Genomic DNA, 144,179 nt, shown 5'->3' with positions numbered 1-144,179 from the left:
TTTTCATATTTATCGGTTGGCCATATCACAATGTTCCCACCTTTGTCCGCCGCCTTATAAACAACATCCTCAAAACCTTGGAGTTCCTTCAATGCATCACGTTGACATTTAGACAAGTTGTCATTTTTTCTATTTGAAGAAATGCATTTAAAGTCATTTATTACCATTTTAATAAAGATCTCAACTTGCGGACATATGGACAAAGGTGGGAACCTCGCCGATCTGGGCACAACCAATTTAGGGAACCTACCTTGATGAGTGGTAATTTGTTCCTGTAGGAGATCCTCAAGAGCCTTTAAAGCTTCCTTCTCCATTGCACTATTAAGTCCCAGATCTCCACCCGGTCTACTGTGTAGTTTTTTAAGGACTAGCTTACGTGCAAAGAGGTAAAGACCTTTCATGGCTGAAAAAAAGTTAAAGGAATTACTCGGGGAGAACGTTAATCCCCTGCTAAGTACGTCGCATTGTGTTGCAGATAGGGAGTGCTTAGATAGATTTATCACCTGCAATACGTTCTTGGGTTTCTTCCCCTGTTGGTAAGACGAGATCTCCTTACGTCTGGCCACCTGTCTCTCTCTATTCCTACGGGGGTAAATCATTTCGTGGGAATTGAATCCTTCCTCGTTACGTTTGGATCTCAGAGGGTTCTCACTGGATGTTGCACTTGCTGGTGGTCTAACCCTGATAACCACTTTCCTGTTGAGACATATGTTGATATTATTGTATTTCTGTGTATCTTTCACAGCTGCTGGCTCCGGGCCAAAAATGGACTTCAGGACTCGAGATCAGTCCTGGATCTCACAATTAAACGAGGTTTTTAATGAAGACGCAAATCCGATTTTAAACACTAATGGTGGAAATATGAGGGAATGCATCAATAGGTTCAAAGAGCTACATAAAAAAAGAACCAAAATCTGGTGGAACAGGGCGTTCCTGGAAAAATATTTAACTAAGGGATTAATACCTAGAGGCCTGAGAGTACAGGTCTTCCCCTCTTTCCCCATTGAGGATGAGACCTTTAAGACCAAATGGGAGGGTCTAGCCTCTGAGTGTTCCAGGGGTTTTATGGGATTATTATCACAAGGTAACCAAACTACCCTGATAGATTTGGAAAAAGAAATAGAGGAGTTACAAACCACCTTGAAAAAAGACCTCTCAAATTTGGAATTGGAAAAACTTAATGTAGATTTGGATGGGGACTTTAAGAAATGGGAGCAGGAAATTCTCTCAGTCAAATCCTCCAAATTTCAAAGAGATAACAACGATTTTTTGGAGGGTAAAATGTACAGCCTGGTTTAAGACCTACACCTAGATCAAGATCCACATCCTTCTCATCTGCAACATCCAGTGAGAACCCTCTGAGATCCAAACGTAACGAGGAAGGATTCAATTCCCACAAAATGATTTACCCCCGTAGGAATAGAGAGAGACAGGTGGCCAGTAGACCGGGTGGAGATCTGGGACTTAATAGTGCAATGGAGAAGGAAGCTTTAAAGGCTCTTGAGGATCTCCTACAGGAACAAATTACCACTGATCAAGGTAGGTTCCCTAAATCGGTTGTGCCCAGATCGGCGAGGTTCCCACCTTTGTCCATATGTCCGCAAGTTGAGATCTTTACTAAAATGGTAATAAATGACTTTAAATGCATTTCTTCAAATAGAAAAAATGACAACTTGTCTAAATGTCAACGTGATGCATTGAAGGAACTCCAAGGTTTTGAGGATGTTGTTTATAAGGCGGCGGACAAAGGTGGGAACATTGTGATATGGCCAACCGATAAATATGAAAAGGAGGCGTATAGACACCTGAGGGATAAAGACACTTATCAAAAATTAGCATATAACCCAGTGGGCAAGTTTTCAGCTGAGCTATCGAAGGTTCTTAATCTGGCCTTTGAGAAAGGTCTAATTCCCAAAAATATACTCACTGGTCTTATGGTTCTATGCCCTCGGATACCTACGCTCTATTTTTTGCCGAAGGTTCACAAAAGCATGACAGACCCCCCAGGACGTCCTATAGTATCAGGGATTGGGGGGCTGTGTGATCCTATCTGTAGATTTATTGATCACTACCTCAAACCCCTAGTGGAATGTTTACCATCCCACGTTAGGGATACAACAGACGTTTTGAGAAGGATAGACGGTGTTACCCTCGAAGTTGATACGTTTCTGGTGACAGCTGATATTGAATCGCTGTATACCAGCATCCGACATGATGATGGGATCACCGCTGTACGCCTCTTCTTGGGGATGAGCAATTGGGACGGCCCTACCTGTGAACTGATTGTGGAACTACTAGAATATATTCTTACACACAACTTTTTTGTTTTTAAGGACGCCTTTTATTTACAGAAGCAGGGCACTGCCATGGGTGCGGCGTGTGCACCGTCATATGCAAACCTGTTTCTCGGCCTCTGGGAGAGGCAGGTTTTCCTTGGTGACGGTGCACACGCCGCTGACCATGTGCAGTGCTGGATGCGATATATAGATGATGTCCTTTTCATTTGGCAGGGGACGGAGACTGAACTCACACACTTCATGCTGGGTCTTAACACCAATGATTTGAACATAAAACTGACCTATGTTTTTGATAAACATCAGGTGGAGTTTTTGGATATCAGCATTGAGGTGGACAGCATAGGATGTCTTCAGACCGATGTGTTTCGGAAAAAGACATCCGTTAACTCCTTGCTACATGCTACATCTGCCCACAGCCAGTCCACGATTGGGGCCGTCCCTATTGGTCAGTTCCTAAGAATGAGGCGTATTTGCTCATTAAACGGAAATTTTGAGAGGCAATCTAGAGACCTGGAGGAGAGGTTCCGAGATAGGGGATATAGTCATAGAAGCATAAAGAAGGGATATAGAAGGGCAAAGGTTACGGATCGTAATTCAATTCTACATCCACCAAAATTGAACGCCACTAAAAAAAGTGATGACACTAGTATTCGATACATCGCCACATACAACAATCAGTGGCAGGCAATGAAATCTGCATTGGAAAAACATTGGCCAATTTTACACTCTGAACCTACCTTGGCTGATAAATTATCGAGAAAGCCACTAATGACAGCACGTAGGAGCATGAATTTGAAAGATATGCTGGTAAAAAGCCACTACGTGCCAAGAGAATGCAATTTATTTGCATCTAAAAACCCCAGACATGGCTGTTACCCATGCGGCGACTGTGTGGCATGCACAAATATGGTCCGCACATCTAATTTTTCCTCTATGATTGACAATAGAGAGTTTAAAATCCGATACTACATATCCTGTAGTACAACGAACGTCATATACTATGCCACATGTGGCTGTTCAAAGGTATATATCGGTCTGACATCCAGACAACTACGGATCAGAATTAGGGAACATGTGCGCGACATAGTCGCCGCTAGGGAAATTGAAGATCTTACTTTGCTGAAAACAATCCCCAGACACTTTAAAATCCACCATGCATGTGACCCAAGATCTTTCAAAGCTTGGGGTATAGATAGGGTGATATGTGGTATCAGAGGTGGGGATGCCAAGAAATTGCTAGCTCAGAGGGAGTGCAAGTGGATTATCACGCTTGGAACTATGGCCCCTGTTGGTCTGAATGAGACACTTAGTTTTGCGCCATTTTTGTAATCCCTCTACCACTTTTTATATGCTTGTGTTTTTAAACTGTATGTCCATTAATTTTTATATTTTCTCCTTCTAGTCTTCTACTTTGGCCATTTTCTGACCTTCATGTATTTACATTGGTCCAAGATCGATATTTTTGAAACACCTGTTCTACTGCTTGTGAGACTTGATTCTCACTATGTGGATCTGCCTGAAATCATCTCTACACGTCGTGGGACAATTCACTGTATTTTATAATATAATTTTTTGTAAATACTGTTGTATATCCGCTATCCTTTTATGCTTCTTTGTTGACAGCCTGGGATATGGGTGGAACAAACACATAATGTGTTCCGCTTTAGAGTGGGACTCTCTTAATTTTTCTCACTGTTGGTTAAATTCAGCATTGTATGCTGATAATATAATATAAACATGCTATTATAACATGGATTGTATTCTGTGCACTCTCAACTCATTTATGTATATAATTTTCATCTCCTACTGGTCTGTTTTTATTGATGAACTTTCTTCTTTTCTATGTACTATATTTATTAACTTATCACAGCATTTTGGGTGCTCATCTTATACTTTTTCTGCGATCCCGACTTATTATATTGATTCTTTCACACTGATCTTACTATGATCATTTCTAGTGAGAACCTTTATGGATCGATGTGTGCTTTAACATCCGCACTAAATAAACTACTGCAGTATATAACTTCGTAGCATTAGAATTCGGTTTTTAAACTTACCTTGACTTCATCCTATGATGTTGTACACCGGCCCTGCCTGTCATACGCGTCATCGCTGGCTCTGACCCTGTCTGCCGTTTGTGCCTCTCTGCGCGTGCGCGGTTTCCGGAGCCGCGCATGCGTAGTGGGGACTCGGCTGGCAGGTGTGCGAGTCTCGCGATGTTTCGGTCTGACAAGCACGGCCGCATTGATCTGATTTCATTGGCCAACCCGTACCAGCTGACTGGATTAAACAATATATTTAAGGTAGAAGGACTTGATCGAAGATAGTATACCCCTCTGAAAAAGCCATCCACGCGAAACGCGTGTCGGGGTCCCTCCGTACTCGGGAAGTCACTGAACTACAGGAACTATATGGGTTAGTAGCACTATAGGTTTTACCTTATACCTCTTCTACCTGCCTTTCCTCTTGTGGCTTTACTTGCTGGGAAGATATGTCTTGCTTGATGTGGGCTTATGTAAACAATTAGTTGTCTTTTTTTGAGTCCAGCATATAACCATTTACCTATAATGCTACTATGAGTCTGGATGAATGTATGACACAATTTCATTTACATTTCATATTCTGGCGTTGTTTTGCCTTTATTGATATTCAATCACATTGAATTGATAATGTGTTGCTTGAGCCCTAGCTTATCTGGTATAACGACCTCCTTCTTCCCGGAGCTGCATTTATAAGAGGTGTTTCCTATGTGTTCGTTTTTGCCACTTGGGAGGTGTACAGGTCTTGGATTTTGTAGTCTAATTTTAAATTGTATGTAATTTGTACTGTCCTAATAAAGTTTATTTTTCTATGCCATTGGCAAATTTATCCTAATAGTTTATGACTCCTTTGTTCTCAGTGTTTTCCAAAGTCACAGCATAAACTGACTGCCACCTATTCACAGTCACTCATTTTTAGCCAGTCCCAATAATATTTTATAAGGGCCTCATTCCTCTAGTAGAGGAAGGGGTTTTGATTCAACTTGCTGCACTCCAGCAGTGAAATGTCTGGTAAAAAAAACGTTGTGAAAGGACAGGGTAGAGGAAAAAACACCCATGCCATGTCCTCTTCCAGTCCAAATGTTGGATCTGTTGGTGCCAGTACCAGCATTTTTGGCACAAGACATGTGCCCAGTTCTACTAGTAGCAGCAGCCATGTGCCTGCTGGTAGTAGTAGCAGTATCAGCAAGCCAGAGTTGTCCATCACCTCCAGTGGGTGGGTTATTTAAGACAATACGGCCATTGTGGACTGGTTGGCTGGCACGGGGTCATCTCAGCAAGAAGACTCTGACGATCTGGCTTCAAGCCAGGTTTCGTTGGATACTAGATCCTCTAAATTTCCTTGGCACAGTGACAGTAGTATTATGAGTATTTCTAGCATTTCCATTCCATCATCTATGTCTTCACTCCCCCTTCCTAGCGGGAAGCCATCTTTCCTGAGAGTCCTAAGAGACATCTCCTCGGGTGCGAAGGAAGATACTGAACAACATAGTGATGATGATTTGTTTTCCACGAGTCAGCCAACGGGTGTGTGGTGGAGGTGGAAGCGGTGTCAGAGACGCATAGCTGTGGTAGTGGGGGTGTTGGTGGTAGTCGTGGTAACAGACGCAGTAATGAGGGGGGGCATGGAGCCCGCCATGATGTCACATCACAACACAGTGACAGAAGTGGCGGGGATGATGAGGAGGGCTATGATGATGTTGTTTTAGACAGGACGTGGGAACCAGGTGACGAGGTGATGACGGCGTCAGAGGAGGAGGGTAGTAGTGGCGGCACTGGCAGTGATAAACAGCCAAGCCGAGGTAGGGGCAGAAGTAAATCTGCAAAACGTTGCAGCGGTAGAATCAGCTCAGGAGACGGTGACGGCGACACTGCTGCTACTGGTGTAGGCTCCCGAAAAAAGCCTGCCAGACAAGGGACAAGCTCGGGTGGTGGTGGACGACGTGGTACTACCTCTTTACGGTACTCTGCCATGCGGCAATTTTTCTGTACCTTCCCGGAGGACGAAAACATGGCACAGTGCCGTATCTGCAAGCAGAAAGTAAGGCGTGGGCAGGGCAGCAATGTAGGAACTACCGCTCTACGTAAACACATGGAGCGGCATCACAAGGCCATGTGGGACAATCGACATGCCCCACCATCATGTACATTTAATGAAGACCCCTCTGCCGCTGCTGCTGCTGCTGCTCCTCCGAGTCCCTGCCATCTAAGTAGTAGCCAGTCCTTATCCACCATCTCGTTGTCATCATCATCACTGTCATCTAGTGCTCCTCCTACGTCCCGTCAGTTATCCATTACGGAATCGTTGTCCAATAAGCAACAATATATACCCAGTCATCCACTTGTCGTGCGGCTTAATTCACACCTGGCTAAGTTGTTGGTGGTGCAGTCGCTGCCGTACCACCTGGTCGACTCCGCCGGCTTCAAGCAATTGATGGCGTGCGCTCAGCCTAGGTGGCGAATACCTAGCCGCCTTTACTTCTCCAAAACAGCTGTCCCTGCCTTGCACAAGCACGTGGAGGAAAAGGTGGGCCAGTCCTTGCAATTATCCGTGTGCAGCAGAGTACATGCCACCGTCGACAAGTGGAGCAGCAACTTTGGGCAGGGACAGTACATGTCTTTCACGGCCACTGGGTCAATATTTTGCAGTCTGATGCACCACCGCAGCAATGCCAGACATTACCACCTCGACGCTTGTATCTTTCTGGTTCAACTCCTGACACCAGGCGCCTACCATCCTCCTCCTCCTCCTCCTTGCACTCCTCAATGGAGGTCTTCCCGTCCCCGACAGGACACAGCGTATCTTCCACTCCTCCTCCCTCCTCTTTTCATAGTTGCAAGCTGAAGCGCCACAACGCTGTCTTACACCTGCTGAGCCTGGGCGAGAAAAGCCACACAGGGCAGGAGCTGCTGCTGTGCATCAAGGAGGAAATCGCACGCTGGCTGTCTCCTCTGAAACTCACACTGGGCAATGTTGTCTCTGATAACGGCAAGAACGTTGTGGCTGCACTGCGTCTAGGTCACCTGACACATGCTCCTTGCTTGGCACATGTGATCAATCTGGTCATAACACGCTTCTTAAAGTCATATGTTGGTTTGAAGGGTGTGTTGGCCATGTCCAGGAGGGTTTGCGTTCGCTTTAGACGTTCGTATGCATTAAAGCACGCCCTCCTGGACTTGCAGCGTCAAAACAATCTCCCAGAACACAGCCTGATTTGCGACGTTCCAACACGCTGGAATTTCACCCTGCACATGTTGGACCGTCTGTACGAACAGCGGAAAGCCGTGAATGATTTCCTGATGCAGCAGACGGGCAGCGTTTGGAGCCAGTGTAATTTCGAGCTCAGGCACTGGCAGCTGGTTAGAGACGCATGTCGCGTTTTGAGGCCCTTTGAAGAGGCCACACGATTTGTGAGCCGTGACGCTAGCGGAATGAACAATGTTATGCCGCTGATATTCATTCTGGAGCAAACGCTCACAGCAATGATTCAGCAAAGGATGGAGGAAGGATCACATCTGGCTATGGATGTTGAGGAGGAGGAGGATGAGGATGAGGAAACAGGACCTGAAGGGGAGCTGGATTTGGAGATGGAATCACAGGAAGGGATAGGGGACGAGGCAGCCGCACAACATGACAGTGATGATGATGACGAGTCTGACGACGACCTTGATGATGGAAAACCATGGCAGTAGGGGGCGGAGATGGAACCTACCGGGACCTCTGAAACGCTGGCCAGGATGGCGAGCTGTATGCTTCGTTACTTGGGCGCTGACTGTTGTATTGTTAGCATGAAGCAAAGAGATGAGTACTGGATAGACACACTTTTAGACCCTCGGTATAAAGCCAGAATGGGGGAGTTTTTTGCGCTTTCTGAGAGGGAGGCAAAATTGGCTTATTATCGAGAGAAGCTATGCAGCCAGCTTGTCACGGCTTTCAAATGGCAAACACCTGCTGCAAGCATGTCTGACCGGGGGGGCCACTCTCTGCTCCCCACTGTCTCATCGTTCCACCGCCTCTGGCAGAGCTACCTCTGCAATAGGCGGCAGCAGCAGTAGCAGCAGCAGTAGTAGCAGCAGCGAATTCAGTTTGGAAAATATGATGACACTATTTTTACATCCAATATCCCGACCTGACACACATCGTAGTCACCAAAGGGATGTTCACCATCACCAGCACCTAAACAACCAGGTTCACTCGTACCTGGACTGTGCCCTTTCTCCGTCAGAAATCCTGATCCCAGACCCCATGGACTTCTGTGTCAGCAGGCAGATTGGATCATTGGTAAGAACTGGACCAGTTTGTCATGGGTGTACTGTCTTGTCCACCCTCCAGTGTAGCGTCAGAGAGGGTATTCAGCGCGGCAGGGTGCTTCGTCACCCCTAAGCGAACAAGATTGTCCGCCAACATCTTGGAAAATCTGACGTTTCTGAAAATGAATCAAGCGTGGATCGGTGAGGATTTTAAAACCCCTGTGCCTGATGCCACTGATTAGATCTGACATTGCTGCTGCTGCTGCCGCTGCCGCCTGCTACTGCCGCCTGCTACTACGGGATTCTGTCCTGTCCACTCTTTTTTTAATGTGCCGCTGTTGGTGCTGCTACTACTTCTACCACCAATCCACCCCCAGTGCCGTCTGCTACAAGCAGGCCTGCCCCACCACAGGGCTTTGTCTGTGACTGTCCAGTCTGTTTTAATATGCTGCTACTACTACTACCACCCTTGCTGTTCGTTGGCTACCTCTACTACCACCAATGCACCTCCACTGCCGTCTGCTACAAGCAGGCCTGCCCCCTGCTACAAGCAGGCCTGCCCCACCACAGTCTTTTTTTAATGTCCTCTTTTTATCTTGGGGAATGTAAAATTCTGCCAAAGTTTATTTTCCACATGTTTTGTTCCAACGGAAGCCTTGGCTTGATCTTCCATGTTGTCTGTGTCTGCCTAGTAACCGACGCCGGTCGTCATACACAGCACCATCCGCAGTACCTCTGACAAGTCTCAGAATAGCAACCACAGGGCTTTGTCCTGTCCACTTTTTTTTAATGTGCTGCTGTGCTGTTGATGCAGCTACTACTACTACTACTACTACTACCAGTCAACCACCACCAATCCACCTCCACTGCTCTCTGCTACAAGCTGGCCTACACAACCACCGGGATTCTGTCCTGTCCAGTTTGTTTTCATTTGCTTCTGTTGGATCTGCTACTGCAACTTCTACCACCAATCCACCATCCCTGCTGCCGTCTGATACTGCCAGATGATCCTAAAAAAGGAATCATTTTTGTTCTTTTAAAGCTTCTTCACTTTCCAGATGCAAAACCTGTTGCTACTCCCAAAAAGGGTTAATTTTTTGAGGGCTTTGAAAAAGCAATGGCTAAGTAATGACTTCTTCTTTTACCACCATATATGTATGTACCCCCGCAGGCATCTGCCACCATAAAGGGTACATTTTTTGAGGGCTTGTGAAAAGCCATTGCTTGTTGCTTTTACATCCATGTATGGATGAACCCCGGCAGGCATCTGCCAATAAAAAGGGTAAATTTTTGGAGGGCTTGTGAAAAGTCATTGCTTGTTGCTTTTACATCCATGTATGGATTAACCCCGGCAGGCATCTGCCACCATAAAGGGTACATTTTTTGAGGGCTTGTCAAAAGCCATTGCTTCTTCTTTTACCACCTTATATGTATGAACCCTGGCAGGCTTCTGCCGCCAAAAATGGTTAATTTTTGTACCTTTTTTAACAATGCATTAAGCATACAACATGCACAAGTGCAGTGGTTTCTGTTAGTTATCACCGTGTCCCATCCTATAGCCACACATGTTGGCGTAACTTTGACACTAACTTTGCCTTAAAGACAGCTCAAAAGTACTTGGATACACTCATGGGTGACCTAAGAGTGTTATACAGGGCTTCTAGGGCTTTTAAACAGTGTTATACACGATTTTTAGGGGCTTTCTTGAATTACAGGTTCGGTCAGAACTAGTTCGGTCCGAATCGAACTTTTTCATGAAATTCGGCGAACCAGCCGAACTGAACTTTTCATAAGTTCGCTCATCTCTAGTCCAGACTTAAGAAGCCAGAGTGCACGCATGTTGGTGATTGAGCTAATTGCTTCAGAGTACCCTGGGCTTTAAGAAGTTCCCAGCCCCATCCTCCCACGCCTGAGCTTTGTTGTTGTATTCCAAGTCTGCCTTGCAAATGGTCCCCTAGTGTTTCCTGCTTCCAGTGTTCCCTGTTCCTGTATCCTGTAACCTGTATCCTGATCTAGTGCCAGGCTTAGGTGTAGCCGTGCTGTGCTGTATAACACGCCTGTCCTGCTTCTCCACGCCTGACGTCTACCTGCTGCCTAGTTCCAGCCAAGCCTGCCTTGCTACTATCCGAGCTGCCACAGGTACCCTTTATAAACTATAGACTTTGACCTGCGCCCTGTTGGCCAACAGCCTTACCACCAAGGCGGTACGGCCCAGTGGGTCCACGAACCCTACGTGACACATTCTATCACAAATGTCTGTAAAGAAGACTGCATTAGCGAGGTGCTGGAATTCAAACACCTGTGGCGATAGTACTGAATGAAACACCAGAATTCGATGATCAAGAGGTGTCTCCAAATACTTTTGTCCAAATGTTGCAAAGTAAGAATGCCTCAATAAAGAAGTGTTAATCGTTTTTTGTTTCTTTTTATCAATTAACAAACTACAAAGTGAACAAACAGAAGAGATATCTAAATCAAATAAATATTTAGTGTGACCACCCTTTGCCGTCAAAACAGCATAAAATCTACTAGGTACACTGTGCTGTTCAAGCTGTTTTGAAGAAGAACATAGATACAGGCAATGTTGAGGAACGTAGACGCAGTGGTCGGCCAAGTAAACTTAGTGCAGCAAATCAAAGACACATCATGCTTACTGCTCTTCAAAATCGGAAGATGTCCAGCAGTGCCATCAGCTCAGAACTGGTACAAACCAGTGGGACTCAGGTACACCTATCTACTGTTTAGAGAAGTCTGGCCAGAAGTGGTCTTCATGGAAGTATTGCGCCACAAAGTAGTACCTTCGATGTGAAAACAAGGTCAAGTGACTCAACTATGCACAAAAAAATAGGCGGTACAGAAAATGGCAGCAGGTGCTCTGGACTGATGAGTAAAAATGGCAGCAGGTGCTCTGGACTGTAACAGAAGGCAGTTTGTTCAATGAAGGGATAGAGATCGGTACAATAATGAGGGTCTGCAGACAACAGTGACGCATGGTGGAGGGTCCTTGCAAGTTTCGGGCAGCATTTCAGCAAATGGAGTTTGGGATTTGGTCAGGATTAATGGTGTCCTCAATGCTGAGAAATACAGGCAGATACTTATCCATCATGTAATACCATCAAGGAGGCGTCTGATTTGGCTCCAAATTTATTCTGCAGAAGGGCAACAACCCCAAACATCGAGCCAATGTCATTAAGAACTATCTTCAGCGTAAAGAAGGACAAGGAGCCCTGGAAGTGATGATATGGCCCCTACAGAACCTTGATCTCAACATCATCCAATCTGTCTGGAATTACATGAAGAGACAGAAAAATTTGAGGAAGCGACATCCACAGAAGATTTGAGAATAATTCTCCAAGACGTTTGGAAAAACCTCCCTATCCAGTTCCTTCAAAAACTGTGTGCAAGTATCTAGAAGAATTGATGCTCCTGAGGAGGATAATCGTACTGGCATGGCTGGAGGTGATGTCTGGTCCGCCTTCCATCACTCCGGTGAAGGACCTGCGGGAGTAAATGAGAAGTGTATGACGCTGATTGGTCAGCGTCATACTGTTTTCTATAAAACGCCCACAGGGTGTAAAGAAAAAATCTGCCCAGTTTGGCATTAAGAGAAAATTTGCATAACTATAAAAAAGAACATAACTTCAGAAATAATCATTTTTTTTAAACAAAAAACACAGAAATGATCAGCTGTAAAGCACCTGTTAGATTATGTAGGAGATAGGGAAGTGATAAACTGGTAACGGAGCCTCTTTAATCTGGCCTCAATGTAAACGTTTTTTCGCTTCACTTGTGTAAATGCAAACACATTTTATTGCCAATGGGTGTCTTATTCTACACAGTAAGATTTTATTCAATCAGATTGTAGTTTAAGTCTTATACTTATGTCATTCTCACACCAGTAATTACTGAGGGAAGGCGGAGGCGGGCAGTAGTTGTTTATTTATAAATCTTAATTTGTGTTCTCGATCGGCTCATTTATCTTGCTTTTATCACAATTTTGGCACTTGTGGTAGGGCCCAGCGTTGGTACTGACCAGAAGGCTGCTGTGTAGAAATGATCTTCTTTTGAGGTTTCCATTCCTCTTTAAGTGTCTTTACTTCCAGTGTCTGTTTGGCCATTTTTGCTTGTATCTACTCTGTCTCAGCCAGGGTGGCATTGACCTTCTCTTCTAATGTCTCTAGACTAGTGGTCAGGTAATCCTGAGTATGGAGCAGATACTCAATAGTGTACTGAGATAGTCTGAACAGTTTCAGCATCATAGGGTAGAGGCCATTGTGACAGTGCGGACACTTTTCATGCTCAATGTTACAAAATGTAATACCCATTATATTTTCCTGAAGGGTTACAAGGTCCAATTCATTTGCCAGATCAATAGCCCATAGGAATGCATTCTGGTGGGTATTGAAGGACGCAAAATCCAAGGAGTACTTCGAACATCGGGAGAAATATGTGCCCGCTCAGGCTCAAGAGGGTAGTAAACATTGTCTAAGAAAGTCATTCCTCCTTCCTTTTGCTTCTTCATCTGGGGTCTCTCTGGCTGAAGACGCTAGTGGTCTGCACGGTTACGACAACAACATCAAGAAGCTGCTCCCCCAATCTCCACACTGTACGATTTTGCTTAGTCTAGTGTTACCGAACCATAATTTCTGAATCCACAGTCCAATATTCAATGACAGAAAGTCCTCAATTTTCCTAGAAATAATTATTTCCAAATATTTAAATTGATCCACAACTAAAATATCGGAAGGCACCTGTATTGTAATTCCTTCTGTATCAACCAGCATTAGAGCAGACTTTGTCAAGTTAATTTTTATACCTGCATATTATTTTCCATGAATCTCAATAATCTTTAAAATTTTTGGAACTGTCTTATTTAGCTCTTCACTCTCATCCCACCGGCACCCGGCGATTAGATCGCTGAGTTTCTGTGTCTCCAATGGCAGCTGGGGGCCTAATAAAGGCCCCCAGGTCTGCCTGTATTGTATGCCTGCTAGGTCATGCCTCTGGCATGACCTAGCAGATGCCTGTCCGTTTTACACGGACAGGCATAATACACTGCAATACAGAAGTATTGCAGTGTATTATAAATGTGATCGGATGATCGCACAGTGAAGTCCTCTAGTGGGACTAGTAAAAAAGTAAAAAAAGTTTAATAAAAAGTTAAAAAAAAAAGTTAAAAAAAAAGAAAAACTCACTTTTTCCCCTTACAAACTGCTTTATTATTAAAAAAAAACTAAATACAGTTACAAAGTTACACATATTTGGTATTTCCGCATCTGTAATGACCCCAACTATAAACTTATTACATCATTTAACCTGCACGGTGAACGTTGTAAAAAATACAATAAAAAACATGCAAAAAATGCTGTTTTCTGTGAATCCAGCCTAAAAATAAATGTGATAAGAAGTGACCAATAAGTTGCATCTACTCTAAACTGGTACCGATAAAAACTACAAGTCGTCCCGCAAAAAAAAAAACCCTCATAAAGTTGCATCGGCGAAAAAATAAAAAAGTCATGGCTTTTCAAATATGGAGATGCAAAAACAAATAATTTTGAAAAAAAGTGTTTCCACTGTGTAAAAGTAGTAAAACATACAGAATCTATATAAATTTGGTATCTTTGCAAGTTATTGTGTTATTTATAACACACGGTAAGCGGCGTAAATTTAGGATGCAAAAAAGAGTGGGGAAATTGCTAAAAAAAAAATTATATTCCCCCCAAAAAAGTTAATAAAAGTTAATCAATAAAATCTATGTACCCCAAAATGGTGCTATTAAAAATTACAACTTGTCCCGCAGAAAACAAGACCTTATACAGCAATATCGATGCAAAAATAAAAAAGTTATAGCTTGAGACGATGGGAAAACGTAAAAAATGGCTTGGTCATTAAGGTCTAAAATAGGCTGGTCGTTAATCGGTTAAGACCTAAAACAGGTTCGTCATTAAGGGGTTAAGCTTAGTACATAAGTACAGCACCAGAACAAAGCTCAATACATAAATACATCACCAGAACAAAGCTCAGAACAGAAATACAACACCAGAACCAAGCTCAGAACAGAAATACAGCACCAGAACAAAGCTCATACATAAATACAGCACCAGAACCAAGCTCAGTACATATACACAGCACCAGAACAAACTCAGTACATAGATACAGCACCAGGACAAAGCTTAGTACATATATACAGTACCAGAACAAAGCTCAGTACATAGATACAACACTAGGACCAAACTCAATTCATATATACAGCAAATCAACTAAAATCATTACATATACACAGCAGGAAAAACTAGATCAGTACATAAATACAGCACCAGAACAAAGCTCAGTACATATATACACTACCATAACTAAGCTAATTACAGAAGTACAGCACCATAACCAAGCTCAGTACATATAAACAGCACTAGAACGACGTTCAGTACATACATAAAGCACTAGAACTTAGCTCAGTACATAAATACAGAAGCAGAACCAAGCTCAGTACATAAATACAGCACCGGAACCCAGCTCTGTACATAGATACAACACTAGGACCTAACTCAGTACATATACAAAAAAAGCAGAAGGAAGCACACTACATAAATAAAGCAGTAGAATAAAGCACAGTATATAAGTACAGAACCAGAACAAAGCACAATACATAATTACAGCAACATAACTAAGCTTAGTAAATATATACAGCACAAGAGCAAAGCTCAATACATAAATACAAAACCAGAAATAACCTCAGTAAAAAAATACAGTACCAGTACCAAGCTCAGTACATACTTAAAGTACCAGAACAAAGCTCCGTACATAAATACAGCGCCAAAACCGAGCTCAGTACATAGATACTGCACCAGAACGAAGCTCAGTACATAAATAAAATACCAGAACCAAGCTAAGTACATAAAAACAGCACCATAACTAAGCTTGGTACATAAATACAGTACCAGTACCAGGCTAAATACATAAATACAACAATAGAACCAAGCTCATTATAAAAATACAGCACCATAACCAAGCTTAGTACATAAATACAGGACCAGAACAAAGCTCAGTACATAAATACAGCACCAGAACAAACCTCAGTACACAGATAGAACACTAGGACCGAACTCAGTACATAGTTACATAGTTACATAGTTAGTACGGCTGAAAAAAGACACATATCCATCAAGTTCAACCAAGGGAAGGGAAAAGGGAAGAAAAAATTTCTACACATAGGAGCTAATATTTTTTTGTTCTAGGAAATTATCTAACCCTTTTTTAAAGCCATCTACTGTCCCTGCTGTGACCAGCTCCTGCGGTAGGCTATTCCATAAATTCACAGTTCTCACTGTAAAGAAGCCTTGTCGCCTCTGCAGCTTGAACCTTTTTTTCTCCAGACGGAGGGAGTGCCCCCTTGTTTTTTGAGGGGGTTTTACAAGGAACAGGATTTCACCATATTTTTTGTATGTGCCATTAATATATTTATATAAGTTAATCATGTCCCCCTTTAGTCGTCTTTTTTCAAGACTAAATAGGTTTAATTCTTTCAATCTTTCCTCATAACTTAAATTCTCCATGCCCCTTATTAGCTTCGTTGCTCTTCTTTGTATTTTTTCCAACTCCAGGGCATCCTTTCTATGAACTGGAGCCCAGAACTGAACTGCATATTCTAGATGAGGCCTCACTAATGCTTTGTAAAGTGGCATTATTACATCCCTGTCCCGTGAGTCCATGCCTCTTTTAATACACGACAATATCCTGCTGGCCTTTGAAGCAGCTGATTGACACTGCATGCTGTTATTGAGTTTATGATTTACAAGTACACCCAGATCCTTCTCAACAAGTGAATCCGCCAGTGTAGCGCCCCCTAGGACATATGATGCATGCAGGTTGTTGGTACCAAGATGCATAACTTTACATTTATCTACATTAAACTTCATTTGCCAAGTGGACGCCCAAACACTTAGTTTGTTTAAATCTGCCTGTAATTCATGAACATCTTCCATAGTCTGAACTATATTACATAGCTTGGTGTCATCTGCAAAAATAGAAATAGTGCTATTAATCCCTTCCTCTATATCATTAATAAATAAGTTGAATAATAGTGGTCCCAGCACTGAACCCTGGGGTACACCACTTATAACCGGTGACCATTCAGAGAAGGAATCATTGACCACAACTCTCTGGATACGGTCCTTGAGCCAATTCTCAATCCAATTACAAACTATATTTTCTAAACATATAGTCCTTAATTTACCCATTAGGCGTCTATGGGGGACAGTGTCAAATGCCTTTGCAAAGTCCAAAAACACTAAATCCACAGCGGCCCCTCTGTCTAGACTTCTGCTCACCTCTTCATAAAAACAGATTAGGTTAGTTTGACAACTTCTGTCCTTAGTAAAACCGTGCTGGCTGTCACTTATAATGCTATTTATTGTCACATAATCCTGTATATAGTCCCTCAATAGCCCCTCAAACATTTTCCCCACGATGGATGTTAAGCTTACTGGTCTATAATTACCCGGGGAAGACCTAGAGCCCTTTTTGAAAATAGGCACCACATTTGCCCTGCGCCAGTCCCTTGGCACTATACCAGTCACTAGAGATTCTCTGAATATTATGAAAAGGGGGACAGAAATAACTGAACTAAGCTCTTTAAGAATTCTAGGGTGTAACCCATCTGGTCCCGGAGCCTTGTGCACATTTATTTTATTTAATTTAGCTTGGACCATCTCTACATTCATCCAATTCAGTATATCAACTGATATATTAACAGCACTGGCACCGGCTACATCAGCTGCTCTTTCTTCTGTTGTATATACAGAGCTAAAGAACCCATTTAGTAACTCTGCCTTCTCTTGATCCCCTGTGATCAACTCCCCATTACCATTATCTAGGGGTCCTACATGTTCAGACCTTGGCTTTTTTGCATTTATATGCTTGAAGAATTTTTTAGGATTTGTTTTACTATCCTTGGCCACCTGCCTTTCATTTTGTATTTTTGCTAATTTTATTACATTTTTACAGATTTTATTAAGCTCTTTATATTTTACAAAGGCTACAGCTGTACCCTCAGATTTGTATTTTTTAAATGCCCTTTTTTTTGTCATGTATTGCCCCTTTCACAGAAGGTGTAAGCCATGTGGGGTTTAATTTGAGTCGTTTATACTTATTACCTGTAGGAATAAATTTTGCACTATAATAACTCAAAGTAGATTTGAAAATCTCCCATTTATCATTTGTTCCATTATTTGACATTAGTTCTTCCCAGTCTATATCCTGAATTGCCGCCCTCATCCTGGGGAAATTGGCTTTCTTAAAATTAAATGTTTTTGCCCTCCCAGCCTGCGTTTGTTTTTTACAGTATAGGTAAAATGTAACTATATTGTGATCACTGTTACCGAGGTTTTCACGAACATTGACATTCCCAACAAGATCTGCATTATTAGAAATGACCAGATCCAACAGAGCTTCACCTCTAGTCGGGTACATATAGACAAAAGCAGAGCCAAGCACAATACATGAATACAACATGAGAACCAAGCTCAGTACATATATACAGCACCAGAACAAAGCATAGTACATAGATACACAACTAGGACAGAACTCAGTACATACATACAGCACAAGAACCAAGCTTAGAACATAAATACAGCATTAAAACCAAGTTAAGTATATAAATACAGCACCAGAACAAAGCTCAGTACACAAATACAGCACCATAACCGAGCTCAGTACATAATACAGCACCAGAACAAAGCATGGTACATAAATACAGCACCAGAACAAAGCTCAGTACATAGATACAGCACCATAACCTAGCTCAGTACATATAAACAGCACCATAACCAAGCTCAGTACATAAATTCAGTACCAGAATGAAGCTCAGTAAATAAATACAGCACCAGAACCCAGCTCGGTACGTAGATACAACACTAGGACCTAACTCAGTGCCTTTACACAAAACCAGAAGAAAGCACAGAACATAAATACAGCACCAGAGCAAAACCCAGTCCATAACTACAGAACCAGAACAAAACACAATACATAAATACAGCACTAAAACCAAGCTCAGTACATATATACAGCACCAGATCAAAACTCAGTACATAAACACAACACCAGGACCAAGCACATTCTATAAATACAGCACCTGTTAAGGATCTGCCAGGCACATCTTCTGTATCCACGCCCATAGGTAATCAGTCTGCACCTGCTTCCATGTCTGTGAGACTGACTCCATCTTCCACCACTCAGGATGGCAGGCTTAGGAGTGGGAGAGCCTATCACAGCCTGGCCAGACGGAGCTAGCTCCCGCCCTCTGTCTATTTATACCTGCCTTTCCTGTTCCTCCTTGCTTGTGATTCTTCTCGTTTTGTTTCCTGGCTCTGCTGCAGCTTCTTGTACTATTTAACCCTGCTTCATATTGACCCAGGCTTACTGACTACTCTCCTGCTCTGCGTTTGGTACCTCGTACACTCCTGGTTTGACTCGGCTTGTTCACTACTCTCCTGCTCTGCGTTTGGTACCTCGTACGCTCCTGGTTTGACTCGACTCGTTCACCACTCTTGTTGCTCACGGTGTTGCCGTGGGCAACTGCCCCTTTTCCCTTGCTTGTGTACCCTTGTCTGTTTGTCTGTCGTGCACTTATTGAGCGTAGGGACCGTCGCCCAGTTGTACCCCGTCGCCTAGGGCGGGTCGTTGCAAGTAGGCAGGGACTGAGTGGCGGGTAGATTAGGGCTCACTTGTCTGTTTCCTTACCCCCATCATTACATAATCACAAGCCCATATACCTACTCTACCCTGGTCCCTCACACTACTATGGACCCCCTTGAGACCCTGGTTCAGAAAATGCAGGGTCTCTCCCTACAGGTCCAGGCCCTGGCTCAGAGGGTCAACCAGCCTGATGCTACCATGGTAGTGCCCCTCACCTCACCTCTTGAACCCCACATCAAGTTGCCTGACCGGTTCTCAGGGGACCGGAAGAATTTTCTCTCCTTTCGGGAGAGTTGTAGGCTCTATTTTCGTTTAAAGCCCCACTCCTCAGGTTCTGAGAGCCAGCGGGTGGGTATAATTATATCCCGGCTCCAGGAAGGGCCCCAAGAATGGGCCTTCTCCTTGGCTCCTGACGCCCCTGAACTTTCCTCCGTTGATCTTTTCTTTTCTGCTCTCGGACTCATTTATGACGAGACTGACAGGACTGCCTTTGCCGAGAGTCAGCTGGTGACCTTACGTCAGGGTAAGAGACCTGTTGAGGAGTATTGCTCTGACTTTAGGAAGTGGTGCGTAGCTTCTCGGTGGAATGACCCTGCCTTAAGGTGCCAGATAAGGTTGGGTCTGTCGAACGCCCTGAAAGACCTGCTAGTTAGCTATCCCTCTTCTGACTCCCTAGACCAGGTTATGGCTTTAGCGGTACGAATTGACCGACGTCTCAGGGAACGACAACGTGAACGTTTTTGTGTTTTCTATTCTGACTCCCCCATGATGCCTCCCGATGTTCCGTTGCTTCGTTCTTCCACGGAAGACTCGGAGGTACATATGCAACTCGGGGCCTCCGTGTCCCCCCAACAACGTAGAGAGTTCCGCAGGAAGAATGGTCTCTGCTTCTATTGTGGGGATGACAAGCATCAAGTGAACACCTGTCCTAGGCGTAAGAATAAGCAGCAGGAAAACTTCCGCGCCTAAGTGATCATCGGGGAGGTCACTTGGGCGCACAGGTATTTCCCGTAAATATGAAACGTAATAAAATCTTGCTTCCCTTTCAGGTCTCTTTTGGTGGTAGGTCTGCTACCGGCAGTGCCTTCGTGGATTCAGGGTCGTCTGCTAATATCATGTCTGTGGAATTTGCTATGTCTCTAGCTATGCCTTTGATTGATTTGCCTAAACCTGTCCCGGTAGTGGGTATCGACTCCACTCCTCTTGCTAATGGTTATTTTACATAGCATACCCCTGTTTTTGAACTCCTTGTTGGCTCCATGCATTTGGAGCAGTGCTCTGTACTGTTGATGCAGGGATTATCGTCCAATTTGGTTTTAGGCCTTCCCTGGTTGCAGTTGCTTAATCCCACGTTTGACTGGAATACTGGGGATCTTACCAAATTGGGTAATGAATGCTTGACGTCATGTTTTTCTGTTAAATCTATTTCTCACCCTGAGGAGGTTAACACGCTACCTGAGTTTGTTCAGGACTTCGCTGATGTTTTCTCTAAGGAGGCCTCCGAAGTGTTACCTCCTCATAGAGAATACGCTTGCGCTATCGATTTGGTACCAGGAGCTAAGCTCCCTAAGGGTAGGATATTTAATCTCTCTTGTCCCGAACGTGAAGCCATGAGAGAGTATATCCAGGAATGCCTGGCCAAGGGTTACATTCGCCCCTCTACTTCTCCGGTAGGTGCTGGCTTCTTCTTCGTAGGGAAGAAGAATGGTGGTCTTAGGCCATGCATTGACTACCGTAACTTGAATAAGGTCACTGTAAGGAACCAGTATCCCCTTCCATTGATTCCTGATCTCTTTAATCAGGTTCAGGGGGCCCAATGGTTCTCTAAGTTTGATCTACGGGGGGCGTATAACCTTATCCGCATCAAAGAGGGGGATGAGTGGAAGACTGCGTTTAACACGCCCGAAGGTCATTTCGAATACCTTGTCATGCCCTTTGGGTTGTGTAATGCTCCTGCGGTCTTCCAGAATTTCATAAATGAGATTTTAAGAGATTACCTGGGGGTATTTCTTGTAGTGTACCTTGATGACATACTTGTGTTTTCCAAGGACTGGTCCTCCCACATTGAGCATGTCAGGAAGGTGCTCCAGGTCCTTCGGGAAAACAAACTGTTTGCAAAGACCGAAAAATGTGTGTTTGGGGTGCAGGAGATACCATTTTTGGGTCAAATCCTCACTCCTCATGAATTCCGCATGGACCCCGCCAAGGTCCAGGCTGTGGCGGAATGGGTCCAACCTGCCTCCCTGAAGGCGTTAAAGTGCTTCTTGGGGTTCGCTAATTATTACAGGAGATTTATTGCTAACTTCTCGGTCATCGCTAAGCCTCTTACGGACCTCACTCGCAAGGGTGCTGATCTCCTCCGCTGGCCTCCTGAGGCTGTCCAGGCTTTTGAGGTCCTTAAGAAGTGCTTTATCTCAGCCCCGGTGTTGGTTCAGCCCAACAAAATGGAGCCATTTATCGTGGAGGTTGACGCGTCCGAGGTGGGAGTGGGGGCTGTCTTGTCCCAGGGTACCAGGTCCCTCACCCATCCCCGTCCCTGTGCCTACTTCTCCAGGAAGTTTTCGCCCACTGAGTGTAACTATGATATTGGCAACCGCGAACTCTTAGCCATTAAATGGGCATTTGAAGAGTGGCGCCACTTCCTGGAGGGGGCTAGGCACCAGGTAACGGTCCTTACCGACCACAAGAATCTGGTTTTCCTAGAATCTGCCCGGAGGCTTAACCCGAGACAAGCTCGATGGGCATTATTTTTTACCAGATTCAATTTTTTGGTTACCTATAGGGCCGGGTCTAAAAATATTAAGGCTGATGCACTGTCGCGTAGCTTCATGGCCAGCCCACCTTCGGAGGAAGATCCTGCTTGTATTTTGCCTCCAGGTATAATCATTTCCTCTATTGACTCTGATTTAGTCTCTGAAATTGCTGCTGATCAAGGTTCAGCTCTCGGGAACCTTCCTGAGAACAAGCTGTTTGTTCCCCTGCAATTCCGGCTAAGGGTACTTAGGGAAAATCATGACTCCGCACTATCTGGTCATCCAGGCATCCTGGGTACCAAGCACCTCATTGCCAGAAACTATTGGTGGCCTGGGTTGCCTAAAGACGTTAAGGCCTACGTCGCCGCTTGTGAGGTTTTTGCTAGGTCCAAGACTCCCAGGACCCATATCTCCATGGATTTTATCACCGATTTGACTCCATCTCAAGGCAAGTCGGTAGTGTGGGTTGTAGTAGACCGCTTCAGTAAGATGTGCCACTTTGTGCCCCTCAAAAAACTACCCAATGCTAAGACGTTAGCTACCTTGTTTGTCAAACACATCCTGCGTCTCCATGGGGTCCCTGTCAATATTGTTTCTGACAGAGGGGTACAATTTGTTTCTTTGTTTTGGAGAGCCTTCTGTAAAAAGTTTGAGATTGATCTGTCCTTCTCCTCTGCCTTCCATCCTGAAACTAATGGCCAAACTGAGAGGACTACTCAGTCTCTAGAACAATATTTAAGGTGTTTTATCTCTGACTGTCAATATGATTGGGTCTCATTCATTCCACTAGCCGAATTTTCCCTTAATAACCGGGTCAGTAACTCGTCAGGGGTCTCCCCCTTTTTCTGTAATTTTGGGTTTAATCAACGGTACTCCTCCATTTCACCTGGTAGTTCCAACAATCCCGAGGTAGAGGTCGTTCATCGGGAACTGTGCACAGTCTGGGCCCAGGTTCAGAAGAACCTAGAGGTGTCCCAGAGCATACAAAAAACTCAGGCAGATAGAAGACGTTCTGCTAACCCCTTGTTTATGGTCAGGGATCTGGTGTGGCTATCGTCTAAGAACTTGCGCCTTAAAGTCCCGTCCAAGAAGTTTGCTCCCCGGTTTATAGGGCCGTACAAGGTCATTGAAGTCCTCAATCCTGTCTCCTTCCGACTGGAGTTGCCCCCATCTTTTCGAGTACACGACGTGTTTCATGCCTCCCTCCTTAAACGCTGCTCCCCGTCCTTGGCTCCCTCGAGGAAACCTCCTGTCCCCGTTCTCACCCCTGAGGGGGTAGCATTCGAGGTGGCCAAGATTGTGGACAGCAAGATGGTACAAGGCTCCCTCCAGTACCTGGTCCATTGGAGAGGATACGGGCCTGAGGAGAGGACTTGGGACCCCCCCGGGATTTTCACGCTGGGGTATTGGTCAGGAGGTTCCACCTTCGTTTCTCCAATAAACCAGGTCCATCTAGAAAGGGTCCGGTGGCCCCTCATAAAAGGGGGGGGGTGCTGTTAAGGATCTGCCAGGCACAGCTTCTGTAACCACGCCCATAGGTAATCAGTCTGCACCTGCTTCCATGTCTGTGAGACTAACTCCATCTTCCACCACTCAGGATGGCAGGCTTAGGAGTGGGATAGCCTATCACAGCCTGGCCAGACGGAGCTAGCTCCCGCCCTCTGTCTATTTATACCTGCCTTTCCTGTTCCTCCTTGCTTGTGATTCTTCTCGTTTTGTTTCCTGGCCCTGCTGCAGCTTCTTGTACCATTTTACCCTGCTTCATATTGACCCTGGCTTACTGACTACTCTCCTGCTCTGCGTTTGGTACCTTGTACACTCCTGGTTTGACTCGGCTTGTTCACTACTCTCCTGCTCTGCGTTTGGTATCTCGTACACTCCTGGTTTGATTCGGCTCGTTCACCACTCTTGTTGCTCACGGTGTTGCCGTGGGCAACTGCCCCTTTTCCCTTGCTTGTGTACCCATGTCTGTTTGTCTGTCGTGCACTTATTGAGCGTTGGGACCATCGCCCAGTTGTGCCCCGTCGCCTTGGGCAGGTCGTTGCAAGTAGGCAGGGACTGAGTGGCGGGTAGATTAGGGCTCACTTGTCTGTTTCCTTACCCCCATCATTACAGCACCAGAACAAAGCTCAGTACCTAGATACAGCACTAGGACAAAACTCAGTACATAAATACAGCACCAGAACCAAGATTAGAACATAAATACAGCATCGGAACCAAGTTAAGTACATAAATACAGTATCAGAACAAAGCTCAGTACCTAAATACAGCACCAGAACAAAGCTCAGTACATATATACACAACCATAACCAAGCTCAGTACATAAATTTAGTCCCGGAACAAAGTTCAGTAAATAAATACAGCACCAGAACTTAGCTCGGTACATAGATACAACACTAGGACCTAACTAAGTACCTTTACACAAAATCAGAAGCAAGCACAAAACATAAACACAGCACCAGAACAAAACCCAGTCCATAACTACAGTACCAGAACCAAGCATAATACATAAATATATCACCAGAACAAAGGTCAGTACATGTATACAGAACCAGAAGAAAGCTCAGTACATAAATATTATACTAGAACAAAGCTCAGTACAGATATACAGTGCCAGAACCAAGCTCAGTACATAAATACTGTACCAGAACAAAGCTCAGTACATATATACAGCACAGCAACTAAGGTCATTACATATATACAGCAGGAGAAACTAGCTAAGTACATATATACAGCACCAGAACCATGCTCAATACATAAATACATCCCCATAACCAAGCTCAGTACATATATACATCCTGTAGCATCCATGGCCGCGGGCCGTAGGGTCTACTCACCTCCTGAAGCCCGCAGCCATGGATCTGTGAGCGCTGATCCCCATCTCCTTCCTAGGAGACTCCAGTGCTCACTTCCGCTCTGGTCCGCTGTGTCCCGTAGGGTAAGCGCACTCGCTCGTGCCCGCTCTTAAAGGGTCAGCAGGCGCACATGAAAGAAATCATCATCATCAACACACATGATTTCTTGGACTATAAGAAGGCCCCAGCCCGTCTGATCCTTGCCTGAGCGTTGTTAGTTTATCCCAAGTCTGTCTTGCAAATGGTTCCTTAGTGTTTCCCGTTCCAGTTGTTACCCGTGCCCTGTGCCCTGTTACCTGTTCCTGTATTCCGTGCTGTTTTCTTGTTCCTGTGCCTACTAGTTGGAGTCGTGTCTACTGCACCTGCTGTTGTTTGCCATGTCATGTGTCATCCGCCACATCCTTTGTCAGCTGGCCGTTCGCAATTTGCCATCTACCATAGACGATCTTATCCTACTTGCCACCCGGGTTGACATGAGTGTATTAGCGCTGTCAGTTATTCACTGACAGCAAGCCTATGAGGACACGCCGCAGGCGGGTCCTCACCGGCTCCCGTACAAGGCAGACTCGGACGCCATTATCTGGCGTCCGATTGCCATAGCAACCCAGCGATTGCGTCGCTAGGTTGCCGGTCGGGTTTAAACCCATCAGATGCTGCGCTCTATTTAGAGCAGCATCTGAGGGGTTAATCAGCCGGTTCGGAGAATAGCTACAGTTACAGGAGGGTGCCAGCTGTATAATACAGCTGTTACCCCGTGGTGATGGTGCCGGCTCTGCTTCTGAGGCGTCACCATCACTGCGACGTAAGTGTACTGCGGTTTGCGGGAACACCTTGCCGACAGCGCCGTATATATACTCAGTACATAAATACAGCGCAACATCCAAGCTCAGTACATAAATACAGCACCACAACCAAGCTCAGTACATCAATACAGCACCAGAACAAATCTCAGTACATTTATACTGCACAAGAGAAAAGCTCAGTACATATATAGAGCACCAGAGCCAAGCTCAGCACATAAATACACAGCACCAGAGCCAAGCTCTGTACATAAATATAGCACCAGAACAGAATACATATATAGTGCACCAGAGAAAAGCACAATAGATATAAACACCATTACAACCAAGGTCACTACATATATAGAGCAACTGAACCAAGCTTTGTACATACGTACAGCACCAGAACCCAGCTCAGTACATAAATACAGCACTAGATTTAAGTTCAGTACATATAAACTGCACCAGATTTAAGCTCAGTACATATAAACAGTACCAGAACTAAGCTCAGTACATATATACAGCACAAGAACCAAGCTCAGTACATAATACAGCACCAGAACCAAGCTCAGTACATACATACAGCATCGGAACAAAAGTCAGTGTAATGACATCTCAAGGATAGGGCTGTAGTAGAGCCAGTAAGGGTGGGTGTAAACCCTTCTTGTCACCAAGGAAATTGACTTGTGGCTACTCCATGGAGCGGTCTAAGGGAACACCATGTTTTCACCCTTTAACTCCTGTACAGGGATGTAGACTTAGCTGCAGGGAACCCCAGGTCGCTGCCCCCAAAGTAGTTTATTTTGATGACTTTGGTACAGTCAGAGTTGTAGCTAAACAATAGGTCTGGAAAATCAGTAGAGGTGCAATACGGTTACGCAGCAATATGTCTGGGAAGGCAGAATATTAATACAGTGAAAATAGCAATAGATTAGGGCGAGCGGCAGGCACGGATGGTCAAAAACAGGCAGAAGATTGGTACACACATTGATTTAGCAACCAGTCAACTGGAAAACTCAGCAACATGGGGAACACTAAGGAACCAAATTGCTCTGGCAATGTATTTAAAAGCAGGATGAGCTTAAATTGAACATCAGGTGATAGATAGAAAATTGCCGCTCTGGCCCTTTAAGAATAGACCTATTGGAGCGCGTCGGTGGCTGGAGTGCCTGCTAGACGCTACAGGCAGAAGAGAAGGAGGATGACATCGTGGACCAGGACATCGAGGAGCGATATAGCGTGCCGGTGGCAGGGAGCAGAGGCCATTACAATACCCTCCTCTTATGCCCCGTCTTTTTAGGTTTTTGAGGATACTTTCTATAAAAGTAACTAATAAGAGATGGAATATGCATGTTTTTTATTGGTTTCCAAGATCTCTCCTCAGGACTTAAACCCTTCCAATCCACTAAAAACATAAGTTTTCCTTAACACATACAATAGAAGACATGGTTCCTACGTGGAAAGTTCAATAACATGTATATACCCGGAGATTTTAAGACTATTTCTGTAGTCGTCTTTTTGCCAGAATTATGAAGATCTTTAATTATAGAGTAATTGTACGCACACAAAGAATGAAAGAACATCTTCTTGGAATAATCACTCCAGTTGTCCACAATGTCGAGGAGCTCGGTCATCTTCATTCTGATGGAAGAGTGACGATGCAGAATATCATACTGCTTTTTTTCTAGAAAACCTTGGTCCCTGAGATCATCTAGAATTGGCTCTACCATGATCACCTTATTGATCAGATCCAAGCGATGCTTTTCTAAAAACTGGGCTGTTGGAAGAGGAAAGGCAGATTTTAGATATTCTCTATACATCCTCTAGACTTTTGCACAATGAATTTAATGAAACGAGAAATTGTCTTTGTCTACCAAAATGCTCAGCAATCATTTCACTCAAGAACTTCAGGAAACATATTAATATATTTAGATTTTTGGGGCATTTTCACAGCACACGTCACATAATCAAAAATTTGATGGGGCTTAAAAAAATTGGGTTGGGCTTTCAGCGGCCAAACAAATTTACTATAATTTACTCCCAAAATTGCCTTAAAGTATAGCATGAATTTGAATTTTTCACAAACAGCCAGAGATATGCCTAATTTAATAAGTTGCGCCTGTTAATAACATAGGGACATATTACTCCAGCGATCTGTATATTAACACTGCCCCAGTGTTTCAATGCAATTAAATGGAATTTTAGAGAAAAATAATTTAGCGCAATATGTGTTAAAGTTAATGTCTATTTTCATTTGTAGCCTGTTTTCAGGACCACATTCTACGCTTATAAACTTTAATATGTTAATAAAGAGTTTTTGCTTCTTTGCACTTTTCAGACATAACATTTTTCTTTTTAAGGCTACAAAGTTTAGGCCTTTTATTGCATTTATTTTCATGTACATTTATAGACATTTTTTTCTTACACGTAGCATTTTCTTATACAGTAGCATTTAATATATATCCATTTTTCATGATGTAGGAATAGAGAAAAAAAAAACAATTTTACCATTGTTTTTTTTAAATTTCTACTGAGTAAATGGTTCACATTAATAACTTAATTGTAGCGGTTATTACGAGTATGGGGATAGCTAATATGTTCAGTACTGTGCAAGAGTTTTAGGAAGATGTGGAAAAATTCTGCAAAGTTAGAACGCTTTCAAAAATAGAAGTGTTAACAGTTTTTTTAATCAATTAAGAAATGCAAAGTGAATGAGCACAAGAGAAACCTAAATCAAATCATAACTTGGTGTGACCACCCTTTGTCTTCAAAACTGCATAAATTTTTCTAGGTATACGAGGTGTACGATCTACCAATTATACCAAACAGGTGATAATAATCATCCTTTTCATATGTAGGTTAAAACACAGTCATTTACTGTAACAGAAACAGCTGTGTAGGATGCTTAAAACTGGGTGAGAAACAGCCAAACTCTGCTACAAAGGTGAGGTTGTGGAAAACAGTTTTATGTCACAGGTCCACCATGACAAGTCACAAGGTAGTTATACTGCATCAGGAAGGTCTCTCCTAGGCAAAGATTTCAAAGCAGACTGGGGTTTCAAGATGTGCTTTTCAAGCTGTTTTGAAGAAGCACAAAGCTGCGGGCAACATTGAGGACTTTAGAAACAGAGGTGAATTAAGGAAACAGTGCAGCAGATCAAAGACACATCATGCCTACTTCCCCTCAAAATCGGAAGATGTCAAGCAGTGCTATCTGCTCAGAACTGGCAGAAACCGGTGGGACCCCGGTACACCCATCTACTGTTCGGAGAAGTCTGGCTAGAAGTGGTCTCCATGGAAGAATTGCGGACAGAAAGCCATACCTTCGATGTGGAAACAAGGCCAAGCGACACAACTATGCATGGAAACATAGGAACTGGGATGTAGAAAAATTGCAGCAGGTGCTCTGGACTGATGAGTCCAAGGCAGTTTGTTCGCCAAAGGGCTGGACAGTGGTACAATAATGATTTTCTGCAGGCAACAGTGAAGCATGATGGACGTTTCTTGCAAGTTTGGGGCTGCATTTCAGCAAATTAAGTTGGGGATTTGGTCAGGATTAACGGTGTCCTCAATGCTGAGATATACAGGCAGATACTTATACATCATGCAATACCACGAGGGAGGCGATGATATGGACCCCACAGAGCCCTGATCTCAACATCGAGTCTGTCTGAGATTACATGAAGAGATTGAAAGATTTGAGGATGCCTACATCCACAGAGGGGTAGGACGATGTTTGGAACAACCTCCCTGCCGAGTTCCTTCGAAAACTGTGTGCAAGTGTACCTAGAATAATTTGTGCTGTTTTGAAGGCCAAGGGTGGTCACACCAAATATTGATTTGATTTAGATTTCTCTTCTGTTCTTTTACTTTGAATTTTGTTAATTGATAATAATAAACTATTAAAGAGGTTCTGTCACCACATTATAAGTGCCATATCTCCTACATAAGGAGATCGGCGCTATAATGTAGGTCACAGCAGTGCTTTTTATTTAGAAAAAACAATCTATTTTTACCACTTTATGAGCGATTTTTAGCTTTATGCTAATGACTTTCTTAATGCCCAAGTGGGCGTGTTTTTACTTTAGACCAAGTGGGAGTTGTACAGAGGCGTGTATGACGCTGACCAAACAGTGACCAATCAACGTCATACACCTCTCCATTCATTTACACAGCACATACTGTAGCGATATAGCTAGATCGCTATGTGCAGCCACACAAACACACTATAACATTACTGCAGTGTCCTGATAATGAATATACATTACCTCCAGCCAGGACGTGATGTGTATTCAGAATCCTGACACTTCTGAATCTTTTCTGTGAGATTTCCAGCAAGGCAAACGTAATCTCGTTTTAAATGACAGTTTACAGCCTAATCTCGCGAGATTACGTTTGCCTTGCCGGAAATCTCACAGAAAAGATTCAGACGTGTCAGGATTCTGAATACACATCACGTCCCGGCTGGAGGTAATGTATATTCATTGTCAGGACACTTGATTAACGTTATTGTGTGTGTATGTGGCTTCACATCATGTTCTAGTAAGAACACGATGCTGCTGTGTAAATCAACGGAGAGAAGTGTATGACGCTGATTGGTCGCTGATTGGTCAGCGTCATACACTCCTCTGTACAACGCCCACTTGGTCTAAAGTAAAAACACGCCCACTTGGGCATTAAGAAACAAAAAATCGCTCATAAAGTGGTAAAAATAGATCGTTTTTCTAAATAAAAAGCACTGCTGTCACCTACAGTATAGCGCCAATCTTCTTATCTAGGAGATAGGGCACTTATAATGTGGTGACAGAGCCTCTTTAAGACTACTATTTTTGAAAGCATTCTTACTGTGCAGCATTTTTCCACAAATGCCTAAATCTTTTGCACAGTACTGTATAGGTTTTTTAAATTGGTTATTGACTTTTATTAAATAAAAAATATATATTTATATCCATTTTTATACATGGGTATGGACTTTGTTCAGGGAATCCCCAGGTCGTGTCCTCGGAGCATTCTCTAATAATAAGCATTGATGGCTTGCAGATGTTATTCCGCACTGTGCTATCCACAGAAACTGTCCTTACTAAAGTCTTAAACAATCTCTTGGCGGCAAAATCTAATGGCAAATACTCTCTACTGATTCTTCTGGATCTCTCTGCAGCCTTTGACACTGTAGACCACAAACTCCTACTTAACATGCTCCACTCTATTGGCCTTAAATACACGGCTCTCTCCTGTTTTCCTCCTATCTCGACCACTCGTTCAGTGTGTCATTTACTGGTTCTACTTCTTCTCCTCTTCCCCTTGCTATCGGGGTTCCTCAGGGATCAGTCCTAGGTCCGCTCCTCTTTTCTATCTACTCAGCCCCTATTGGACAAACCATCAGCAGATTTCCAGTACCATCACCATGCTGACACCGTATTATATATCTATTCCCATGACATCACCCCTGCCCTAATACAAAACACCAGTGATTGTCTGTCCGCTGTCTCTAACATCATGTCCTCTCTCTATCTGAAACTAAATCTTTCTAAAACTGAGCTCCTTGTGTTCCCACCATCTACTAACCTCCCCAAACCTGATGTCTCCATCTCTGTGTGTGGCACTACCATAACTCCAAGGCTGCACGCCCGCCACCTCGAGGTTATTTTTGACTCAGATCTTTCCATTACTCCTCACATTCAATCACTTTCACGCTCCTGTCACTTTTACCTCAAAAACATCTCCAGAATCCGCCCTTTTCTTACTGAGGAAACCGCCAAAACTCTCATTGTTGCTCTGATTCACTCTCATCTTATTAACTGTAACTCATTACTAGTCGGTCTTCCCCTCACCAAACTCTCCCCTCTCCAATCTATCCTCAATGCAGCAGCCAGGCTAATCTTTCTGAGCAACCGCTACACCAACGCCTCAACCATGTGCCAGTCACTGCACTGGTTGCCCATCCCCTTCAGAATTAAATTCAAACATATTACTCTCACCCACAAAGCTCTCCCCAGTGCTGCACCTCCTTACATCTCCTCCCTCATCTCTGTCCACCACCCTACTCGGGCTCTACGTTCTGCCAACGACCTTAGATTAACTTCCTCCATAATCGGAACCTCCCACTCCCGTCTCCAAGAGTTTTCTCGTGCTACACCGTACTCTGAAATGTGCTACCCCAGACAATCAGATTAATTCCCAATATCCACAGTTTTAAACATGCCCTGAATACACATCTATTTACACAGTCCTATAACATTCCCTAATCTGACTCCTTTCCATGGCCCCCCTTTTACATTATTCATCAGAACCTAACCCCTTCATTCAGCAGTATCCCCCACACTCCCTTCACCCTAATACACTTCATGTCCGTCATACACAGATACCGGCTGGTGACCGGCTCATGCAGCTTTATGTTACTGCCCAATGTGTTTAAAAAATGGCCAAACCATTGTACTAAGCAAACACTTGTTCACACGGCAGCGTCCGTAACGGCTGAAATTACGGGGATGTTTTCAGGAGAAAACATCCCCGTAATTTCAGCCGTAACGGCATGTGCAGGCGCTTGAACGCCGCGTCCATTACGGACGTAATTGGCGCTGCTTTTCATTGGAGTCAATGAATAACGGCTCCAATTACGCCCCAAGAAGTGACAGGTCACTTCTTTGACGTGGGCGTCTATTTACGCGCCGTCATTTGACAGCGGCGCGTAATTATACGCCTCGTGTGAACAGACAAACATCAGCCCATTGCTTTCAATGGGCAGATGTTTGTCAACGCTGTAGCCTTTGTAAAATATAAAGAGCTTAATAAAATCTGTAAAAATGTAATAAAATTAGCAAAAATACAAAATGAAAGGCAGGTGGCCAAGGATAGTAAAACAAATCCTAAAAAATTCTTCAAGCATATAAATGCAAAAAAGCCCAGGTCTGAACATGTAGGACCCCTAGATAATGGTAATGTGGAGTTGATAACAGGGGATCAAGAGAAGGCAGAGTTACTAAATGGGTTCTTCCGCTCTGTATATACAACAGAAGAAAGAGCAGCTGATGTAGCCGGTGCCAGTGCTGTTAATATATCAGTTGATATACTGAATTGGATGAATGTAGATATGGTCCAAGCTAAATTAAATAAAATAAATGTGCACAAGGCCCCGGCACCAGATGGGTTACACCCTAGAGTTCTTAAAGAGCTTAGTTCAGTTATTTCTGTCCCTCTTTTCATAATATTCAGAGAATCTCTAGTGACTGGTATAGTGCCAAGGGACTGGCGCAGCGCAAATGTGGTGCCTATTTTCAAAAAGGGCTCTAGGTCTTCCCCGGGTAATTATAGACCAGTAAGCTTAACATCCATCGTGGGGAAAATGTTTGAGGGGCTATTGAGGGACTATATACAGGATTATGTGACAATAAATAGCATTATAAGTGACAGCCAGCACGGTTTTACGAAGGACAGAAGTTGTCAAACTAACCTAATCTGTTTTTATGAAGAGGTGAGCAGAAGTCTAGACAGAGGGGCCGCTGTGGATTTAGTGTTTTTGGACTTTGCAAAGGCATTTGACACTGTCCCCCATAGACGCCTAATGGGTAAATTAAGGACTATAGGTTTAGAAAATATAGTTTGTAATTGGATTGAGAATTGGCTCAAGGACCGTATCCAGAGGGTTGTGGTCAATGATTCCTACTCTGAATGGTCCCCGGTAATAAGTGGTGTACCCCAGGGTTCGGTGCTGGGACCACCATTATTCAACTTATTTATTAACGATATAGAAGATGGGATTAATAGCACTATTTCTATTTTTGCAGATGACACCAAGCTATGTAATATAGTTCAGTCTATGGAAGATGTTCATGAATTGCAGGCAGATTTAAACAAACTAAGTGTTTGGGCGTCCACTTGGCAGATGAAGTTTAATGTAGATAAATGTAAAGTTATGCATCTGGATACCAACAACCTGCATGCATCATATGTCCTAGGGGGAGCTACACTGGCAGATTGACTTGTTGAGAAGGATCTGGGTGTACTTGTAAATCATAAACTCAATAACAGCATGCAGTGTCAATCAGCTGCTTCAAAGGCCAGCAGGATATTGTCGTGTATTAAAAGAGGCATGGACTCACGGGACAGGGATGTAATATTACCACTTTACAAAGCATTAGTGAGGCCTCATCTAGAATATGCAGTTCAGTTCTGGGCTCCAGTTCATAGAAAGGATGCCCTGGAGTTGGAAAAAATACAAAGAAGAGCAACGAAGCTAATTAGGGGCATGGAGAATTTAAGTTATGAGGAAAGATTGAAAGAATTAAACCTATTTAGCCTTGAAAAAAGACGACTAAGGGGGGACATGATTAACTTATATAAATATATTAATGGCACATACAAAAAATATGGTGAAATCCTGTTCCTTGTAAAACCCCCTCAAAAAACAAGGGGGCACTCCCTCCGTCTGGAGAAAAAAAGGTTCAACCTGCAGAGGCGACAAGCCTTCTTTACCGTGAGAACTGTGAATCTATGGAATAGTCTACCGCAGGAGCTGGTCACAGCAGGGACAGTAGATGGCTTTAAAAAAGGGTTAGATAATTTCCTAGAACAAAAAAATATTAGCTCCTATGTGTAGAAATTTTTCCTTCCCTTTTCCCGTCCCTTGGTTGAACTTGATGGACATGTGTCTTTTTTCAGCCGTACTAACTATGTAACTATGTAACTATTGAGGCGCATTTTTCGGACGTAATTCGGGGCAAAAACGCCCGAATTACGTCCGTAATTAGTGTGTGTGTACATACCCTTACACTTTGTGTCTCCCTTATTTCCTCATAGATTGTAAGCTCTTACTGGCAGGGTCCTCACTCCACTTTTTTGAACTGTATACAGTATTAGATTTGTCAATATGTAACATCTGATATTGTCTGCACAATGTACCCCCTGAACTGTAAAGTGCTGCAGAATATGTTTGCGCTATATAAATAAAGATTATTATTATTATATTATTATTATTATATTATATTATTATTATTCTGAAGTGTGCTACCAGAATCAATAAACAGGTCGGGGCTGCCTGAGTTCATGTAATGAAGGAGAACAGATATGAGTCAGGGCAGGCCATTTTTAGTGGGACGAGTTGTATTCTTTTTCACTTTATTTAACTGAAAAAGAAAAAAAAAAGCAATTGTTTTTTGGGTTTTGTTTTTTACAGCGTTCACTGTGCCCTAAAAATTACATGTTAACTTTATTCTGCAGGTCATTATATTTTCAACAATGCCAAATTTATCTAGATTTTTTTTTGTTTTACTAATTTTCCAAGTAAATACTATTTGTTAAAAACAAAAATAGTTTTTTGTCGTCATATTCTCACACTGATTTTTTTCGTCCATGGAGCGGTGTGAGGGATTGAGATTTGCGGGGCGAGCTGTCATTTTTTTTGGTACCATTTTAGAGTATATACAACTTTTTTTATCACTTTCACCAATGTTTTGTTTCTTCGGGGGTAAGCGAGGTGACCAAAAAACGTCAATTCTAACATTGTGAAGTTTGTTTTCTACGGCGTTCACCATGCGGGATAAATAACGTGATATTTTGATTGTTCAGACTTTTACGGATGCAGTAATACTAATTATGTGTATTTTTTATGTGAAAAATAGGAAAAGGCTTTTTTTTTTACTTTTGATTTATTTATTTATTATATTTGTTTTACTTTTTTCTTTTTTTAGATCGCTGGGTCACTCCTTTACTCTCTTATTAAGATCTGCCTAAAACACAGAAGGCAGAACTGGAGGTCTACATTAGGCCCTCGACTGCCATAGCAAATGCTCAGACTCCCCTCCCTTTGTCTAACTGTTCAGATTCTGAAGTCACTATCGACCATGAGGGGTTAAATGGCTGAGGTCGGAGTTGACTTAAATCCCGCTGTAGCAAGCAGGTGTCACTAAGAGGTTAAAGTAACTTTTTCAGGACTATAATATGAATGGCCTGTCCTTCAGATAGGCCATCATTATCAAAACAGTGGGGGCCTGACTCCTGCCACCCTGCTGATCAAATGACTGTCTCCTACAATGTTTACCAGACACATCACCATACTATTAGTGACTGTATCTGTTACTACAGCTTTCTGCAGCTCAGTCACATTCAAGTTAAATGGACTGTGCTGCAATACCTGGCAAGGCCAATACCAGTTGTATGGCACTGTTCCTAGTAAACAAAAAAGCTCCTGCAAGCCCCATCGCCCCTTCAGTCACATGATAGACGGGGGTGCTGGAAGTCGTACCCTACATATCTGATATTTATACATCCTGCAAGTAGGCCATCAATATTGTAGTACCGGAAAACCCCTTTAACCTTGGGGTGATACTAACTTTTTTGATACCTGAACCAAAAAGTGAAATGTTTCTCCTACCTCCCTAAGTTAATTGTAGGTAAAGTGCTTGGTAATACAAAATACTGTATATCTTTCAAAATAATGCCCCCTAGCAGTCAGTGAGAGGTGCTGGCTGGAGAAAAGTGCTTACCTGGTCTCATGGATGGTGCACACCTGATGTCATGGATGTTGCACACCTGATGTCATGGATGGTGCACACCTGATGTTATGGATGGTGCACACCTGATGTCATGGATGGTGCACACCTGGTCTTATGGATCATGTACACCTTGTCTCATGGATGTTGCACACCTGATGTCATGGATGGTGCACACCTGATGTTATGGATGGTGCACACCTGATGTCATGGATGGTGCAAACCTGATGTCATGGATGGTGCACACCTGGTCTTATGGATCATGTACACCTTGTCTCATGGATGGTGCACACCTGATGTTATGGATGGTGCACACCTGATGTCATGGATGGTGCACACCTGATGTCATGGATGGTGCACACCTGATGTCATGGATGGTGCACACCTGATGTCATGGATGGTGCAAACCTGATGTCATGGATGGTGCACACCTGGTCTCATGCATGATGCACTCCTGCTCTAACCCGTCCTATGAATTTATTGAGGCATCTCAACAAAAATCTAATGCTTATGGTAAGTGCAAAGTAAACCTTAAAATATTTCTTTTGATACAAAGACCCTTCATATCTGTATGCAGAGGAGGAGAGTACAGCATGGAGTAATGGACACGGATCACATTTACACTTACTGTGTTGTCCTAATTTTGATAAATCTTCCAGCATTTTCAGGTCATCAATGACGCTGGGATTGTACTTATACAAAGTGTTATAAACCTTCTCTTTGTCATCGTCATTCCAGTCTCTGATGGTAACGTCTCATCATCTCCTCAGTATCTGACATTCCCATTATATAATCACACTTTTCTCTTGTTAGCATATTTTCATGGAGCAAACCATCTATAACTGGTTGTATAGTTGTTATTCTTTTAATCAGAACCTGTTTGTGTCTGTCTATGAAGAGAACTCCAACTGTAGAGACAAGAAATACAAGAATCACACAGAAGAATAAGGAACACTAATCTTACGTTTTACGTGATGCCATTGTAGAGCGAATGATGTTAGTTATGTCATGGGAGAAGGATATACTCTACTGATTCTACTCACACAATGTTTGGTGTACAGTTTTCTGTATATGTCCTGTAAAAGGGCTAATATTTGGTTGGTTTGACTGGGTTAGTTTCCCCCACCATTACTACCTCCTTTTATTAGGGTCACTAGGGTTGTGTCCAGCTCCCCTACCTTTCCCCTTGTATTACACTTTCTATTTGCTTTATTATCTAAGTGTGTGCACGCGGTGATTCATGACACAAGTGTATAATAAAGAAGGTATATTACTAGCACAAAATCACACTCCGCTATAAAACACAGTATACACAATATAGATATGTATAATCATGATACAGTATCAGTATAATTCAATACATATAATAACCATCAATATGTAATGAGTGTACTAATACTATGCGTGGTACAATATATCAACAAGATTTTGCAATCCTATCCTAGTACTCTCCCATGTGCCTAAATACACATATAAAATACAATACACTCACTCATGCTTACTTCTGTGACCCTTACCCACCTGACTCTAAGGGCATGACCAGACGTGGCGGAATTGCTCTGGAATTCCGCTGTGGACAGTCCGCTGTGGAAATCCGCAGCGTACACGTTTCTCCATTGCTTTCCACACCTCAGGCTGCGGTGCGGAATTTTGTGTCCGCAGCATACACTGGTTGTTGCGGACGTGTAGCGAACTTGTTGCAGACTCATTGCGGAATTTCTCCATTGACTTCAATGGAGAGTCAAAATTCCGCAATGAAGTCCGCAGATGTTATGTGTGTTGCGGAGCGTATTTGTTTTACGAACATGACATTTCTTCATTCTGGCTGGACCTATGTATTTCTAGGTCTATAGCCAGACTGAACGCCCGTAATCACAGCCCTTTATTAGGGCACGAGCAGGCCCATAGAAGTCTATGGGGCTACCGTAATTATGGGTGACTACGTGTGTGCACCCGTAATTACGGGAGTGTTGCTAGGTGACGTCAGTAAATAGTCACTGTCCAGGGTGCTGAAAGAGTTAAGCGATCGGCAGTAACTGTTTCAGCACCCTGGACAGTGACTACCGATCACAATATAGATCGACGTGTAATAAAAAAATAAGTTCATACTTACCGAGAACTCCATGCTTCTACCTCTAGTCCGGCCTCCTGGGATGACGTTTCAGTGCAAGTGACGGCTGCAGCCAATCACAGGCCAATCACAGGCCAATCACAGGCTGCAGCGGTCACATGGACTGCCGCGTCATCCAGGGAGGTCGGGCTGGATGTTGAAAGAGGGACACGTCACCAAGACAACGGCCGGGTAATTATGAATTTATTTAACTTTTACTAGGGAAAGGGCTGTCCCTTCTCTCTATCCTGCACTGATAGAGAGAAGGGAAGTACTTTCACCTGAAGATGCAACAGCTAGTCCGCATCAATTTAATGCCCATTTTAGGCAAAGCCGCAACACAATCTGCAACGCAGATTCTGTGCGGCATTGATGCGGACAGTGTATGCAGAACTCCGCGACGTCTGGTCATGCCCTTACTGTCCCTGTAACTAATGAGTTAATACAATAAGGGACTGAAGGGCTATGCAAAGGGAGTTGCAATAGGATAAGTTTTGTGGTATATGGATGTGGGTTAGGGCTAGGGTTATAGAATGACAGCAAAGGGGTTAATAAAGGGTTGCTGTGGTGCAGGGTTATGGTAGGGTAGCATAGGGTTAAATGCAGTGTGAAGGAGTTGCAGGGGTTAAGCTATTGCTGGAGAGGGATGCAGCAGCTTGAGTAGTTATGACAAGGTGGGGAAGGGTTAATTCAGCTGGCAGTCTGGCTGCTGAGAGAGGGTTAGGACAGGGTTACAGAAAATGCCGTGGCCTGTAGCTTATTCGTGGCTTCAATGGTTGGTAGTGCTGAAGCTTCTTTTGGAGTGCTTTGATGGTATCCAGCTTCTGCTCAGGTGAGGCTGATGTGCAGGTCTCCTCAGATGAGGTTGATGTGCAGATCTCCTCAGGTGAGGCTGATGTGCAGGTCTCTTCAGGTGAGGCTGATGTGCAGGTCTCCTCATGTGAGGCTGATGTGCAGGTCTCCTCAGCTGAGGCTGATGTGCAGGTCTCCTCAGGTGAGGTTGATGTGCAGGTCTCCTCAGGTGAGGCTGATGTGCAGGTCTCCTCAGATGAGGCTGATGTGCAGGTCTCCTCAGGTGAGGCTGATGTGCAGGTCTCCTCAGATGAGGCTGATGTGCAGGTCTCCTCAGATGAGGCTGATGTGCAGGTTTCCTCAGATGATGCTGATGTGCAGGTCTCCTCAGATGAGGCTGATGTGAAGGTCTCCTCATGTGAGGCTGATGTGCAGGTCTCCTCAGCTGAGGCTGATGTGCAGGTCTCCTCAGATGAGGCTGATGTGCAGGTCTCCACAGGTGAGGCTGATGTGAAGGTCTCCTCATGTGAGGCTGATGTGCAGGTCTCCTCAGGTGGGCCTGATGTGCAGGTCTCCACAGGTGGGCCTGATGTGCAGGTCTCCTCAGGTGAGGCTGATGTGCAGGTCTCCTCAGGTGAGGCTGATGTGCAGGTCTCCTCATGTGAGGCTGATGTGCAGGTCTCCTCAGCTGAGGCTGATGTGCAGGTCTCCTCAGGTGAGGTTGATGTGCAGGTCTCCTCAGATGAGGCTGATGTGCAGGTCTCCTCAGGTGAGGCTGATGTGCAGGTCTCCTCAGATGAGGCTGATGTGCAGGTCTCCTCAGATGAGGCTGATGTGCAGGTTTCCTCAGATGATGCTGATGTGCAGGTCTCCTCAGATGAGGCTGATGTGAAGGTCTCCTCATGTGAGGCTGATGTGCAGGTCTCCTCAGCTGAGGCTGATGTGCAGGTCTCCTCAGATGAGGCTGATGTGCAGGTCTCCACAGGTGAGGCTGATGTGAAGGTCTCCTCATGTGAGGCTGATGTGCAGGTCTCCTCAGGTGGGCCTGATGTGCAGGTCTCCACAGGTGGGCCTGATGTGCAGGTCTCCTCAGGTGAGGCTGATGTGCAGGTCTCCTCAGGTGGGCCTGATGTGCAGGTCTCCTCAGGAGAGGCTGATGTGCAGGTCTCCTCAGGTTGGGGTGGAGTGTAGGTCTGAGTAGTATACTAGCACTGAACTATTTAAAACCAGTGAAAGCACTCCTGTATGACATCACCATGCCAATCTCATGAACGTGCAGGGGGTAGGCCGCGGGGCACATCCTGTGATGTGGGAATGCATCAAAGGATGTGTCCACTGTTTATGGCATACCCTGGGTAGAGTAGGAGACATAGGATCACAGGAGATCCTCTGCACATCCCAGGTTGTAAAGCAGGACAATGTTCTGGCTGGAGCAAGCTGACTTGTCTTATTACACCTGGGGCACTTTCCCATGAGCATATGTGTGAATACACACCTATGTCTGATGGTACAATACATGTATATATATATATATATATATATATATATATATACATACACAATGCAGCAGCTCTCACAATGCAATTCCTAGATGGTCTCAGGTGCAAGTAGGTAATCCCGATCCAGGGGATATAGATCAATATTGAAGAAAATCCCACAGCACTCCGTGTTAGTGAAAAAAATGGTGGTTTATTAAGCCAGCACAAGCTGCAACGAATCCGTCCTGCTAAAGGACCTTTATCAAGCATAGTGATGTTGTTTGGAAGATTTTGTTTCAGCGAAGGTACCAGCGTTGGAAGAAGATGCAATCTTGTCCCTACACGTACGGAATAATTTCCTGGGATAACCTCTTTGTGAAAAATTAACCACCATCTGATCTAATGTTTGATCTAGTTTGACTCCATCATCGACAATACGTGTAGCTCTAAGCATTTGGCTGTGTGGAAGAGACCGTACCATTTTTTTAGGATGGCAACTGTCAAATCTAAGTAACGTGTTGCGATCAGTCTGTTTCGTGTAGAGACTGGTTTGAAATGCATTGTCTGTAATGTTCACCAAAACATCCAAAATTGGAATAGTGGTCTTAGAATATGTAATAGTGAACTGAATATCTGGGTCTATGTGATTCAAAAAAGAATGAAAATCATGTAATGATTCTGCTGTATCCGTCCAGATGAGGAAGATGTCATATATTTACCACCACCATCTCAAAACATGAGCGAAATGGTGGGATACATAGACCGACATTTTCTCAATCATGTCCACAAAAATGTTAGCGTAGGTAGGCGCCATGTTGGAGCCCATGGCTGTACCTTTCTCCAGCAAATAAAATGTATTGTCAAAAGAAAAATAGTGTGAAGTGAGAATCAAATCCAATAGAGAGATAATCAGTTCATAACATGGTGCACTATATGTAGATGTAACAAGTCTATGCCTAACCGCTTCTATGCCTCTATGTTGTTGAATGGAGGCATAGAGGGACACCACATCGAAGGAGACTAAGTTGTTGCTATGCAACTGCAGTCTTCATTCTTCTTTATGGGAGCATTCGCAGTAGAAGGTTGAGGACTCTAATGAGCTTGTGGATTCAACAGGTGGAATAGACCTGCCTCTCCTTTCACGAATTTACATACACTAGCCCGGATTGGTGAGTGGTCGGATGTTCTCCACCCACACACATATTGTTGCATTTTCAATTTCATGACAATCATACAGATTTTGCATGTTTTAATAATGTTTTTGCAATTTTGTATTCACTGTTGTCAACACTGGCAACTGATCACTAGAAATCTTTTTTAAAGTGTCGGTTTTGAATGTATATCAGTATGGTTTTCTTATATATACTGTCTTAATGTTTAGTCATTATGCTAATGAGACACTCACTATATATGGTTCACACATTGCTTGTATCACTATGCTTGATAAAGGTCCTATAGCAGGACGGAAACTTTGCAGCTTGTGCTGGCTTAATAAATCACCATTTTTTTCACTAACACGGAGTGCTGTGGGATTTTCTTCAATATATATATATATATATATATCGTGGCAGGTCGGCTCACACAATTTGATCAAAATGTGCACTAAGAACCTCCCTATTGTAAGTAGATGTAGCAGTAATGCATATTTATTTATATTTAGTGACTTAGGTGGCATTAGTGTTCGCAGTGTGCTGTCGCCATTTTCTTGTGTGCTGTATGAATTTGCAGTCACAGACGTTCTTGCACCTGTATACACGTTTTGTTTAGTTTTGTTGGAATGTGCTGTTCAAACCTTTGTGTTTATGTGATTCATATATGTGGGGTTATTGGCTGCCTCCATTTTTTGATCTTGCCCTCCTCCCATTCTGTCCTGGGTGATTTTAATTAGTTTAGTGCTGGTTTCTACCTTATCGAGGACGCTGAGCTGCTTGACACCATGTGTATGCCGGACGCTGATCTACAATTACAGATCTATGCATTTACATACACCACTTTGGATTGGTGAGTGGTCTGGTGTTCTCCACCCCTGCACATATTTTTGAATGTTCAATTTAGCAACAAGCTTATTTATGTCTATTTTAAACGATTGTTTGTATTTATTACATGGTAACTTTATCACTAGCACAATGACACTCTATTGTACTTTAAGTTTTCTACTATTACTCATTATGTTAATGAGACACATACTATATATTCCACATAGGTTGTTGTATCACTATGCTTGAAAAAGGTCCCATAGCAGGATGGAAACCTTGCAGCTTGCGCTAACTGAATAGGCCACATTTTCTTACTACATCAGAGTGCAGTGGGATTTCTTCTACATTTCTTATATATAAATAAATATATATATACAGTGAAGGAAATAAGTATTTGATCCCTTGCTTATTTTGTAAGTTTGCCCACTGTCAAAGACATGAACAGTCTAGAATTTTTAGGCTAGGTTCATTTTACCAGTGAGAGATAGATTATATAAAAAAAAAAAGAAAATCACATAGTCAAAATTATATATATTTATTTGCATTGTGCACAGAGAAATAAGTATTTGATCCCTTTGGCAAACAAGACTTAATACTTGGTGGCAAAACCCTTGTTGGCAAGCACAGCAGTCAGATGTTTTTTGTAGTTGATGATGAGGTTTGCACACATGTTAGATGGAATTTTGGCCCACTCCTCTTTGCAGATCATCTGTAAATCATTAAGATTTCGAGGCTGTCGCTTGGCAACTCGGATCTTCAGCTCCCTCCATAAGTTTTCGATGGGATTAAGGTCTGGAGACTGGCTAGGCCACTCCATGACCTTAATGTTCTTCTTTTTGAGCCACTCCTTTGTTGCCTTGGCTGTATGTTTCGGGTCATTGTTGTGCTGGAAGACCCAGCCACGAGCAATTTTTAATGTCCTGGTGGAGGGAAGGAGGTTGTCACTCAGGATTTGATGGTACATGGCTCCATCCATTCTCCCATTGATGCGGTGAAGTAGTCCTGTGCCCTTAGCAGAGAAACACCCCCAAAACATAATGTTTACACCTCCATGCTTGACAGTGGGGACGGTGTTATTTGGATCATAGGCAGCATTTCCCTTCCTCCAAACACGGCGAGTTGAGTTAATGCCAAAGAGCTCAATTTTAGTCTCATCTGACCACAGCACCTTCTCCCAATCACTCTCATAATCATCCAGATGTTCATTTGCAAACTTCAGATGGGCCTGTACATGTGCCTTCTTGAGCAGGGGGACCTTGCGGGCACTGCAGGATTTTAATCCATTACGGCGTAATGTGTTACCAATGGTTTTCTTGGTGACTGTGGTCCCAGCTGCCTTGAGATCATTAACAAGTTTCCCCCGTGTAGTTTTCGGCTGAGCTCTCACCTTCCTCAGGATCAAGGATACCCCACGAGGTGAGGTTTTGCATGGAGCCCCAGATCGATGTCGATTGACAGTCATTTTATATGTCTTCCATTTTCTTACTATTGCACCAACAGTTGTCTCCTTCTCACCCAGCGTCTTACTTATGGTTTTGTAGCCCATTCCAGCCTTGTGCAGGTCTATGATCTTGTCCCTGACATCCTTAGAAAGCTCTTTGGTCTTGCCCATGTTGTAGAGGTTAGAGTCAGACTGATTTATTGAGTCTGTGGACAGGAGTCTTTTATACAGGTGACGATTTAAAGAGGCTCTGTCACCAGATTTTGCAACCCCTATCTGCTATTGCAGCAGATAGACGCTGCAATGTAGATTACAGTAACGTTTTTATTTTTAAAAAACGAGCATTTTTGGCCAAGTTATGACCGTTTTCGTATTTATGCAAATGAGGTTTGCAAAAGTACAACTGGGCGTGTTGAAAAGTAAAAGTACAACTGGGCGTGTATTATGTGCGTACATCGGGGCGTGTTTACTTCTTTTACTAGCTGGGCGTTGTGTATAGAAGTATCATCCACTTCTCTTCACAACGCCCAGCTTCTGGCAGTGCAGATCTGTGACGTCACTCACAGGTCCTGCATCGTGTCGGCACCAGAGGCTACAGATGATTCTGCAGCAGCATCGGCGTTTGCAGGTAAGTCGATGTAGCTACTTACCTGCAAATGCTGATGCTGCTGCAGAATCAACTGTAGCCTCTGGTGCCGACACGATGCAGGACCTGTGAGTGACGTCACAGATCTGCACTGCCAGAAGCTGGGCGTTGTGAAGAGAAGTGGATGATACTTCTCATCAGAACGGCCAGCTAGTAAAAGTAGTAAACACGCCCCGATGTACGCACATAATACACGCCCAGTTGTACTTTTACTTTTCAACACGCCCAGTTGTACTTTTGCAAGCCTCATTTGCATAAATACGAAAATGGTCATAACTTGGCCAAAAATGCTCGTTTTTTAAAAATAAAAACGTTACTGTAATCTACATTGCAGCGCCTATCTGCTGCAATAGCAGATAGGAGTTGCAAAATCTGGTGACAGAGCCTCTTTAACACAGCTTTCTTTAAAGCAGGCACCAAGTTGATTTGGAGCGTGTAACTTGTCTGGAGGAGGCTGAACTCTTAATGGTTGGTAGGGGATCGAATACTTATTTCTCTGTGCACAATGCAAATACATATATATAATTTTGACAATGTGATTTTCAGGTTTTTTTTTATATAATCTATCTCTCACTGATAAAATTAACCTAGCCTAAAAATTATAGACTGTTCATGTCTTTGACAGTGGGCAAACTTACAAAATCAGCAAGGGATCAAATACTTATTTCCTTCACTGTATATGTAAAACACTTCCCTTTACATATATAAAAATAAGTATCTAGACATTATTGCAGTATATTATTATTATTATATATTTTTATTTATTTCTGTATTTATTAAGGTACAAATAAGTAATCTTGGTAAGTGACTATCTGGTACAGAAGTAGTGAAGTCCTTGCCCGCAAGGAATTAAATGGAGATAGAAGGTTAGGGTGGAAGCTGTTCAACTGGTAGTCTAGTGGCATCAGCATTATGGTAGGTTTGTAAGTGTTTCTGAAGAGGAGGGTTTTCAGGTTGCTTTTGAAGGTTTGGATGGTCGGAGAGACTCAAGTGTTGGGGTAGTGAGTTCCATAATATAGATGATGCATGGGAAAATATTAGAGACAATGATGTGAGAAGCTTATGAGAGGAGAGGAATCAAGGTCTTGCGAGGACCGGATATTACATGTGGGTAGGTATCGGAGGATTATGGCAGCGATGTACGGAGTGAGATAGTTGCGGACAGCCTTATATGTCATGGTTAGTATTTTAAAATTAAATTGAAGAGATTGGAAGAGGCAGAGGTGAAACAAGGGGTAAGGTGTATTAACCGGTCAGCAGAGTTGAGGGTAGATTAGAGGGGTGCAAGAGTACTAGATGGGAAGCCACTGAGAAGGATGTTGCAGTAGTCTAGGCAGGGATGACATTTTTGTTCACTCAGGGTTGATGAAAGAGCGGATTTGATAAATAAGGCAGCAGATGGTAAAGGCTTGGATGTGCAGTTTGAATGAAAAGAGCAGAATCAAATGTTATGCCAAGGCAGTAGACTTGTTAGACTAGAGAATATGTGGAGCCATTAACTGTGATTGATAGTTCTAATAAGGGGGTTGAATAAGAGGAGGGAAAGAAAAATAATTCTGCTTTCCCCATGTTGTGTTTTAGGAAGCGAGAGGAGAAGAAGGAGAAGCTGATACACAATCTGGGACCTTGGATAGCAGAGAAAAAACATGCAGACCAGAGAAGTAAATTTATGTGCCATCAGTATAAAAGTAGTACAGAAAGCCAAGGGATTTCATGAGTTCTACTAGGCCAAAGGTATAGATAGACAAGCGCAAGGGGCTCAGGACAAAGCTATGTACTTAAGAAGAGGCGTTGGTGTGCAAATGGGAGACAACATTTTTTTATGTTTGGTGAGGTATGAGGAGATCCAGTAGAGGACCAAGTCTCTGATGCCATGGACAGGAAAAGGTGTAGCAGGAAGGAATGGTCGACCATGTTAATGGTGGTGGACAGGTCTAAAAGAAGGAGCACATATTAATGGTGTAAGGCTTTGTCTTAAACACATAATTAGTCAATTTGGTTAGGGTCGTTTCAGTAAAACGGTGAGGTTGGAAGCCAGATGGTATGTATTAATAAGTTGGATGAGAGGTGGTAAGTGTTGGATAAGAGGTGGGAGTACAGTTCAAAGTGAACATGTTGCTCAAAGAGGAAATAGGAGTAGCGAGATAAGTCCAAAGTTGGACAAAGAAAATGGGTAAAGGGATAGTTTCTTGAAGATGGGTGTGATAATTACATGTTTAAATGAAAAAGGGAAGACTCCAGTAGTTGAAATGGGATTGGGTCAAGTGCAGATGTGGTGAGATGTGATTTGGAGGCTAGGGTGGAAAGACTTCCATCAGTAATCGTGGAGATGTAGGTTATGGGGCAGAGCACTTTGCAGGTGTATAGAAGGGTTGTGGGGACTGTAAGTAGTATACAGTATGTCCTTTAAAGGTGTCGATCTTTTAATCCTGATGCTGATTTGAGGTGGAGAAATGCTTGTTTAAATGTTGCTAAGTCTTCCTTGGAGTTGGTTTTCTTTCAAACACCACTCTGCAATCCTAGAAGCTTGCCTCAGTCTTTTTGTCAGATTGGTGTGCCAGGGCTTCCTATTGACTCATCGAGTTCTGTTGTGTGTGAGAGGGGCAACTGATTTGACAGCTAAAGTTATTGTGGTGTTGTGAAAAACAGAGGCAATGCCTGCATATAATATATACTGTACAATTGTAAGGAGGGTGAAGCCTCCTTCCCCAGCTACAGCCAATTGACTGTGAACGTATCATATGTGTAAATAAGTTAACTGGCTCTTTAAGAGACTGTCTAAAGCCAAATGATGATATATTGTAGATATGTTGTCGGTCTGTTGTCTTGTCTTGCTGCATCCTGGAAGAAGCAGACCGCAATACTCTGCATCTAGAGATGAGCGAACTTATGAAAACTTCGGTTCGGCTGGTTCGCCGAATTTCATGAAAAAGTTTGATTCGGACCAAACTAGTTCTGACCGAACCTGTAATACAAGAAAGCCCCTAAAAATCGTGTATAACACTGTTTAAAAGCCCTAGAAGCCCTGTATAACAGTCTTAGGTCACCCATGAGTGTATTCAAGTACTTTTGAGCTGTCTTTAAGGCAAAGTTAGTGTCAAAGTTACGCCAACATGTATGGCTATAGGAAAACGGATGGGACACGGTGATAACTAACAGAAACCACTGCACTTGTGCATGTTGTATGCTTAATGCATTGTTAAAAAAGGTACAAAAATTAACCATTTTAGGCGGCTGATGCCTGCCAGGGTTCATACAAATAAGGTGGTAAAAGAAGAAGCAATGGCTTTTGACAAGCCCTCAAAAAATGTACCCTTTATGGTGGCAGATGCCTGCCGGGGTTCATCCATACATGGATGTAAAAGCAACAAGCAATGGCTTTTGACAAACCCTCCAAAAATTTACCCTTTTTATTGGCAGATGCCTGCCGGGGTTCATCCATACATGGATGTAAAAGCAACAAGCAATGGCTTTTCACAAGCCCTCCAGGCCAGCTTGTAGCAGACGGCAGTGGAGGTGTATTGGTGGTAGTATAGGTAGCCAACGGACAGCAAGGGTGGTGGTATTAGTAGTAGCAGCACATTAAAAGAGACTGGACAGTCACAGGACAAAGTCCTGTGGTGGGGCAGGCCTTAGGCCTGCTTGTAGCAGACGGCAGTGGAGGTATATTGGTGGTAGTAGAGGTAGCCAACAGACAGCAAGGGTGGTAGTAGTAGTAGCAGCATATTAAAAGAGACTGGACAGTAACAGAACAAAGCCCTGTGGTGGGGCAGGCCTTAGGCCTGCTTGTAGCAGACGGCAGTGGAGGTGTATTGGTGGTAGTAGAGGTAGCCTATGGACAGCAAGGGTGGTAGTAGTAGTAGTAGCAGCACATTAAAAGACACTGGACAGTCACAGGACAAAGCCCTGTGGTGGGGCAGGCCTGCTTGTAGCAGACGGCACTGGGGGTGGATTGGTGGTGGTTGACTGGCAGTAGTGGTGGTGGTGGACTACTGACAGCACGGGTGGTGGTGGTAGTAGTAGTAGCTGCATCAACAGCACAGCAGCACATTAAAAAAGAGTGGACAGGACAAAGCCCTGTGGTTGTTTTTCTGAGACTTGTCAGAGGTACTGCGGATGGTGCTGTCACTGCTGTGTGTGAGGACCGGTGTCGGATACTAGGCAGACACAGACAACATGGAATATCAAGCCAAGGCTTCCTTTGGAACAAAAGATGTGGAAAATAAACTGTGGCAGAATTTTACAATCCCCAAGATAAAAAGAGGACATTAAAAAAAGACTGTGGTGGGGCAGGCCTGCTTGTAGCAGACGGCAGTGGAGGTGTATTGGTGGTAGTAGAGGTAGCCAACAGACAGCAAATGTGGTAGTAGTAGTAGCAGCACATTAAAAGACACTGGACAGTCACAGGACAAAGCCTTGTGGTGGGGCAGGCCTCAGGCTTGCTTGTAGCAGACGGCAGTGGAGGTGTATTGATGGTAGTAGAGGTAGTCAACGGACAGCAAGGGTGGTAGTAGTAGTAGCAGCACATTAAAAGAGACTGGACAGTCACAGGACAAAGCCCTGTGGTGGGGCAGGCCTCAGGCCTGCTTGTAGCAGACGGCAGTGGAGGTGTATTGGTGGTAGTAGAGGTAACCAACGGACAGCAAGGGTGGTGGTAGTAGTAGTAGCAGAACACTAAAAGAGACTGGACAGTCACAGGACAAAGCCCTGTGGTGGGGCAGGCCTGCTTGTAGCAGATGGCAGTGGAGGTGTATTGGTGGTAGTAGAGGTAGCCAACAGACAGCAAGGGTGGTAGTAGTAGTAGCAGCACATTAAAAGAAACTGGACAGTCACAGGACAAAGCCCTGTGGTGGGGCAGGCCTCAGGCCTGCTTGTAGCAGATGGCAGTGGAGGTGTATTGGTGGTAATAGAGGTAGCCAACAGACAGCAAGGGTGGTAGTAGTAGTAGCAGCACATTAAAAGAGACTGGACAGTCACAGGACAAAGCCCTGTGGTGGGGCAGGCCTCAGGCCTGCTTGTAGCAGACGGCAGTGGAGGTGTATTGGTGGTAGTAGAGGTAGCCAACAGACAGCAAGGGTGGTAGTAGTAGTAGCAGTACATTAAAAGAGACTGGGCAGTCACAACTCACAGGGCAAAGCCCTGTGGTTGGGCAGGCCTCAGGCCTGCTTGTAGCAGACGGCAGTGGAGGTGTATTGGTGGTAGTAGAGGACGAGGTAGCCAACGGACAGCAAGGGTGGTAGTAGTAGCAGCACATTAAAAGAGACTGGACAGTCACAGGACAAAGCCCTGTGGTGGGGCAGGCCTCAGGCCTGCTTGTAGCAAACGGCAGTGGAGGTATATTGGTGGTAGTAGAAGTAGCCAACAGACAGCAAGGGTGGTAGTAGTAGTAGCAGCAGCACATTAAAAGAGACTGGACAGTCACAGGACAAAGCCCTGTGGTGGGGCAGGCCTGCTTGTAGCAGACGGCACTGGGGGTGGATTGGTGGTAGAAGTAGTAGCAGCACCAACAGCGGCACATTAAAAAAAAGTGTGGACAGGACAGAATCCCGTAGTAGCAGGCGGCAGTAGCAGGCGGCAGTAGCAGCAGCAGCAGCAATGTCAGATCTAATCAGTGGCATCAGGCACAGGGGTTTTAAATTCCCCCACCGATCCACGCTTGATTCATTTTCAGAAACGTGAGATTTTACAAGGTGTTGGCGGACAATCTTGTTCGCTTAGGGGTGACGAAGCCCCCTGCCGCGCTGAATACCCTCTCTGACGCTAAACTGGAGGGTGGACAAGACAGTACACCCATGGCAAACTGGGCCAGTTCTTGCCAATGATCCAATCTGCTGACTCAGAAGTCCATGGGGTCTGGGATCAGGATTTCTGATGGAGAAAGGGCACAGTCCAGGTATGAGTGAACCTGGTTGTTTAGGTGCTGGTGATTGTGCTGGTGAACATCCCTTTGGTGACTACGATGTGTGTCAGGTAGGGGTATTGGATGTAGAAATTTTGTCATCATATTTTCCAAACTGAATTGGCTGCTGCTGCTGCTGCTGCCGCCTATTGCAGAGGTAGCTCTGCCAGAGGCGGTGGAATGATGAGACAGTGGGGAGCGTAGAGTGGCCCCCCGGTCAGACATGCTTGCAGCAGGTGTTTGCCGTTTGAAAGCCGTGACAAGATGGCTGCATTGCTTCTCTCGATAATGTGCAAATTTTGCCTCCCTCTCGGATGGCGCAAAAAACTCCCCCATTCTGGCTTTATACCGAGGGTCTAAAAGTGTGGCTATCCAGTACTCGTCTCTTTGCTTCATGCTAACAATACGACAGTCAGCGCGCAAGTAACGAAGCATACAGCTCGCCATCCTGGCCAGCGTTTCAGAGGGCCCGGTTGGTTCCATCTCCGCACTATACTGCCATGGTTTTCCGTCATCAAGGTCGTCGTCAGACTCGTCATCACCATCACTGTCATGTTGTGTGGCTGCCTCGTCCCCTATCCCTTCCTGTGATTCCATCTCCAAATCCAGCTCCTCTTCAGGTCCTGTTTCCTCATCCTCCTCCTCCTCCTTAACATCCATAGCCAGATGTGATCCTTCCTCCATCCTTTGCTGAATCATCGCTGTGAGCGTTTGCTCCATAATGAATATCAGCGGCTTAACATCGTTCATTCCGCTAGCGTCACGGCTCACAAATCGTCTGGCCTCTTCAAAGGGCCTCAAAACGCGGCATGCGTCTCTAACCAGCTGCCAGTGCCTGAGCTCAAAATTACACTGGCTCCAAACGCTGCCCATCTGCTGCATCAGGAAATCATTCACGGCTTTCCGCTGTACGTACAGACTGTCCAACATGTGCAGGGTGGAATTCCAGCGTGTTGGAACGTCGCAAATCAGGCTGTGTTCTGGGAGATTGTTTTGATGTCCAGGAGGGCGTGCTTTAATGCATACGAACGTCTAAAGCGAACGCAAACCCTCCTGGACATGGCCAGCACACCCTTCAAACCAACATATGACTTTAAGAAGCGTGTTATGACCAGATTGATCACATGTGCCATGCAAGGAGCATGTGTCAGGTGACCTAGATGCAGTGCAGCCACAACGTTCTTGCCGTTATCTGAGACAACATTGCCCAGTGTGAGTTTCAGAGGAGACAGCCAGCGTGCGATTTCCTCCTTGATGCACAGCAGCAGCTCCTGCCCTGTGTGGCTTTTCTCGCCCAGGCTCAGCAGGTGTAAGACAGCGTTGTGGCGCTTCAGCTTGCAACTATGAAAAGAGGAGGGAGGAGGAGTGGAAGATACGCTGTGTCCTGTCGGGGACGGGAAGACCTCCATTGAGGAGTGCAAGGAGGAGGAGGAGGAGGATGGTAGGCGCCTGGTGTCAGGAGTTGAACCAGAAAGATACAAGCGTCGAGGTGGTAATGTCTGGCATTGCTGCGGTGGTGCATCAGACTGCAAAATATTGACCCAGTGGGCCGTGAAAGACGTGTACTGTCCCTGCCCATAGTTGCTGCTCCACGTGTCGATGGTGGCATGTACCCTGCTGCACACGGATAATTGCAAGGACTGGTCCACCTTTTCCTCCACGTGCTTGTGCAAGGCAGGGACAGCTGTTTTGGAGAAGTAATGGCGGCTAGGTATTCACCACCTAGGCTGAGTGCACGCCATCAATCGCTTGAAGACGGCGGAGTCGACCAGGTGGTATGGCAGCGACTGCACCACCGACAACTTAGCCAGGTGTGAATTAAGCTGCACGACAAGTGGATGACTGAGTATATATTGTTGCTTATTGGACAACGATTCCGTAATGGATAACTGATGGGACGTAGGAGGAGCACTAGATGACAGTGATGATGATGATGACAACGACATGGTGGATAAGACCTAGCTACTACTTAGATGACAGGGACTCGGAGCAGCAGCAGCAGCGGCAGAGGGGTCTTCATTAGATGTACATGATGATGGTGGGGCATGTCGATTGTCCCACATGACCTTGTGATGCCGCTCAATGTGTTTACGTAGAGCGGTAGTTCTTACATTGCTGCCCTGCCCACGCCTTACTTTCTGCTTGCAGATACGGCACTGTGCCATGTTTTCATCCTCCGGGAAGGTACAGAAAAATTGCCACACGTCAGAGTACCGTAAACAGGTAGTACCACGTCCACCAGCACCATTACCACCACCACCCGAGCTTGCCCCTTGTCTGGCAGGCTTTTTTCGGGAGCCTTCACCAATAGCATCAGTGTCGCTGTCACCGGCTCCTGAGCTGACCCTACCGCTGCAACGTTTTGCAGATTGATTTCTGCCCCTCCCTCGGCTTGGCTGTTTATAACTGCCAGTGCCGCCACTACTACCCTCCTCCTCTGACGCCGTCATCACCTCGTCACCTGGTTCCCACGTCTTGTCTAAAACAACATCATCATAGCCCTCCTCATCATCCCCGCCACTTCTGTCACTGTGTTGTGAATGTGATGTGACATCATGGCGGGCTCCATGCCCCCCCTCATTACTGCGTCTGTCACCACGGCTACCACCAACACCCCCACTACCACAGCTATGCATCTCGGACACCGCTTCCACCTCCACCAACGCCGCAACACACTCCGTTGGCTGACTCGCGGAAAACAAATCATCATCACTATGTTGTTCAGTAATATCTTCCTTCGCACCCGAGGAGATGTCTCTTAGGACTCTCAGGAAAGATGGCTTCCCGCTAGGAAGGGGGAGTGAAGACATAGATGATGGAATGGAAACGCTAGAAATACCCATATTACTACTGTCACTGTGCCAACGAACTGTAGAGGATCTGGAATCCAACGAAACCTGGCTTGAAGCCAGATCATCATAGTCTTCCTGCTGAGATGACCGTGAGCCAGCCAACCAGTCCACAATGGCCGTATTGTCTAAAGTAACCCGCCCACCGGAGGAGATGGACAAGTCTGGCTTGCTGATACTGCTACTACTACCAGCAGGCACATGGCTGCTGCTACTAGTGGAACTGGGCACATGTCTTGTGCCACAAATGCTGGTACTGGGTCTGGCACCAACAGATCCAACATTTGGACTGGAAGAGGACATGGCATGGGTGTTTTTTTCCTCTACTCCATCCTTTCACAACCTTTTTTTTTACCAGACATTTCACTGCTGTGCTGGAGTTCAGCAAGTTGAATCAAAATCCCTTCCCCTACTAGAGGAATGAGGCCCTTATAAAATATTATTGGACTGGCTGCCTGTATTGCAAGTTGGATTGTTATGTTTACCCATGCAACGGGGATGAGCCCCTTCTAAAAGCTTATTCACACACTGGCTTGGCAAATGGCAATGAATGAGAATTTCTATCAGCCACGCCGCGGTGCACTCAGGGAATGCTGGGTGTTGTAGTACTACAAAGGCTGCCTGTATTGCAAGTTGGATTGTTATGTTAACCCATGCAACGGGGATGAGCCCCTTCTAAAAGCTTATTCACACACTGGCTTGGCAAATGGCAATGAATGAGAATTTCTATCAGCCACTGTGCACTCAGGGAATGCTGGGCGTTGTAGCACTACAAAGGCTGCCTGTATTGCAAGTTGGATTGTTATGTTAACCCATGCAACGGGGATGAGCCCCTTCTAAAAGCTAATTCACACACTGGCTTGGCAAATGGCAATGAATGAGAATTTCTATCAGCCACGATGCACTCAGGGAATACTGGGCGTTGTAGTACTACAAAGGCTGCCTGTATTGCAAGTTGGTTTGTTATGTTAACCCATGCAACAGGGATGAGCCCCTTCTAAAAGCTTATTCACACACTGGCTTGGCAAATGGCAATGAATGAGAATTTCTATCAGCCACTGTGCACTCAGGGAATGCTGGGCGTTGTAGTACTACAGCTGCCTGCCGGGATTGCAAGTTGGATTGTTATGTTAACCCATGTAACGGGGATGAGCCCCTTCTAAAAGCTTATTCACACACTGGCTTGGCAAATAGAGAATTTGTATTGCAATTTGGATGTTGAGAGTAGACTAACTCCCGCTGTAGTGGATGAGCCCCTTCGATTGCTGGATTCCTGGCTTTTAGATTCCTAAAGCTTTCCCTTACTGCACAGAGACGCTATCCCTACAGCTCCTGTCTTTATAATGGCCGCTGAGCTCCGTGCATAGACTTTTATTGCAGGCTTGAGCCCACCCCTATGCTGCCTCCCGATTGGCTGGGAGACCCGTTTGCAAGGCATTATGGGGTAGCCTGATGTCAGGTGATATTTTGAAATCCTCCATTTTAGATCTAACATGTGGCAGGCGCCAAAATGTATCCTGGTTCGGTCAAAACGTGTACGGCCGAACCCGGTGAAGTTCGGATTCGCTGCGAACCGAACTTTTCACGATGTTCGGACAGAAACCGGGTTCGGTTGTCCCGGTTCGCTCATCTCTAATTGTAGGTAGATTTTAAATATAGTAAAAAAGTTCTACAAATAGAGCTGGACAGAGGGTCGTGCTCTTTATACTTTACAATGGGGAATAAAGCTTGTGGTACATTGAATGCTGGTTTCTCACAATGGGCCCATCATAAGACTTCTTTATTCCACTTTCGGCTTTATTTTAAAACAGAAATATCTGAGTTGTAGGTTCATACTGGAAGACTAAGACAACGTTCACATGTAAGTCAGTTTCTTGAGTGTTGGATTTGACCCTGACATGGTACCCCACTCGAAGATGGCACAACTATGGAGATGAAGACCGCTAAGTTCAATGTAACTTCACTCTGACTGGGCACAATGTGTAATGGTTACAAACAGTGGCACTTAGATTGGCGGTTAGAGTCTCAAATGGGTACACAGCTAGGAGGTTACAAATCACACAAAGGACACAAAGCTTGTCAGTTACAGTCTTAGATTTTGATGGGCACTTAGCTTGGCGGTTACAGTCTCTAATGGAGACTTTGCTTGGCGGTTACAGTCTCTAATGGGCAATTCGCTTTGGCGGTTACAGTCTCTAATGGAGACTTCTCTTGGCGGTTACAGTCTCTAATGGAGACTTCTCTTGGTGGTTACAGTCTCTGATGGGCACTTCTCTTGGCGGTTACAGTCTCTGATGGGCACTTCACTTGGCAGTTACAGTCTCTGATGGGCACTTCTCTTGGCAGTTATAGTCTCTAGGCCTTGGTTTTACTTTCAGGCAGGGGTGACAAGGCTTTCAGGATACACAGGGCCTTCTCCAGTCACACAGCACTCTCCCTGGCAGACCCGAGTATTCCAGCAGTCTGGTTTAGGATCAAGGAGCTGGTAGCAGTCCGCAAACGCTCAGCTGGATGCACAGGGTCACTGCTTTTTTAGCAACAAATCCTGGCAGGGCCCACTCCTCTCCACAGATCTCTTCCAGATCTCATGTAGAGTCCCATATGTCTACATATAGCCTACAGACCTACAGCTAGATACACATAGTCCTACAGACCTAAAGCTATATATACACATAGTCCTGAAGAGGCCTCTACATAAAAATAGCAACATCCAATCTCCGCCAATGGTACTCTTCACATTGGGAGATGGGTGAACAGCCAAGAACCCGTTACATCTTCTGTGCTTGGTCCCTGGGTGCAGTCCAGGGCACACAGACCATATATCAGTACTGCACATGGCTGTTTTTGTAGAAACAAACACAAATAAAGGACAAGGTTCTCAGTAGCCCATGGAGTCTCTTATCACATGGTGGAATTCCCTTATTTCTCTTTTTTATTTCAAAATGAACATCTCCAAAACTAACCGTTTAATATCCCTTATATTTATTGCACATGTAGCCCTGTCTACAGGGGAAGCTGTATGGCACATTCTGCAGGGGGCACTATTTATAAGGGGTGCTGCTTGTGGCACCCGGGGGGGCCCCGGTCAAGAGTTTACTATGGGGCCCAGTGTTTCCTAGTTACGCCCCTGGCCACACGCATCATACCAGGGCAACACTTTCCAGGAGAAGTTCCCCAAACTGGCAAGAAGGGAAAAAGTCAAAAGAGGTGCAGAGTCTGCTATAAGAGGGGTATAAGGGAGGACACAATATATCAATGTGACATGTGTCACGACACACCAAGGCTCTTTATGAAAGTGTTTTAAAATGTATCATACATCCCTTGATTTTTAATCTACCCCAGTTTTACTTACCCTGATGCACTCCGCACAGCTTATCCCCCTCGTCTTTCCCTTCTGAGTCCTGCTGCGTGCCCAGGCAGCTGATAATAGCCACATTGAGGGTATTGCTGTACCCGGGAGAACCCACATTACAGTTTATGGTGTATATGTCTCCAGTTAAAATGCTTACTACACCTCTAGATGAATGCCTTAAGGGGTGTAGTTTTTAAAATGGGGTCACTTCTCGGGGGTTTCAACTGTACTGGTACCTCAGGGTCTTCTGCAAACATGACTTAGAGCCAGAAAATCCCCAGTAGGCAAAATTGTGGTCCTTTCCTTTTGAGCCCTCCCATGGGCCCAAACGGCAGTTTATCACAACAAATGGGGTATTGCCGCACTCAGGCAAATTGGGCAACAAAATTGGGTATTTTATTTCATGTGAAAATAAGAAATTTTAAGCAAAAACTACATCTCATTGGAAGCAGTGACATAAGCAGTGAACAGAGAGCAGTAAAATATGGAGACCACAGTGAGGTGGGAGCTACAGGTGGAGAAGGCTTTCTGCCTACCTGTGCCGGATGGAATCCTTAAGATGACAGATGCAATTTTACCATAAGAGATAATGATTATGATGGTCGGCATAATGACTACAGGTATACATAGTAAGGAAGCTTAATAATTCAATAATAGATGACTGAGTAGTTCTGAATTGTACAGAACTGTAGTTCAGCAGCCAAGAAATGTATGGAGCCACACTGTACCTCTGTATGTCTCCAATTTTCTCTCAAGAAAATTTTTGAATTTACACAGAATACGGAAAAAAAACTGTGTCAGGAGCCATTGGGTGCTATTTTATAAAGGTACTCGCCCCTAGGAACAATGCTTCTGGAATATGATGTCATACGCTGATGCCATACAATGGCAAATGGAGTGGCTAAGGCTCCCTTGTTGGTAACTGTAGAGACTCATATCTGCATGACATAATATAGGCTCTGTCATTAGGCATATGGTCTAACAACTTAAACATCTAATGTACTTTTAACCTCTCCACTAACTTAAAGAGGACCTTATATTTATTACACATGTAGCCCTTGACACTCTGACTTATCCTAAAAAAATTCAAGGTTCTGTGACGCGTGCTTGGCCCACAGAAACATCGTCAGCAACGCCTGTTTTTACGCATGTTTAGACCGGTTTTTGGTGAAACACCGCCGATCAATGTAAGATAAGTGCAGTATTGATTGCACAGTGTTTTTTCACAGATCCATCTGAAAACAGATTTGATGGTATAATCACAGGAGAAAGATATTTAAAGCCCCTTGGCACAAATAGCACCCAGAGTGCAAGTTTCCTGCGAGGGCTCAGAACACTGCTGTGAGTACCTCACCAGTAAGTACCTTTATGTGCTATTTTACTGTGGCTCTATGTCAATCGCCTGAGATCCATGAGTGAACCTGGCAGTTAATAATAGAACTGCTGGTTTCAGTGCTTCAGAACTTTCATCCTGTAACCATCAAACATCAATGTACTTTCTCTACCCCCTCACTGTAAAGCCATAGTGCTTACATAGCACCCAGAGTGCAATTTTGTCATTTTGGGGCGGTCACCCCAAAATGTGAATATGCCCCCCAAATTCCATGTGAAGGCTCAGAACACTTCTGTGAGTGTGCCACATCAGTAATGCATCAGTGTTTTTATTTTTAACCACACAGTGTGTGTAAAGTGCCATCTGGGCCATCAACGCATCTGTGTTGATCCACAAAACAGGATCTAGCATCTCTGGTGATGCAAAAAGATGAAGTCGGCATCACTGTAGATGCGAAAATATCAAACTGCCATCTACAAAGATGGCGTTAAAACCAGGCCTTTACTTTTGTACCATCTATTTCCATCAATCCAGCCTCAGGTAACTAAGTCATGAGTTCCCGAGAGCTGCGTCAGCTGACTGCTGACTATGATGCATGGCTGAGCCGGCCCGAAAATCAAGATAAGTGATATGTTTGGAAAGAGATGGACAATATTCCCACCCTATAGGAACTTTCCTGGGAGGGGTTATCCCTGGGCTCTGTTGGGCAATGTTTTGGTTAGACAGTGCATTTTCCAACTTCTATTTCTTTTCCTTCAGCCCAGTTCCACCCCTGCCTTGTGACATCTATACTCAGCAGCTTTACTCAGACCATAGTTGAACTGATCTTTGCAGGGGTTCCCCTCTCCCTAATTCCCATAACAGCAATAGGGTCCGTCCCTATGACACAAAAGTAATTGATAAAAATGTGTAAAATTCTAATAAATTATAACCTCTTTATAGGTCAGGCCATTATTATCCAAAGACTCAGGTCTTCCCAAAGAGAACAGAGAAAACCTTCTACCATCGATGATGTCACTGGGAGGAGTGAGAGACGGGTCAGAGTTCCTCTGCGGTGCAGGGGACAAGAAGAGAGCAGGGAAAGAAGCCGCTATCCACTAAAACCCGTCCCAGCGGAGGCCTCCAAAATAACAGGATAGAGCAGCAGGGATGACGGCCGTCAAGCAAATTAATCTGCAACCAGCACCACTGGATTTGAATTCAGATGGCCAAATGCCTCTCCACTCGACTGCAGACACATAGAGGTACCACCAACACAGGCAATGCCACAGGTGCAGCCACCACCACCACCTGCACAAAACCTACCTCTGCAGGAAAGACAGCAGCCTAGGCCCAGATGGAGAGCACTGCAAATTCAGAACACATGTGGGGTATTGCCGTACCCGGAAGAAGCCACATTACTATTTATGGGGTGTATGTCTCCCGTGGCACATGCCGGACACAATATTTCGGACACTGAAATGGCATATATGTACAGAAAATTACAAACCTCACTCTGCACCATCTGCTGTGCATTACCTTTTACACAGTAACTTTAAGGTCAAAATGCTCACTACGCCTCTAGATGAATGCCTTACAGTGTAGCTAAACTTTGACAAACTACTGACATCTCATAGTGACATGTCAAAAGTTTGGATTGGTGGGGGTCCGAGCACTGAGACCCCCACCAAACTCTAGAACGAAGCAGCTGAAGTGCTTGTGTGAGAGTTCAAAAAACGAAAGATTAAAAAAACAAAAATTGGCCATGTCTCCCAGGTGTTTAATCTTGCAGATAGCTTTCTCGTGTGATAATACAGTGTCAAATCTGTTTTCAGATGGAGCTGTGAAAAAACACTGTGAAATGGATACTGCAGTCATTTTACATTCATCGGTGGTTTTTCTCCAGAAACCGGTCTAAACATGCGTAAAAACAGGCGTTGCTGACAAGGCTTTTGTGGGCCAAGCGCGTGTCGCAGAACCTTGACATAGGATAGGTCAGAGTGTCAAGGGCTGCAGGTGCATTAAATATAAGGGATATTCAACGGTTAGTTTTTGAGATATTCATTTTTTAACAAAAATATAACAAATAAGGAAATTCTACCATGTTTTTTGGGCAAAAGAGGGGTATCCTTTTAGAAAAGACGACCAAATTAGGTGTCATATTGTTCGGCTCTGCAAGGTGAATGAATGGACGCTTAGCTCGAGTCAATCGGACCCACGTTTCAGTTTCAAATCAGTGTCAAATCTGTTTTCAGATGGATCTGTGAAAAAACACAGTGAAATTGATACTGCACTTATTTTACATTCATCGGTGACGAGTTTTTTGTGGGCCAAGCGCACGTCACATAAACATGACATTTTTCAGAAAAGGTCAGATTTAATTAAAAAAAAAATTTAAGCCGTGGGTAAAAACAGGCATCGCTAACGAGGATTTCCCTGGCTCACCGCGCAACACATCGTCATGAGTCTTGGCGTATATACTCAGTAGATGGTGACGTATAATAGGTTTAGGGCTCGTAACTGCACAGTGAGCGGTTACGGAAATATTTTGGTAAAACCGTCGATATTTAGTTCTAAATAAGGAAATTCCGCCATTTTTATGGGGCAAAAAAGAGGAGTCCCCTTTTAGAAAAGACGACAGAGTCAGGTGTCGTATTGTTCAGCTCTGCAAGGCAAACAAATGTACGGGTCCATCGGATCCACGGTTCAGTTTTCGACTGTGTCAAAGTTTTCGTCTACGCGTTTGGAGCGTTTTGCTGGCCGTAACACCTACTGTCTCCCCCCCTGTCCCTCCACAGAGCCCATCAGAGAGTGTGTGTGTGTGTGTGTGTGTGTGTGTGTGTCCTCTTTGCCACCCCCTTTCCCCAGTAATGGGGGGGCAGAGATATGAGGGCCAGAAATTTCTGATGGCGGCCCAATGTGAATAGAGCAGCTGAAATTCTAGAAGACACTTCAAACCCGTGTAGTAGCCTGCTTGAATTGGAACCATCTGGAAGGCGATATTGTGTTGCCAGAGCAGGAATGAGCGGGTCTATAGAGAGTTTATATCCTACTGCATTATGATTTATAAACAAGCAAGTCTGATTGTATGACAAGTTCTGGTCTAATCTGTTTTCAAGCCATATGTTCCGATTATTTGTGCTTTGTGTTTATTGCATGTATTTTGTTCTGTGATTGTCATAGTTGGCAATAAAGTTTTGCTTTTATGCTTTTTTGCTTTTATAAAGTTTTGCTATTATGCTACAGAATAATACAGCAATAATGTGTCCTTCCGGCTGCCTCCGCAGCACCTGACTGACGGTATATGAAGGGTTGTGTCCTGCAACAACTCTCCTCCTCATTAGTTTGTTAGTTCAGCAGTATGTTGTGGTGAATCAGGACTCACATTTTGAACACACTGAGTTTTTTGTATGTCTTGTTGCAGTAAAGTACAAGAGGCTAAACAAACAGCAAATAACACCGGCTATTATCACAAGTCATTGGATCTGAGGTAAGTGGGTAGTAAACAGATATCTCTCTTTATGTTGCCTCTTAAATTTCATATCGTAGTCTCATGACCTTCTCAACCCTCTAGAACTTTTTACTCAATTTACAACATTTTCTAAATTTCCCCAAAAATTGGGACTTTCAGAAGAATAATTGTCCCTCCCGAGGAGATGATTGTGCTATAGAATGTCCTCAGCCATTATAATTATAAAGGGGAGGACTCTTAGTAGTGCATGGATTTTATTAATATTCTTATACTTCGTTTTTTTTTAGGTTTTGTTCATGCATTTCCTAAGAGGAACTACCCTCCCTCCACTCTCTCTAAAGCAGAAGAGAGACACATATGATTTGGCGAAGTCTGGACCTTCAGATGGGCAGTCACATCCCCAGCCCTCAGAAAATAACTCAACCTCGCACTGTGCTCTGTTTCTGTTATCTATACTCTTATTTTCATGTCTTTTTTGAGGAAATACAATAGACCTGTCATTCTATCATTCTGCCTACTAGTGAGCTGATGACATACTATGACGATGACATTGCTGTAGGCTGTAAAATGAGATACTTCTCCAGTGCAGCGTAGCCTATTTGGCATATAGATGTCAGCACCAGTAAAACATTCAACATTTATTTTTAAATGGATAAAAATGAGATTTATTTTTTTTTAAATATGGAAAACAAATATATAAAAGATATTAAAATTGTGATTACATTGTTCCTTTAATTGGTAAAGAAGAAAGTCTAAGAAGCCAATTTATATGAAACATTGCAGAAAGATTGTTCAAGAGTTTCCTAAGAGCTTGTTTAATGTCTCTATTACTCAGACTGTAGATCATAGGATTAAGAAGTGGAGTTATCACTGTGTAGAACAGAGAGAGTAATGATTTTGCATTTTGCTGGCGTGGAAATACGTATATGCTAATAAGTGACCCATAATACATGGACACCACTGCCAGGTGAGAGCTACAGGTGGAGAAGGTCTTCTGCCTCCCACTCACGGATGGGATCTTTAATATAGTAATGATAATATACACATAGGATACAATAATAACGGTAACCGGGCAGATTGCAAGGACAATAACCAGAAACAAAGTCTCCAACTTCATAATAAAAGTGTCTGAGCATGAAAGCTCCAGTAAAGGTTCCAAGTCACAGAAGAAATGGTCAATGATGTTTGGTCCACAGAAATCCAAATGACTCAGTGTTAAATAAATCATCAACAATGTAGCAAAAATCATCACCCAACACACGAGAACGGCTCTTAGACAAAATTTGAGGTCCATGATGGAGGTGTAATGTAGAGGGTTACAGATGGCCTGATACCTGTCATAGGACATCACGCTCAGGAGAAGACATTCCAATGCCTCACAGCCTGAAAAAAAGTAAAATTGTGTCAAACAGCCAATAAAAGACACAGAACTTCCTTCATACAACACCACATGGAGCATGTTGGGTACTATAGTGGTGGAGAGTAAAAGATCGATAAAGGAGAGTTGTGTGAGGAAGAAGTACATGGGAGAGTGGAGTGACCGGCTGTAGGACACCACTAGAATGATGAGGAGGTTTCCACATACGGTCACACAGAAGATTATCAGCAGCAGAAGAAAGAAAAGAAAATGTAAACTTTGCAAATTTTGAAATCCCAAGAGTACAATTTCAGTTACTTTAGTAAAATTGTGAAATTGCATATTAAAAATTAAGAAACTAGAGTTAAATCTAATAAAGGACAGAATATTTACATTTAGTCTCCGTTCATACACACTTGAAGGAAAAGTTTGTGTAATTTTCTAAAGGATTTTATTCCCAAGAGGAAAGCATTGCGATGTCGATCCCAGAAAAATCTTTGATTTTCATTGACTGCCTGTAGAGAAAATATGTACAGTATTTCTTTAAAAAAAAAAAATGAAGAGATGAGTAAATAGTTGCTGAGAATATTTATATTACAGTGATATGCAGCACACACAACTCAGTTAACCCCTTCCCGCTCCTTGACGTACTATTACGTCATGGCAGCTCTATCGTTCGCGCTCCATGCCGTAATAGTACGTCTTGCAGTTAGAACAGCGGTGCGCGCGCCCGGCGCGTTCATGCGCTGTGATAGCTGCTGTTTCTGACAGCAGGCTATCACGGCATAATGGGACGGGACCATTTACTATGGTCCCGCCTCGCCGATCGCCGCTATTGGCTAGTCAGTGAGTAACTAGCCAATAGCAGCGATCGGTCTCATTCAGCACAGCAGTGCTCGAGCCCGGCGTTCCTGAGCTGTGATAGCTGCTGTTTCTGACAGCATGCTATCACAGCATAATGGGCCGGGACCATTTACTATGGTCCCGCCTCGCCGATCGCCGCTATTGGCTAGTCAGTGAGTAACTAGCCAATAGCAGCGATCGGTCTCATTCAGCACAGCAGTGCTCGAGCCCGGCGTTCCTGAGCTGTGATAGCTGCTGTTTCTGACAGCATGCTATCACAGCATAATGGGCCGGGACCATTTACTATGGTCCCGCCTCGCCGATCGCCGCTATTGGCTAGTCAGTGAGTAACTAGCCAATAGCAGCGATCATTCTCGTCACTTCCTCTCTCTGACCTCACATCCTGCTGCAACCGCCCTGAACGCCCTGTTGGAGTTAGCGAGGCGTTGAGATCGGTTGTGAGCAGAGAGTCAGAGAGAAAAGAAGTGAAAAAAAGTGAAAAAAAGTTTCTAAAACAACGTTTTTTTTGCTTCCCACCACCCCATCCACTACCCACTCCTGTTCCCTTCCTCTTTGAGTTCTACCCACGTTTTTTGGTCAGTGATCTCCTATCACTGACCACTTTTCAGTCTTCAGGACCACATTTCTTGGTCCCTGGGGATTTTTTTTTCATTTTTTTCTATATAAAACATAAAACAAAAAAAAAAATATAAAAAGAAAAAAAAGAAACAAAAAAAAATAGTTAGTTTAGCCAATTTTGAAAATTTAACTGGTTAGTTTAGTATTAGCCCCTTCCCGCTCCTTGACGTACTATTACGTCATGGCAGCTCTATCGTTCGCGCTCCATGCCGTAATAGTACGTCTTGCAGTTAGAACAGCGGTGCGCGCGCCCGGCGCGTTCATGCGCTGTGATAGCTGCTGTTTCTGACAGCAGGCTATCACGGCATAATGGGACGGGACCATTTACTATGGTCCCGCCTCGCCGATCGCCGCTATTGGCTAGTCAGTGAGTAACTAGCCAATAGCAGCGATCGGTCTCATTCAGCACAGCAGTGCTCGAGCCCGGCGTTCCTGAGCTGTGATAGCTGCTGTTTCTGACAGCATGCTATCACAGCATAATGGGCCGGGACCATTTACTATGGTCCCGCCTCGCCGATCGCCGCTATTGGCTAGTCAGTGAGTAACTAGCCAATAGCAGCGATCGGTCTCATTCAGCACAGCAGTGCTCGAGCCCGGCGTTCCTGAGCTGTGATAGCTGCTGTTTCTGACAGCATGCTATCACAGCATAATGGGCCGGGACCATTTACTATGGTCCCGCCTCGCCGATCGCCGCTATTGGCTAGTCAGTGAGTAACTAGCCAATAGCAGCGATCATTCTCGTCACTTCCTCTCTCTGACCTCACATCCTGCTGCAACCGCCCTGAACGCCCTGTTGGAGTTAGCGAGGCGTTGAGATCGGTTGTGAGCAGAGAGTCAGAGAGAAAAGAAGTGAAAAAAAGTGAAAAAAAGTTTCTAAAACAACGTTTTTTTTGCTTCCCACCACCCCATTCACTACCCACTCCTGTTCCCTTCCTCTTTGAGTTCTACCCACGTTTTTTGGTCAGTGATCTCCTATCACTGACCACTTTTCAGTCTTCAGGACCACATTTCTTGGTCCCTGGGGATTTTTTTTTCATTTTTTTCTATATAAAACATAAAACAAAAAAAAAAATATAAAAAGAAAAAAAAGAAACAAAAAAAAATAGTTAGTTTAGCCAATTTTGAAAATTTAACTGGTTAGTTTAGTATTAGGGTTAGTTAGTGTCAGGGAACCGTCAAAAAGCGTAGTTAGGTATAGTGTCAGGGAATTTAGCGTCAGGAATCGGTCACCGTAGATAGGCTTAGCGTTAGGGATCCATCACCGTAGTTAGGTTTAGCGTCAGGGAAGCTCGGAATAATTAGATAGGTTTAGTGTCAGGCACCCGTCACCGTAGTTAGGTTTAGTGTCAGGGAAGCTTGAAATAATCTAGATAGGTTTAGTGTCAGGGAATCGTCGCCGTAGTTAGGTTTAGCGTTAGGGAAGTCCACATAAAATTTAGTTAGGTTTAGTGTTAGGAACCCTCGCCCTAGTTAGCTTTAGTGTCAGGGAAGTCCACTTGCTCTCTAAAAACAAAACACACATTTGTGCTAGTTGTGCTATCCTATTGCTCCCAGTTAGGGATTTATTTTTTTGCAGTATATAAATTTTGTCTTCGCACAACAAGCATGTCCCAACGGACATTTACTGCTGAAGAGGCGTATGCATTTCTGGCCTCCGACACAGACTCGTCGGATGGCGATACAGTATTTTATTTGTCTACCTCCTCATCCAGCGATGAAGAGGAGGGACCCCCTAGGAGACGCCCCAGGACCACCACCATAGTAGAAATCCCTGAGAGAAGTGACCCCACAACAAGTGATACCCCTGAGCGAAGTGACCCCATTTGGACACCCACACCAGACCATTATGAACCCCAAATCCCTGAGTACACGGGCAGCCCAGGCATCAAATTTAACACGGCAGGGTTCAGTGAGATGGACTTTTTCAAGTTCTTCTTCACTGATAACTTTATAGAGCTAATGGTCACCCAGACTAATTTATATGCCCAACAGTATATCACCAAGAACCCCAACTCATTTTATGCCCAATCCCAGAGGTGGACTCCTGTAAACGCAGCAGAGTTGGGCAAGTTCTGGGGACTGCTCTTGAACATGGGGCTTCTAAAAAAGCCATCCATTAGGACCTACTGGAGCACGGACATCCTATACCACACCCCGATGTACCGTATGGCCATGTCCAGGATGCGTTATGAGGCAATACTTCGCTTCCTACATTATGCCGATAATGAGCAGTGCCCACCCCGAGATGACCCCAGTTTTGACCGTTTATATAAACTGAGACCCCTATTAGACCATTTCAGTGCCCGGTTTGCCCAAGCATACACCCCCGAGAAGTGTATTTCCATTGATGAGTCCCTGGTACATTTTAAAGGGAGGCTTCAATTCCGCCAATACCTGCCAAGTAAGAGGGCAAGGTATGGCGTGAAGTTGTATAAGCTGTGCGAGAGTGCATCAGGGTATACATATAAATTCAGGATATATGAAGGGAAGGACAGCAGTATTCAGCCCCCAGAATGCCCCCCCTTACTGGGAATTAACGCAAAAATTGTGTGGGATTTGGTGCACCCACTGCTGGACCAGGGTTACCACCTCTACCTGGATAATTTTTATACCAGCGTCCCGCTCTTCAAGTGCCTCGCTTCCAGAAGGACTGCGGCATGCGGCACTGCTAGAAAAAATCTTAGAGGCCTCCCTAAAACACTGCTTGGGCAAACACTCAGAAGGGGTGAGAGCAGGGCACATTCTAGTAGCAACATATTGTGTGTCAAGTACAAGGACAAGAGAGATGTCCTTGTATTGACAACAATACATGGCCACACCAGTACCCATGTACCTGTACGAGGTACCAGTACAGAGACCCCCAAACCAGATTGCATCCTGGACTACAATAGGTACATGGGAGGGGTGGACTTGTCAGATCAAGTCCTGAAGCCCTACAGCGCTACGCGGAAATCGAGGGTGTGGTATAAGAAGCTGGCCGTGCACATCATACAGATGGCATTGTACAATGCGTACGTGCTACGTCGATGTGCAGGCCAGAGGGGAACTTTCCTGGAATTTCAAGAGGTGGTTATAAAGAACCTAATTTTTGGCGACCAGGAAGGAGGGGCACCCAGTACTTCTGGAAGCGAGGCCACACGCATCGTACCAGGGCAACACTTTCCAGGAGAAGTTCCCCAAACTGGCAAGAAGGGAAAAAGTCAAAAGAGGTGCAAAGTGTGCTATAAGAGGGGGATAAGGAAGGACACAACATACCAATGCGACACGTGTCCCGAAAAACCAGGGCTCTGTATGAAAGATTGTTTTAAAATTTACCATACATCCCTTGATTTTTAATTTACCCTGATGCACTCCGCACAGCTTATCCCCCTCATCTTTCCCTTTTGAGCCCTGCCATGTGCCCAAGCAGCAAATAACAGCCACATGTAGGGTATTGCCGTACCCGGGAGAACCCACATTACAATTTATGGGGTGTATGTCTCCGGTGGCACATGCTGGGCACAATATATCGGACACTGAAATGGCATATATGTATAGGAAATTGCAAATCTCACTTTGCACCATCTACTGCGCATTACCTTTTACACAATAACTGTTGGGTCAAAATGCTCACTACACTCTAGATGAATGTCTTAAGGGGTGTAGTTTTTAAAATGGGGTCACTTCTCGGGGGTTTCAACTGTACTGGTACCTCAGGGGTTCTGCCTACATGACTTAGCACCAGAAAAGCTCCAGTAGGCTAAATGGTGGTCCTTCCCTTCTGAGCCCTGTCGTGTGCCCAGGCAGCTAATAACAGCCACATGTAGGGTATTGCCGTACCCGGGAGAACCCACATTACAATTTATGGGGTGTATGTCTCCAGTGGCACATGCTGGGCACAATATATCAGACACTGAAATGGCATATATGCATAGGAAATTGCAAATCTCACTTTGCACCATCTGCTGCGCATTACCTTTTACACAATAACTGTGGGGTCAAAATGCTCACTACACCACTAGATGAATGTCTTAAGGGGTGTAGTTTTTAAAATGGGGTCACTTCTCGGGGGTTTCAACTGTACTGGTACCTCAGGGGTTCTGCCTACATGACTTAGCACCAGAAAAGCTCCAGTAGGCTAAATGGTGGTCCTTCCCTTCTGAGCCCTGTCGTGTGCCCAGGCAGCTAATAACAGCCACATGTAGGGTATTGCCGTACCCGGGAGAACCCACATTACAATTTATGGGGTGTATGTCTCCAGTAGCACATGCTGGGCACAATATATCAGACACTGAAATGGCATATATGCATAGGAAATTGCAAATCTCACTTTGCACCATCTGCTGCGCATTACCTTTTACACAATAACTGTGGGGTCAAAATGCTCACTACACCACTAGATGAATGTCTTAAGGGGTGTAGTTTTTAAAATGGGGTCACTTCTCGGGGGTTTCAACTGTACTGGTACCTCAGGGGTTCTGCCTACATGACTTAGCACCAGAAAAGCTCCAGTAGGCTAAATGGTGGTCCTTCCCTTCTGAGCCCTGTCGTGTGCCCAGGCAGCTAATAACAGCCACATGTAGGGTATTGCCGTACCCGGGAGAACCCACATTACAATTTATGGGGTGTATGTCTCCAGTGGCACATGCTGGGCACAATATATCAGACACTGAAATGGCATATATGCATAGGAAATTGCAAATCTCACTTTGCACCATCTGCTGCGCATTACCTTTTACACAATAACTGTGGGGTCAAAATGCTCACTACACCACTAGATGAATGTCTTAAGGGGTGTAGTTTTTAAAATGGGGTCACTTCTCGGGGGTTTCAACTGTACTGGTACCTCAGGGGTTCTGCCTACATGACTTAGCACCAGAAAAGCTCCAGTAGGCTAAATGGTGGTCCTTCCCTTCTGAGCCCTGTCGTGTGCCCAGGCAGCTAATAACAGCCACATGTAGGGTATTGCCGTACCCGGGAGAACCCACATTACAATTTATGGGGTGTATGTCTCCAGTGGCACATGCTGGGCACAATATATCAGACACTGAAATGGCATATATGCATAGGAAATTGCAAATCTCACTTTGCACCATCTGCTGCGCATTACCTTTTACACAATAACTGTGGGGTCAAAATGCTCACTACACCACTAGATGAATGTCTTAAGGGGTGTAGTTTTTAAAATGGGGTCACTTCTCGGGGGTTTCAACTGTACTGGTACCTCAGGGGTTCTGCCTACATGACTTAGCACCAGAAAAGCTCCAGTAGGCTAAATGGTGGTCCTTCCCTTCTGAGCCCTGTCGTGTGCCCAGGCAGCTAATAACAGCCACATGTAGGGTATTGCCGTACCCGGGAGAACCCACATTACAATTTATGGGGTGTATGTCTCCAGTGGCACATGCTGGGCACAATATATCAGACACTGAAATGGCATATATGCATAGGAAATTGCAAATCTCACTTTGCACCATCTGCTGCGCATTACCTTTTACACAATAACTGTGGGGTCAAAATGCTCACTACACCACTAGATGAATGTCTTAAGGGGTGTAGTTTTTAAAATGGGGTCACTTCTCGGGGGTTTCAACTGTACTGGTACCTCAGGGGTTCTGCCTACATGACTTAGCACCAGAAAAGCTCCAGTAGGCTAAATGGTGGTCCTTCCCTTCTGAGCCCTGTCGTGTGCCCAGGCAGCTAATAACAGCCACATGTAGGGTATTGCCGTACCCGGGAGAACCCACATTACAATTTATGGGGTGTATGTCTCCAGTGGCACATGCTGGGCACAATATATCAGACACTGAAATGGCATATATGCATAGGAAATTGCAAATCTCACTTTGCACCATCTGCTGCGCATTACCTTTTACACAATAACTGTGGGGTCAAAATGCTCACTACACCACTAGATGAATGTCTTAAGGGGTGTAGTTTTTAAAATGGGGTCACTTCTCGGGGGTTTTAACTGTACTGGTACCTCAGGGGCTTCTGCATACATGACTTAGCACAAGAAAAGCTCCAGTAGGCCAAATGGTGGTCCTTTCCTTCTGAGTCCTGCCATGGGCCCAAACATCAGTTTATCACCACAAATGGGGTATTGCCGCACTCAGGACAAATTGGGCAACAAAATGGGGTGTTTTATTCCTTGTGAAAATAAGAAATTTTGAACAAAAATTACATCTTAATGGAAAAAAATATCATTTTTTTAATTCACAGCCCAATTCAAATAGGTGCTGTGAAAAAACGGTGTGGTCAAAATGATAACAACAACCATAAATGAATTCCTTGAGGGGTCTAGTTTCCAAAATGGGGTCACTTCTGGTGGGTTTCCATTGCTTTCATACCTCAACACCTCTTCAAACCTGGCATGCTGCCTAAAATATATTCTAATAAAAAAGAGGCCTCAAAATGCACTAGGTGCTCCTTTGTTTCTGAGGCTTGTGTTTTATTCCACGAGCGCACTAGAGCCACATGTGGGACATTTCTAAAAACTGCAGAATCTGGACAATACATATTTAGTAGTATTTCTCTGGTAAAATCTTCTGTGTTACAGAAAAAAATGGAATAATATTGAAATTCAGCAAGAAAAATGAAATTTGCAAATTTCACCTCCACATTGCTTTAATTCCTGTGAAATGCCTGAAGGGTTAAAAAACTTTCTAAATGCTGTTTTGAATACTTTGAGGGGTCTAGTTTTTAAAATGGGGTGTTTTATGGGGGTTTCTAATACATAGGCCCCTCAAAGCCACTTCAGAACTCAAGAGGTACCTTAAAAAAAAGGCTTTTGAAATTTTCTTAAAAATATGAGAAATTGCTGTTTATGTTCTAAGCCTTGTAACGTCCAAGAAAAATAAAAGAATGTTAAAAAAACGATGCCAATCTAAAGTAGACATATGGGAAATGTGAACTAGTAACTATTTTGGGTGGTATAACCGTCTGTTTTACAAGCAGATGCATTTAAATTCTGAAAAATGCAATTTTTTCAAAATTTTCTCTAAATTTTGCAATTTTTCACCAATAAACACTGAATATATCGACCAAATTTTACCACGAACATGAAGCCCAAAGTGTCACGAGAAAACAATCTCAGAATCGCTTGGATAGGTTTAAGCATTCCGACGTTATTACCACATAAAGTGAAATATGTCAGATTTGAAAAATGGGCTCTGAGCCTTAAGGCCCAAACTAGGCTGCGTCCTTAAGGGGTTAAACAAATTAATAATTTCAAGAACGTATAACACTAATAGCAAACAATTGAAAAAGGAATCTGTAAATATTCCTGATTAATTTTTTTTAAATTAATATTGTCTAAACTGCTATTACTGCTGCTACTAATAATAATAATAATAATAATAATATGAAATAATAAAAATGATAATAATAAAAATAATACTAATATGAAACAATAATAAAAATAATAATTATAATAAAAAATAAATAATAATAAAAATAACATTAATAACCACATAGTGCAGAAAGTGACTAAATCAAAAGTGCAGACAATGACCAGATAAATAGAGCAGATAGTGACTAGATAAATAGTGCAGACAGTGACTAGATAAATAGTGCAGCCAATGACCAGATAAATAGAGCAGACAGTGACCAGATAAATAGTGCAGACAGTGACTAGATAAATAGTGCAGACAGTGACTAGATAAATAGTGGAGACAGTGACTAGATAAATAGTGGAGACAGTGACTAGATAAATAGTGCAGACAGTGACTAGATAAATAGTGCAGACAGTGACCAGATAAATAGTGCAGACAGTAACCAGATAAATAGTGGAGACAGTGACTAGATAAATAGTGCAGACAGTGACTAGTTAAATAGTGCAGACAGTGACTAGATAAATAGTGCAGACAGTGACTAGATAAATAGTGGAGACAGTGACTAGATAAATAGTGCAGACAGTGACTAGATAAATAGTGCAGACAGTGACCAGATAAATAGTGCAGACAGTAACCAGATAAATAGTGGAGACAGTGACTAGATAAATAGTGCAGACAGTGACTAGTTAAATAGTGCAGACAGTGACCAGATAAATAGTGGAGACAGTGACTAGATAAATAGTGCAGACAGTGACTAGATAAATAGTGCAGATAGTGACTAGATAAATAGTGCAGACAGTGACTAGATAAATAGTGCAGACAGTGACCAGATAAATAGTGCAGACAGTAACCAGATAAATAGTGGAGACAGTGACCAGATAAATAGTGCAGACAGTGACCAGATAAATAGTGCAGACAGTGACTAGATAAATAGTGCAGATAGTGACTAGATAAATAGTGCAGACAGTGACTAGATAAATAGTGCAGACAGTGACCAGATAAATAGTGCAGACAGTGACTAGATAAATAGTGCAGACAGTGACCAGATAAATAGTGGAGACAGTGATGAGATAAATAGTGCAGACAGTGACCAGATAAATAGTGGAGACAGTGACTAGATAAATAGTGCAGACAGTGACCAGATAAATATTGCCGACAGTGACTAGATAAATAGTGTCGACAGTGACTAGATAAATAGTGCAGACAGTGACTAGATAAATAGTGCAGACAGTGACTAGATAAATAGTGCAGACAGTGACCAGATAAATAGTGCCGACAGTGACTAGATAAATAGTGTCGACAGTGACTAGATAAATAGTGCAGACAGTGACTAGATAAATAGAGCAGACAGTGACCAGATAAATAGTGCAGACAGTGACCAGATAAATAGTGCAGATACTGACTTAATACATAGTGCAGACAGTGAAAAGATAAATATTGCAGACAGTGACCAGATACATAGTGCAGACAGTGACTAGATAAATAGTGCAGACAGTGACCAGATAAATAGTGCAGACAGTGACCAGATACATAGTGCAGACAGTGACCAGATAAATAGTGCAGACAGTGACTAGATAAATAGTGCAGACAGTGACTAAATCAAAAGTGCAGACAATGACCAGATAAATAGAGCAGACAGTGACCAGATAAATAGTGCAGACAGTGACTAGATAAATAGTGCAGACAATGACCAGATAAATAGAGCAGACAGTGACCAGATAAATAGTGCAGACAGTGACTAGATAAATAGTGCAGACAGTGACTAGATAAATAGTGCAGACAGTGACCAGATAAATAGTTCAGACAGTGACTAGATAAATAGTGCAGACAGTGACCAGATAAATAGTGCAGACAGTGACCAGATAAATAGTGGAGACAGTGACTAGATAAATAGAGCAGACAGTGACCAGATAAATAGTGCAGACAGTGACCTGATAAATAGTGCAGATACTGACTTAATACATAGTGCAGACAGTGAAAAGATAAATATTGCAGACAGTGACCAGATAAATAGTGCAGACAGTGACCAGATAAATAGTGCAGGGAGTGACCAGATAATTAGTGCAGACAGTGACCAGATAAATAGTGGAGACAGTGACTAGATAAATAGTGCAGTCAGTGACTAGATAAATACTGCAGACAGTGACCAGATAAATACTGCAGACAGTTACTAGATAAATAGAGCAGACAGTGACTAGATAAATAGTGCAGGGAGTGACCAGATAATTAGTGCAGACAGTGACCAGATAAATAGTGGAGACAGTGACTAGATAAATAGTGCAGTCAGTGACTAGATAAATAGTGCAGACAGTGACCAGATAAATAGAGCAGACAGTGACTAGATAAATAGTGCAGACAGTGACTAGATAAATAGTGCAGACAGTGACCAGATAATAGAACAGACAGTGACGAGATAAATAGTGCAGACAGTGACGAGATAAATAGTGCAGACAGTGACCAGATAAATAGAGCAGACAGTGACTAGATAAATAGTGCAGACAGTGACTAGATAAATAGTGCAGATAGTGACTAGATAAATAGTGCAGACAGTGACTAGATAAATAGTGCAGACAGTGACCAGATAAATAGTGCAGACAGTAACCAGATAAATAGTGGAGACAGTGACCAGATAAATAGTGCAGACAGTGACCAGATAAATAGTGGAGACAGTGATGAGATAAATAGTGCAGACAGTGACCAGATAAATAGTGGAGACAGTGACTAGATAAATAGTGCAGACAGTGACCAGATAAATATTGCCGACAGTGACTAGATAAATAGTGTCGACAGTGACTAGATAAATTGTGCAGACAGTGACTAGATAAATAGTGCAGACAGTGACTAGATAAATAGTGCAGACAGTGACCAGATAAATAGTGCCGACAGTGACTAGATAAATAGTGTCGACAGTGACTAGATAAATAGTGCAGACAGTGACTAGATAAATAGAGCAGATACTGACTTAATACATAGTGCAGACAGTGAAAAGATAAATATTGCAGACAGTGACCAGATACATAGTGCAGACAGTGACTAGATAAATAGTGCAGACAGTGACCAGATAAATAGTGCAGACAGTGACCAGATACATAGTGCAGACAGTGACCAGATAAATAGTGCAGACAGTGACTAGATAAATAGTGCAGACAGTGACTAAATCAAAAGTGCAGACAATGACCAGATAAATAGAGCAGACAGTGACCAGATAAATAGTGCAGACAGTGACTAGATAAATAGTGCAGACAATGACCAGATAAATAGAGCAGACAGTGACCAGATAAATAGTGCAGACAGTGACTAGATAAATAGTGCAGACAGTGACTAGATAAATAGTGCAGACAGTGACCAGATAAATAGTTCAGAGAGTGACTAGATAAATAGTGCAGACAGTGACCAGATAAATAGTGCCGACAGTGACTAGATAAATAGTGTCGACAGTGACTAGATAAATAGTGCAGACAGTGACTAGATAAATAGAGCAGACAGTGGCTAGATAAATAGAGCAGACAGTGACCAGATAAATAGTGCAGACAGTGACCAGATAAATAGTGCAGATACTGACTTAATACATAGTGCAGACAGTGAAAAGATAAATATTGCAGACAGTGACCAGATAAATAGTGCAGACAGTGACCAGATAAATAGTGCAGGGAGTGACCAGATAATTAGTGCAGACAGTGACCAGATAAATAGTGGAGACAGTGACTAGATAAATAGTGCAGTCAGTGACTAGATAAATACTGCAGACAGTGACCAGATAAATACTGCAGACAGTTACTAGATAAATAGAGCAGACAGTGACTAGATAAATAGTGCAGGGAGTGACCAGATAATTAGTGCAGACAGTGACCAGATAAATAGTGGAGACAGTGACTAGATAAATAGTGCAGTCAGTGACTAGATAAATAGTGCAGACAGTGACCAGATAAATAGAGCAGACAGTGACTAGATAAATAGTGCAGACAGTGACTAGATAAATAGTGCAGACAGTGACCAGATAATAGAACAGACAGTGACGAGATAAATAGTGCAGACAGTGACGAGATAAATAGTGCAGACAGTGACCAGATAAATAGCGCAGACAGTGACCAGATAAATAATGCAGACAGATACTAGATAAATAGTGCAGACAGTGACCAGATACATATGCCTAAAGTGTTTAGATAAATAGTGTAGAAAGTGACCAGTTAAATAGAGCAGACAGTGCCAGATAAATAGTATCAGCAAGTGAGCAGATAAATAGTGCAGATAGTGACCAGATAAATAATGCATAAAGCTTTTAGATAAATAGTGCAGACAGTGATTCGATAAATATGGCAGACTGTGACTAGATAAATAGTGCAGACAGTGACCACATAAATAGAGCAGACAGTGACTAGATAAATAGTGCAGACAGTGACTAGATAAATAGTGCAGACAGTGACTAGATAAATAGAGCAGACAGTGACCAGATAAATAGTGGAGACAGTGACTAGATAAATAGTGCAGTCAGTGACTAGATAAATAGTGCAGACAGTGACTAGATAAATAGTGCAGACAGTGACAAGATAAATAGAGCAGACAGTGACTAGATAAATAGTGCAGTCAGTGACTAGATAAATAGTGCAGACAGTGACTAGATAAATAGTGCAGACAGTGACAAGATAAATAGTGCAGACAGTGACTAGATAAACAGTGCAGACAAGGACCAGATAAATAGTGCATTAAGTGATCAGATAAATAGTTCAGACAGTGACCAGATAAATAGTGGAGACAGTGACTAGATAAATAGTGCAGTCAGTGACTAGATAAATAGTGCAGACAGTGACTAGATAAATAGTGCAGACAGTGACTAGATAAATAGTGCAGACAGTGACTAGATAAATAGTGCAGACAGGGTCCAGATAAATAGTGCAGATAGTGACTAGATAAATAGTGCAGACAGATACTAGATAAATAGTACAGACAGAGACCAGATAAATAGAGCAGACAGTGACCAGATAAATAGTGCAGACAGATACTAGATAAATAATGCAGACAGTGACTAGATAAATAGAGCAGACAGTGACTAGATAAATAGTGCAGACAGTGACCAGATAAATAGAGCAGACAGTGACCAGATAAATAGAGCAGACAGTGACCAGATAAATAGTGCAGACAGTGACCAGATAAATAGTGCAGAGAGTGACCAGATAAATAGTGCAGACAGTGACCAGATAAATAGTGGAGACAGTGACTAGATAAATAGTGCAGTCAGTGACTAGATAAATAGTGTAGAAAGTGACCAGTTAAATAATGCAGACAGTGACCAGATAAATAGTATCAGCAAGTGAGCAGATAAATAGTGCAGATAGTGACCAGATAAATAATGCATAAAGTGTTTAGATAAATAGTGCAGACAGTGACTAGATAAATAGTGCAGACAGTGACCAGATAATAGAGCAGACAGTGACCAGATAAATAGTGCAGACAGTGACTAGATAAATACTGCAGACAGTGACCAGATAAATAGTGCAGACAGTGACCAGATAAATAGTGCAGACAGTGACCAGATACAAAGTGCATAAAGTGTTTAGATAAATAGTGTAGAAAAGAACCAGTTAAATAGAGCAGACAGTGACCAGATAATTAGTATCAGCAAGTGAGCAGATAAATAGTGCAGATAGTGACCAGATAAATAATGCATAAAGTGTTTAGATAAATAGTGCAGACAGTGATTAGATAAATATGGCAGACAGTGACTAGATAAATAGTGCAGACAGTGACCGCATAAATAGTGCAGACAGTGACTAGATACATAATGCAGACAGTGACCAGATAAATAGAGCAGACAGTGACTAGATACATAATGCAGACAGTGACTAGATAAATAGTGCAGTCAGTGACTAGATAAATAGTGCAGACAGTGACTAGATAAATAGTGCAGACAGAGACAAGATAAATAGAGCAGACATTGACTAGATAAACAGTGCAGACAGAGACCAGATAAATAGTGCAGACATTGACTAGATAAATAGTGCAGACAGTGACTAGATAAATAGTGCAGACAGGGTCCAGATAAATAGTGCAGATAGTAACTAGATAAATAGTGCAGACAGATACTAGATAAATAGTACAGACAGTGACCAGATAAATAGAGCAGACAGTGACTAGATAAATAGTGCAGACAGTGACTAGATAAATAGAGCAGACAGTGACCAGATAAATAGTGCAGACAGTGACTAGATAAATAGAGCAGACAGTGACTAGATAAACAGTGCAGACAGAGACCAGATAAATAGTGCAGACATTGACTAGATAAATAGTGCAGACAGTGACTAGATAAATAGTGCAGACAGGGTCCAGATAAATAGTATCAGCAAGTGAGCAGATAAATAGTGCAGATAGTGACCAGATAAATAATGCATAAAGCTTTTAGATAAATAGTGCAGACAGTGATTCGATAAATATGGCAGACTGTGACTAGATAAATAGTGCAGACAGTGACCACATAAATAGAGCAGACAGTGACTAGATAAATAGTGCAGACAGTGACTAGATAAATAGAGCAGACAGTGACCAGATAAATAGTGGAGACAGTGACTAGATAAATAGTGCAGTCAGTGACTAGATAAATAGTGCAGACAGTGACTAGATAAATAGTGCAGACAGTGACAAGATAGATAGAGCAGACAGTGACTAGATAAACAGTGCAGACAAGGACCAGATAAATAGTGCATTAAGTGATCAGATAAATAGTTCAGACAGTGACCAGATAAATAGTGGAGACAGTGACTAGATAAATAGTGCAGTCAGTGACTAGATAAATAGTGCAGACAGTGACTAGATAAATAGTGCAGACAGTGACTAGATAAATAGTGCAGACAGTTACCAGATAAATAGTGGAGACAGTGACTAGATAAATAGTGCAGTCAGTGACTAGATAAATAGTGCAGACAGTGACTAGATAAATAGAGCAGACAGTGACTAGATAAATAGTGCAGACAGTGACTAGATAAATAGTGCAGGCAGTTACTAGATAAATAGTGCAGTCAGTGACTAGATAAATAGTGCAGACAGTGACTAGATAAATAGAGCAGACAGTGACTAGATAAATAGTGCAGACAGTGACTAGATAAATAGTGCAGGCAGTTACTAGATAAATAGTGCAGACAGTGACTAGATAAATAGTGCAGACAGTGACTACATAAATAGTGCAGACAGATACTAGATAAATAATGCAGACAGTGACTAGATAAATAGAGCAGACAGTGACTAGATAAATAGTGCAGACAGTGACCAGATAAATAGAGCAGACAGTGACCAGATAAATAGAGCAGACAGTGACCAGATAAATAGTGCAGAGAGTGACTAGATAAATAGTGCAGACAGTGACCAGATAAATAGTGGAGACAGTGACTAGATAAATAGTGCAGTCAGTGACTAGATAAATAGTGTAGAAAGTGACCAGTTAAATAGTGCAGACAGTGACTAGATAAATAGTGCAGACAGATACTAGATAAATAGTACAGACAGTGACCAGATAAATAGAGCAGACAGTGACCAGATAAATAGTGCAGAGAGTGACCAGATAAATAGTGCAGACAGTGACCAGATAAATAGTGGAGACAGTGACTAGATAAATAGTGCAGTCAGTGACTAGATAAATAGTGTAGAAAGTGACCAGTTAAATAGTGCAGACAGTGACCAGATAAATAGTATCAGCAAGTGAGCAGATAAATAGTGCAGATAGTGACCAGATAAATAATGCATAAAGTGTTTAGATAAATAGTGCAGACAGTGACCAGATAATAGAGCAGACAGTGACCAGATAAATAGTGCAGACAGTGACTAGATAAATAGTGCAGACAGTGACCAGATAAATAGTGCAGACAGTGACCAGATAAATAGTGCAGACAGTGACCAGATACAAAGTGCATAAAGTGTTTAGATAAATAGTGTAGAAAAGAACCAGTTAAATAGAGCAGACAGTGACCAGATAATTAGTATCAGCAAGTGAGCAGATAAATAGTGCAGATAGTGACCAGATAAATAATGCATAAAGTGTTTAGATAAATAGTGCAGACAGTGATTAGATAAATATGGCAGACAGTGACTAGATAAATAGTGCAGACAGTGACCGCATAAATAGTGCAGACAGTGACCAGATAAATAGAGCAGACAGTGACTAGATACATAATGCAGACAGTGACCAGATAAATAGAGCAGACAGTGACTAGATACATAATGCAGACAGTGACTAGATAAATAGTGCAGTCAGTGACTAGATAAATAGTGCAGACAGTGACTAGATAAATAGTGCAGACAGAGACAAGATAAATAGAGCAGACATTGACTAGATAAACAGTGCAGACAGAGACCAGATAAATAGTGCAGACATTGACTAGATAAATAGTGCAGACAGTGACTAAATAAATAGTGCAGACAGGGTCCAGATAAATAGTGCAGATAGTAACTAGATAAATAGTGCAGACAGATACTAGATAAATAGTACAGACAGTGACCAGATAAATAGAGCAGACAGTGACTAGATAAATAGTGCAGACAGTGACTAGATAAATAGAGCAGACAGTGACCAGATAAATAGTGCAGACAGTGACCAGATAAATAGTGCAGACAGTCACCAGATAAAAAGTTCAGACAGTGACTAGATAAATAGAGCAGACAGTGACTAGATAAACAGTGCAGACAGAGACCAGATAAATAGTGCAGACATTGACTAGATAAATAGTGCAGACAGTGACTAGATAAATAGTGCAGACAGGGTCCAGATAAATAGTGCAGATAGTAACTAGATAAATAGTGCAGACAGATACAAGATAAATAGTACAGACAGTGACCAGATAAATAGAGCAGACAGTGACTAGATAAATAGTGAAGGCAGTGACTAGATAAATAGAGCAGACAGTGACCAGATAAATAGTGCAGACAGTCACCAGATAAAAAGTTCAGACAGTGACTAGATAAATAGAGCAGACAGTGACCAGATAAATAGTGCAGACAGTCACCAGATAAAAAGTTCAGACAGTGACTAGATAAATAGCGCAGACAGTGACTAGATAAATAGAGCAGACAGTGACTAGATAAATAGTGCAGACAGTGACCAGATAAATAGTGCAGAGAGTGACTAGATAAATAGTGCAGACAGTGACTAGATAAATAGTGCAGACAGTGACTAGATACATAGTGCAGACAGTGACCAGATAAATAGTGCAGATAGTGACCAGATAAATAGTGCAGATAGTGACTAGATAAATAGTGCAGACAGTGACCAGATAAATAGTGCAGATAGTGACCAGATAAATAATGCAGACAGTGGCTAGATAAATAGTGCAGATAGTGACTAGATAAATAGTGCAGAAAGTGACTAGATAAATAGTGCAGATAGTGACCAGATAAATAGTGCAGATAGTGACCAGATAAATAATGCATAAAGTGTTTAGATAAATAGTGCAGACAGATACTAGATAAATAGAGCAGACAGTGACCAGATAAATAGTGCAGACAGTGACGAGATAAATAGAGCAGACAGTGACGAGATAAATAGAGCAGACAGTGACTAGATAAATAGAGCAGACAGTGACTAGATAAATAGTGCAGACAGTGATCAGATAAATAGAGCAGACAGTGGCCAGATAAATAGAGCAGACAGTCACCAGATAAATAGTGCAGACAGTGACTAGATAAATAGTGCAGACAGTGGCCAGATAAATAGTGCAGACAGATACTAGATAAATAGAGCAGACAGTGACCAGATGAATATTGCAGACAGTGTCTAGATAAATAGTGCAGACAGTGACCACATAAATAGTGCAGGCAATGACTAGATAAATATTGCAGACAGTGACCAGATAAATAGTGCAGACAGTGACCAGATAAATAGTGCAGTCAGTGACTAGATAAATATTGTAGACAGTGACCAGATAAATATTGCAGACAGTGACTAGATAAATAGTCCAGACAGTGACCACATAAATAGTGCAGACAGTTACTAGATAAATATTGCAGACAGTGACCAGATAAATAGTGCAGACAGTGACTAGATAAATAGTGCAGACAGTGACCAGATAAATAGTGCAGTCAGTGACTAGATAAATAGTACAGACAGTGACTAGATAAATAGTGCAGTCAGTGACTAGATAAATAGTGCAGACAGTGACCAGATAAATAGTGCTGACAGTGACCAGATAAATAGTGCAGAAATTGACTAGATAAATAGAGCAGACAGTGATCATATAAATAGAGCAGACAGTGACCAGATAAATAGTGCAGAAATTGACTAGATAAATAGTGCAGACAGTGACTAGATAAATGGTGCAGACAGTGTCCAGATAAATAGTGCAGGCAGTGACTAGATAAATAGTGCAGACAGTGACTAGATAAATAGTGCAGACAGTGACCAGATAAATAGAGCAGACAGTGACTAGATAAATAGTGCAGACAGTGACCTGATAAATAGTGCAGACAGTGACTAGATAAATAGTGCAGACAGTGACCAGATAAATAGAGCAGACAGTGACTAGATAAATAGTGCAGACAGTGACCAGATAAATAGAGCAGACAGTGACTAGATAAATAGTGCAGACAGTGATCAGATGAATAGTGCAGACAGCGACCAGATAAATAGTGCAGACAGTGACTAGATAAATGGTGCAGACAGTGACCAGATAAATAGTGCAGGCAGTGACTAGATAAATAGTGCAGACAGTGACTAAATAAATAGTGCAGACAGTGACCAGATAAATAGAGCAGACAGTGACTAGATAAATAGTGCAGACAGTGATCAGATGAATAGTGCAGACAGCGACCAGATAAATAGTGCAGACAGTGACTAGATAAATAGTGCAGACAGTGACCAGACAAATAGTGCAGACAGTGACTAGATAAATAGTGCAGACAGTGACTAGATAAATAGTGCAGACAGTGACCAGATAAATAGTGCAGACAGTGGCCAGATAAATAGTGCAGACAGTGACTAGATAAATAGTGCAGAGAGTGACTAGATAAATAGTGCAGACAGTGACTAGATAAATAGTGCAGAGAGTGACTAGATAAATAGTGCAGACAGTGACCAGATAAATAGTGCAGATAGTGGCCAGATAAATAGTGCAGACAGTGACTAGATAAATAGAGCAGACAGTGACCAGATGCATATTGCAGACAGTGACTAGATAAATAGTGCAGACAGTGACTAGTTAAATAGTGCAGACAGTGACCAGATAAATAGTGGAGACAGTGACTAGATAAATAGTGCAGTCAGTGACTAGATAAATAGTGCAGACAGTGACTAGATAAATAGTGCAGACAGTGACCTGATAAATAGTGCAGACAGTGACTAGATAAATAGTGCAGACAGTGACTAGATAAATAGTGCAGACAGTGACTAGATAAATAGTGCAGACAGTGACTAGATAAATAGTGCAGACAGTGACCTGATAAATAGTGCAGACAGTGACTAGATAAATAGTGCAGACAGTGACTAGATAAATAGTGCAGACAGTGACCTGATAAATAGTGCAGACAGTGACCAGATAAATAGTGCAGGCAGTGACTAGATAAATAGTGCAGACAGTGACTAAATAAATAGTGCAGACAGTGACCAGATAAATAGAGCAGACAGTGACTAGATAAATAGTGCAGACAGTGATCAGATGAATAGTGCAGACAGCGACCAGATAAATAGTGCAGACAGTGACTAGATAAATAGTGCAGACAGTGACCAGACAAATAGTGCAGACAGTGACTAGATAAATAGTGCAGACAGTGACTAGATAAATAGTGCAGACAGTGACCAGATAAATAGTGCAGACAGTGGCCAGATAAATAGTGCAGACAGTGACTAGATAAATAGTGCAGAGAGTGACTAGATAAATAGTGCAGACAGTGACCAGATAAATAGTGCAGATAGTTGCCAGATAAATAGTGCAGACAGTGACTAGATAAATAGAGCAGACAGTGACCAGATGCATATTGCAGACAGTGACTAGATAAATAGTGCAGACAGTGACTAGTTAAATAGTGCAGACAGTGACCAGATAAATAGTGGAGACAGTGACTAGATAAATAGTGCAGTCAGTGACTAGATAAATAGTGCAGACAGTGACTAGATAAATAGTGCAGACAGTGACCTGATAAATAGTGCAGACAGTGACTAGATAAATAGTGCAGACAGTGACTAGATAAATAGTGCAGACAGTGACTAGATAAATAGTGCAGACAGTGACTAGATAAATAGTGCAGACAGTGACCTGATAAATAGTGCAGACAGTGACTATATAAATAGTGCAGACAGTGACTAGATAAATAGTGCAGACAGTGACCTGATAAATAGTGCAGACAGTGACCAGATAAATAGTGCAGACAGTGACTAGATAAATGGTGCAGACAGTGACCAGATAAATAGTGCAGGCAGTTACTAGATAAATAGTGCAGATAGTGACTAGATAAATAGTGCAGACAGTGACCTGATAAATAGTGCAGACAGTGACTAGATAAATAGTGCAGACAGTGACTAGATAAATAGTGCAGACAGTGACCTGATAAATAGTGCAGACAGTGACCAGATAAATAGTGCAGACAGTGACTAGATAAATGGTGCAGACAGTGACCAGATAAATAGTGCAGGCAGTGACTAGATAAATAGTGAAGATAGTGACTAGATAAATAGTGCAGACAGTGACCAGATAAATAGTGCAGACAGTCACCAGATAAATAGTGCAGACAGTGACTAGATAAATAGTGCAGACAGTGACCAGATAAATAGAGCAGACAGTCACCAGATAAATAGTGCAGATAGTGACCAGATAAATAGTGCAGACAGTGACCAGATAAATAGTGCAGACAGTGACTAGATAAATAGTGCAGACAGTGACTAGATAAATAGTGCAGACAGTGACTAGATAAATGGTGCAGACAGTGACCAGATAAATAGTGCAGACAGTGACTAGATAAATATTGCAGACAGTGACTAGATAAATAGAGCAGACAGTGACCAGATGAATATTGCAGACAGTGACTAGATAAATAGTGCAGACAGTGACCAGATAAATGGAGCAGACAGTGACCAGATAAATAGTGCAGACAGTGACTAGATAAATAGAGCAGACAGTGACCAGATGAATATTGCAGACAGTGACTAGATAAATAGTGCAGACAGTGACCAGATAAATGGAGCAGACAGTGACTAGATAAATAGTGCAGACAGTGACTAGATAAATAGAGCAGACAGTGACCAGATAAATAGAGCAGACAGTGACTAGATAAATAGTGCAGACAGTGACTAGATAAATAGTGCAGACAGTGACTAGATAAATAGTGCAGACAGTGACTAGATAAATAGAGCAGACAGTGACTAGATAAATAGTGCAGACAGTTACTAGATAAATACTGCAGACAGTGACTAGATAAATAGAGCAGACAGTGACTAGATAAATAGTGCAGACAGCTACCAGATAAATAGTGCAGACAGTGACTAGATAAATAGTGCAGACAGTGACTAGATAAATAGAGCAGACAGTGACTAGATAAATAGTGCAGACAGTTACTAGATAAATAGTGCAGACAGTGACTAGATAAATAGTGCAGACAGTGACCAGATAAATAGTGCAGACAGTGACTAGATAAATAGTGCAGACAGTGACTAGATAAATAGTGCAGACAGTGACCAGATAAATAGTGCAGACAGTGACTAGATAAATAGTGCAGACAGTGGCTAGATAAATAGTGCAGATAGTGACTAGATAAATAGTGCAGACAGTGACCAGATAAATAGTGGAGACAGTGACTAGATAAATAGTGCAGACAGTGACTAGATAAATAGTGCAGACAGTGACTAGATAAATAGTGCAGACAGTGACTAGATAAATAGTGCAGACAGTGGCCAGATAAATAGTGCAGACAGTGACTAGATAAATAGTGCAGACAGTGACCAGATAAATATCACTTATTGAAGCAACATTAAAACAAACAATTTTACCTTCATGAGCCTTCCGGGAGCTTAGTCATTGACATAAAGCAACTTAAGCTGTTAAAAAGAGGAGGTCGGCCCCCTTTGACAGTCCAATTCCCCCCCTGCGATGCGATCACGGGTGGCCAATGGTTGTCATCAGGGGCATAACTAGGAAATACTGGGCCCTGTACCTAGCAAACTTTTGACTGGGCCCCCTCCCCTGGATGCTGCACACAGTTCCACTTGTTAGATAGCGCCCCCTGTAGATTGTGCCATACATCCCCCTGTAGATTTTGCCACACAGCCCCACCTGTAGACAGTATTACACAGCCCCGCCTGTAGACAGTGCTATGCAGCCCCCCTGTAGACAGTGCAATACAGCCCCTGTAGGCAGCGCTATACAGCCCCCCTGTAGTTTGTGCTATAAAGCCCCCTATGTAGACAGTGCTATACAGCCACCCCTGTAGACACTCCTATACAGCTTCTCTGTTGACAGTGCTATACAGCCCCCCTGTAGACAGTACTACACTGTCCCCCCTGTAGACAGTAATATACAGCCACTGTAGACAGTGCTATACAGACTCCCTGTAGACAGTGCTATACAGCCCCCCTGTAGACAGTGCTATAAAGCTGCCCTGTAGACAGTGCTAGACAGATCCCCCTGTAGACAGTGCTATACAGCCCCCCTGTAAACAGTTCTCAACAGTCCCGTGTAGAAAGTGCTATACAGCCCCCCTGTAGACAGTGCTATACAGCTCCCCTATGGAAAGTGCTATACAGCCCCCCTGTAGACAGTGCTATGCAGTCCACCCTGTAGACAGTGCTATACAGCCTCCCTATACAGTGCTATACAGCCCTCTGTAGACAGTTCTATGCAGCCCCCTGTAGACAGTGCTATATAGCCCCCCCTTCTAGTTAAAGATCCCCTTTGTAAATTGTGCCGTACATCCCCCCCTGTAAATAGCACCATATATCACCCCTCAAACAAATAAAACAAAAAGTGTTCTACTTATCTCGGTCCCGTTCCCATGATGAACGGATCTGCTCCTCAATGCTGACAGGATCCTTGCATTAGCCAGCGTGATCCAGTGACGTCATAATGCCGGCCTGCGCCTGATTGGCTGCATGCCGAACATGGCCTGTAGCCTATGGTAGAGCAGGGAGATACCTCCCTGCTCTGCCATAGTGGTTAACAGTTTTTGCATCCTAAGAAAGCAGATACTATTGAATATGGCGTCGCCACCACTGTAGCAGCCATAGCAACTGCTAGCGAAGCCATCGGCATGGGGGGGGGTGATGGCTTGTAAATAAACCGCTGGCTAGCCAAGTGGGTTTGGTCTTTAGTGGTGAACCCCGAATGTAATGACTATAAGGCTACATTCACACGAATGCGTGTCAAATCGGCCATCAGAGCTTTCTTCTAACCAGGACCTGTGTGTCAATCACACAACCATGTAACGATCCCAGCACCTGTGTGTCCATCACACAACCCTGTAACGATCCCAGCACCCGTGTGTTCATCACTTGACCATGTAACTATCCCAGCACCTGTGTGTCCATCACATGACCCTGTAACGAGCCGTGCACCTGTGTGTCCATTGCATGGTCATGTAACGATCCCAGCGCCTGTGTGTCCATCACACGACCATGTAACGATCCCAGCATCGGTGTGTCCATCACATGACCATGTAACGATCCCAGCACCTGTGTTTCCATCTCATGGCCATGTAACGATCCCAGCACCTGTGTGTCCATCACATGACCCTGTAACTATCCCAGCACCTGTGTTTTCATCACATGACCATGTAATGAGCCGTGCACCTGTGTGTTCATCACATGACCATATAACCAGCCGTGCATTTGTATATCCATCACATGACCCAGTAATGATCCCAGCACCTGAGTGTCCATCACATCATCCTGTAACGATCCCAGCAACTGTGTCTCTATCACATGACACTGTAACGATCCCAGCACCTGTGTGTCGATCACATGACCCTGTAACAATCTCAGCACCTGTGTGTCCATCACATGACCCTGTAACAATCTCAGCACCTGTGTGTCCATCACATGACCCTGTAATGATCCCAGCACCTGTGTGTCTATCATATGACCCTGTAACAATGCCAGAACTTGAGTGTCCATCACATGATCCTGTAACGATCAGAGAACATGTGTCTCTATCACATGACCCTGTAACGATCCCAGCACCTGTGTGTCTATCACATGACCAGGACAGAATTTTATCTACTTGAAGTAAGCAATGAAAGTTACTACTGAAAAACAACAAGCAGAGATCTTGAAAACCGTGAGGAATTAATACAGAGTGTGTGTTGTAAATTGGATATCTGAGACCGGACAACTCCTGAAAGATTTAATATATTTGAACACAATATTAATTCATGGCCGGAACCTAAGAAAAATAATTGTGTGAAACAACCGGAAAAAAACCTAGGGGAACCACTGTGGAGAAGCACACGAAGCATGTTCGGGAGAATATCCCAGGTCTGTATTAGGTCCAATATGGACATTTTGCCCTAACAGCAGCCGGTTTCATAGTGACACAGGATTTACGAGTATGTTAATACGTTAAAAGTATAAAATAAAGTTGCAAAATAGTAATCCCTTCATGAGATAAAAAAAAGACAAAAAATAAAAAAATAATAAAGTGACTATTTAATATAAAATACATTTTATTATGCATTACATAAAAACAAAAAACTTACACTTATTAGGCATACAAATGACCATAATAACCTGAAGAATTAATTGAATATGTAATTTAATGTGAAATGTGAATGGTATAAAGAGAAAACAATGCGTAAATCACTTTCAATATATTAATGCTACATCTTTGTTATATAACATTACACAGTAATTTATTTCTACCCCCAAACAGTGGCAACAAAAAAATACAACTTCTCCTGCATAACACAAAGCCTAATGCTGCCATGTCAATGAAAAAATAAAAAAAGTTACGGCTGCTGAAATGCAGAAAGACAAAAACGTAAAAACGAAAGGCCCTTTTACACGGGCAAATTATCGGGCAAACAAACGTTCATGTGAAAGCTCGTTCCAGATCATTCCCCAGGGAAACGATCAGCCGATGAATGAGCAAACGCTTGATGATCGGCTGATCGTATCATTTATGCAGCATTAAATATTAGCATTGTGGGCAGTAAACAAAGATGCGCTTCCGACATGATAGAAATGTGTGGGGACAAGAGATCGTAGTAACGAGTGCTCATCCCCATACATAGCTCCTTGTGAAAGGAGCAAACGAGCGTTGACCAATGAGCTGTCTCGTTGATTGGCGCTTGTTTACACGGCTCATGTCGGACCGTGTAAGAGGACCCTTGCCGATCATTAAGGCTTTTTCAGTCCAGGGCATAAAGTGATTAATAGAAATATAAAAAACAAGATTCTAAAATGGAGACCTGGAAACCCAAGAAAAAGGTTTGTAATCACCATAAAGAACATGGCTCAGTTATGTAAGAAGGATGGAGAAATCATGTAGTATTTACGCGCCACGGAGTGTCACTCGCATTTGCGGACCGTACTCATAGTAAAAAGTATAGTAGAACGGTCCGTAAATGGAAAAAATAGGACATGTCATATTTTTTTCGTGTCATTTCTACGAACAAACATACACTCCTAAATAAACGGTAAGGTGTCTGTGGCCGAAATAAATGGTCCGTATTTTATCCGCAATTATGAATCCGTAATTGCGGATAAAAATTACAGTCTTGTGCATGTGGCCTTACTCAACATTCTCTCAGAAATAATAATAATATAAAAGAAAAAGAGATAAAAAAAGAAATAATTGAAAAAAGGAGACCCCCATAGACTTTACAGAGTCACCGCCTCACATTGTCATAAGGGAACAAGATTACAAAATATAGAGAAGAGCTCTGTACTTACACATTCCCGTTCTCCAGATGAAATGAAACAGAAAATGATAGAATGTGATATGTTTATAAGCTGCTGGATAAATCCCTGACGAGATCCATCCTATATCTGGAGAATGACGTCCATCTCTCGGGTGATGAAGTTGTTCTAAGTTCTAAACTCTTAATGAGATCTTTACTTTTAGTTACTTTTTTAATAGTTTAATGTAAACTTTTCAGAGTTTTGAAATGAACTTTATCTGTGTCTCATTGTAACAGACCTCATTCCTTATCATTATAATAAAGCAACAAACCAGTGGGAAAGCGGGCGTTGGGGTGATGTCGGGTGGAACTCTTGTTCCATCATGAGAATGAACGGTAGATGTTTTTTCATTCTAAAAATCAGTTCTTACTATTTTGTCAGATTTTTTTTTAGCCTTCTTTGGTGTTGACATCACACGTGTAAAGAACTGATCAATACCACCGCACCTGTCAAATGGGTGGGGGGATGGCAGCAGGTAAATAGTTATTGAAAAAGGGCAATTACAAGGATCAGGGCGAATTTAACAAATAGTTATGGCTAAATGACTGGGTCAGAGCATCTCGGAAATTGCCGGTCTTGTTGGGTTTTCCCGTTATGCAGTGGTTAATACCAAAGCAAAAGTGGTCCAAGCAAGGACAACCGGAGGACTCGAGACAGAGTCATGGGCATGCAAGGCTCATTGATGAACATGGGAAGTGAATTATAGCCCATCTAGTTCGATTCCAAAGAGCTGCTGTAGCACAAATTGCTAAAAAAAACAACTTCTGACCATGATAGAAAAGTGTAAAAGGCACCTGAGCACCATAACCGGAACATAAAACAATGACAAACTCCATGGTAACTGGTGGTACTCCAGTGACTGATCCGATGAGCCAATCAGGAGTAGGAACATCAGTGGTACATGTGCTGCATTGATTGGATGTTGAAGAGGCTTGACAAAAGAGGGGGAGGGGGAGTTTCTCTTATTAAAGCGCTATACGAACAAACCGTAGGGCTGGTATAAATGCTTGCCACAAAGTCTTGCTGCTACATGACAATGACATAAATAACATATACTAGAATATTCTATACCCCTGATGATGTATGGTGATGCAGAAACACGGAGAGTCAAGTGTAATGAGTGGTGTGAGATAGGATTAAGAGATACTACAGGTCCCAGAATGCCCTATCAGAGACGGGCAGAAGAGACCGGTTATTGCACTTAACCTATTCAACCAATTAGTAGACAAACCATCAATCCTATTTGCACAGTAGCCCCAGTTACAGGTGAACTCTGCTTTCTTAGGGACTATTCTAGTAAGAGCAGCCTCTCACTAACGGCATCGGTCGTGTAGCTATTGGGGATGCAGCAGTCACAATTGCGACCATGCCCAAAAGTCAGGGGGCCAGGGCCCCCCTACACTATTTCTATTTAAAGTTGCTATAATAACTGGGGCCCCTGTTACTATAGTAACAATATACTTACCCTCCTCATTCCCGAGCACAGCGGAGGTCCCGATATCTTTCTGGGTCACGACGTCACATTGCTGTGTGTCGCACAAATATGTCACAATGCTGGATGGCGTCAGGACCTCCACTGCACCCGGAGCTGCACCCGGAGCTGAAGTATCACATTACCGCCTGCTGGGGCCCTGTATCTAAGCCTACCATTTGGTAGGCTTAGATACAGGGCCAATCACACAGGATCACACATGGGCCCTGTATCTAAACCTACCACATGTGTTACTTATGGTTTTTTTGTGCTTTTCTTTACAGGATCGGTTATTGGACTATGTTGGATTCGAGGAAAACTTTGATAACGTTTTTTTATTATTTTTTTTTTAATAAGCCAATAGCCAATCAGCCAGTGGCCATTACTAAGATGGTAGTAATAAAGTTTAAAAAAAACAAGGACATAACAAAAATATTTTATTGAAATTTAAAAAAAACACCCTCGTTAACCATTTTATAAAAAAAAAAAAAAAACGCTGTCATCGAAGTAGTCCTCGAATCCGAAGCAACCCAACCTGCAAAAAATACAAACACAAAAAACCTAAAACATTAGTAACACATAAAAAAGTTATTTTTACCTTTCCTAAATCCAATACTGGAGCCACAGTGAGCTCCATGACAGTAAACCAAGCAGTGACAGATCTAATTGGTTGGTTTACATCACGTGGTCCCAGGTTAACCCCAGGTCACTGGACTACTATTATAAGTAGGCTAATGAACTGATGTAATCGGGCACCATGTGATGTAAACTCATTAATGACAACTTAGAGCTGTCACTACTTAGTGCAGCTGGCCAAGCCATAGTCTATACAAAGTCCTAGTACAAGATTACCTGGGATAGTCCAGACAGTAGCAGAGGCTTAGGCACAGCTGAAACTTGAAGGTAGATGGCGCCACACATGGCGGATGATATCAGGCGTGGCAGATGACACTAGACGTGGTGTATGACAGCAGGCGTGAGAGGTGGCACTGTCACGTAGGGTTTGTGGACCCACTGGGCCGTACCGCCTTGGCGGTATGGCAGCTGGCCAACAGGGCACAGGTAAAAGTCTATAGTTTGTATAGGGTACCACGTGGCAGCTCGGACAGTAGCACGGCAGACTCGGCTGGAACTAGGCAGCAGGCAGACGTCAGGCGTAGTGAAGCAGGACAGGCGTGGAATACATCACATCACAACTCTGGCTCAGCACAGCACACAACCTTTAGTGGTAAACTTCCTGAGTCAGAAACTACGCCGGTCGCTTCCCTGAAAATTTCATTTTTGACATTGCACCACCGGTGGTGATGGCGAAAGTCACTAACCATACAAACCTTTTGGTCCCAAAATGTAAAATAGACTCTAAAACACATAGTGCGCTCTGAATTTTTTCGCCACTTGAACCCTAGACCGGTTGTTAGAAGCTGTGATGCTTCTAGCACTGCCCATAAGCAGTGAACAGAGAGCAGTAAAATATGGAGACCACAGTGAGGTGGGAGCTACAGGTGGAGAAGGCTTTCTGCCTACCTGTACCGGATGGAATCCTTAAGATGACAGATGCAATTTTACCATAAGAGATAATGATTATGATGGTCGGCATAATGACTACAGGTATAGATAGTAAGGAAGCTTAATAATTCAATAATAGATGGCTGAGTAGTTCTGAATTGTACAGAACTGTAGTTCAGCAGCCAAGAAATGTATGGAGCCACACTGTACCTCTGTATGTCTCCAATTTTCTCTCAAGAACATTTTTGAATTTACACAGAATACGAAAAAAAAACTGTGCCAGGCGCCATTGGGTGCTATTTTATAAAGGTATTCTCTCCTAGGAACAATGCTTCTGGAGTATGATGTCATACGCTTATGCCATACAATGGCAAAGAAAGTGGCTAAGGCTCCCTTGTAGGTGTCACGAAGCGGGTTAGTGGACCCACTAGGCCGTACCGCCGCAGCGGGGAGGCAGCTGGCCAAACAACAGGACACCCCAGAAATACAATGTCCCGCACAAGGGTACCTGAATAGTCCAGATGGTGGCCGCAGCTCTGGCACAGATGAGATGGGTGCAGCAGATGGCGCCAAACGTGGCAGATGACACAGGAGCCGCAAGTTGCGCCTAATGTGGCGGATTCCTCCGGACGTGGCAGATGACACAGGATGTGGTGGATTCCTCTAGACGTGTCGGATTCCTCCAGACGTGGCAGATTCCTCTGGACGTGGCAGATTCCTCTGGACGTGGCGGATTCCTCCGGACGTGGCAGATTCCTCTGGACGTGGCAGATGACACAGGACGTGGCAGGTTCCTCTGGACGTGGCACGACTAGATACTAGGGCAAAGCACGGAAACAAGTACGGAGAACAAGGTACGGGTAACAACAGGAACGGGACCAACTAAGGGACCATTTGCAAGACAGACTGGGAAAACTAACAACGCTCAGGCATCGAACTAGGGGGCTGGACCCCTCATAGCCCAGGGTACTCACGGATCAAAGGTCGTTCAAGATGTCCGGTGCGCGTGCTGCCCCTTTAAGAGCGGGGACGAGCGTGCGCACGCACCCTGCGGGCTCCGGCGAAGGTGAGTGGATGCAAGCGCTGGCGTCTTCTGAGGAGGAGGCTGGGGCCAGCGCTTGCCGACTCGTGGCTGCGGCTGTCAGCGGGAGGCTGGAGCTGACAGCCCGCAGCCACGGACGTTACAGTAGGTAACCGTAGAGATACATATCTGCATGACATCATATAGGCTCTGTCATGGCCAGGCCTCCTTTTGCACCATCTAAACTTGACTCAAAAAAACGAAAAAATAAAATAAAAAATACAGAGATTTACAAACGGGTGGGAGCTCCTTCGGTTGGCCTGTTCTGATCAACCTCTCCTATGCTGGTTGGGCCTATGGGGCATTCAGAGACCTGGGTGGAAGGCATCATCGCACCTATATGGCCTGGCATAAAAACTACCGGGGTTGAAAGCAATAAATTATTGAGCACAGAGATTTGTTTGCTCAACAATTTTAAGTTTGTTTGGGTGCCCTGATTTTTTAGGGTGTAGGTAAGAGTGTCAAAGGCTACGAGTATATAAAATGTTACGGCTTTTGGACGATTCGTTTCTCAGATATTGTTTCTTTATTAGATATTGTTTCTTTATTGTAAACGATCCTAAAATACAGCCGTCGTGACGAGGTTTTTCTGGGTGAACCGCACAACGCAGGTTCATGAGTTGTGGTAGACATACTCAGGACATGGTGATGCATGAACGTTCCAGGGCTCGGAACTTCACAATAAACAGCTACGGAAATATTTTGATAAAACCGCTCAGATTTAGCTATAAATGAAGGAACTGCGCCATGTTTCGGAGGCAAGAGAGGGTTCCCCATTTACAGCAAATGACCGAGTCAGGTATCTTATTATTCGTCTGTGTAAGTCGAACGAATGGACGCCTAGGTCGATTCCATCAGACCCGCGGTTCGTTGCTGGTTGTGAAATGCTCTGGGACAGCATTGTGGAAAATGATTATTTATACCCATTTTAGTGAAAAAGGCATCATTTGTATGGCCCGCTGTGCGGGCTACATCTGTCCTACTGGCCTGTGTTTTTATTTGGTAGGTCAGAGCCTCAAAGGCTAGATGTGTATAAAAAATAAGGGCTTTTGCACTAATATTGTTTATGATATCGTTTATTTATTAGAATTAAATTGTAAATTATACACTCTGTGCGTAAATCAGGAGCAGCTAAAGAGGCTTTTGGAGGCTAAGAATGTGACACAGACCCTTGACATTTTCTGTGGTAGGTCAGAGTGTCAACTGCTACAGGTGTCAGAAGTTTGATGGCTTTGAGGCGATTCGCTTTTAAGACATTATTTTTTCATTAGAACTAAATTGTAAACGTGCACAAAAATAGCCGTCGCTCACAAGGCTTTTGTGGGTCAAGCGCGCGTCACAGAAACTTGCATTTTCTTAGGATAGGTCAGAGTGTCAAGGGCTACATGTGTAACAAATATTAGGTATATTCAACAGTTAGTTTTTAAGATATTAATTTTTTTATAAAAATAAATTGAAGCCGTGTGTAGAAACAGGCGTCGCTAGCGAGGAGTTTCCTCGCAAACCGCGCGACGTATCGTCACGAGTCTTGGCGTACATACTCAGGAGATGGTGATGTATAATAGCTTCGGGGCTCGTAACTCCACATTGAGCGGTTACGGAAATATTTTGGTAAAATTGTCAATATTAAGCTCTAAATAAGGAAATTCCGCCATGTTTATGGGGCAAAAGACGACCGAGTCAGGTGTCGTATTGTTTGGCTTTGCAAGTCGAATGAATGGACGCCTCGGTCGATTCCATCAGACCCACGGTTCGTTACTGGTTGTGAAATGCTCTGGGACAGCATTGTGGAAAATTATTATTTATACCCATTTTAGTGAAAAAGGCTAGATTGAGTTTTTATATGGTAGGTCAGAGCGTCAAAGGCTAGATGTGTATAAAAAAATACGGCTTTTGCACTTCTAGTATTTATAATATCGTTTATTTATTAGAATGAAATCGTAAATTTTTTCAGAACTGCTTAAAACTTTTGTACCGTACTGTATATTGTGCTCTTTACTTTGAATAAAAAGAAAATCAAGTTTCCTGGTCAGTGTCGTGATACAACTCGGATTACAGCGACTTGCTGCACTGAGCATGACCACTTCTAATACACCTGCTTCCTGGTGACCTATGACAGACAGTGCCAGCCCCAATTACTACATTATTGGCTAATTAGATGCCTCTCAGTCACCATTGTAAGGATAGTATTATATCTTCTTTCGGGATTTTGTAATTTATCATGTGTACGGTTATTGTAGATTCTGATTTTCGTGTCATGATATAACAGTTTTACCTGTGTCTCTTTATATTAGTCCTTTTATAGAGTAGATGACTGAGTAGTTCTGAATTGTACAGAACTGTAGTTCAGCAGCCAAGAAATGTATGGAGCCACACTGTACCTCTGTATGTCTCCAATATTCTCTCAAGAAAATTTTTGAAATTACACAGAATACGGAAAAAAAACTGTGTCAGGCGCCATTGGGTGCTATTTTATAAAGGTACTCACCCCTAGTAACAATGCTTCTGGAATATGATGTCATACGCTGATGCCATACAATGGCAAATGGAGTGGCTAAGGCTGCCCTGTTGGTAACTGTAGAGACTCATATCTGCATGACATCATATAGGCTCTGTCATTAGGCATATGGTCTAACAACTTAAACATCTAATGTACTTTTAACCGCTCCACTAACTTAAAGAGGACCTTATATTTATTACACATGTAGCCCTTGACACTCTGACCTATCCTAAAAAAAATCAAGGTTCTGTGACGCGCGCTTGGCCCACAGAAGCCTCATCAGCAACGCCTGTTTTTACGCACGTTTAAACCGGCAAGAAACTTTAATTTCACTTTTTCAATGGTTTTCAATGACTTAAAGAGGCTGTCACCACATTCTACGTGGCCTGTCTCCTACATGTACTCGGCGCTGTCATGTAGATCAATTTTGACCAAGTTATGACCTATTTTAGATTTATGCTAATAACTTTCTTAATGCCCAACTTGGCGTTTTTTTTTGCTTTTGACCAAGTGGGCATGTATCTTCCAAGTTTATAAAACAGCAGTCCCATGTAACGCCTATATCCAGTGTATACACAGACAGTCTATCCAGGCAGGAGGAGATAATCGATGATGTAACCGATACTGCAGCCGCTTATGATGTCACTGATGATGTCATAGACAGTACTAGTCGCTAGGTTCTATGCGCAGCTGGATTACACTCACTTTACTCTTGATATTTGATCAGTGTGTTTCCTACAGATCACAATTTTGGACTTTTTCTACAATTTTTGGAATAACATCTGGACCAGGACTGTGATTGACTGTGTGATTGACAGATAAGATGCAGCATTTTATTATTTATCAGCTATAATATCAGTGTGATTAATTATACATGTTACTGGATACATGAAATATCTACGCTCTAGAATTCTCATATAAGACCAGATTCACACTGGACATTACTGCAGCAATTTATAACCAGCATCTCACCACAACTATATGATTGTAGAAGGAATGTGGACATACCTGATATATGATCATATCCTCATGAGTAGCGAAGATGTATGAGGAGTATAAGGTGTGAGGATCGTAGACATACCTCATATATGATCATATTCTCATGAGTAGCGAAGGTATAAGGTGTATGGGGAGTGTAAGGTGTGGGGATCGTAGTCATGCCTGATATATGATCATATCCTCATGAGTAGAGAAGGTATAAGATGTATGAGGAGTATAAGGTGTGAGGATCGTAGACATACCTGATATATGATCATAACCTCATGAGTAGAGAAGGTATAAGATGTATGAGGAGTATAAGGTGTGAGGATCGTAGTCATACCTGATATATGATCATATCCTCATGAGTAGAGAAGGTATAAGATGTATGAGGAGTATAAGGTGTGAGGATCATAGTCATACCTGATATATGGTCATAACCTCATGAGTAGAGAAGGTATAAGGTGTATGGGGAGTGTAAGGTGTGGGGATCGTAGTCATACCTGATATATGATCATATCCTCATGAGTAGAGAAGGTATAAGATGTATGAGGAGTATAAGGTGTGAGGATCGTAGGCATACCTGATATATGATCATATCCTCATGAGAAGAGAAGGTATAAGATGTATGAGGAGTATAAGGTGTGAGGATCGTAGACATACCTGATATATGATCATATCCTCATGAGAAGAGAAGGTATAAGATGTATGAGGAGTATAAAGTGTGAGGATCGTAGACATACCTCATATATGATCATATCCTCATGAGTAGAGAAGGTATAAGATGTATGAGGAGTATAAGGTGTGAGGATCGTAGACATACCTCATATATGATCATATCCTCATGAGAAGAGAAGGTATAAGATGCATGAGGAGTATAAGGTGTGGGGATCGTAGACATACCTGATATATGATCATATCCTCATGAGTAGAGAAGGTATAAGATGTATGAGGAGTATAAGGTGTGAGGATCGTAGACATACCTGATATATGATCATATCCTCATGAGTAGAGAAGGTATAAGATGTATGAGGAGTATAAGTTGTGAGGATCGTAGTCATTCCTGATATATGGTCATATCCTCATGACTAGAGAAGTTATAAGATGTATGAGGAGTATAAGGTGTGAGGATCGTAGTCATACCTGATATATGATCATATCTTCATAAGTCGAGAAGGTATGAGGTTTATGACGAGTATAAGGTGTGGAAATCGTAGTCATACCTGATATATGATCACATCCTCATGAGAAGAGAAGGTATAAGATGTATGAGGAGTGTAACGTGTGAAGATCGTAGACATACCTGATATATGATTATATCCTCATGAGTAGAGAAGGTATAAGATGTATGAGGAGTATAAGGTGTGGGGATCATAGTCATACCTGATATATGGTCATAACCTCTTGAGTAGAGAAAGTATAAGATGTATGAGGAGTATAAGGTGTGAGGATCGTAGTCATACCTGATATATGATCATATCCTCATGACTAGAGAAGGTATAAGGTGTATGAGGAGTATAAGGTGTGAGGATCGTAGTCATACCTGATATATGATCATATCCTCATAATTCGAGAAGGTATGAGGTGTATGAGTGTAACCATGGACAATGGACGCTACAGTATCCCCTCTCTTACACCCCCTATTCTTGGGGCCAGAGCGAGAGAGGAATTTCTTAATAAGCGCAGGGGCACTGAGGTTCTCTTCTGGCTCCCAGGACCTCTCCTCAGGACCAAACCCTCTCCAGTCCACCAAATAGAAAGTCCTTCCTCCTACCCTCTTGCAGTCCAGGATCTCCCTCACCTCGAATATATCAGAAGAACCGCTGGGAGCAACTGTGGAACTAGAGGTCTTGCTGTAGCAGTTCAAGACCACTGGCTTCAGGAGGGACACATGAAAGGAGTTGGGGATTCTGAGGATAGGAGGCAGCCGCAGCTTATAGGAGACAGGGTTTGTCTGTTGCAGAATCTCGAAAGGACCAAGGAACCTGGGAACAAACATGTACAGTGAAGGAAATAAGTATTTGATCCCTTACTGATTTTGTAAGTTTGCCCACTGTCAAAGACATGAACAGTCTAGAATTTTTAGGCTAGGTTAATTTTACCAGTGAGAGATAGATTATACAAAAAAAAAAAAGAAAATCACACAGTCAAAATTATATATATTTATTTGCATTGTTCACAGAGAAATAAGTATTTGATCCCTTTGGCAAACAAGACTTAATACTTGGTGGTAAAACCCTTGTTGGCAAGCACAGCAGTCAGACGTTTTTTGTAGTTGATGATGAGGTTTGCACACATGTTAGATGGAATTTTGGCCCACTCCTCTTTGCAGATCATCTGTAAATCATTAAGATTTCGAGGCTGTCGCTTGGCAACTCGGATCTTCAGCTCCCTCCATAAGTTTTCGATGGGATTAAGGTCTGGAGACTGGCTAGGCCACTCCATGACCTTAATGTGCTTCTTTTTGAGCCACTCCTTTGTTGCCTTGGCTGTATGTTTCGGGTCATTGTCGTGCTGGAAGACCCAGCCACGAGCCATTTTTAATGTCCTGGTAGAGGGAAGGAGGTTGTCACTCAGGATTTGACGGTACATGGCTCCATCCATTCTCCTATTGATGCGGTGAAGTAGTCCTGTGCCCTTAGCAGAGAAACACCCCCAAAACATAATGTTTCCACCTCCATGCTTGACAGTGGGGACGGTGTTCTTTGGGTCATAGGCAGCATTTTTCTTCCTCCAAACACGGCGAGTTGAGTTAATGCCAAAGAGCTCAATTTTAGTCTCATCTGACCACAGCACCTTCTTCCAAACACTCTCAGAATCATCCAGATGTTCATTTGCAAACTTCAGACGGGCCTGTACATGTGCCTTCTTGAGCAGGGGGACCTTGCGGGCACTGCAGGATTTTAATCCACTACGGCGCAATGTGTTACCAATGGTTTTCTTGGTGACTGTGGTCCCAGCTGCCTTGAGATCATTAACAAGTTCCCCCGTGTAGTTTTCGGCTGAGCGCTCAGCTTCCTCAGGATCAAGGATACCCCACGAGGTGAGATTTTGCATGGAGCCCCAGATCGATGTCGATTGACAGTCATTTTCTATGTCTTCCATTTTCTTACTATTGCCCCAACAGTTGTCTCCTTCTCACCCAGCGTCTTACTTATGGTTTTGTAGCCCATTCCAGCCTTGTGCAGGTCTATGCTCTTGTCCCTGACATCCTTAGAAAGCTCTTTGGTCTTGCCCATGTTGTAGAGGTTAGAGTCAGACTGATTAATTGAGTCTGTGGACAGGAGTCTTTTATACAGGTGACCATTTAAGACAGCTGTCTTTAATGCAGGCACCAAGTTGATTTGGAGCGTGTAACTGGTCTGGAGGAGGCTGAACTCTTAATGGTTGGTAGGGGATCAAATACTTATTTCTCTGTACACAATGCTAATAAATATGTATCATTTTGACTATGTGATTTTTTTTTTTTTTTTTTATATAATCTATCTCTCACTGGTAAAATTAACCTAGCCTAAAAATTCTAGACTGCTCATGTCTTTGACAGTGGGCAAACTTACAAAATCAGCAAGGGATCAAATACTTATTTCCTTCACTGTATGAGTGTACCTTCAAGCGAATGTTCCGAGTGGACAGCTAGACTTTAGTCCCCGGAAGATACTGAGGCGGCTCTCTTCTCCTAGTATCTGCTTTTCGCTTCATGCGATCGACTGCCAGTAAAATAGAGGACCGGGTCTGTTGCCAGATTTGCAAAAAGTCCCCATAAGCAGAGTCAGCAGCGGGTACTTGAGATGTGGTTGACACTGGGAGAGGGACTCTAGGATGTTGACTGTACACAATGTGAAATGGAGTGGAAGTGGTGGACTCACTTGTGTGGTTGTTGTATGAAAACTCGGCCCATGGAAGAAGCTGTACCCAGTTATCGTGCTGTGAAGAGATGAAGTGGCGGAGATAATTCTCCATGATATGGTTGATCCTCTCAACTTGCCCATTGGACTGGGGGTGATAAGCTGAGGAAAAGTCCGATCTAACATCCAGAAGTTTGAAGTAAACTGAACCCCCCAGTCGGACACAATGCGTAGAGGCAGGCCATGCAAGCGAAAGATGTGTAGAATGAAGAGACTCGCCAGTCGAGGAACAGAAGGTAGGCCGGTCAGCGGGATAAAATGTGCCATCTTAGAGAACCGGTCCACCACAACCCAGACGGTGTTGCATCCTGCTGAGGGTGGAAGGTCTGTGACAAAGTCCATCACAATGTGCTGCCAGGGGGCATTGGGCACAGGCAGAGGTTGAAGCAGGCCGGCAGGCTTGGAGTGAGTAACTTTGTTAAAAGCTCAAACCGTGCAAGAAGAGACAAAGTCCAGAACATCTTTAGGTAGCGTGGGTCACCAGAAGTGACGAGCAATTAGGTCTCGGGTCTTACGGACACCAGCGTGCCCAGCAAGTTTAGAACTGTGTCCCAAGCGGAGAATTCTTCTCCTGTCGGCCAACCGAACAAAAGTCCTCCCAGGAGGGATGTCTCTAACCAGCAGAGGATTAGCAGTGACAATGCAGGATGGGTCTATGATAGTCTGAAGGGACTCCACCGTGTCTTCCATCACAAATGATCTGGACAGGGCATCGGCCCTCACATTCTTGTCCGCGGGACGGTAGTGGAGCACAAACTGAAAACGGGTAAAGAACAGCGACCACCTGGCTTGATGGGGATTCAGTCGTTGTGCAGACTGATGGTACGTAAGGTTCTTGTGGTCAGTGAAGATCAGGATGGGATGAGCAGCGCCCTCTAGAAGATGTCTCCACTCCTCCAGAGCCAATTTGATGGCCAGCAGCTCCCGATCTCCAATAGAGTAATTGCGCTCAGCAGAAGAAAAAAGTTTTGAGTAGTAGCCACATACTACTGCTTTTCCTTTGGAGCTCCTCTGGAACAGAAGTGCACCTGCACCAACAGAGGAGGTGTCCACTTCGAGTGAGAACTGCCGAGATACATCAGGATGATGGAGGATTAAAGCTGAAGTGAAGGATTTCTTGAGGCTAATAAATGCGCACTCTGCCTCTGGAGTCCACACCTTGGCGTTCACACCCTTCTTGGTAAGGGTAGAGATGGGAGCCGTCAGAGAAGAGTAGTTAGGAATAAACTACCGGTAGAAATTGGCGAATCCCAGGAACCGCTGTATGGCCCTTAAGCCTTGAGGAGGTGGCCACTCCAGGACAGCTTTCACTTTCTCAGGATCCATCTTGAGGCCTTGATCTGAGATGATGTAGCCCAGGAAGGGCAGAGAACTCTTCTCAAAGACGCACTTATCCAGCTTGGCGTATAAATGATCCTCCCTTAATCGTAGTAGAACCTGACGGACATGCCTCCGATGAGTCGTCGGATCTGGGGAGAAAATCAAAATATCATCGAGATAAACAACAACACAAACATAGAGGAGATCTCGGAAGATATCATTAACGAACTCCTGAAACACTGTGGGAGCGTTACACAGTCCGAAGGGCATCACTAGGTATTCGTAGTGCCCGTCCCCGATGTTAAAAGCCGTCTTCCATTCATCACCCCGGCGAATCCGGACTAGATTATAAAACCCCCGCAGGTCTAGCTTAGAAATTTTTTTGGCTCCTCGTATGCGATCAAACAGCTCAGATATAAGTGGCAACGGGTATTTGTTCTTGACCGTGATTTGGTTGAGACCACGGTAGTCAATGCAGGGTCGAAGGGATCCCTCCTTTTTAACAAAGAAGAATCCAGCCCCGGACGGGGAGGAAGACTTAGTATGAAACCCCTCTCCAGGTTCTCCTTGATATAGGCCAACATGGATAGAGACTCAGGCAAGGGGAGAGGATATACTCGGCCACGGGGAAGAGAGGCATTAGGAACCAGTTCAATGGGGCAGTCATAAGTCCGATGTGGAGGCAGCATCTCAGCCTCCCTTTTGCTGAAAACATCTGCATACTGAGAAAACTGGGGAGGCAGACCCGCCAATGACTGAGACAGAGGAGGCTTGACAGGATGGATCTGCAACAGACAACGACCATGTCACTTGGAGCCCCATTGGAGAACCTCTCCAGAATTCCAGTTCAGGACTGGGGCATGTAGTCGAAGCCAAGGCAGGCCCAGTAGAACAGGATTGATGGCCTTGGGCAAAACAAGGAAAGAAATTAGTTCAGAATGAAGGACTCCAACCTGGAGCTTCAACGGCTTGGTTTTAGAAATGATGGGATTAGGCAGAGGCAGTCCATTAACTGAGGCAACAGCCAAAGACCTGTCTGGGGGGACTGTGGGCAACTGAAGATGATCCACAAGCTCTTTCTGGATGAAGTTTGCAGCAGAACCAGAGTCAAGATAGGCAGAAACTTGATGCGTCCTCTCGCCGGATACTAGGGTCACAGGAATAGTCAACTTGGAACAGAAGGCTTTATTACGTACCGTTCCATCTAGGGTTGTCTCTCCAATCAGTTTTAGGCAATGGGGTCTCTCTGGCCTCTGGGGACACAGGCGCACAATATGGCCTCCGAGGCCGCAATACAGAGAAAGTCCAGTAGTGCGTCTGCGTAGTCTCTCCTGGGTAGACAATTTGACATAGTTACTCTGCATCGGAACCTCTGGTGGGACGACTGAGGAGGGTTGCTGAAAAGTGGCATCCAGCCTAGGAAGTTCTCTCTCCCGGAGAACCTCTTGGGAACGCTCCCGGATCCTTATGTCAACCCGGGAGGCGAGTAGGACAAGATCGCCCAGGGTAGATGGCAGATCGCGAGCAGCCAGCTCGTCCTTGATCCCTGAAGACAGTCCCTGACAGAAAGTGGCCACCAAAGCCTAGTTGTTCCAGGTCAATTCAGCAGCCAGGATACGGAACTGAATGGCATACTCGCCCACGGAGAGGTCTCCCTGATGTAGGGTCAGCAAGGATGCAGCAGCTGAAGAAACTCTCCCAGGTTCCTCAAAGATCGAGCGGAAGGTCTGTAAGAAGCACTGCAAGTCACGGGTCTCTGGTCCCTGATGTTCCCACTGAGGATTAGCCCATGCCACGGCTTTCCAAGTAAGGAGAGAGATGATGAAGGCGATCCTAACGTAATCCGAAGAGAAGAACCTGGCATGTAGTCTGAAGTGGATCAAGCACTGATTCAAAAATCCTCTGCAGGACCTCGGATCTCCGTCATAGCATGGAGGTAGCGGCAAGAAACACAGGAGATTGGTACAGACAGGAACTGTAGCAGGAGGAACTGCAGGAATGGGTGCGGTGACGACTATGGTTAGAGAAAGCAGCCGATGGCCTATGGCGCTCACCGACAGGAGGAGCTGGTTTTGGCCAGCATCTCGGCCAGCATGGATTGTGTCGTCAAAGTCTCAGGTTGACCAGCGGCGTCCATGGCCTGAGCGTACTGTCACAAAGCGGGTTAGTGGACCCACTAGGCCGTACCGCCGTGGCGGGGAGGCAGCTGTCCAAACAACAGGAAACGCCAGCAATACAATGTCCCGCACAAGGGTACCTGGATAGTCCAGACGGTGGCCAAAGCTCTGGCACTGATGGAGACGGTTGAAGCAGATAACGCCAAATGTGGTGGATGACACAGGTGTCGCAGATTGCGCCAGACGTGGCGATTCCTCCGGACGTGGCAGATGACACAGGACATGGCGGATTCCTCCAGACGTGGAAGATGACACAGAACGTGGCGGATTCCTCCGGACGTAGCAGATGACACAGGACGTGGCGGATTCCCCTGGACGTGGCAGACTTGATACTAAAGGCACAGGATGGGAAACAGGAACAGTGAACAAGGCACGGGTAACAACTGGAACGGGAAACACTAAGGGACCATTTGCAAGACAGACTGGGAAAACGAACAACACTCAGGCAAGGATCAGAAGGCCTGGGGCCTTCTTATGGACCAGGAAATCGTGGCACTTGTTGATGATGACGATCCCCTTGGTGCGCGCATGCCCTTTAAGGCCGGGCACGAGCGTGTGCGCGCATCCTACGGGACACAGCAGACTGGAGTGGAAGTGATCGCTGGCGTCTCCTAGGAAGGAGATGGGGACCAGCGCTCACGGATCCATGGCTGCGGGCGTCGGGAGGTGAGTGGATATATGCAGCTGAATACAGTAGCAGCAAAGTGTATGAGATTTAACAAATCGCATACACACACTGCACAAAAAATCAAAGCCCAACTTGACGTGCATGGTCTATTTTTTTGCCCACGGCACGTCAATTCCTGCTGTGGTAAGTCTACGGAATTTCAGCAGCGGAAAGTTTGCTGCAATTGCTGATCAAATTTCGTTACGTGTGGACAAGGCCAAACGTAGATGAAGAAAAAAACAACACTTGTATTACAACACAAAGTAAACTTTTAATCAAGTATACAAGGCCTTTACATCAAAGTAAAACTATGCCAGTGTTTTTCACAATTAAATACTGAATGTATCGAGCAAATTTTCTCAGAGTCACTTGAATAGGTACAGCCATACTATGGAACACCTACTGTAAGAGAAGTCACACTATGGAACCTCTACCGTAAGAGCAGTCACACTATGGAACCTCAACTGTAATATCAGTCACACTATGGAACCTCTATTGTAAGAACAGCCACACTATGGAACCTCTATTGTAAGAACAGCCACACTATGGAACCTCTACTGTAAGAACAGTTACACTATGGAACCTCTACTGTAAGAATAGTCACACTATGGAACCTCTACTGTAAGAGCAGTCACACTATGGAGCCTCTACTGTAAGAGCAGTCACACTATGGAACATCTACTGTAAGAACAGGCACACTATGGAACCTCTATTGTAAGAGCAGTCACACTATGGAACCTCTACTGTAAGAGCAGTCACATTATGGAACCTCTACTATAAGAGCAGTCACACTATGGAACCTCTACTGTAAGAACAGTCACACTATGGAACTTCTACTGTAAGATCAGTCACACTATGGAACTTCTACTGTAAGAACAGTCACACTACGGAACCTCTACTGTAAGATCAGTCACACTAAGGAACTTCTACTGTAAGAACAGTCACACTACGGAACCTCTACTGTAAGATCAGTCACACTATGGAACCTCTACTGTAAGAACAGTCACACTATGGAACCTCTACTTTAAGATTAGTCACACTATGGACCCTCTACTGTAAGAGCAGTAACACTATGGAACCTCTACTGTAAGATCAGTGACACTTTGGAACAGCTACTGTAAGATCAGTCACACTATGGAACCTCTACTGTAAAAACAGTCACACTATGGAACCCCTACTGTAAGAGCAGTCACACTATGGAACCTCTACTGTAAGAGCAGTCACACTATGAAACCTCAACTGTAAGATCAGTCACACTATGGAACCTCTATTGTAAGAACAACCACACTATGGAACCTCTATTGTAAGAACAGCCACACTATGGAACCTCTACTGTAAGAACAGTTACACTATGGAACCTCTACTGTAAGAATAGTCACACTATGGAACCTCTACTGTAAGAGCAGTCACACTATGGAGCCTCTACTGTAAGAGCAGTCACACTATGGAACATCTACTGTAAGTACAGGCACACTAAGGAACCTCTATTGTAAAAGCAGTCACACTATGGAACATCTACTGTAAGAACAGGCACACTATGGAACCTCTATTGTAAGAGCAGTCACACTATGGAACCTCTACTGTAAGAGCAGTCACACTATGGAACCTCTACTGTAAGAGTGGTCACACTATGGAACCTCTACTATAAGAGCAGTCACACTATTGAGCCTCTACTGTAAGAACAGTCACACTATGGAACCTCTACTGTAAGAACAGTCACACTATGGAACCTCTACTTTAAGATTAGTCACACTATGGACCCTCTACTGTAAGAGCAGTAACACTATGGAACCTCTACTGTAAGATCAGTGACACTTTGGAACAGCTACTGTAAGATCAGTCACACTATGGAACCTCTACTGTAAAAACAGTCACACTATGGAACCCCTACTGTAAGAGCAGTCACACTATGGAACCTCTACTGTAAGAGCAGTCACACTATGGAACCTCAACTGTAAGATCAGTCACACTATGGAACCTCTATTGTAAGAACAACCACACTATGGAACCTCTATTGTAAGAACAGCCACACTATGGAACCTCTACTGTAAGAACAGTTACACTATGGAACCTCTACTGTAAGAATAGTCACACTATGGAACCTCTACTGTAAGAGCAGTCACACTATGGAGCCTCTACTGTAAGAGCAGTCACACTATGGAACATCTACTGTAAGTACAGGCACACTAAGGAACCTCTATTGTAAAAGCAGTCACACTATGGAACATCTACTGTAAGAACAGGCACACTATGGAACCTCTATTGTAAGAGCAGTCACACTATGGAACCTCTACTGTAAGAGCAGTCACACTATGGAACCTCTACTGTAAGAGTGGTCACACTATGGAACCTCTACTATAAGAGCAGTCACACTATTGAGCCTCTACTGTAAGAACAGTCACACTATGGAACCTCTACTGTAAGAACAGTCACACTATGGAACCTCTACTGTAAGATCAGTCACACTATGGAACCTCTACTGTAAGAACAGTCACACTACGGAACCTCTACTGTAAGATCAGTCACACTATGGAACTTCTACTGTAAGAACAGTCACACTATGGAACCTCTACTGTAAGATTAGTCACACTATGGACCCTCTACTGTAAGAGCAGTAAAACTATGGAACCTCTACTGTAAGATCAGTGACACTTTGGAACATCTACTGTAAGAGCAGTCACACTATGGAACCTCTACTGTAAGATCAGTCACAATATGGAACCTCTACTGTAAGAGCAGTCACACTATGGAACCTCTACTGTAAGAGCAGTCATACTATGGAACCTCAACTGTAAGAGCAGTCATACTATGGAACCTCTACTGTAAGAGTAGTCACACTATGGAACCTCTACTGTAAGATCAGTCATACTATGGAACCTCTACTGTAAGAACAGTCACACTATGGAACCTCTACTGTAAGATTAGTCACACTATGGACCCTCTACTGTAAGAGCAGTAACACTATGGAACCTCTACTGTAAGATCAGTGACACTTTGGAACATCTACTGTAAGAGCAGTCACACTATGGAACCTCTACTGTAAGAACAGTCACACTATGGAACCTCTACTGTAAGAGCAGTCACACTATGTAACCTCTACTGTAAGAACAGTCACACTATGGAATCTCTACTGTAGGAGCAGTCACACTATGGAGCCTCTACTGTAAGAGCAGTCACACTATGGACCCTCTACTGTAAGAGCAGTCACACTATGAAACCTCTCCCGTAAGAACAGTCACACTATGGAACCTCTACTGTAAGATCAGTCACACTATAGAGCCTCTATTGTAAGAGCAGTCAAACTATGGAACCTCTACTGTAAGATCAGTCACACTATTGAGCCTTTACTGTAAGAGCAGTCACACAATGGAACCTCTACTGTAAGAACAGTCAAACTATGGAACGTCTACTGTAAGATCAGTCACACTATTGAGCCTCTACTGTAAGAGCATTCAGACTATGTAACCTCTACTGTAAGAGCAGTCACACTATGGAACAACTACTGTAAGATCAGTCACACTATGGAACCTCTACTGTAAGATCAGTCGCACTATTGAGCCTCTATTGTAAAAGCAGTCACACTATGTAACCTCTACTGTAAGAGTAGTCACACTATGGAACCTCTACTGTAAGATCAGTCACACTATTTAGCCTCTACTGTAAGAGCAGTCACACTATGGAACCTCTACTGTAAGAACAGTCACAATGTTAAGGATCTGCCAGGCACAGCTTCTGTATCTACGCCCATAGGCAATCAGTCTGCACCTGCTTCTATGTCTGTGAGACTGACTCCATCTTCCACAACTCAAGGTGGCAGGCTTAGGAGTGGGAGAGCCTATCACAGCCTGGCCAGACGGAGCTAGCTCCCGCCCTCTGTCTATTTATGCCTGCCTTTCCTGTTCCTCCTTGCTTGTGATTCTTCTCGTTTTGTTTCCTGGCCCTGCTGCAGCTTCTGAACTATTTGACCCTGCTTCATATCGACCTTGGCTTACTGACTACTCTCCTGCTCTGCGTTTGGTACCTCGTACACTCCTGGTTTGACTCGGCTTGTTCACTACTCTCCTGCTCTGCGTTTGGTAACTTGTACACTCCTGGTTTGACTCGGCTTGTTCACCTCTCTTGTTGCTCACGGTGTCGCCGTGGGCAACTGCCCCTTTTCCCTGCTTCTGTGTACACTTGTCTGTTTGTCTGTCGTGCACTTATTGAGCGTAGGGACCGTCGCCCAGTTGTACCCCGTCGCCTAGGGCGGGTCGTTGCAAGTAGACAGGGACTGAGTGGCGGGTAGATTAGGGTTCACTTGTCTGTTTCCTTATCCCCCATCATTACATAATCGCAAGCCCATATACCTAGTCTACCCTGGTCGCTCACACTACTATGGACCCCCTTGAGACCCTGGCTCAGCAAATGCAGGGTCTCTCCCTACAGGTCCAGGCCCTGGCTCCGAGGGTCAACCAGCCTGATGCTACCATGGTAGTGCTCCTCACCTCACCTCTTGAACCCCACCTCAAGTTGCCTGACCGGTTCTCAGGTGACCGGAAGACTTTTCTCTCCTTTCGGGAGAGTTGTAGGCTCTACTTTCGCTTAAAGACCCACTCCTCAGGTTTTGAGTGCCAGCGGGTGGGTATAATTATGTCCCGGCTCCAGGAAGGGCCAAAGAATGGGCCTTCTCCTTGGCTCCTGATGCCCCTGAACTTTCCTCCGTTGATCTTTTCTTTTCTGCTCTCGGACTCATTTATGACGAGACTGACAGGACTGCCTTTGCCGAGAGTCAGCTGGTGACCTTACGTCAGGGTAAGAGACCTGTTGAGGAGTATTGCTCTGACTTTAGGAAGTGGTGCATAGCTTCTCGGTGGAATGACCCTGCCTTAAGGTGCCAGTTTAGGTTGGGTCTGTCGAACGCCCTGAAAGACCTGCTAGTTAGCTATCCCTCTTCTGACTCCCTAGACCAGGTTATGGCTTTAGCGGTACGACTTGACCGACGTCTCAGGGAACGACAACGTGAACGTTTTTGTGTTTTCTCCTCCACGATGCCCCCCGAGGTTCCGTTGCTTCGTTCTTCCACGGTGGACTTGGAGGTACCTATGCAACTCGGGGCCTCCGTGTCCGCCCAACAACGTAGAGAGTTCCGCAGGAAGAATGGTCTCTGTTTCTTTTGTGGGGATGACAATCATCAAGTGAACACCTGTCCTAGGCGTAAGAACAAGCAGCCGGAGAACTTCCGCGCCTAAGTGATCATCGGGGAGGTCACTTGGGCGCACAGGTATTTCCCGTAAATATGAAACATAATAAAACCTTGCTTCCCTTTCAGGTCTCATTTGGTGGTAGGTCTGCTACCGGCAGTGCCTTCGTGGATTCAGGGTCGTCTGCTAATATCATGTCTGTGGAATTTGCTATGTCTCTAGCTATGCCTTTGATTGATTTGCCTAAACCTGTCCCGGTAGTGGGTATCGACTCCACTCCTCTTGCTAATGGTTATTTTACACAGCATACCCCTGTTTTTGAACTACTTGTAGGCTCCATGCATTTGGAGCAGTGCTCTGTACTGTTGATGCAGGGATTATCGTCCGATTTGGTTTTAGGCCTTCCCTGGTTGCAGTTGCATAATCCCACGTTTGACTGGAATACTGGGGATCTTACCAAATGGGATAATGAATGCTTGACGTCATGTTTTTCTGTTAATTCTATTTCTCCCCCTAAGGAGGTGAACACGCTACCTGAGTTTGTTCAGGACTTTGCTGATGTTTTCTCTAGAGAGGCCTCCAAAGTGTTACCTCCTCATAGAGAATACGATTGTGCTATCGATTTAGTACCAGGATCTAAGCTCCCTAAGGGTAGGATATTTAATCTCTCTTGTCCCGAACGTGAAGCCATGAGAGAGTATATCCAGGAATGCCTGGCCAAGGGTTACATTCGCCCCTCTACTTCTCCGGTAGGTGCTGGCTTCTTCGTCGTAGGGAAGAAGGATGGTGGTCTTAGGCCATGCATTGACTACCGTAACTTGAATAAGGTCACTTTAAGGAACCAGTATCCCCTTCCTTTGATTCCTGATCTCTTTAATCAGGTTCAGGGGGCCCAATGGTTCTCTAAGTTTGATTTACGGGGGGCGTATAACCTTATCCGCATCAAAGAGGGGGATGAGTGGAAGACTGCGTTTAACACGCTCGAAGGTCATTTCGAATACCTCGTCATGCCCTTTGGGTTGTGTAATGCCCCCGCGGTCTTCCAGAATTTAATAAATGAGATTTTAAGAGATTACCTGGGGGTGTTTCTTGTAGTGTACCTTGATGACATACTTGTGTTTTCCAAGGACTGGTCCTCCCACATTGAGCATGTCAGGAAGGTGCTCCAGGCCCTTCGGGAAAACAAACTGCTTGCGAAGACCGAAAAATGTGTGTTTGGGGTGCAGGAGATACCATTTTTGGGTCAAATGCTAACTCCTCATGAATTCCGCATGGACCCCGCCAAGGTCCAGGCTGTGGCGGAATGGGTCCAACCTGCCTCCCTGAAGTCGTTACAGTGCTTCTTGGGGTTCGCTAATTATTACAGGAGATTTATTGCTAACTTCTCGGTCATCGCTAAGCCTCTTACGGATCTCACTCGCAAGGGTGCTGATCTCCTCCGCTGGCCTCCTGAGGCTGTCCAGGCTTTTGAGGTCCTTAAGAAGTGCTTTATCTCGGCCCCAGTGTTGGTTCAGCCCAACCAAATGGAGCCATTTATAGTGGAGGTTGACGTGTCCGAGGTGGGAGTGGGGGCTGTCTTGTCCCAGGGTACCAGGTCCCTCACCCATCTCCGTCCCTGTGCCTACTTCTCCAGGAAGTTTTCGCCCACTGAGAGTAACTATGATATTGGCAACCGCAAACTCTTAGCCATTAAATGGGAATTTGAAGAGTGGCACCACTTCCTAGAGGGGGCTAGGCACCAGGTAACGGTCCTTACCGACCACAAGAATCTGGTTTTCCTAGAATCTGCCCGGAGGCTAAACCCGAGACAAGCTCGATGGGCGTTATTTTTTACCAGATTCAACTTTTTGGTTACCTATAGGGCTGGGTCTAAAAATATTAAGGCTGATGCACTGTCGCGTAGCTTCATGGCCATCCCTCCTTCGGAGTAAGATCCTGCTTGTATTTTGCCTCCAGGTATAATCATTTCCTCTATTGATTCTGATTTAGTCTCTGAAATTGCTGCTGATCAAGGTTCAGCTCCCGGGAACCTTCCTGAGAACAAGCTGTTTGTTCCCCTGCAATTCCGGCTAAGGGTACTTAGGGAAAATCATGACTCCGCACTATCTGGTCATCCAGGCATCCTGGGTACCAAGCACCTCTTTACCAGAAACTATTGGTGGCCTGGGTTGCCTAAAGACGTTAAGGCCTACGTCGCCGCTTGTGAGGTTTGTGTTAGGTCCAAGACTCCAAGGTCCCGACCAGCGGGCTTACTACGTTCTTTTCCCATTCCCCAGAGACCTTGGACCCATATCTCCATGCATTTTATCACCGATTTGCCTCCATCTCAAGTCAAGTCGGTGGTGTGGGTTGTACTAGACCGCTTCAGCAAGATGTGCCACTTTGTGCCCCTCAAAAAACTAACCAATGCTAAGACGTTAGCTACCTTGTTTGTCAAACACATCCTGTGTCTCCATGGGGTCCCTGTCAATATTGTTTCTGACAGAGGGGTACAATTTGTTTCTTTGTTTTGGAGAGCCTTCTGTAAAAAGTTGGAGATTGATCTGTCCTTCTCCTCTGCCTTCCATCCGGAAACTAATGGCCAAACTGAGAGGACTAATCAGTCTCTAGAACAATATTTAAGGTGTTTTATCTCCGATTGTCAATTTGATTGGGTCTCATTCATTCCCCTCGCCGAATTTTCCCTTAATAACCGGGTCAGTAACTCGTCAGGGGTCTCCCCCTTTTTCTGTAATTTTGGGTTTAATCCACGGTTCTCCTCCGTTTCACCTGGTAGTTCCAACAATCCCGAGGTAGAGGTCGTTCATCGGGAACTGTGCACAGTCTGGGCCCAGGTTCAGAAGAACCTAGAGGCGTCCCAGAGCATACAAAAAACTCAGGCAGATAGAAGACATGCTGTTAACCCCTTGTTTATGGTCGGGGATCTGGTGTGGCTATCGTCAAAGAACTTGCGACTTAAAGTCCCGTCCAAGAAGTTTGCTCCCCGGTTTATAGGGCCGTACAAGGTCATTGAAGTCCTCAATCCTGTCTCCTTCCGACTGGAGTTGCCCCCATTTTTTCGAGTACACGACGTGTTTCATGCCTACTTCCTTAAACGCTGCTCCCCGTCCTTGGCTCCCTCGACTAAACCTCCTGTCCCCGTTCTCACCCCTGAGGGGGTAGAATTCGAGGTGGCCAAGATTGCGGACAGCAAGATGGTCCAATGCTCCCTCCAGTACCTGGTCCATTGGAGAGGATACGGGCCTGGGGAGAGGACTTGGGTACCCGCCCGGGATGTTCACGCTGGGGTATTGGTCAGGAGATTCCACCTTCGTTTCCCCAATAAACCAGGTCCATCTAGAAAGGGTCCAGTGGCCCCTCATAAAAGGGGGGTACAGTTAAGGATCTGCCAGGCACAGCTTCTGTATCTACGCCCATAGGCAATCAGTCTGCACCTGCTTCTATGTCTGTGAGACTGACTCCATCTTCCACCACTCAGGGTGGCAGGCTTAGGAGTGGGAGAGCCTATCACAGCCTGGCCAGACGGAGCTAGCTCCCGCCCTCTGTCTATTTATACCTGCCTTTCCTGTTCCTCCTTGCTTGTGATTATTCTTGTTTGGTTTCCTTGCCCTGCTGCAGCTTCTGAACTATTTGACCCTGCTTCATATCGACCCTGGCTTACTGACTACTCTCCTGCTCTGCGTTTGGTACCTCGTACACTCCTGGTTTGACTCGGCTCGTTCACCTCTCTTGTTGCTCATCAGGTTGTCGTGGGCAACTGCCCCTTTTCCCTGCTTCTGTGTACCCTTGTCTGTTTGTCTGTCGTGCACTTATTGAGCGTAGGGACCGTCGCCCAGTTGTACCATGTCGCCTAGGGCGGGTCGTTGCAAGTAGGCAGGGACTGAGTGGCGGGTAGATTAGGGTTCACTTGTCTGTTTCCTTACCCCCCATCATTACACACACTATGGAACCTCTACTGTAAGATCAGTCACACTATTGAGCCTCTACTGTAAGAGCAGTCACACTATGGAACCTCTACTGTAAGATCAGTCACACTATGGATCCTCTACTGTAAGAGCAGTCACACTATGGAACATCTACTGTAAGATCAGTCACACTATTTAGCTGCCTCTACTGTAAGAGCAGTCACACTATGGAACCTCTGCAGTAAGAATAGTCACACTATGGAACCTCTACTGTAAGATCAGTCACACTATGGAACCTCTACTGTAAGATCAGTCACACTATGGAACCTGTACTGTAAGAACAGTCACACTATGGAATCTTTATTGTAGTAGCAGTCACACTATGGAGCCTCTACTTTAAAAGCAGTCAAACTATGGACCCTCTACTATAAGAGTTGACGTTAAGCAACAATTGTTGCATTGATATACAATAGGTATTCGTTCACTTGATAAGTTAAATTGTATCACTGCCTAAAGGAACGATTAAAAATTGATTTTTATTATAGAAAACCTTACTAAAATAAGGGCTAAATAGCCAATTGTACTAATAGAGGCATAAGCACGGTAGACCAGACAGAGGAGGAACGGTTACAATATTGTTGTTAGCACCATTGCTGCCAACCAACAATTCCCCCAGTCTGAATTATAATATAACACCCGGTCAATCCGTGCCACTAACACGTGTCCCTACGCGTTTCCGCACCGTTATTATCACAGTGCTTCATCAGGGGTACACTGATGTGATTTCAACACATCGATTTAGATTAGTATGGCCGGGAGACACCTATTGCGTGTCTCATTTACATTCACCCGGCTCGTATACGACACTGGTCAGCTGGTCGAACACGAGCCGAGTGAAATGCCGGACATAAATAGTACTAAGTCCCTCCCTCCCTGAAGTGACGCGGCGGCCGTGTAGCCAACCCATGTCGAGCAACGCACATGACGCGGCCCAACCAGGGCTGGCCCCCCGGCGTTCGCCGTCACTACAGGAGTGAAGGACAAAAGCGTCCATGGTAACCAGGGATCACAAGGCGGCCAGATCTCACTGGTATCTAAGAGGTAGCTAAGGAGAGGATCCAGGAAAGCGACGCGGCGATCGTAGACCGCAGCATTAGCCAACTATGTCACCACAGTGTGACATCCATATGAGGAGGGACATAGCGATGACAGACATAAATCCCCGATCAACAGGGGTATCTCGGGGGAAACCCAAAGGAGGACCAGTGATGTCACCGCGATATTATCGCAAAACAGAGGGCTGGACCCAATATAGTAACCACGGGGCAACCATATTGGAAAGGGATGAAAATACGGTATATACCCAGGAGTATAACCAGTCGGGGTCACAACAGTGCTATCAAAGGAAACAATTATACGATATTTGTTCATTGAGACCCGCCGGTTTCATGGTATGCATGCGGAAAATCCATTGGGCCTCTTTTTGTAATATCCTCTTATCCCAATTGCCACCCCTGGCAGATGGCCTGATGTGCTCAATCCCCTGGAATTGAATGGCATGGGTGTCACCGTTATGCTGTTCCCAAACATGTCGAGCCACCGAGGTATCAACATTACGACGAATGTCGCCTATATGGTCCCTTATTCGTCTCCTGAATTCTCTAATTGTCTTGCCGACATATTGCAGTCCGCAGACACATGAGATCAGGTAAACGATGCCCTTGGTTTTGCAATTGATAAATGATCTATTGTCATATGTCCGACCAGTCACATGGCTATGAAAGTTGTTACCACATGAAATAGAATCGCAGGCTTTACAAGACCCACATCTAAATGTACCTTTGATATTGTGCGTGAGCCATGTAGTGGGGCGAATGGATAGCATATGGCTATGGACTAAACGGTCCCTGATATTCCTCCCCCTCCTGTACGTGACTAGAGGTCTGGCACCCACAATGTCCCCCACATCTGGGTCAGTCCGCAAGATCCCCCAGTAGGTCTGTAGGATATTCATGACCTCACGATTGGATGAATCATAGGTACCTATAATGCGCATTTTGTCGTCAGTCATGCGCTTTTTAGGATTCAAGAGTTCACTCCTATTACAATGAATTGCATTGCGGTAGGCCGATCCAAGGACATCATGGGGATAACCCCTACGATGAAATCTATTCCGTAGGTCCGAAGCAGCTAGTTTGAAGTCAGTCATGGTGGAGCAATTCCTGCGTACCCTTAAATATTGCCCCTTGGGTATGCCTTTTCTCAGGGGTGCGGGATGCCAACTCTCCCATCGAAGGAGACTGTTTGTTGCTGTCTCCTTCCTAAAGATATTGGTTTGTATATATCCCTGTTCAGTCTTAAGTATATTGATATCCAAAAAGGTCATTTTGCTCTCATGAATAGCCGACGTAAAAAAGAGCCCCATATCATTAACATTAAGGATGCTCACAAATTCACTGAACTCCTCTTTAGTTCCAGACCACAAGATCATGATGTCATCAATAAATCTTAGCCAAAGGATGATCATGGAGGTCCATCGATCCATCTCCTCCCCAAATACAATCATCTTCTCCCACCAGCCCAGATAGATGTTGGCGTATGAGGGTGCACATGGAGTCCCCATTGCTACCCCCCTAAGCTGGTGGAAGAATTTGCCATCGAACAGAAAAAAATTATGTTCGAGAACAAAATGAAGGAGGTTAACTACGAACTCATTATGAGCCTGAAACTGTATTCCCCTTTCCTTCAAGAAATCCTCAACAGCCCTACATCCCGTGGTATGGGGTATGGAGCTATATAGGGCCTCTACATCCAGTGAGGCCAGATATACACCAGGATCGCATTTGATGCCCTCTAGACGTCTCAGTACATCCATAGTATCGCGCACATACGATGGAAGGGCGGATACGAATGGACTGAGGATACGATCAATATAAAGACTAGCATTCTGAGTCAGGTTGTCGACCCCAGAGACAATGGGGCGACCCTTAAGAGGAGATATACCTTTGTGTACCTTGGGTAGGCTATAGAAGGTGGCATATTGTGGATGATCAGTCAGAATAAAGCGTTGTTCATTGATGCTCACCACATTGAGAGATCTGCCTTGATTTACCAATCTCTTTAGTTGGTTTGAAAAAGTCAGCATAGGATCATTTGGTAAAATTCTATAACAAGCAGTATCGCCCAAAATACGGTGGCACATTTCGCTGTACTGAATACGATCCATCACAACAATATTGCCACCTTTGTCTGATGGTTTGATGACAATATTGTCATCCTGCTCAAGGGCCTGTAAGCCAGCCATCTCATCTCTCGAGGTGTTGAATTTAACAGTGTTGGAAGGATCGATCTTCCTAAGTTGATCTACCACCACCTCCAGAAATACATCCATTGGAGTATTGTCATTAATGGGGGCATTTCTGGTAGATGGCTGTCTCAAATCTGTGAAAGGACCATCACCCACATTCCTCTGACCCTGCAGATAATCAATCTCTCATCACGTACCCTAACGACCGAGGAGACTAGCATCCTTAAGAAAGGCCTCTCATTTGTGCCCACGAATAGATTCGATCTCTTTATGTGGGTCAAAGATTTGAATCTATTCGTGCGCAAATTAAAATGGAAGAAATTTTTCAAGACCCACGATAGGCGAGAATGCCTTGAATTAGGTATCTCTGAGGAGGATATGCCACATTTTAGAACACTTAATCAATTACTAGAAGAGGGTCAGAGGAATGTGGGTGATGGTCCTTTCACAGATTTGAGACAGCCATCTACCAGAAATGCCCCCATTAATGACAATACTCCAATGGATGTATTTCTGGAGGTGGTGGTAGATCAACTTAGGAAGATCGATCCTTCCAACACTGTTAAATTCAACACCTCGAGAGATGAGATGGCTGGCTTACAGGCCCTTGAGCAGGATGACAATATTGTCATCAAACCATCAGACAAAGGTGGCAATATTGTTGTGATGGATCGTATTCAGTACAGCGAAATGTGCCACCGTATTTTGGGCGATACTGCTTGTTATAGAATTTTACCAAATGATCCTATGCTGACTTTTTCAAACCAACTAAAGAGATTGGTAAATCAAGGCAGATCTCTCAATGTGGTGAGCATCAATGAACAACGCTTTATTCTGACTGATCATCCACAATATGCCACCTTTTATAGCCTACCCAAGGTACACAAAGGTATATCTCCTCTTAAGGGTCGCCCCATTGTCTCTGGGGTCGACAACCTGACTCAGAATGCTAGTCTTTATATTGATCGTATCCTCAGTCCATTCGTATCCGCCCTTCCATCGTATGTGCGCGATACTATGGATGTACTGAGACGTCTAGAGGGCATCAAATGCGATCCTGGTGTATATCTGGCCTCACTGGATGTAGAGGCCCTATATAGCTCCATACCCCATACCACGGGATGTAGGGCTGTTGAGGATTTCTTGAAGGAAAGGGGAATACAGTTTCAGGCTCATAATGAGTTCGTAGTTAACCTCCTTCATTTTGTTCTCGAACATAATTTTTTTCTGTTCGATGGCAAATTCTTCCACCAGCTTAGGGGGGTAGCAATGGGGACTCCATGTGCACCCTCATACGCCAACATCTATCTGGGCTGGTGGGAGAAGATGATTGTATTTGGGGAGGAGATGGATCGATGGACCTCCATGATCATCCTTTGGCTAAGATTTATTGATGACATCATGATCTTGTGGTCTGGAACTAAAGAGGAGTTCAGTGAATTTGTGAGCATCCTTAATGTTAATGATATGGGGCTCTTTTTTACGTCGGCTATTCATGAGAGCAAAATGACCTTTTTGGATATCAATATACTTAAGACTGAACAGGGATATATACAAACCAATATCTTTAGGAAGGAGACAGCAACAAACAGTCTCCTTCGATGGGAGAGTTGGCATCCCGCACCCCTGAGAAAAGGCATACCCAAGGGGCAATATTTAAGGGTACGCAGGAATTGCTCCACCATGACTGACTTCAAACTAGCTGCTTCGGACCTACGGAATAGATTTCATCGTAGGGGTTATCCCCATGATGTCCTTGGATCGGCCTACCGCAATGCAATTCATTGTAATAGGAGTGAACTCTTGAATCCTAAAAAGCGCATGACTGACGACAAAATGCGCATTATAGGTACCTATGATTCATCCAATCGTGAGGTCATGAATATCCTACAGACCTACTGGGGGATCTTGCGGACTGACCCAGATGTGGGGGACATTGTGGGTGCCAGACCTCTAGTCACGTACAGGAGGGGGAGGAATATCAGGGACCGTTTAGTCCATAGCCATATGCTATCCATTCGCCCCACTACATGGCTCACGCACAATATCAAAGGTACATTTAGATGTGGGTCTTGTAAAGCCTGCGATTCTATTTCATGTGGTAACAACTTTCATAGCCATGTGACTGGTCGGACATATGACAATAGATCATTTATCAATTGCAAAACCAAGGGCATCGTTTACCTGATCTCATGTGTCTGCGGACTGCAATATGTCGGCAAGACAATTAGAGAATTCAGGAGACGAATAAGGGACCATATAGGCGACATTCGTCGTAATGTTGATACCTCGGTGGCTCGACATGTTTGGGAACAGCATAACGGTGACACCCATGCCATTCAATTCCAGGGGATTGAGCACATCAGGCCATCTGCCAGGGGTGGCAATTGGGATAAGAGGATATTACAAAAAGAGGCCCAATGGATTTTCCGCATGCATACCATGAAACCGGCGGGTCTCAATGAACAAATATCGTATAATTGTTTCCTTTGATAGCACTGTTGTGACCCCGACTGGTTATACTCCTGGGTATATACCGTATTTTCATCCCTTTCCAATATGGTTGCCCCGTGGTTACTATATTGGGTCCAGCCCTCTGTTTTGCGATAATATCGCGGTGACATCACTGGTCCTCCTTTGGGTTTCCCCCGAGATACCCCTGTTGATCGGGGATTTATGTCTGTCATCGCTATGTCCCTCCTCATATGGATGTCACACTGTGGTGACATAGTTGGCTAATGCTGCGGTCTACGATCGCCGCGTCGCTTTCCTGGATCCTCTCCTTAGCTACCTCTTAGATACCAGTGAGATCTGGCCGCCTTGTGATCCCTGGTTACCATGGACGCTTTTGTCCTTCACTCCTGTAGTGACGGCGAACGCCGGGGGGCCAGCCCTGGTTGGGCCGCGTCATGTGCGTTGCTCGACATGGGTTGGCTACACGGCCGCCGCGTCACTTCAGGGAGGGAGGGACTTAGTACTATTTATGTCCGGCATTTCACTCGGCTCGTGTTCGACCAGCTGACCAGTGTCGTATACGAGCCGGGTGAATGTAAATGAGACACGCAATAGGTGTCTCCCGGCCATACTAATCTAAATCGATGTGTTGAAATCACATCAGTGTACCCCTGATGAAGCACTGTGATAATAACGGTGCGGAAACGCGTAGGGACACGTGTTAGTGGCACGGATTGACCGGGTGTTATATTATAATTCAGACTGGGGGAATTGTTGGTTGGCAGCAATGGTGCTAACAACAATATTGTAACCGTTCCTCCTCTGTCTGGTCTACCGTGCTTATGCCTCTATTAGTACAATTGGCTATTTAGCCCTTATTTTAGTAAGGTTTTCTATAATAAAAATCAATTTTTAATCGTTCCTTTAGGCAGTGATACAACTCTACTATAAGAGCAGTCACACTATGGAACCTCTCCCGTAAGAACAGTCACACTATGGAACCTCTACTGTATGGTCAGTCACACTATTGAGCCTCTACTGTAAGAGCAGTCAAACTATGGAACCTCTACTGTAAGATCAGTCACACTATTGAGCCTCTACTGTAAGAGCAGTCACACTATCTACTATAAGAGCAGTCACACTATGGAACCTCTACCATAAGAACAAGTCACACTATGGAACCTCTACTGTAAGAACAGTCACACTATGGACCTCTACTGTAAGATCAGTCACACTATGGAACTACTACCGTAAGAGCAGTCACTCTATGGAATATCTACTGTAAGAGCAGTCACACTATGGAGCCTCTACTGTAAGACCAGTCACACTATGAACCCTCTACCGTAAGAGCAGTCACGCTATGGAACCTCTACCGTAAGAACAGTCACACTATGTAACCTCTACTGTAAGATCAGTCACACTATTGAGCCTCTACTGTAAGAGCAATCACACTATGGAACCTCTACCGTAAGAACAGTCACACTATGGAACCTCTACTGTAAGATCAGTCACACTATTGAGCCTCTACTGTAAGAGCAGTCACACTATGGAACCTCTACTGTAAGAACAGTCACACTATGGACCCTCTACTATAAGAGCAGTCACACTATGGAACCTCTATTGTAAGAACAGTCACACTATGGAACCTCTGCTATAAGAGCAGTCACACTATGGAGCCTCTACTGTAAGAGCAGTCACGCTATGGAACATCTACTGTAAGAGCAGTCACACTATGGAACATCTACTGTAAGAGCAGTCACACTATGGAACCTCCACTGTAAGAACAGTCACACTATAGAACCTCTACTGTAAGATCAGTCACACTATGGAACCTCTACTGTAAGAGCAGTCACACTATGGAACCTCCACTGTAAGAACAGTCACACTATAGAACCTCTACTGTAAGATCAGTCACACTATGGAACCTCTACTGTAAGAGCAGTCACACTATGGAACTCTCTACTGTAAGATCAGTCACACTATGGAACCTCTACTGTAAGAGCGGTCACACTATGGAGCCTCTACTGTAAGAGCAGTCACACTATGGAACCTCTACTGTAAGATCAGTCACACTATTGAACCTCTACTGTAAGATCAGTCACATTATGGTACCTCTACTGTAAGAGCAGTCACACTATGGAATCTCTACTGTAAGAGCAGTCACACTATGGAGCCTCTACTGTAAGATCAGTCACACTATGAACCCTCTACCGTAAGATCAGTCACGCTATGGAACCTCTACCGTAAGAACAGTCACTCTATGTAACCTCTACTGTAAGATCAGTCACACTATGTAACCTCTACTGTAAGAGCAGTCACACTATGGAACCTCTACTGTAAGGGCAGTCACACTATGGAACCTCTACTGTAAGCGCAGTCACACTATTGAGCCTCTACTGTAAGAGCAATCACATTATGGAACCTCTACTGTAAGAACAGTCACACAATGGAACCTCTACTCTAAGATCAGTCACACTATTGAGCCTCTACTGTAAGAGCAGTCACACTATGGAACCTCTACTGTAAGAGCAGTCACACTGTTGACCCTCTACCATAAGAGCAGTCACACTATGGAACCTCTACTGTAAGAACAGTCACACTATGGAACCTCTACTATAAGAGCAGTCACACTATGGAACCTCTATTGTAAGAACAGTCACACTATGGAACCTCTACTATAAGAGCAGTCACACTATGGAGCCTCTACTGTAAGAGCAGTCACGCTATGGAACATCTACTGTAAGAGCAGTCACACTATGGAACATCTACCCCTTGAGAAAGCTGATGGCGAAACGTGCGTCGGGGGCGGTCAGTGTGGAGTGTTCCTGCGTGCTTCCTATCATGCAGTCCATGGGTTTGTGCAATATCCTTTATTTATAAAGCATGGTCTTTGTTTTGGGTGCAACTTGGAGCTTTAGCTGTATACTCTTATATGCATGCACAATTGTGTGCACTTCTGTTAGGTGCTAAATATATTTATGTGCTTCTGTTGTCCAAATACTTGATCTATATGATTATCTTTTCTATAGATATCTGCATTTGTTACCACATCACAGGATGTTTATATCATGGTAGCATATATATTGGATTATTCACGCAGCTCCTCCATACTCTCCTTTTTAACTGTGTGCTATATTGTTTTTATATTTTGATGGCCAATGTGTTATGTATATTTCAATAAAGTTTATTTTATATTGTCATGGTACATGACTTGTGCTATGTGTGTTTCATTTTCTGGATATACTAGTAGTCTTCACTGTCTGGTATAGGTATTGATGTATGTTGTCATGTATGTATGTGTATATCTGCATGTATGTTTGTATGTATGTATGTTTGCATGTATGTATGTTGTCATGTATGTATGTATGTATGTATGTATGTCGTCATGTATGTATGTATATATGTGCATGTATGTTTGCATGTATGTTGGCATGTATGTATATATGTGCATGTATGTATGTATATTTGCATGTATATATTTGCATGTATGTATGTATGTATGTATGTATATATGTATGCATGTATGTATGTATGTTGGCATGTATGTATGTTGGCATGCATGTATGTATTCATGTATGTATGTATGTATGTATGTATGTATGTATGTTTGTATGTATGTTGTGAGACAGTGACAGGTAAAGTCATTGAGGGAAGGTACATTTCCCCTAGAATCCTGTCATATGTATCCTAGTCTCCAGGGAATGAGTATTTTTTGCAATAGAAAGCTCTAGCTTTCCAATCTCGGCTTAAGGAAAAGCCGTAAAAAGGGCCTGGAGTTGGATTGGGGAAGAGCAGGGCGGGTTCCCCAATCCCTAGTCCATCTCTGTTTGTAGGACAAGGCTGCTGCTAAATTAGCTGCACCTGCAGCCTGTGTATAAAAAGGTGCAGACACAGTGTGTGTGAGTCTCACCCCTGACTCAGACTGGAGACTACTAAGTCTGGAGTAGCCTGTATTCTATGTGAGTAAAGACCTGTGTTACTTTGTGTCCAGTGTCTGGTAGGAAGGCACTTGGTATAGTTAGATAATATCTTGTTTAGTTAGTGCTCAGACGAGCAGGATTTATTTTGTATTTTGCCTTGTTGTACAAGAGGCTGTTTCTTTGACAAGAATAAAACACAGGCAAAGCCCTGTTATGAACTTTAATGCACGGTGTCCCTGTCTCTGGCTACTAAGAAACCACTGTATCAACCTCTCCTGATTCTAAACCCTCACATATGGTGGCCGATGCGGGCACGGTTTTAAAGAGACATACACCTTTTTAAAAGGACTTTTGCTGCTCCAAGCGGAAAATCGCTGCTAGGGGCAACAACACAATTTTTTTTCTCCCCGAGAGTGCTTGGAAGTGTATGTCTTGGGTGAAGGCGGCAACAGGGCTAGAAAAAGAGACTGTTAAAATGGATGAAATACTTAAACAGCTGATTCAGGCTAATATTAACGAGGGGAAGATAAGCACAGCTCTGCAAGAAGCCAGCGCGACTCAGCAAATGGTGCATGAGGAAGCCATGCGTGCACAGGCTGAAACCAATATTCTGCTGGGTGAAGCCCACAGACTGGCCTTAAAAGAACAGCAGAAAATTAATCGCTATTTTCAAGACCAAATTCTGGCCTCAGTGGAGAGGTCAGCGGGGCCTCATGGTTTGCGCCAAACCACTCGTGCAGCGGTACAGACATCTCTGCAGAAGATGACATCCACCAACGACGTTGAGGCCTATCTCATGGTGTTTGAGCGAGTGGCAGAACGAGAGAAGTTACCTTCAGATCAGTGGGCAGCAGTGGTGGCACCTTTCCTAACCGGAGAGCCGCAAAAGGCGTACTTTGATCTCAATGAGCAGGATGCCAAGGATTACTCCAAGCTGAAGGGTGAGGTCCTTGCCCGTCTGGGTGTTAATATGAATGTGCGTCCTCGACGGGTGCACAACTGGACTTTTGTGGAACACCTACCTGCCCGATCACAAATGTATGATCTTGTCCATCTTGCAAGGAAATGGCTACAGCCAGAGGAATCAACTCCTGCGCAGATCGTGGAGAGAGTGGTGCTTGACAAATACATCCGCTCCTTACCACCGAAGGTTCAGCGTTGGGTCAGTCAAGGAGATCCTACAGATGCGGAACAGCTGGTGAACCTGATTGAAAGGTACAGAGCTACTCAGGATCTACTCCAAGAAGTACCGCATGGATGTTCTAACCCCAGGAACAGCAAATCGTGCGGAGCACCCGGTAAGACTGTTCTATTTACTAGAGGGGTGAGAAATGCATTTAAGGGAGGTGGCTCAAAAGGGGAGCAGACGGAGGGAAGAAATCCCAGAGAGACACTGAAGGCCAGACCAGGGTCTCAAGTTGGGGACCGGGGCCGCATACAGTGCTGGCGGTGTTATGGACCTGGGCATATTGCTGCCAATTGTCCCCTGACTACTGAGCCACACTTGCACCCCATTATCCATTTATTTCTATTGAGGCACTTCACTCATTACTGCCCCCTATATTTCACTTATATTATTACACTTGCACACACACTATTCATTTATTATTTCTTACTACACATCCCATGCACCACACACCACTCCCCTCAAGACCAGTGGGAGTGGCTATTATTATTTAAAGCACCTGCTCACTCCTTCATCAGCGTTTCTGACCTGGCTGTGTCCATTTGTAAGTATGGCCTTTTTCTGTGGTTTTGTATATGTCCCCTTGTTTTTATCGGTTCTGTCTGTACATCAGGAACATTCTGTTCCATTTAAGGAGTTAGGGACTCGCAAGTCTGGGGATCCTTGTCGTGGATTGCGAGCTTGCGTTCTTTTGGCCAAAATGATTACTAATACCCCAGGTATTTTTCATTACTACGTATATTCGCTTCTCTTGTACACAGCCGGGTCTTTGATGCTGGGAGAGCATGGTGTGTTGTTGTTTGGCATAGCAAGCAGGGTAGCCCGCTCTATGAACTATCAAGGTGTCACAAATAGTTTTCTACCTGGCTATACACGTTGTGCCTCATGACGTACACACTATCCCTCCATGTTTCACACACTTGCACCCCATTATCCATTTATTTCTATTGAGGCACTTCACTCATTACTGCCCCCTATATTTCACTTATAGTATTACACTTGCACACACACTATTCATTTATTATTTCTTACTACACATCCCATGCACCACACACTACTCCCCTCAAGACCAGTGGGAGTGGCTATTATTATTTAAAGCACCTGCTCACTCCTTCATCAGCGTTTCTGGCCTGGCTGTGTCCATTTGTAAGTATGGCCTTTTTCGGTGGTTTTGTATATGTCCCCTTGTTTTTATCGGTTCTGCCAATGGAGTGTGATGCAGCAAGGTGAATATCCTTGTTTGCACGTCCTGTTTGTTCTGCTGAGACGGTTTAAGAGACTGAGCAACAAATGTGTGTCGTAAAAGTGGAAGGGTGTACTGTGAGTGCCTTGCTGGATTCTGGGAGTCTGGTTACCCTGGTGCATGCCAGCCTGATAGACCCTGGAACATTCAGAGGACATAGTATAGGGGTCCTGTGCATTCATGGGGACACTAAAGAATACCCCACCGCTTTGGTCACTCTAGAGACTTCCTGTGGCACCGCTTGCCATGAAGTGGGTGTGGTCAAGTCCCTGATGCACAGTGTGATCCTGGGGAGAGACTTCCCAGTTTTCTGGGACTTGTGGAGGAAGAAAGATGTAACCTCCACTGTAAATGTTAATGATGGTATTAATGTGTGCACTGTGATTAGCCCAGAACCCTTTAATGAGGATGCTGAGGTGCCAGCAGTAGGGGTGACCACTGAGCCTGATGGATTTCCTCTGGCTGTTTTTGCTGGTGAAACAGATGAGCAGGAGGAAATTTCTGAGATACCAGAGTTAAATGTATCACGTAACAATTTTGGGACTGCTCAACTTAGCGATCCCACATTGGTAAAAGTCAGGGAAAATACTAAGGTATTAAATGGAGTGCCTCAACATCCAGGGGCTGATAATGTGTTTCCACACATGGCGGTTAACCAGGATTTGCTGTATCTGATAGATAATGTACGTGGGGAGGTGGTTGAACAGCTGGTGATACCCCAACCGTATGGTAGAACGGTGTTGGACCTGGCTCATAAACACGTGCTGGGTGGACATCTAGGTTGCGAAAAGACTAGAGAGCGTATCTTACAACGATTCTTCTGGCCGGGGGTATATACGGAAGTTCAGAGGTATTGTGAGTCCTGCCCGGAGTGTCAGATAACGGCTCCTATGCCACATTTTAGGAGTCCGCTGGTGCCTTTGCCTATCATTGGGATCCCTTTTGAAAGAATTGCCATGGATCTGGTCGGCCCTTTAGTCAAATCCTCTAGAGGACATCAATATATCCTAGTGGTGTTGGACTATGTCACACGCTACCCTGAGGCAGTCCCTTTGCGAAATTCCTCTTCAAAAGCCATTGCAAGAGAGTTGTTTTACATGTTTTCCCGTACTGGTTTACCTAAGGAAATCCTTACCGATCAGGGAACTCCCTTTATGTCCAAAATCACCAAGGAATTATGTAAACTGCTGAAAATTAAACACCTGCGTACCTCTATATATCACCCTCAAACTGATGGTCTTGTCGAAAGATTCAATAAGACATAAAAAGGCATGTTGAGGAAGGTGGTTAGTAAGGATGGGAAGGATTGGGACTGTCTTCTGCCCTATTTGATGTTCGCTGTACGTGAAGTTCCTCAATCATCCACAGGGTTTTCTCCTTTTGAACTTGTATACGGCAGACAACCTCGTGGTCTCCTGGACATAGCCAAGGAAACCTGGGAGCAAGAGTCCACACCTTATAGGATTGGAATTGCTGCGGTCATGCCGATAGTTAAGGAACACTTGGAGCAAGCTCAGGATGCGCAGAGCAGGGTGTATAACCAAACTGCTAAAGTTAGACATTTTAACTCTGGTGATCGAGTGTTGGTCTTAGTGCCAACCATAAAAAGCAAATTTCTTGCTAGATGGCAAGGGCCGTATGAGATAATTCAAAAGGTGGGGGATGTAAATTATAAAGTTTACCAACCAGGTAAAAGGAAGACAGTGCAGTTATACCATGTAAACTTAATTAAGCCATGGAAAGAAAGAGAGACCCTCGTGGCAGTAAGTATCCCCTATAGTGTTAACCCAGATGTGTATGTGTCAGAATCCCTCGCAAAGCCACAGAAACAGGAGACAAAAGAGTTTGTGCAGAGAAACACAGACATGTTTTCAGAACTGCCAGGACAGACTAGTATAATAAAACATGACATTGTGACCGAGCCTCAGGTTCGGGTTCACTTGAAACCCTACAGAGTCCCTGAAGCTCGTAGACAAGCCATATCTGAGGAGGTCAAGAAAATGCTAGACCTTGGGATTATTGAAGAGTCAAAAAGTGAATGGTCAAGTTCCATTGTATTGATTCCGAAACCAGATGGGTCATTACGTTTCTGTAACGACTTCCGCAAGTTAAATGAGATGTCAAAGTTTGACGCATACCCAATGCCAAGAGTTGATGAGTTAATAGAGAGACTGGGCCATTCAAGGTATTTTTCAACACTTGATTTAACCAAAGGCTATTGGCAAGTACTCCTCACGGAGGGCGCCAAAGAGAAAACTGCGTTCATCACCCCGGATGGTCTGTTTCAATATATTTGTTTACCATTTGGGCTACATGGGGCTCCAGCGACCTTTCAAAGGTTAATGGACATAGTCCTCAAACCCCATCGTCGGTATGCTTCGGCATATCTGGACGACATTATAATCTTTAGTGATGACTGGGAAAGCCACTTACCAAAAGTACAAGCAGTACTAAACTCCCTCAGAGCCGCGGGGTTAACAGCAAACCCAAAGAAATGTTCCTTAGGCTTGGAGGAAGCACGGTATCTGGAGTACATAATTGGGAGAGGGGTGATAAAGCCACAGGTCAACAAAGTTGAGGCTATCCAAAACTGGCCCCAGCCCTCAACCAAAAAGCAGGTCAGAGCTTTTCTTGACATTGTAGGTTATTACCGCAGGTTCATTCCAAACTTTGCCAGCACAGCAGCGCCCCTGACACATCTTACCAAGGGAAGTAAGTCTGTCATGGTCAAGTGGGACACGAAGGCTGAAAGCGCCTTTCAAGAGTTGAAACTGGCCCTGTGTAACCAATCAGTCTTAGTCACTCCTGACTTCAAAAAGGAGTTTGTTGTCCAAACTGATGCTTCTGATGTGGGGCTCGGAGCAGTTCTGTCACAAGAGGTGGGTGGTGGGGAACATCCTGTGACCTATTTGAGCAGAAAGCTTACCCCGGCTGAGAAAAACTATAGCATAGTTGAACGGGAGTGCTTGGCCATTAAGTGGGCACTTGAGTCCCTGAGATATTATTTATTGGGTCGTCGGTTTAGGTTGGTTACAGACCACTCTCCTCTTACGTGGATGTGTCAAGCCAAAGAGAGAAATTCAAGAGTTACACAGTGGTTTCTTACTTTGCAGAACTTCAAATATAATGTGGAACACAGAGCAGGAAAACTGCAGGGCAATGCTGACGCTTTGTCTAGGACACACTGCCTTGTAGCTAAATGTGTCCGATCCCACGGGCTCGAACAGAGGAAGAGGGTATGTGAGACAGTGACAGGTAAAGTCATTGAGGGAAGGTACATTTCCCCTAGAATCCTGTCATATGTATCCTAGGCTCCAGGGAATGAGTATTTTTTGCAATAGAAAGCTCTAGCTTTCCAATCTCGGCTTAAGGAAAAGCCGGAAAAAGGGCCTGGAGTTGGATTGGGGAAGAGCAGGGCGGGTTCCCCAATCCCTAGTCCATCTCTGTTTGTAGGACAAGGCTGCTGCTCAATTAGCTGCACCTGTAGCCTGTGTATAAAAAGGTGCAGACACAGTGTGTGTGAGTCTCATCCCTGACTCAGACTGGAGACTACTAAGTCTGGAGTAGCCTGTATTCTATGTGAGTAAAGACCTGTGTTACTTTGTGTCCAGTGCCTGGTAGGAAGGCACTTGGTATAGTTAGATAATATCTTGTTTAGTTAGTGCTCAGACGAGCAGGATTTATTTTGTATTTTGCCTTGTTGTACAAGAGGCTGTTTCTTTGACAAGACTAAAACACAGGCAAAGCCCTGTTATGAACTTTAATGCACGGTGTCCCTGTCTCTGGCTACTAAGAAACCGCTGTACCAACCTCTCCTGATGCTAAACCCTCACAATGTATATATATGCATGTATGTTTGCATGTATGTTGGCATGTATGTATATATGTGCAGGTTTGTATGTATATTTGAAAGTATATATTTGCATGTATGCATTTGCATGTATGTATGTATGTTTATATGTATGTGTGCATGTATGTATGTTGGCATGTATGCATGTATATATGTGCATGTATGTTTGCATGTATGTTGGCATGTATGTATATATGTGCATTTTTGTATGTATATATTTGCATGTATGTTTGCATGTTTGTATGTATGTTGGCATGTATGTATGTATATATGTGCATGTATGTATGTTTGCATGCATGTTTATATATATGTGCATGTATGTAATTATGTTTGCATTTATTTATGTTTGCATGTATATTTGTGCATGCTTGTTTGTATGTATCTTTGCATGTTTGTTTGTATGTATGTTTTCATGTGTATATGTATGTATGATAGTTTGCATGTGTGTATGTATATTTGCATGTATATATGTGCATGCTTGTATATATGTATGTATGTTTGTATATATGTCTGTATGGCCATGTATGATACTGTCTGCTGGCGCCCTGTATCTAAGTCAACTTCGCGGCAGGCTTCTATACATGGTATAGCAGTCAGTATCACACATTAAACTGAATCTAAGCCTACGACATGTTTTATTTCATTTTTTTTTTATTTATATTTTTACAGGTTTGGTGTTTGGACTACGTCGGTTTCGAGGACTACTTAGATGACGTTTTTTTTTCTACAATAAAATGGTTAATGAGGGTTGTGTTGGGGGTGCTTTATTTCAATAAAATATTTTATCTATATCTTTGTCTTTTTCTTTTCAAATTTTATTACTACCACTTTAGTAATGGCCGCTGTCTGAGTGACAACATCCATAGTAAGGCGAGGCTAAGTGTTAGCCGGTGCAGAGGCTAACACTAACCACCATTATTACCCCGGTACCCACCACCACCAGGGGTGCCGGGAAGAGCCAGGTACGATCCAGTAAACGACCATCTGTTGTGATGGTTGGGCTCTGGGGCGGCCGCAGGCTGGCATCATGAGACTGGGAAGGGCCAAAAACAGTGGACCTTCCAACCCTTGTAATGCTAGGCTGCTGCTGCTGTGTTGTATCTGGCTGGTTATAAAAGTGGGGGGGACCCCACGTCATTTTTTGAAATTCTTTATTTATTCATTTTTTATTTTTTTAAAAAAAGACATGGGGTTCCACCCAATTTATCATAACCAGCCACATACAACACAGTGTTATTAGCCTGGGAATGGACAAAACCAGTGGCCATTCCCACCCATGTAATGCCAGACTGCTGCGGCCTTGTATATGGCTGGTTATTAAAAATGTGGTGAACTCGTCTATTGTTAAATTTGTTAAATTAAAAAAAAAAAACAACGTGGGGGTCCCCCCCATTTTTATAACCAGCCCGATACAACACAGCAGCAGCAGCCTAGCATTACAAGGGTGGGACGATCCACTGTTTTTGGCCCTTCCCAGCCTCATAATACCAGCCAACAGATGGTCGGGTACTGGATCGTACCAATCTCTTCCCGGCACCCCTGGTGGTGGTGGGTACCGGGGTAATAATGGGTGGTTAGTGCTAGCCTCTGCACCGGCTAACAATAAGTACCGCCTTAATAATGGACGCTGTCAATCAGCCAACTGCCATTATCTAGGCACTAATAAAGTTTAAAAAAAACCACAAAGACAATTCTTTTTTATTGAAATAAGAAATCCCCAACAAAACCCTCGTTAACCATTTTATTAAAATTTGAAAAAACGTAGATCTACGCAGTAGTCCAACGAATCGAAGACGTAGTCCAAACTGTACATCAAAATCAGCAACAACATAAAAAAGAGTTATCAATGTGAACAATAACAATACTTCTACTCACCTACATACATATATACACACACACACAAACAAACAACCATACACAAACACGCACATATATACACAAACACAATAAGATATACACACACACACACACACACACATATACACGAACACACACATATACAAACAAAAACACACATATCCAAACACACACATATACACGAACACACACATATACACAAACACACACACATATACACAAACACATATACACAGTTATACACAAACACAACAAGATATACACAAACACACACACATATACACACACTCATATACACGAACTAACACATATACACAAACACATATACAAACAAAAACACACATACCCAAACACACACATATACCCAAACACACACATATACACAAACACACACATATACACAAACACACACATATACACAAACACACACATATACACAAACACACACATATATGCACAAACACACACACATAAACACACACCCATATACAGACATATACACAAACACACACATATACAAAAACACACACACACAAACATCTAAACACAAACAAATACACAAATACACCCATATATACACACACATATATACAAACATATACACAAACACATATACACAAACACACCCATATATACACAAACACATAAACACACACACACATATACACAAACACACATATAAAAACAAAAACAGACAAAGACACATACCCAAACACACATATATACACAAACACACACACATACACAAACACACACACTGTTTCTTTTAAATGCTGCTGGGGAACCCGCTCGATCCACTATATAAGGCTGCGCTACAGTGCAGCATTTAAAAGAAACAGGATCCTGACCTGTCCATAGAGTTTAAGGCAGCACAGAGTATTTCAGGAAATGAGCGTGCAGATTCAGTGCTGCTGTGAACTCTGCTCTTACCATTACGTAGCTCTCAGTCTGTTACCTCTCCTCCACTCTTGTCCTCAAGAACACCTTCACATGATTGGCAAGTCACCACATAATGGTAAGAGCAGAGTTCACAGCAGCACAGAGTATTTCAGGAGATGAGCGTGCGGATCTTGTGCGGGGTGGTGACTTGCCAATCATGTGAAGGTGTTATTGAGGAAAGAAGTGGAGGAGAGGTAACAGACTGAGCTATGTAATGGTAAGAGCAGAGTTCACAGCAGCACAGAGTATTTCAGGTGAGGAGCGTGCAGATTCAGTGCTGCTGTGAACTCTGCTCTTACCATTACGTAGCTCTCAGTCTGTTACCTCTCCTCCACTCCTGTCCTCAATAACACCTTCACATGATTGGCAAGGCACCACGTAATGGTAAGAGCAGAGTTCACAGCAGCACAGAGTATTTTGGAGTTTTTTTACGGTTGTGTACATTGGGCCTGACAGAAGTCTATGGGCCCGCAATTTCGGGTCATAATTATGACCCGTAATAACGGGTGTTTTTACGGTCGTGTGCATGAGGCCCCGTAATGACGGGTGGCTACATGTGTGCACCCGTCATTACGGCAGCGTTGCTAGGCGACGTCAGTAAATAGTCACTGTCCAGGGTGCTGAAAGAGTTAACTGATCGGCAGTAACTGTTTCAGCACCCTGGACAGTGACTACCGATCACAATATAGAGTAACCTGTAAAAAAAAAACACGTTCATACTTACCGAGAACTTTCTGCTTCCTCCAGTCCGGTCTCCTGGCCGTTGCCTTGGTGACGCGTCCCTCTCGACATCCGGCCCGACATTTCTTGATGACGATGCAGCCCATGTGAGCGCTGCAGCCAATCACAGGCTGCAGAGACTTCTGCAGCCAATCACAGGCTGCAGAGGCCTCTGCAGCCAATCACAGGCTGCCGCGTCAGAAAAGAAGGTCGGACTTGAAGAAGAAGAGGGACTCGTCACCAAGACAACGACCGGGTACGTATGAAATTCTTTTTATTTTATTTTTAACCAGCAGCCTCTTTTCTCTATCAGTGATTGATAGAGACAAGTGGCTGCCAATATTTATAATATTTTTGACCGGGTTCGGTCAAAACGGGTTCGGCCAAACCCGGTGAAGTTCGGATTCGCTGCGAACCGAACTTTTCCGGAAGTTCGGACCGAAACCGGGTTCGGTTGTCCCGGTTCGCTCATCTCTACTCGTGAGCTAACCCTGGTGGTCACTGTGGAACAGGATGGCCGTATGTGCAGACATCTCTTGAGAGAAGGGCGTCGACTGGATGTAAGGATTTCGTGGTCAGCGACCACGGACGTTATAATAGGATTGGATACAGTGGCTCGGCAGACAGTAACACACATGAAAGAATTGGATCTAGGGCCAAGCTCTTTGACATTGCGGCTCCAGCGCTGGACCCAGGAAAGGTAAGAACAATAATTGTTTTGCTTTTTTATGTTACAAGTTCGGTTGTTGGACTACTTCAGATTCGAGGACTACTTCAAAAACGTTTTTTTTTATTCTCAATAAAAAGGTTAATGGGGGTTGTGTGTGGGTTTTTATTTCAATAAAATATTTTTCCTTTCATAGAAACCAATGAAAAAAGCGGCTACTGCAAATTTCACTGCGGACTGTCCGCAACGGTATTCAACAGCAATTCCGCCAGGTCTAAACATGCCCTTAAGAAACCTCCAAAATGCTGTTTTTGAATACTTTAACCCCTTGAAGTCCAAGCCATTTTCTGATTTTTAATTTTTGTTTTTCACTCCACGCCTTCCATGAGCCACAACTTTTTAATTTTTTCATCAATGGAGTATGAGGGCTTATTTCTTTGCAGGAGGAGTTGTAGTTTTTATTGGCACCATTTAAAGTACCATATAATGTACTGGGAAACTGGAAAAAAATTTGATGTGGGGTGGAATTGGAAAAATCTGCAATTCCTACATTTTCGTTTGGGTTTCGTTTTTACGTCTTTCACTAAAAACAACAATTATCTTTATTCTGCTGGATAATACGATCACGGTGATACCAAATTTATATAGTTTTTTTTAACGTTTTACTCATTTTACAAAGAAAAAACAAATTGTTAAAAAAACATAATTTGTGCTGCCATATAGTGAAAGCCATAAAGTCTTTATTTATTTTTTGACGACTGAACGGAGTGAGGGCTTATTTTTTGTGGCACGCGCTGTGGTTTTTATTGGTAGCATTTTTTGGTACATACGACTTTTTGTTCAGTTTTTATAAAAAATAATTTTGACTGCTAAATTGACCAAAAAATAGCTAAATCTGTCGTTTTATTATTTTTATTATTTTTTCTTTCTTCGGCGTTCACCGTGCGAGTTAAGTAGTGCTATATTGTAGTAGTTCTGACTTTTATGGACAAAACTATACTAATTCTTTTTTTTTATATTTATATATATATATATATATATATATATATATATATATATATATTACTTCAGAACAAAATGGGCAAAGTTTTTTTTTCTTTACTTTTAATTTATTTTTATTTTTTTCACTACTGTAAACTTAATTTATCTTTTTGTTTTACACTGTTTATTAGTACCCCTGCAGTATATTTTCATTGTTGCAGGCATCTGTTAAGCCCTGCCAGAAGCAACGTTTAAGGGTATGTTCACACGCACTGTTTTCAGACGTAATTCGGGTGTTTTACGCCTCCAATTACGCCTGAAAAAATGGCTCCATTACGGCTACAAACATCTGCCCATTGCTTTAAAAGGGTTTTACGATGTTCTGTTGCCACGAGGTGTAATTTTACGCATCGCTGCCAAAAGACGGCGCGTAAAAAGAAGCCCGCGAAAATGAAGTGCATGTCACTTCTCGGAACGTTTTTTGGAGCCGTTTTTCATATGACTCCATTAAAAAACAGCTCCAATAACGTCCATACAATGCGCCGCGAAAAACGCGAGTAGTTACACAAACGTCTGAAAATCAGGAGCTGTTTTCGCCTGAAAACAGCTCAGTAATTTCAGACATATTTTGCTAAGCTGTGTGAACATACCCTAACAGAGGCAGAGTGAAGGCAGTTCTGGGGGCCGTCATGTCGGAGAGGTTTGCCCCCTCTTTCTAAGGCCCCATGCACACGACCGTGCCCGCAATCACGGCCCGCGATTGCGGGCACGGCCGGCCGCTGACTGACAGCCACATTTTCGGGCCGTGCTCCCATACAAAGTATGGGAGCACGGTCCGAAAAATGTGAAAGAATGGACATGTTCCATAATTCCCGGAACATTTCCACGGCACTGACACCCTTCCGTAGTGCTACGGAAAGGTGTCAGTGTTCAATGAAAGTGAATGGCTCCGTTTTTGCGGACCGCAGTTGCGGTCTGCAAAAACGGAGGTTTTTTGCTGTCATGTGCATGGGGCCTAACAGCTTATATGCCGCGGTCGCTATTAACATTTTTGATGTTCCTGGTCATTAGTGCAGGGTGTCATCTGTTATACACAGCCGACACCCGCAATGTAAGAAGCAGGCTTAGCGCGTGTGGCCGCTCCATACTTTCCCCCCGCTCCATGACGTACCAGAACGTCATGGTGTGCTAAGGGCTACTGTTTTTAATGTGGAGTAATTTATATGTGGTTTCTAACATATAGAAACCTTAAAGACGCTTCAGAGTTGAATTGGTCCCTAAAAAAAGGTTTTGGAAATCATCTTGAAAATGGGAAAAATGACTGCTAAACTTGTACATCTTCTGACATCCTAAAAAATAAAAATATATAAAAAAAAAATGATGCCAGTAAAAGTAGACGCGTGGGAAATGGTAATTGGCAACTATTGTATGTCGTATAACTGTCTTACAACCAGAGAAAATCTAATTTTCAAAAATTATAATTTTTCTACATTTTTGATAAATCTTTGTGACTCACAAATAAATATTAAATGTATTGACCAAAATGTACCCCTAACATAAAGTAAAACGGTGTCACAAGAAAGCTGAGAATTGCTCACTAAGAATTGCTAGGATAAGTAAAAGCATTCCAAAGGTATAAACTCATAAAGTGACATAAATATGGCTCTGTCAGGAAGATGAACACTGGCTGTGACAGCAAGAGAAAATTACAACAGATTGCACATATTTCTGAATATTTTTCTGTACGGCTTTCTTATTGTCTTTATTTCTCAGACTGTATATAATGGGATTGAACAGAGGAGTAAATACAGTGTACAGCAGGGATGTGAATTTATTCATGTTCGTTGTTTGTCCTCTTGTTGGAAAAGCATAAACACTAAAGAGAGTCAAGAAAAATATAAAGACCACAGTGAGGTGGGAGCTACAGGTGGAGAAGGCTTTCTGTCTACTGATATTAGATGGAATCCGTAAGATAGCACGGACAATGTTAACATAAGAGATAACAATAAGTGTGACGGGAATAATCACTAATGGAATACTTAGAAGATACGCTTGTAGTTTTAAAGGAAATGTATCAGAACAGGAAATTTCCCGTAAGGGGAGAAAATCACAGAACAAATGGTCGATGATATTATGTCCACAGAACTTTAGCCTTGATATTGTTAGGCTATGTTCACACGGAGTATTTTGCAGGAGGAATATCTGCCTCAAAATTCAGTTTGGAAGTTTGAGGCAGATTTTCCTCTCCCTGCACGCCGATTTTCGCGGCGATTTTCACCCGCGGCCATTGAGCGCCGCGGGCATAAAACACCGCAAAATACGCTTTCTCTGCCTCCCATTGAAGTCAATGGGAGGTCAGAGGTGTAAACGCCCAGAGATAGGGCATGTCGCTTCTTTTTCCCGTGAGGCAGTCTTACTGCTCGTGGGATAAAGACGCCGACACCTCCCATTGAAATCAATGGGAGGCATTTTAGTGCCGTTTTTGCCGAGTTTTGCGACGCGGTTTCCGCGTCAAAAAACTCGGCAAAATACTCCATGTGAACATAGCCTTAGGGTGTGACTGAATGCTCAAGAAAAACCGACCATCCAGGATATGGCGGCCAATCTCACACAATGTCTGCTAGTCATGATAGAGGTGTAACGGAGGGGGTTACAGATGGCCACATATCTGTCATAAGACATCACTGTGAGGAGAAGACATTCAAACATTTCAAAGGAGGCAAAAAATAAAAACTGAGTCATGCAGCCAATATAAGTGATGCCCCCCCCCCCATTATTCAGGAGAATGTGAAGCATATTAGGGACAATAACTGCTGACAGAAAACTGTCATTGATGTACAGTTGTGTGAGATGAAGAAATACATTGGAGTGTGGAGGTTCTTGCTGGTGGACAAAAGGGTGATGATCAGGAGATTCCCACATATCGTAAAGCAAAATAATACAAAAAGCAGAGAGAAGAGGGAAATTCTGAGCTGTGGGCCACCCTGAAAACCCAAGAGGAAAAATTCTACAACATCAGTCACATTGTTCTCCAGCATTTAGAAACAAAATGTAGAATACAAAGTAATATTGTAAAGGGTCTGCCAGACACAGCTTCTGTTTCGACGCCCGTGGTTACTCAGTCTGCACCTGCTCCTAAGTCTGATGGAGTGACTCCTTCTTCTACCAGTCAGGCTGGGAGGCTGAGGAGTGGGAGAGCCTATCACAGCCTGGCCAGACGGAGCTAGCTCCCGCCCTCTGTCTATTTATACCTTCGTTTCCTGCTTCTCTTTTGCCTGTGATTCTGCTAGTTTCCTGGCTCTGCTGCTGCTGCTTGTACTATTTGTCCTCTGCTTCATTTTGACCCTGGCTTTACTGACTACTCTCTTGCTCTGCGTTTGGTACCTCGTACACTCCTGGTTTGACTCACCTCGTTCACTACTCTTGTGGCTAGCGGGGTTGCCGTGGGCATCTGTTCCTTTTCCCTTAGCTTCTTTGTACCCTTGTCTGTCTGTCTGTCGTGCACATAGTGAGATTAGGGACCGTCGCCCAGTTGTACGCCGTCGCCTAGGACGGGCCGTTGCAAGTAGGCAGGGACTGAGTGGCGGGTAGATTATGGCTCACCTGTCTGTCTCCCTACCCCGTCATTACATAATCACAGGCCCATATACCTTTTCTACCCTGGTCCCTGACACACTATGGACCCCCTTGAGACCCTGGCTCAGCAAATGCAGGGCCTCTCCCTACAGGTCCAAGCCCTGACTCAGAGGGGCAACCTGCATGATGCTACCCTGGTAGTGCCCCCCACCTCACCTCTTGAACCCCACCTCAAGTTGCCTGACCGGTTCTCAGGGGACCGGAAGACTTTTTTCTCCTTTCGGGAGAGTTGTAGGCTCTATTTCCGTCTAAAGCCCCACTCCTCAGGTTCTGAGAGCCAGCGAGTGGGTATAATTATGTCCCGACTCCAGGACGGGCCCCAAGAATGGGCCTTCTCCTTGGCTCCCGATGCCCCTGAGCTTTCCTCTGTTGACCTTTTTTTTTCTGCTCTCGGGCTCATATATGACGAGACTGACAAGACTGCCTTTGCCGAGAGTTAGCTGGTGACCTTACGTCAGGGTAAGAGACCCGTTGAGGAGTACTGTTCGGACTTTAGGAAGTGGTGTGTAGCTTCTCGGTGGAATGACCCTGCCTTGAGGTGCTAGTTTAGATTGGGTCTGTCGAACGCCCTGAAGGAACTGTTAGTTAGCTATCCCTCTTCTGACTCTCTAGATCAGGTAATGGCTTTAGCGGTACATCTTGACCGACGTCTCAGGGAACGACGACTTGAACGTTTTTGTTCCTTCTCCTCGTCCTTCCATCCTGAAACTAATGGCCAGACTGAGAGGACTAATCAGTCTCTAGAACAATATTTAAGGTGTTTCATCTCTGACTGTCAATATGATTGGGTCTCCTTCATTTCCCTCGCTGAATTTTCCCTTAATAACCGGGTCAGTAACTCGTCAGAGGTCTCCCCCTTTTTCTGTAATTTTGGGCTTAATCCACGGTTCTCTTCCGTTTCACCTGGTGGTTCCAACAATCCCGAGGTAGATGTCGTTCATCGGGAACTGTGCACAGACTGGGCCCAGGTTCAGAAGAACCTAGAGGCGTCCCAGAGCATACAAAAGACTCAGGCAGATAGAAGACGTTCTGCTAACCCTTTGTTTGTGGTCGGGGATCTGGTGTGGCTGTCTTCTAAAAATTTGCGCCTTAAAGTCCCGTCCAAAAAATGTGCTCCTCGGTATATAGGGCCATACAAGGTCATTGAAGTCCCTAACCCTGTCTTCTTCCGACTGGAGTTACCCCCGTTTTTTCGAATACACAACGTGTTTCATGCCTCCCTCCTGAAATGCTGCTCCCCGTCCTTGGCTTCCTCGAGGAAACCTCCTGTCCCTGTTCTCACCCCTGAAGGGGTAGAATTCGAGGTGGCCAAGATTGTGGACAGCAGGATGGTCCAAGGCTCCCTCCAGTACCTGGTCCATTGGAGAGGATACGAGCCTGAGGAGAGGACTTGGGTGCCCACCCGGAATGTTCACGCTGGGGTATTGCTCAGGAGGTTCCATCTTCGGTTCCCCAATAAGCCAGATCCACCTAGAAAGGGTCCAGTGGCCTCTCATAAAAGGGGGGGGGTACTGTAAAGGATCTTCCAGACACAGCTTCTGTGTCGACGCCCATGGTAACTCAGTCTGCACCTGCTCCTATGTCTGATGGAGTGACTCCTTCTTCTACCAGTCAGGCTGGGAGGCTGAGGAGTGGGAGAGCCTATAACAGCCTGGCCAGACGGAGCTAGCTCCCGCCCTCTGTCTATTTATACCTTTGTTTCCTGCTTCTCCTTTGCCTGTGATTCTGCTGGTTTCCTGGCTCTGCTGCTGCTGCTTGTACTATTTGTCCTCTGCTTCATTTTGACCCTGGCTTTACTGACTACTCTCTTGCTCTGCGTTTGGTACCTCGTACACTCCTGGTTTGATTCGGCTCGTTCACTACTCTTGTGGCTCGCGGTGTTGCCGTGGGCATCTGCCTCTTTTCCCTTAGCTTCTTTGTACCCTTGTCTGTCTGTCTGTCGTGCACATAGTGAGAGTAGGGACTGTCGCCCAGTTGTACGCCGTCGCCTAGGACGGGCCGTTGCAAGTAGGCAGGGACTGAGTGGTGGGTAGATTAGGGCTCACCTGTCTGTCTCCCTACCCCGTCATTACATATATTATATCTCAAGAAACCAAAATGAATCACTTCTAATATAATATTGTACAGGAACTGGATTCGGCAAATTTCATATTCTCAGAGTCATAGCTGTATGATGTATAAGATTTTCCAACAATTTGGATTCCCCTATTTTTGTTTAAAGAGGTTGTATGAAATGAGACAGGCCCCCAGGTCTGCCAGTGGTATCAGTGTAATACTAACAGGCACTAATGATTTTAAGTAGTAATTATTCCAGAGCATTATACAACTGATTAAATAATTTCAGAATCAGCTCTACTGGTGGCACTAAGAAAAAAGTTAAATAAAGTGTAAAAACAAACGTGTCCAGAATAACCAAAAAAAAACAACTTTTTGTATATTAAAAAAAAAGGATTTTGTAAAAATATTAAACTATAAAAAAAATATTTCCAATCTTCCTATTCTACCAATCGCAAGGAAATCCTTCTCCCTCTGGAATACATCACCATAGGAGCCATTTTTTTTTCTACAGCCATTACCATATATTTGGATCAATTTTCTCTTGAGTTCCACTTTAAAAGAAAAATCATCCATTGATATCTTATCTTTTGCCAGGACAGCATAGAATGGCAGGCAACATTTTTGTCCAGTGCACATGCAGTTTTTGGGGCAGTTTTTTTAGTTTTTAGCCAAAGCCAGAAGTAGAGGGAGGATTTTTATTTTCCTTTTTTTAAGGATCTTTTCTGTGTCGGCTAAATAGAGACTGCTTTATAACTGCAATTGCGAATCCAGCCTCGTATACTATAGTGATGTGATGCCTCAAAATGTACAGTAAGTGATTGATGAATATAAATCTCTAAGTTCACATGAAATATAAGTTTCTGCTTGTGCACACACCCTAAGGCCAGTTTTATGTGAGCTAAGTATTAGTGCACTTCTTTAGGAGTATTAATGCTGTAAATCTCGGTCAAGCCTGAATTTCTGGCAATTATACACTTGTGTAAAACTGGCATTAGGGTTGGGATTTCCCTTACATCAACCTGGACAGGTCATTATTCTACTTGTCTTCAAAACAGAAGACACATACAGTGAAGGAAATAAGTATTTGATCCCTTGCTGATTATGTAAGTTTGCCCACTGTCAAAGACATGAACAGTCTAGAATTTTTAGGCTAGGTTAATTTTACCAGTAAGAGATAGATTATATTTAAAAAAAGAAAACAGAAAATCACATAGTCAAAATTATATATATTTATTTGCATTGTGCACAGAGAAATAAATATTTGATCCCTTTGGCAAACAAGACTTAATACTTGGCGGCAAAACCCTTGTTGGCAAGCACAGCAGTCAGACGTTTTTTGTAGTTGATGATGAGGTTTGCACACATGTTAGATGGAATTTTGGCCCACTCCTCTTTGCAGATCATCTGTAAATCATTAAGATTTTGAGGCTGTCACCTGGCAACTCGGATCTTCAGCTCCCTCCATAAGTTTTCGATGGGATTAAGGTCTGGAGACTGGCTAGGCCACTCCATGACATTAATGTGCTTCTTTTTGAGCCACTCCTTTGTTGCCTTGGATGTATGTTTCGGGTCATTGTCATGCTGGAAGATCCAGCCACGAGCCATTTTTAATGTACTGGTGGAGGGAAGGAGGTTGTCAATCAGGATTTGATGGTACATGGCTCCATCCATTCTCCCATTGATGCGGTGAAGTAGTCCTGTGCCCTTAGCAGAGAAACACCCCCAAAACATAATGTTTCCACCTCCATGCTTGACAGTGGGGACGGTGTTCTTTGGGTCATAGGCAGCATTTCTCTTCCTCCAAACACGGCAAGTTGAGTTAATGCCAAAGAGCTCAATTTTAGTCTCATCTGACCACAGCACCTTCTCCCAATCACTCTCAGAATCATCCAGATGTTCATTTGCAAACTTCAGACGGGCCTGTACATGTGCCTTCTTGAGCAGGGGGACCTTGCGGGCACTGCAGGATTTTAATCCATTATGGCGTAATGTGTTACCAATGGTTTTCTTAGTGACTGTGGTCCCAGCTGGCTTGAGATCATTAACAAGTTCCCCCTGTGTAGTTTTCGGCTGAGCTCCCACCTTCCTCAGGATCAAGGATACCACACAAGGTGAGATTTTGCATGGAGCCCCAGATCGATGTCGATTGACAGTCATTTTGCATGTCTTCCATTTTCTTACTATTGCACCAACAGTTGTCTCCTTCTCACCCTGCGTCTTACTTATGGTTTTGTAGCCTATTCCAGCCCTGTGCAGGTCTATAAACTTGTCCCTGACATCCTTAGGAAGCTCTTTGGTCTTGCCCATGTTGTAGAGGTTAGAGTCAGACTGATTCATTGAGTCTGTGGACAGGAGTCTTTTATACAGGTGACCATTTAAGACAGCTGTTTTTAATGCAGGCACCAAGTTGATTTGGAGTGTGTAACTGGTCTGGAGGAGGCTGAACTCTTAATGGTTGGTAGGGGATCAAATACTTATTTCTCTGTGCACAATGCAAATAAATATATATATTGTGATTTTCTGTTTTTTTTTTTTAAATATAATCTATCTCTCACTGGTAAAATTAACTTAGCCTAAAAATTCTAGACTGTTCATGACTTTGACAGTGGGCAAACTTACAAAATCAGCAAGGGATCAAATACTTATTTCCTTCACTGTATAATACATAAAAGTTAGTCAAAAGATGTGTTGTCGAAGAACTTTTAACACTACTTACCCTTTAAAAATTTTATCAATTACTGTAATCATAAATATTCCTTAAAATTAGCATTTACTCAACAGAACTTATGTCAGGTCCATGTCCATGTTCTGAAACAAACATTTCCTTATAGATAAAAAAAAATTAGATGCAGTTATAATCATATTAAGAGGGAGGATCCCAGGATGTATCTGAGGACTGTTCAAGATCAGAGGCTTTCCAGTGTAATGAAGTTGTGTGATATAATATATAGTGATCAGACACATGGTCATAGAATTAATATATGAAGTATAAAGTGATGACTACCTGTATATATATATATATATATATATATATATATATATATATATATATATATATATATATATATATATATATATATATATGTATATAGAATGATCACAGGTGACATGTAGATCAACCCTATGGAGATGCTTTTTGTTGTCTCCTGAGCTTCTGTTGAGTGAAGAAAATAAAAATAAACTTA

At 43.7% G+C, this 144,179-nt stretch overlaps 1 protein-coding gene across 1 annotated transcript; it reads right to left on the bottom strand.

The window, feature by feature from the left end:
- Positions 1-62,198: 62,198 nt before the first annotated feature.
- On the bottom strand, positions 62,199-117,567 carry LOC142750708 (olfactory receptor 11L1-like). Its single transcript, XM_075859693.1, has 3 exons — positions 117,180-117,567; positions 116,108-116,219; positions 62,199-63,207 (listed from the first exon to the last, which is right to left on the bottom strand). The coding sequence occupies exons 1-3, from the start codon at positions 117,565-117,567 to the stop codon at positions 62,199-62,201; spliced, it is 1,509 nt and encodes a 502-aa protein (XP_075715808.1).
- Positions 117,568-144,179: the final 26,612 nt, after the last annotated feature.

This window comes from Rhinoderma darwinii, chromosome 3 (assembly GCF_050947455.1).
Source record: "Rhinoderma darwinii isolate aRhiDar2 chromosome 3, aRhiDar2.hap1, whole genome shotgun sequence".
Taxonomy (NCBI): Eukaryota; Metazoa; Chordata; class Amphibia; order Anura; family Rhinodermatidae; genus Rhinoderma; species Rhinoderma darwinii.
The sequence above is the reverse complement of the archived record's forward strand: the minus strand, read 5'-3'. Positions and strand labels throughout refer to the sequence as shown.

Coding starts and splice junctions, on each gene's coding strand:
- LOC142750708 (XM_075859693.1), bottom strand. CDS start 117,567: ATGGATGTATTTCTGGAGGTGGTGGTAGATCAACTTAGGAAGATCGAT. Junction 116,220..117,179: donor CCTACCCAAGGTACACAAAG/GTATATCTCCTC, acceptor TGCGCATTATAG/GTACCTATGATTCATCCAAT. Junction 63,208..116,107: donor GGTGCCAGACCTCTAGTCAC/GTACAGGAGGGG, acceptor GTCCTTTATTAG/ATTTAACTCTAGTTTCTTAA.